Source organism: Galleria mellonella, unplaced genomic scaffold (genome assembly GCF_026898425.1).
Source record: "Galleria mellonella isolate WM207_F2 unplaced genomic scaffold, CSIRO_AGI_GalMel_v1 utg109, whole genome shotgun sequence".
Classification (NCBI taxonomy): Eukaryota; Metazoa; Arthropoda; class Insecta; order Lepidoptera; family Pyralidae; genus Galleria; species Galleria mellonella.
Genome location: NW_026441972.1, coordinates 823982 through 968160, shown reverse-complemented (window position 1 = coordinate 968160; position 144179 = coordinate 823982). Strand labels below are relative to the sequence as shown.

Here is a 144179-nt window from a genome sequence, read left to right as displayed (position 1 = left end):
AAAACTCAGATAAGTAATTTAGGCAGTATCATGGAACATAAGTAAATACAAACAACAACAATTCCTTTCGGCTTTTCCATAGACAGATAAAAAAGACTATCGATATTGATTTAAAACGTCAAAGCTAAAGCTTATTTACCATTTTAAGTTGCATGAAAAAGGTAGCCCCACTACGTTATAAATAAGGTTTTTAGAAAAAATAATTTAAGTATTACGAGTACTATATATAATGTCTTCATATTCACTGTATTTACTGTACTAGCTTTTACCCATGTCTATGCTCTTGTTATAAGTTTACTAACTGGGATAAATAGTAGATATTTTTCTACAATTCATACAGTACGAGCATACCAAATTTCACAGTGATAAGTAAAGTCGTTAAGGCGTCAAAAGCAACCAAAATACAAACGAATTCACATTTATATTTTTTATTTCTCTTTAGTTGTAAACTCTTGACAGACTGGTCGTGGTTTTTATGATTATAGTGGATCGTCTATGAGGCCCTTCTTCGCAATTGGTCTCCATCTACTTCTGCTCACAGCAAAGCGAGAGCATTCCACAATAGACTAATGAATTAATAGAGATTAATAGACAAATATTTTTATTATTTTTATTTATTTCCGTTAGCACTATGCGTATCTATATCAGTATGTGTGTGACTGCTATCATTGAAAGATTGACCGTCACCTTCAAGTAGTAAAAATGGTAAAGAGATTAAACAAAACAATTCTAATTAAATATTCAGTTAATTTTTATTATTTTCAGGAACTAATTCCCTTTTTTCTCGGTGTCTCTGCTCGCATTATTAAAAATATAACGTTACAAATAATACTTAGCAATGAATGTAATAATATATATTCAGCGGTCAATGACGCCCAAGCGATATGTTCTTCGGTTTCCGGCATTGACAAATGTTCAGGTAATAAATCAAATAAAATAAAACTATTGTCTTGATTTACTTACTTAGATAAATAAATATTTATAGAAAAAAGGAGTATTATAATGTAATCTATACTGTAATCACAGGGTATTTAGCAGATTATTTGCTAATTACTATCTAATATTAGATATTAGCAACTATAATATTAAAAGTTGCTATTGAGATGAATTCGATACTATCGAGATGTACGTAATTTACCAAACAACAAACAAGCTAATAAATAAAATCTATTGGCGCACTTACCGTGTGACCTCGTCATAAAGTGGGCCATCCTTTCCTTGTCCGTGGGTACTCGTATGTTACGATGTAATAAGAAATAATTAGGGAAACATGAAGATCGAGGGAAAGGCGTCCTTCTTAAAACATCCTTAAAATCTAAACAAATTTTGGAAACCAGCTTACCAAATATAGCTACTACTGACAAAATTCCTCAATGGTAAACTGTCATAAGGAATGGCCCCGTTCCTTATACCAGTCTATGGGGGAGGCTGATGTTCAGCAGTGGATAGATAACGAGTGGATGATAATGAGTGTATTGTATCATTAAAAATCTACTTTCTACATATAGAAGGCCCTTTACTAAAGATGCCAATTATATATTACTTGTTATATGACAGTGCCTTGCTTTGCAATTCCTTATGTGGATCTGCTACATAGAGATGAGTATTTATTTGCCTTAGTATCATAGAAGATGAAGGAAATATAAATATAAAAAAAAATATGCTGTTTCTAAAATAATGTAATTTAATTGTTTTTTTTTAAATAGTTTTATATCAGACAAAAGAAGAAAGCTAAAATAAAACATTAGAATACTAAAAAGGCACAAATGCAACAATATTAACGTATGGGCTTTTAAATACAATGTATTAGAAACGATCACTGTAATTGTAAATTTAATTATTATTCAAATTGCAGATAATAGAAAGAGGATGAGCAAGAATATACTGCGACTGAATAAAACAGAGATGATCAAACTGAGCGCTTGCAACTTATTTGACATCGACGCCAAGTTTCCGTTGCAAACATTTAGCGTTTTCGCCAGTTACATCATAGTTCTACTTCAATTTGCTTTTCTTAATTAAATTATACATGGATTTATTACATTTAGAGCCTGATTATTTTGAACGATAGATGCCAATTTATTAATAATAATAATTTATTTGCTAAAAAACACGGTATTCAGATGCAATATATTGAATATATATTGAACATGCGTGTTTTGCCAAAATAATGGCATCCAAAATTTTTGTATTTATAGTAATTTTTTAAAATACTAATGAAAAAGTATCGTACTATGTATTAATTTTTAATAGTTATAGTAATTTTTTTAAATACTACTGAAAAAGTAATATGTATGTGTTTATAAAGTGGAAATGTTTCCTAGTCTATCAAGATCTTAATTGAATAATAACACTTGTCCAAAAGCCATCTACACAGTACAGTGTGTTCCTAAATTCTCATTATTAATTAATATATATTCAAGTACTTACACTTTCAATTACTACTGTATGTTATATTTACAGTAATGAAATTTTAGTATTATGAATTAAATTGAATGGAATTTTACCAATACCTTGTAGATTACTACTGATTGTAAGACACGTGTTTGTATTAATAACAACTATTTCATTGAATTCAGTCTAAGTAACAATTTCTGATAAATCGATTATTATATGAATTACAGAACCTATTTTATCAGTATCTTTTGTACCTTGAGGACGTCAATTCAAAAATTGATCAACAAATATGCCAATAATATACCACATAGAAACTTCGGAGACTGTACTGCAAAATTACTTAGATAAGAATTTTCAAGCAATGCTAATACCTTTAAATTTGCTACAATACAGTTTGCTAAACTCAAAATATAGAATAAGAGACAATTTTATTACACCCAATGGGTTTTCTCACAAATATATTTCTGTCGTCACAAACATTGTTGTAATTGTTTTATATTTTTATCGTTTAAAAATAAGTATTACCGACGAAAGTGTTTCATTCTTTCACTATTGTTACATCATGGATTTGTTTATATACAGCTCTGGATTTTGTTTAAACACAATATGCGATTGTTGTACCAGCAAATCTAATGTACAATTGATTTTAAAACTTTACGGTGTTTACAAAATTCTAAATAATAATGATAGCATCAGGTGCATCACAAAACTAAACTGGTTATTTGTTGCCTTTATAATTTTGTATTACATTCTCTTTTTCGTATATCCAGTGATTGTTTTCAACGAACTCAGTGTGATCATTATTCATTGTTTAAGTTTATTTATTTTAATTTGTTTTGATATGAATATTATTTATACAAGTCGAATAGTTGCATTGATCAATCATGAGTTGACTGTGTGGATTTCGGAACTGCAGTCATACTCTGGAATATATTTAATCGATTATGAATATAATGTAGAGATTAATAGAGAAACATATACAAACAAGTTGTTTAGTATATATGTTAATTTATTGGAAGCTTTTAAATTATCCACAAATACGTTTCAAGTAATGGTAAGATTGTTGGGTATATTTTTTTATTACTGACTCTATAATTATAGAAGGTTTTTTATCTCTAGTTACTATGTTTAGCAGACCAATCAACAATTATTGCAGTATTAGCTGATTATCAAGGTTGTTCCTGCGTAAATCAGTATATAATGTGTCCTATGTGTTAAGTCAGAATATAGTAATGTATATACCAAATTTCATTCATATCTATTCAGCTAATTAAGCTCAAACACTTTACTAATTACTTAATTTTAAACTTTCGCGTTGGTTACTCATATTTTAAATACACAATCAGGACTTAACGGGATGAAAAACCTTTTGCAGGTGAATAGTACCTACGTGTATCTACTTCTTTATTGCCCATATTTCGACGTGGATTGCACCACGTTGGGACCATGACGTATTTTGTGTATATATCAAATACGATGGGTATTTAAAATACTTTGCTGATTTTTATATTTACAATATTAGTAGATATTACATTTCATGTTTTAAAAGATACTTTACCTTGGTCTTTTACATATTTTCATACTAAGTTCAGCCATTAACATTTCCTTTCATGGTATGTTTTAATTACTTTTATTAGTTTTGTTGATTACATATTGTTCTCTTATTACAGATTTTTTTTCATACATTAGAGACGTTTCTTCACAGTTTGATATATTTACAATTATTGATAGATATGAGCAAACATTATGAATTTGTAAGTATCGACTCTTAAGTTTTGGGTATTATAAAAAGTCATTTCATTCAAATTCTTACACGATTTTTTGTAATTCCATAAATTTATATAAGAAATTTAATTATGTACAGTACGATAGCTTGACCTTCAACATCATCATCATCATTTCAGCCATTATACGTCCACTGCTGGACATAAGCCTCCCCCATAGACTTGACCTTCATAACATTGGATTTTTCTAGCATGGAGGCCAGAGACACTCTGAAACAATATGTAATATGTATTATGTAGTATGTATACTTATATATTTTGGTAATCCTTTATGGTCCAGGTTCACCTAATGCGGGATTCAATGTACTCATATTATATAATCCTAATGTTTAATAAATAAATACATCTTGTAATTTCATCTGCATATTTTTGTTGAATAAATTATTACTATTATTTATTTGTACTTTTAAAATAATTTGTTCTAACTGACTAACTGAATATTTTACACAGTCGAAACTAGTAAATCTAGACAGCTTACATTTGGAACATTATTTTGTAATGTAAACACCTGTCTAAATGTCATGGTTACCACTCTAGGATAGCCATTAACTTGTATGGCATTTTTAGTGGTATACAAATTTTGATATATGGTAATAATAACGTAGTAGAAAGCTTGTGTTATGGTGGATCCAAAATATTTACTCTTTCAGTAACGGTCATCTATTCATCTAACTAGCAAAAAAAAATATTTATTCAGAAATAAGATTTGTAAGTTTCAGTTTGTTGTTGTTTTTTTTTCAGATCGATATATTATATCCTGTAATAAATATATCATTTTGGATAATGAAAAATAATCTGTTGCAAATTATATTATCTGTACAGTGTGAAAAAAGTATTACGACAGTTGAAGATATTATGGCAGTCTGTACGTCTCTAATGCAATCAACTAGTACAACAGGTAAATAAAGTCGTTACGACCAAGTTCTAAAAACAAGTAAATAAGTTCAAGTAAAAAAAGAGTCTTCACTGTCAATCAATCAACACACACACATAGACACACATGCACGCACACATGCACGCAAGCACACATCCACACGTGAACAAAAAATGCTTCGTAAATTTTATTTCAATACGAAAATATAATTTATAAATTCGTAACGAAAACGGTTTGGTTATTTTTAGAAAAACAGGTGTAGGACTAACAGGGGGCAAACTCTTAACTATTGCAGAATTAATTGTCGAAATCGGTATAGAATTGGCGTCGTAATCATACGTAACAGAATACAAAATAAAAACAGACAATTTATTTCAATCATATTATATTAATTTTCGGCTGAAACTATAAGCCCATGTTGTATTTTTCAAAATTATATTCTTTAATATTTAAAAGATTTTTTTTCTATTTCGCAGAACAGGAGAGAAGAGTTTACAAGAACATACAGCGCTTGAGCCGCACGTCGTTCAGTAAGATGTCCGCTTGCGGACTGTACTGTGTGGATGCGAAGTTACCGTTGCGCCTGCTCAGTCTACTTGCCACATACACAATAGTATTGCTACAGTTCGCTTTACTCTATAAATAGAGTTTTTTATTGCTTTACATACTTAAGAAACAATAAAGCTTTAACTTTTTTTATAAACATTATTACTGCCTCTGACCAAACTGTTTATATTATTAAATTCCTTATCTCCATGTAATGAATCTTGGAAAAGATCTTCTTTGGTGTCACCAACCAGGCTACTTTTTATTCAATTACTTATTATTATTGGTTTAATTAAGTCCAGATTGTGTATTTAAAATATTATTAGTATAATCTTCTCTTATATATCTTTTTCTTGAGTTTATTAATGCAATTTTTTGGAGAGAATACTAAAGAGTATCTATCAGTTTATCTAAATGTACTGCTTACTTTACGTGGTATTATAAAAGCTTTCCGATGTTTTTCAATTTTTTTTTTTTTTTTTTATACAACTTAGAATGGCAAACAAGCTGACGGTCCACCTGATGGAAAGTGGTAACCGTCGCCTATAGACATGAGCAGTACCATGGACATAACAGAGTATACTGTTAAGCCCATGATACCCCCCATGCATTGCCATTCCTGAGGATTCAGGTGTTATTCCTCTGTACCCAGTAAATTCACGCCATATCCCACCTTTCAAACCGAAACACAGCCATGCAAACACAACTGCTTCACGGTTGAAATACGAATGGGACAGAGGTACCCAAGCAATCGACTTTTGTACAAAGTCCCCCTCTGGTAACAATGACAACATTCTGAAGTGCTATTTCACTATCTCCTAATCTAACATTTCAAATTGGTTTCTAGAAATTTCTGTTTTATGGACCATTATAAACTAGATACAAAACAATTTTAACATAAATCTATTAGAAATTTAGTTCATATTTTACTGTTAAAAGTTTCCCAAGCACACGTTTACCAGAGGGAGACTTTGTACAAAAGTTGATTGCTTGGGTACCTTTGTCCCATTCGTGTTTCAACCGTGAAGCAGTTGTGTTTGCATGGCTGTGTTTCGGTTTAAAGATCGGATATGGCGTGAATTTACTGGGTACAGAGGAATAACACCTAAGTCCTCAAATGGCAACGCATGGGAATTATCAGTTATTTCAGTATACTCTGTTATATCCATGGTACTGCTCATGTGATATTAAACGGTTACCACTTTCCATCAGGTGGCTTGTTTGCCATTCTAAGTTGTATAAAAAAAAACGTTATATTTTAATTGAATTACCGGTTTAACTTACGTGTAATTAGATCGAGTAAGCTCGACTAGTTTCGGGATTAATTCGCGATCTTTAGAAGCAAAGCGCGAGCCTAAAGATCGCGAATTGATCCCGAAACTAGTCGAGCTTACTCGATCTAATTACACGTAAATTAAACCAGTTATTACATATTGGTTATTATAATAAAGATTTTGTTGTGATATTAAACTGAAATTTTAATTTTAGAGATAGGTTTAGAAAAATTATGGCTCAGAATTGTACTCAACTAAAACTCACCATCATATCAGCTTTTAACTGTCTACTGCTGAACTTAAGCCTCCCTCTTGGGGGGTTTTGCCAGTAGTTGTCACACTTGGCAAGCGGATTGGCATCCGCAATTAGGCTTTAGACATGTTTAAAAAAGGGCGCTGCTGCCCATGTCTCGCTCTTCCTTAGACGCTTCTTACGACACCCTCGGGAAGAAAGGGGCGACTTATGCCGGAAACACACGGTACTTTAAAATAATTAAAGGCAAAAAAAAAAAATCAAAAAGCATAAGGTTAAATATCTCGGAAACGTGTTATGTCATGACAGATATTAGCTGCTTCAATTTATAATGATGACCAAAATAGTAGTGAGAAATAGATCAGAGGGTGTAAAGAGTCATGGTTCAAGAACATACGGGAATAAATCGAGATTGATAGTGCAGGGCAACTATTTAAATTATTTGGACTCAGTAAATAAAAAAGACGAATTTGCAAAGCGGATGGCGTACTTACAATGTGTTTTCAAGGCACTTTCTTCCATACATAATCAGGCCGACATAAATTGCAAATATAAGACGTGCAAGTTCTTTTTTTATGCAACTTAGAACGGTAAACAATCTGACAGCCCACCTGATAGAACTTATGTAACCGTCGTCTACAGATATAAAGAGTACTATGGACATAACAGAGTATACTGTTTCGCCCATGACACCACCTATGCGTTGTCATTCCTAAGGACTAAAACGTTATGTCTCTGTACCTTGTAAATTCACTTCCATATCCTTTAAAGCATTCAGTAATCCAACATATTATTAAATTGTAAAATTAAGTATTTCTCTTATATATTGTTAAATAAATAAATCATTCACAGCTACCATATTAATATAATTATGTCTACCATTTGGTTTATCAATAAAAATTCATTTCATTTCCATTGCCCTTGTGTACATAGTAGTGTAATAACACAATTAGACTTTACAAATTATTGACTTACTTGTCGATATATGTAGACACATCACATGTATTAACCGACTGTCTTGTATCAATACATTACGTTGACAAGTGTAATAACGTACCTTTTTTTTTATTTCAACAAAACCACCACAATTTCTTTGCGCTATAGACGTAGTTTTGGAGAAAATTAAAATCAGAATCAAAAATTAAAATCAGTTTTAAATTATCAAGAAAATAATTATGAGTATTATATTCTCAAATAGATAATGAATCGACGTGGATACAAAAAAAAAATATAAAATGCTAATAAAAAATAAACCAAACGAAATTTTGTTAAACAATATCCTCAATATAGATTTCCAAAGAATGTTAGTACCTTTAAATTTAATGCAATTCTTCTTTTTAAATCCAAAATTTTATATTCGCGATAATTTTGTAACGCCCAATGGGTTTTTGTACAACTGTATATCGTATTTGGGTTTCTTTTCTTATTCATGTCTTTATATAATTCATACAATTGTTTTATGTAATTTATATGAAGGCTGCACTCTTACAGTGCTCAGTGCTATATACTACGTAGCATGGTTTGCCATAAATTCTTTTAGTAATGTCATATATTCTAAAGAAAATACAGAATTATTATTGTCCATACATTCAGTGTATATATATATCAAATGGAAGAACATAACAAATTGAAATATATAATTAAATGGAATTGGATAAGTGTATTTTGTTTACTATTTGTATATTTGTTTAATCTTGTAGTTATTTTTGTTTATATAAAAGAAATCAAGTTATTGGAGTTTTCATGTATATTTATATTGGCGAGTTTCGACTCGAATATAGTATACGCTGTATGTATTATAAAACTAATACGAAAAGAGCTTGACGTATGGATATCTAGTATTATTTATCTTAGAAATATAAATGACAGAAACGATTGTAATAAAATGTTAAATATTTACAAAGATATTTTAAAAGCATTCCGTGTGCATAGTAAATTATTTCGAATGCAAGTAAGTTTAATTTTTAAATTGCTATTTAATTATGAATGTTCGGTGTAATTTTTTTGACCACATTAATTACTATCTATTAACATAACATTTAGTTATATTTTTATTTCCAGACAATCATTTCTACAATAATTCTCAAAGAAATTTTTGGTTGAAATTATAATACATTGATATATTTTTTTATTACCTTTTCTTTAATATGATTTTTCAAGCAAAAGTGTACCTTCTTGCACATTTTTCACAGCTGAAGTTGAGTTGTATTATAAAAAATACATTTATATTAAAAATTTAAGTTTTTTTTTTTGTTTTTATTAATGCCAAAAATCAGTCTTTTCAAAATAAGATAATAATAAATCTATTATTTCATAAAAATTGAGCCTTACTGATAGATTACTGTTTTTTTTTTTTATTTTACAGATGCTGTGTCATGGAATTGAATTTTTTATACACGGCCTAATTTATGCCCAGTTAATTATAGACAGTTTTGGTTTCAATCCCGAACGTGATGTTAATGTAAGTTTGCAATATTTACTTTATTTTTGTTACTAATCTAAATCATATCATAGATTTTGCGTGACCATTGTACAACAATTAGTCCATTAAGATTAGACGATTTACTCCAAAATGATACCACTTTTATAGTTCCACTAGTGTTTTTTTTATATTTATTTACATAACAAAATTATAGTTAGACATTACACAAAGAGATACAAGAATGGTATGCAAAAATTCAAATCATTCTTATTCTTTTTTTAAATATACTATATGGCTTCTTTCCAGCCATGACCATACCGCCCACCAAGGACTATATGACAATATTGTCCTTAATCCGCCCACCATGAATAAATACTTTACAAAATTAAGATAATTAAAGAATAAACAATGTCCTTGGTAGAAATTTAACAATATTACCCTACATATAATAATGAACAAACATAACATAATACTTTGAACTGCTTTAGATCTAAATTATAGTTATCAATTAATGTTAGACGCTCACTCTTAAAATAAACAAAATAACTATGGTAGAAAACAAAGTTTTGATACAGCCCTTTTTATAATGCTGTTTTTGCAGCGTAAACTAACAACACGTGTAACACCGTCTATTCATGCTTTTCAACTATAAAACCATAAAGCCATTATATGAGACCAACACTATGTCACCTATTTGTAGTTGTGGGACCTTATGATTACATTTATATCTATGATGAAACCGAAGGAGATACTTAAGTAAACTTCTATATATTAATGAGAGTATAATGTAAATCTGCGTAAAATAATGTACTGATGATATGTACCATTAATATTAGTACATTGCGACTGTCCATCATCTCTTAGAGTTTCATCTTCATCATTCCACGGATTCGAGAAGGGAAGTACACTTTTCTTATTACTAATCTTTCTTTTTTCTTTCAGGTTCTTTAATTCATCGACCAGGTAAGTTTCTTGAAAATTCTCTAGATATTGTAGCCATTTATTCAAAAGTTGTATTAGTAATTCTTCCTGTAAACCTATTTCAGAGAGCCATAACTTTTGAATGAATATTTTTGCTCGAATAACAACAGGTGCTAACCATCCAACTGGATCAAAAATCCGAGAAATTTCGGAAATAACTTTTCTTTTAGTTACAGGTGCCTTCAGTTCAGGAAGTTGTACAACATATTCAAAATGATCACAACTTCGATTCCAGGTAAGTCCTAGAATTTTCATAACACTATTTATTTTTAATTGCACGCTTTCTTGTGAAGCTATATCTTCTTCATTAATTACTTTCAATAATTCATTACTATTGCTACTCCATTTCTGAAGTTCAAATCCTTTTTTCAATAACTCTTTTATGTCCTTATAGATTTTAATACCTTCTTCGACTGATTTACAACCTGTTAGTAAATCGTCCATATAAAAATGATTTAGAACTCTTTCAGCAGCAAGAGGATAATTTTTGCCTTCATCATAAACAATTTGATGTAAACACCGAACAGCAAGGTAAGGTGCTGATGCCGTTCCAAATGTTACTCGTAATAGTCTCATATGTTGCAGTTCACTTTCCGGATGATCACGCCATACCAGACGTTGAAAGTTAGTATGTCTTTCTTCAACCTTTATCTGTCTATACATTTTAATTATATCAGACACAATACATATAGGATAACGACGCCAACGTATTAAGAGATGACGCAAGTCAGCTTGAAGAGTGGGTCTTACTAATAAATCTTGATTTAAAAATACGCCATTTGTACCAGGACAACTTGCATCGAAAACAACTCTTACTTTTGTAGTGGTTCTATCCTCCCGCACCACTGCATGGTGTGGTAAATAGACTGCTTCAGGATCATCTTGTTCAGTTATTGGTACTTTCTCCATGTGTCCTAATTCTAGATATTCTGAAATGACTTCAGCGTATTTAATTTTTAAATTAGGATCCATTGATAATCTTTTTTCTAGTTGCAGAAATCTTTTAGTTGCAATAGTTTTAGAATTGCCATATTTACAACTGGGATCATCACTACGGAATGGAAAATTAACTATATATCTCCCTGAACTGTCCCGCTTCGTAGTATTTGTAAATATTTCTTCACATTTCTTTTCTTCCTCAGATAAATGTTTTTTAATATCTATATTGTTTTCAGCTTCCAACTCCCAAAATTTCTTTAATAAGTCATCTTCACTTACATGAGAAATATGCATACTAATTAGTGGCCTTTGTATATTATTTGTTTCATCTAAATTAACAGGGCCAGAAAAAATCCAACCAAGCGTTGTTCGCTGAGCTATAGGTACACCTGGTGGACCTTTGATTACACCATCTAACAAGATCTGACTGTAAACATCTGCTCCGAGAAGAATATCGATTTTGTTTGGTGTATGAAATGATGGATCTGCCAGTTTGATATTTGAAAACTCCGACCACAGTTCTACAATAATTTGCCTCTCAGGGCGGATTGAAGTAAGTTTACTCAAGACAAAAGCTTGAACCTTAAACGTAAAATTGGGATCATGAAGTGATTGTAATGAAACCGATACCATAGACTTAGAGGTCAATGAATGACCCTGATCACTTCCTAATCCTGTAATGACGCTTTTGTGTGGAATCTTCTTTAAGGTCAGCAATTGCACAGCAGATTTAGTAATAAAACTAGCTTGAGAACCTGGATCTATTAAACATCTCAGTGTGATACCATTACCTGATTTCGATTGTGCGCTAACTAATGCTGTTGCAAGTAAGACTTGACAGTTTGAGGTCGAAACACAGGCCGTGACACTAGTGGATTGATCTACAGACGGTGATGTTGTTGCATGTGCAACGACATCTTGTTCAACCGATTGATTTGCGATACCTGTAGTGTCGGTTGAATTGATATTGGTAAAATTTTTTAGATGGAGTAGAGAATGATGCTTCCGTCTGCATAAACGGCAACGAGAGATTTGACGACAAGCATATACTGAGTGCCCTGAACATAAACAATTAAAGCACAAACCCTGGGATTGGACGAATTCGCGTCTAATATCAGTTTCCTCTTTAGAAAACTTTTTACAATTTGCTAAACGATGACTTTCAGAACAGTAAGGACATATAAAATTGGTTGTGTGATATACTTTAGGGATATTATTAATAACATTACTTTTATGCACTACATTAGACTTAGACAATTTTGGATCAATAAACTCTAACGCTCTAAATCTAGTTTCTAAAAAGTCTTGGAACTGCTTCAAGGTAGGTAACTCATCTGAGAACTCGCTGATTTTTAGTTCCCACTGCTTGCGAGACTCCATATCTAATTTTTGACTTATAATATAGATAACAAGCACGTCCCAAGTACTGATGTCTATTCCTAAATTGTTAAGCCCATGAAGACATTCATTAGTAGTATCTAGCAACTCCTTTCGTGTACTAGCTGATTCAGTACTGATGCTTTTTTGATTCATAAACCTTTTCAGAATACAGTTTGAAAGATATTTTTTATTATTATATCTTCTCTCCAATTGTTCCCAGCAAATAGTGTAATTAATATAATCGGTACATGACGTAGTAATTGCTCCGCTTCCCCAACTAATAATCCTTTCAAGTAATGCAGTTTTTGTACGTCATCTAAATATTTATTATTGTGTACCAATGATACGAACAGATCTCTAAAACTAATCCATTCTGAATATTTACCTGAGAACGGGGATATAGATATCTTGGGCAGCTTTAAATTACAATTAATATTATTACTATTGTTTTGTTCGGAATAACTTGCATTTTCAGTACTAGACTGCCTTAAACTAGTCAATGCTTCCTTCAGTTGAAATTTGTATTCTATATATAACTCTTCAGTAGAATCATAGACGTTATTACATACGTAGGAACTAGCATTCAAATCTTTGTAGTCTGTATTTTGAATGAGTTGTGTATGTGTCGAACTAAACTGACGCCATAATTCTTCTAAAGCTTCTAATCTAGTATTTATATAATCTATAGAACGAAGTCGCTCCTTGGGTGCCTTTTTGAAGTTAGATTTTGCTCTACTAATTCTTTCACTTAAATCAAGCTGTACTTTTATATATGAATCCATTGTATAAGTTTAATTTTAAAGTTTCAATAATATCCAAAGTTTTTACAAGTAAATATTTATATGAAATGTTTAGAGTAAATTCCTTAGTCTTCTGTAATTAGATAAATAAAATGTACTCACAGTTCACCAGCACTTATCACTTACAATACTATGTTCAGTTCTGCTTTGATGTCCTTACGGCTGCAATATGACGATACAATGTTCAACAACAACAACTGACGCTCGCCGACTTCGTACAAAAAAGCAGTTTAAATTTGTCGTTAATCCTCGATACTCCGACTCGATGGACCAAAAATAGACGATTTACTCCAAAATGATACCACTTTTATAGTTCCACTAGTGTTTTTTATATTTATTTACATAACAAAATTATAGTTAGACATTACACAAAGAGATACAAGAATGGTATGCAAAAATTCAAATCATTCTTATTCTTTTTTTAAATATACTATATGGCTTCTTTCCAGCCATGACCAAAGATTGTCTTGAAAAGATTTTACAATACTTTTACTTTTCTTATAATGAAAAGCGATAAGATCGCTTTATTGTACTTATACAACTGTATCGTTATATTTATTAATTTTCTTGCTTATTACCTATATTGCATAATGCAAATAAAGTGTACTCACTGATTTATGAATTTATTGAAAAAGACCATGTATATATGTCTTTTTATATCTCAAACTAAACTGTAACATGTATGCTAAAATTCATAACGATCGATTGAACTATTAAAATGCGAAGACGTAAAAAAACTCATATCCATACAGTTGTCTTCAACGGCTTTTTGAGAATTGACACACAATGTTAAGATAGTACTATATAACCTGTCCATGTGGTAAATGTCGTTTTTATTTTATTTTATTTATTTATTTATTTATTCTTTATTAACCACATTATAAAACATGTCTAGTAGAAAAGGCGGACTTAAGGATACATAATATTATAAGACCCCTTTATACAATTTTTTCTTAAATATCTCCCTTATGCTGACATCTTTTAGTTACAATGTTGATATATTTTTAAGATTACCAGCTTAAATTTACCACCTTATAATATTACGTTCGAACTTTGAGATTTGAGACATTTGAGAACATATTTGACATAAAAAATGTAAGTTCGAATCTTAGCACATCGAATTGTCAAAATTTTTTTTTCTTTACGTGCCTGTACCATAGAATTTTAAGTCAGATGAGTGATTAAAATATTTTGGTTTATATTTTTCTTCAGGGTATGAAATTATTTGCAGCCACCAGTTTATTTTTTTGGATCACAAAGAACACAGTATTGCATGGTTCACTTAGTTACGAATGCGAAAAATTCTATATGGCATTGAAGGAAGCTGAATTCACATGTGGAATGCAAATGAATAACAATAAATGCTCAGGTAACTCAATAATAATTGTTTAATTTTTTTACAGATGTACGATATGACCAACGGCAAAGCCATGGAATGCAGATAGTTACTATAAAGCTCTAATTGGCTGAGTATTCAGTCACATATCTAATTAATATAATACAATTGTAACTAGGTGACAATTTTTCTTAAACATCTCCCATTTTCCATTTGTACATGGGAGATGTTTAAGAAAAATTGATATAATTGCCCCAAAGGGCATGTTTATACCGACATCATACAAAAACTACTACACTAACTTGGATACAGTTTCAGCAGTTGTATTTATGAAAGTGTAAATTAAAATCTGGTGTATGTTTTATTTCAATATGACATTTAGAATTGGTCTTACTAATTCAGAAATTCACGCACACGCAGTAGCGAACGAAAAACTAGCAGATCTAATGATATCATCATCATACTCATATCAGCCGTTAATTGTCTCTCCCATACGGTTGCGTTTGCCAGTAGTTGCCACACTTGGCAGGCGGGTTGGCAACCGCAATTAGGCTTTTGTGATGTTTGAAAAGGAACCCTGTTGCTCATCTCTCGTACCGTTAAGATCCCTTACTCGCCTCTTACGACACCCACAGGAAAGGACAGGGTGGCCGATTCTATGCCATACGGCAGCTCTAATGATAATATTACAATAATTATATGTTTCTTTATGTTACAGAATTTAAGAAAATTTACAAATATGTCGTACGTACAAACAATTCAGAGACCATAAAGTTGAATGCATGCAATGTATTTACTGTTGAAGCTAAATATCCACTAAAAATGCTGAGTTTGCTATCTACATATTTAATAGTTTTATTACAGTTTGCATTATAAAATAAAATGTAACACTTTCTCTTATTTTTACTTCTTAAATTTTAATTTAGATCAAACAACCAAATTTCTATCCTTCTGTTACTTTGCTAGTTTTTGCTATAAATATTGTTAAGAGTATTATTTCATTGTTAGACTGCATTTACAAACAATTTATTTATTTATTTATTTATTCATTAGTACAAATATGTGTACATGGTGGACTTAATGCTAAAACCATTCTCTCCCAGTCAACCATAGGGAAGTGTCAGAATACTCGAATGCGGTACTACTAATTATTGATATACATACATACATATATAAAATAACATAAAATTACATATATAAACGAATAAATATATATGAATAACAAATATACTTGCACATTTATGATATATATGTGTAAGTATTGTAATATATGTTACCATAAATCTGCCCCTAGGGACGTTTTGCCAATAGTTGCCACGCTTACGGATTGGCAACTACAGTGTTAAATTATACTTAAATTTAAATTTAATATAATTTAGTTTTAATTCTTAATATACATATCATGTACAATATATTTTGTGTTTTAATAATAAATAAACTGACTGACCAAATTTCTGTTCTCTATATTATTTATATGTATTTTATAGGATAAACTTTTAGTTTTACGTACATATCGCTTATGATATCGGTCCCACCCTACAACTAGGGACCCGTTCCGGATTTGAATGGATAGATACATACATAGATAGATAATATAAATATGTATTACCCATATATACGTTGATAGTATAAATTTCTACGATTGAAGAATGGCAAACAAGCTGACGACCCGCCTTATGGAAAGTGGTAACCGTCGCCTATAAACATGAGCGGTACCATGGACATAACAGAGTATACTGTTTCGCCCATAATACCTCCCATGCGTTACCATTCCTGAGGACTCAGTTGTTATTCCTCTGTACCCTGTAAATTCAAACCAAAACACAGCCATACAAACACAACTGCTTTACGGTTGAAACACGAATGGGATAGAGTAAAAAGTAATATTTATTTAAGAAAGATACAGTTGCATAAGGTACAATTTACAATTTTTACAATTTATATTGAACGAGAAAATATCTGCATTACCATCAGTCCCCAAACTAGGCCAGACCTGTATCTTGGGGACTATGAGTGCGATTACCTATTTAGTACACTTTATTTACAAAAAAAAAAAGTAAGGAAAACTATGTGAAAAGGTGAGTACGTGTGAGTATGCGTGCGTGCGTGCGTGCGTGCGCGCGCGCGTGTGTGTGTGTGTGTTTGTGTATGTATGTGTTCGCGCGCGCGCGCGCGTGTGTATGTTGTGTATGAGTGAGTGAGTGTAGCATGCATGAGGTGCCCAAACAAACGACTTTTGTACAAAGTCTCCCTCTGGTAGTCAGTTGATCAGTCAAAGACAATTGATTTTTATTCTATCTATCTATCCTATTTAAGAGCTGCGCTCTTGTCGGTGGAGCTCTTGCCTGTCCGTGGAGCTCTTGCCATGGAGCATCTTGCTGGTACTGAGTTGTAGGCTACCAGCGAGGTCACAGGTGGCGGTGAATGACCATCAGATATGGTGGTTAGCTGTGAATATGTAGAATAAGCAGTCCCCGACCAAGCAGCGACAGCGTTACCAGGCCGTAGTGAAAGGCACGGAAGCCTTTCTATAAAAAGCCACAAAAGTCTGACGATGGCGTTGTGACATGACGACAAAAGACCACCATCTAATAGGTATTTTCCTAGCATTGGGCACTAGCAGCAGGTCGAGGAAATTATTTTAGAAAGGGCCTTTGACCAGATACCAGCAGACAGGTAACCCTGGCTGGTGTACCACGGTGTGGAAGACAAATTAGGAAACCACCACACAAAATTCCTTAAGAAATGATTTTTTTAATCCACTAATAATTGTATTTGTTACCCCCCACTAGACGGAGTGACGACCTGAAATGCATTGCAGTGAGTCAGTGGATGCAGGTGGCTCGGGACCGTTCTTTATGGCAGTCTATGGGGGAAGCTTATGTCCAGCAGTGGACGGATAATGGCTGAAATGATGATGATGATGAATTGTATTTGGCTCTTAAAGAAAACACCATTCTTTCATGCAACTGTAATTCGTGTACTTGACACGTAAGAGTCTACTGGGAACGGATTGTCTAGAGCCAGGGGGCTACAGATATCTTAAACCGCAGGCAATGTAATGCATAGACTCTATAAAATGGTGATATACCATCATTTTATAGATCCTTTATGGATGAACTGCCTTATAAGACAAACGAGAGGGAAGCACAAAGGATTCCAATGGTTTGACGTGCATCGGCTTAGCTGGCTCTGAAAGTTTAAAATTAACCATTCTTTTGTAAATAAAATTATTTTATTTTACAATATAAATTTGCAATAACACAATTACATATGTAGATATTATATTAAGCATTCTTAATGGGTATTTACCATCAATAATAAATATATTATAAACGCTCGACTTTTCCATTCCAATCTTTTTTGTACGTATTACGTATTTGTACATTTTCTTGAACCCTGTAACATATAATTAGTTCTGTAAGCATTTACAAGTAAATAATAAACAACAATTTAACAAAAAATACTATTTTTTCTTTATATTTATCACAGATAACTATTATACAATGTTGGGGAATTTTGGTCACTTTCCGGGATCACGTGTGTAGGACGGTGGCGAATTCGAAGCGCCGGACTACGTGAACCCAATACTTAGTGCCTGAGAACTGAGCATCTTGCCTTGTGGATTTTTAACTAAAACCAGCCGACGGTCATTGAACTTTGTGTATTACCAAAATTTTATACAACGTATTAGTAATTAGTACTTAGTCACCTCTAACAACACCCACGGGAAAGAAAGGGATGGGCTATTCTTTGCTGGTTTCATACGGCGACTAGTCAATATAACAATAAAAAATCAACTAGAATACCAAGCAAATATATAACTTTGTAACTTTTAATGGTTTGATTCAAATATTTAGTATACAATAATCAAACCAAACACTACATTCCTATCAGAACTTAAATGTACTTTACCTGCACACCCGTTTCGATTTATTTGCAATGCACACGTAAATACCGCCTCGTTGACAGCCATATAAAATTTTTCATACTCATAACTGAGCAATGCATGTAACAGTGTGTTTTTTAAATACCAAAATGATAGACTTAGAACTAGGAAAAATTTGTGTACCTAGAAAAAGAAGAAACCTTGAAATTATATTTACAATGATGAGTAAGTAAGGTAAGTTTGAAATGTTTATATTTGATGGGTACTGTTTTTAATTCATCATCATCTCAGCCATTATCCGTCCACTGCTTAACGTAGGCCTCCACCATAGACTGCCATAAAGAACTGTCTTGAGATACCTACATTCATTGACTCCCTGCAGTAATATGAATAACTATAAAGGATAAGGTCGTAGCCATGTAGCATAAAATAGGCCACACCTTTCTATCCTGTGTGTGTCGTAAGAGGCGACAAAGAAGGGTGAGAGATGAGCAGCAATGTATCTCTCAAAACATCTCCAAAGCCTAACTGCGTTTGCCAATCTGCCTTTGTCAGGCATGGCAACTATTGGCAATACCCTCCAAGGGGGAGGCTTATGTTCAGCAGTGGACAGTTAAAGGCTGAGATGGTGATGATAATAAAGTATAAAAGTAAATTATCTAAGATATCCAAATAGATTTGTTGGTATCGTATTTATTCGTAAATGTTAGGATGATGGATGATCTGTATTCTTATATTATTTATAAATTTTTTTTAGATTACAATTGGCTTTGCTGATGTTAAATAATCTGTTAGTAGGTATAATTATACAACATATCTATATTTATCTACAAGTCATCCTTTTAAATTTTTTCTCTGTGAGTACTGAGAGTGAAATGATTTTGAATTTAGAAATTCTTTTAATTCGACTCCATAATTTCAACTGGTTTTTTTATTTTTTAATATCGTTTGTACATAAAGCACTGAGATCAACGCAAGCGTGTTTTGATTGTCTCAACCTGTTTCCATAAATATGTTCTTCCTGGATTAGATTTATTTCTAAAAACCTTAACCTTAATTCTAAAATATTTGTTAACTTACTAAGTCGTCTTCTTTGTAAAAGTCTCTGGAGAAATTTAATATCATATGTGTATATGTTAAACCATGTAGAAAAAATTCCACTGCATGATATAACATCTGTAATGAGTTAAATCAGATATGAATTAGAACAAAGATAATATTTATAGAAAGGGACTAAAGAATAAATTACAATTACGAGTACAGAGACAAGAAAATATAGTCCTCAAGAATGGTAACATTTGAGGGAACTATAAGAAGGTATTACCGTGTATTCTGTAATGTTCATGGCATTATCTACCTCCTTATTAATAAAAACGTCAAACCTTACATAAACCTATTTAGGTATTGAACTGTTTTGTCTCTTTCTTTTACACTAAATTCCCAGTCTGAAGGAAAGTGGCAAAACAATGTAATAGTTAAAACAGATTTATAGAAGGTTTTAGTTTTTATGAATAAGAGGGTCACTCTTTAAGATCATCCAAACCAGATATGAAAGAAGAGCATGATGATACAAATGATGAAAATAATGTCCATGATGATAATTTAAGTATTACTTGAATAACAAACGTGCATGGTGTTAGTTGATCACATACAGACTTTTTAATTAACATATAATTTTAGACGCAGTACATTTAAATTGAGATTTAAAGAGTATCTGTTGAGTTTCTTGAGGAATCTTCTCCGCAGATAACAATATTCCTAACCTAGCCTTAACTTAAATCTAATTATTTATAAAAAATTACAATTTGAAAGTGTTTGTATAGAACTTGTGTGTTTGAATAAAGGTAATTTGAATTTATTATTAAAGAAATTAAATAAATATAACCAACATTTAAAAAAGTACATGATAAATATTTTAAAAGTGGAGGTAACCACATTAAAAAAGGGACTGTTGCTCATGGGTCTTTTGGTATCCATAAAGTAAATAATTTACTATAACCATACTGACCAGGTGATTATATGTCGAGTTTATATGCAGTATTTTTTTATTATCGACATTTACCAGACGGAGACTTTGTACAAAAGTCATTTGCTTGGGTACCTCTGTCCCATTCGTATTTCAACCGTAAAGTAGTTGTGTTTTCATGGCTGTATTTCAGTTTTGAAGGGTGGGATATGGCGTGAATTTACAGGGTACAGAGGAATAACATCAAAGTCCCCAGGAATGGCAACGCATGGAGGGTATCATGGGCGAAACAGTATACTCTGTTATGTCCATGGTACCGCTCATGTCTATAGGCGACGGATACCACTTTTCATCAGGTGGGCCGTCAGCTTGATTGCCATTCTAAGTTGTATAAAAAAATTTAACATAAAATTCTTCTGTATTTCTATATTATGCTAAGTTTTCATAACGGTCACATTTTTAACATCTTGTGTAATGATTTTTAGAATATTTATAGTTCATTTATTCAATACTATCCAAAATATATATGCAAAATATATTGATTAAGATAATTACGCAACATCTCCTTCAATTCTGTATTAATATTTTGTAGAATAACATACAAAAAAAAAAATGAAAATTTACCTGCGCCTGAGATATTTTTCCCTGTATACGGAATGCTTTCAGAATATCTTTATACACGTCGAGCATTTTATTCCAATACTTTTTATCATTCATATTGCCATTCGATGCAACATCTGTGATCCATATATCAATTTCTCTTCGTATAATCTTTGTAATACATGTATTATATATTATATGTATATCAATACTAGTTACAATAGCTACACACGATAAATCTACAATCGTCACGTTTCCAATATAACAAAACATATATATCATTAAATATACAATAATTAAAAATAACCATAATACATTTATCCAATTCCATTTATATATATCTTTCAATTTATTGTGTTTATCAATTTGGTATAAGTATGTGAAATTTGTCCTCACCAATAATTCCACATTATCTTTCGAGTATATAATATTGCAAATAGCATTCAACGCAAACCCTAGTGTGTAGTAAATAAAATCGAATATTATAAAAAATGTATTATAATTAGACAATTTTACTGTTCGATAAATATACATGACAGTGTAAAAAACAAAGCCCATACATATTACAAAATTGTGTAAAATTCCATTGGGCGTCACAAAATTGTCGTGAATGTAAAATTTTGGACTGAGAAAAAAGCCTTGCATTAAATTTAAAGGTAACAGCATTCGTTGAAAATCTCTATCCAAAATATTATTCAATAAAATTTCGTTACGTTCATATTTTATTGTCATTATTATTTATTTTATTTACTATAGTATTTTTATAAAATGAATTAACAGTAAATATATTGTTTTGTAATGCTTCTATGTTGCAAAAACTCATTTAGATAAAATTAAATGGATATAATGCATAATACTATTTCTTTTTAAAATACATTTTGATAAATTTATATCACATCCTTCCGTCACTTTCTTTCAAAATATATTTTGAGTATATTATTAAATTTTTTATTTATCTATTATTATTATTTTAAATTGTGCAAGCAATTCATTTCACAATAATTATTATGTTAATAAAATTTTCATTATTTCATTATTATTTATTCGTTGTGAATAAATTTAATCGTTGTAGCTATTTCTCTGAAAATTAAAATAATATAATAATTTGTAAATATATTTCACAATGTTTTAATTAAAGTTTTCATTCGTAATTATAATTACATTAGATAGTATAATTTCTGTGCCTTTTTATCTTCCAAATATTTGTACACTTTCACAAATTGTGAACAGTAAATAATCTTATTTTATTTGATTCGCTCTGCAACACGTTTTAAAAATTTGATTTACATATTTATTTATTTTTTCCATTTAATCAACTACACAATAATTTTACATTTGTCACAGTTGAGTAATAAGAAACTAGAAGAAACAACTGTAGACCTTGCGACTATTGTGAAATTGATCAATACCATGTTGTTGACAATTTGTTATCACACATTAGGCATCTGTTTATTCAATAATCCATATTAATTATATATTTTCAAGTGTGAGTAGATGTCGCGTTTTAAGGGTTCCATATTATTGTAAAAACAATAATAAAAAATTGTATTATCAAATTAAAATAATATGAAAAATATAATTTTATATATTTTTTTTTTTATACAACTTAGAATGGCAAACAAGCTGACGGCCCACCTGATGGAAAGTGGTAACCGTCGCCTATAGACATGAGCAGTACCATGAACATAACAGAGTATACTGTTTCGCCAATGGTACTCCCCATGCGTTGCCATTCCTGAGGACTCAGGTGTTATTCCTCTGTACCCAGTAAATTCACGCCATATCCCACCCTTCAAACCGAAACACAGCCATGCAAACACAACTGCTTCACGGTTGAAACACGAGTGGGACAGAGGTACACAATCGACTTTTGTACAAAGTATATATATATATATATATATATATATATATATATATATATATATATATATATATATATATATATATATCATTAAAAAACTCTTCTAGTCTATATTATGGTAAGTCTTCTTGCAAAGAATGTGTTTTATGTGAGATTTAAATCATCTGATTCGGAACTGACTCTGATACTTAATTATATCAATTCAATTCAATCATTTATTCCATTTTCATGTTTTATTTAATGGTCAGAAAACTAAAATAGTACTAATATCAATCAATTATAAAAACATTTAAGAAAATTAGTAGAATTGGCAATGAAAAATGGTCACAAAAAAATCTGACGAATTTAAAAAATCCTTCTTTTGCAGATTATTTAAATTACAGAAAATATTTTTAATAAATGGTGGTCGTATAAAACTGTATAACTCAGGAGATGATATACCATGTATGAAATAAAAAAAAACCTTTACAGGCGATAATTAATAAGAATTATTATTTTACTATCGAGTTTTAAAATGATTACAATGCCATCTAGTATGCAGTAATGCATGTTAGTTGCATGTAAAATGTAAAAGTTGTATGTGAACCTTATTAAATATATAAATAAATAGCATCTATGTACGACACTGTCGTTATCATAGCAAAACATTAAGCAGTGGTAGTATTCCTCTGACGTATTTTAACTTCCATAGTTTGCTGTCTTATGCGACAATTTCCATATCTTTCTATTCGCAACCCATTGACGCAAACTCTTTCAAAATATGTTACAGTATATTTTTTTATATTTTACAATACTTCATTTTAAATGTAATTAATTCACTTTTTTTATTACTTTTATTGAACTTATAGCTATTACTACTACTCTTTTCCATTCATTTGTAATTTTTGGACTAGATTTGTTATATTTCCTTGTGTGTGCTATGTATGTATTTATATGTGTATGTTTATAATGAAATTATATATATTTGATATTTTTGTGCATTACATGTTTTTGTATTTTATGCACGAAAAATTATTATTTCACTCTTGCGTCACCTGTCCTTTTCTATCTGTTCTCCTTTAACCAAAGGTTGTCTGTAAGAGATACTCCTAGCGATAAGACTGCCTTTTGTACCTTTATGTGTATATTTCAATCTGTATTTATGTTACTGTATTTCACTTGAATTATTCACTTGTCATTGTATATTTTTATTTATGGTGCAATAAAGAGTTAAATAAATAAATAAAAATACTATATGTCATACGAGGGTTTATCATCGATGCCAAGGATTTTTAAGTCTCTTATTTTAGAAATATAATATATTATTTTAGAAATATTCTCTTACGTAGTAAAAGGCCAGCAGCACGTTTGCAATGCCTCTGATCATAATCATAATGTTTGAGCTATGTGTTGTAAAAAAAAGTTTACTGGACGTCGACTTTACGGGCCTTTAATGCATGAAACAAATGAAATCATAATATTTGAGCTATGCGTTGTAAAAAAAAGTTTACTGGACGTCGAATTTACGGGCTTTTAATGCATGAAACAAGTGAAGATCATTTTTAAATGCTCCAGACAAATGATAGAGTTTTAGCCTAGCTTCTAAACTTAGGATTCTGAAACTGTATTCAAGCATTCTTCACTTGAGTTGTTTTTACTCATATCGTTCCATTATAAATGAATTTCTTTAATCTAATTTGACAGCTTGTTTGCCATTCTAAAGATATAATGGAGATATAATTATTTTGTTTCCCATTAGCAGTTATGAAATTATCCTGGATATGATATTTAAAGTAGAAACATAAGTTTTGTAAGAAATTCAACGGTTGTAACATCTTTTGGAAGTCTTCGTCCAAAATGTTGTCAAGAAGCACTTCAGTATTATGTTTCCTCTGATAATAAGCTGCATTATGTTCTTGATTCTCAAACATTTTGATCATAATATTATTAAAATAGTCACAAATAAATGTCATATTTATAAAGTTATATAATGTTGAATTATATAATGTATGTTGTCAGTAATAAATTCTTTATTATTGCTCTCTAAAACAATGATCGTAGTTCATCTATCCGAAGAGACCAAAAATGTTTTGTGATACACTTGTAAGACCACGACACCATTAGATCTATCGATTTAAAGATAAATAAAATTTATTACCTTAACGACTTCCTATTTAATTAATATTCGTTGAAAGAAATTTAATTTAAAATCACCTGCGTCGACACAGTGGCACCGTTTCACTTTCCAAGTAGATCCAAGAGGGTTGGTGCCGCCACAACACACCAAAAAATGCTGGCCTATCTTAAATGACATAAAGATTTTTTAAAGAGCAGATTAGAAGGAAAAATAAAGGGCAAAAAAGAAAGAAGAAGACCAAGGAATAACTACACGGAACATATAAAAGAAATACTAGGTGTCATATCGTATGGGGAGGTCAAGGATATGGCTTGGGATAGAACTGACTGGAAGAAGATGCATGTATTAGTTGCACCGACAAGTGGAAATTCTTAAATGAAAAGAGAGAAAATTGCAAACAAAGTGACGGCCCACCTGATGGAAAGTGATAACCGTCGCCTATGGACATGAGCAGTACTATTGACATAGCAGAGTTTACTGTTTTGCCAATGATACCCCCCATTCGTTGCTATTCTTGAGGACTCAGATGTTATTTCTCTATAACCTATAAATACACTGCCATATGCCCACCATTCAAACCGAAACACAGTCATGCAAACATAACTGCTTCACGGTAGAAACAACTTTAGGAATTGCTGGTATAAACTACCTCTGTAATATATATAGAAGCTTGATTTGATAAAGATGCCCCTTCGTTACAGTTTCTATTGAATTCAATCAGAAATTAGGTAGAAGCTTGTCGTAATGAAACCCACGTTTATTATTGGTACGATTTTTAAATGTCTATTTGTTATCAACATTTATATTCTGCAAATAAAAAAGGTATGAACGTTTGTTCATAAGAAAGCAAATTGTAACAATACAATTGTATATGTAGTTATCAATGCGCCCATGCGTAGTGGCAATGCTGCATCCACATTGAAGATACCGAATGCACTGATTTTGCTGAAATTAACCCTTCGAGTCCTTAATATGTTTTTTGTGAATTGTTGTACGGTTTCTGGAAAGTAGAAATTTATTTTTTTATAGTTAGAAATATATTAAATATACACAGGAGGCAAACGAGCATGCGGCTCATCTAATAGTAAGTGACCACCGTCCATAATCACCCGTAACACAAAAGTCATCGGAGGTGTGCTGCCGGCCTTTTAAAAAGGAATATGCTCTTTTCTTGAAGGTTATGATATCACATCGATTCGGAAATACTGCTGCTAGAAGTTGATGCCAAAGAGTAGTTATACATGAAAGAGAGTGCCTTAAAAAATGCACAGTGGAGAACCGCCACTCATCCAGATGGTTGGGATGGGACTTTAGTTTGCAGCGGGTTGTATGGTGAAGAAAATCAGCAGCAGGTAGCAATACGAACAATTCCTCAGAGCACTACCCATGATAAATTCAGTAGAAAATGCATTTATTTATACATAATGTGTAATGTATTATGAATAAAGTTAGTATATACATTACAGACTTGTATTATTTATACACTTATCTATTGCTTCTGTTATGGTAGATGGCAACACTTGGAGTTGTTTTGTAAAAGGTTGATGAGAGATAGAAAAATGTAAGATGGTTATTGAGTGTTCTGTTAGTTTATTTGTTATTAAAGTAATCATTAAGGGATATCCAGATATTTATCAATACAAATATTAACCTTTACAGCTTCTGTTACCAAGAAGCCTCATTTACATATTATGTTTTGATTTAATGGGCATATAGTAGCAAATTTACTAAACACTGACTATTTTAATATTCTCATAGAAATTTTAAAAATCAAAATAGTATATTCAATGCAAAACTATTTTAGGCTATTCTTTATTCTTTATTGTACACAAAACATACTGTTAATTACAATTCATTATAAACATAATGTACAAAGGCGAGCTTATCTCTAATAAGAGATTTCTCTAATAAGAGATTTCTCTAATAAGAGGTTACTTACACTGATATTATTAAATTGCAATGTTATAAACTACATAGTAAAAAAACTATATATAAACAGCTATCAAATCTTGTTAGTGCATAATTAAAATGTTATTTAGGACTTATTGTGAAGTGATTGCATGTAAATTAAAATTAACTTACAAATGCATTTTTATATTTAATTGTATTGGATTTGTTATTAAATTTCTTGCATGTTTCTGCTCATGTCTATAGGCGACGGTTACCACTTTCCATCAGGTGGCCCGTCAGCTTGTTTGCCATTCTAAGTTGTATAAAAAAAAATGTTTCCATGGGACTTCATGAATAAAACCTTTATATTTAAAAAAAAAAAACTGTCATTGGCACTATAAGGTCTATTGTTGTAAAACTGTAATGCTCATTGTATTAATATTTTTTAAATGACTGTTTATTGCCATAAATAAATAAAATTTATTTTTATTATAATATCTATCTATTTATTCCCTATATTGTATAATGCAAATAAAGTGTACTCATTCATTCATTAATTTACATCACCTCCCTTGCAGTATAAGCAGAGAAAACCGATTAAAATTAATTATTAGTTTTTTTTTTTTAATGATTACTTACGGGATTTTCTAACACCAGAGCACATAGATATCTGGCAAGCAGTTATACTTTGGTAAAGCATATTCGATGATACACACAAAGCTGATTCAATTATCATTCCCTTCAATGTCCATAAAAGTACTCCGACCGTGTGTGATGAAATTAATTGTATATCAATCTAAAAGTAAAAATAGAGTAATCAAGCTACTTATTGCTAATGGAAATGCTTTAAACAAACTATTGAAATTTTCAGTCTCCTTTTTTTTTTATACAACTTAGAATGGCAAACAGGCTGACGGTCCACCTGATGGAAAGTGGTAACCGTCGCCTATAGACATGAGCAGTACCATGGACATAACAGTGTATACTGTCTCGCTTATGATACCCCCATGCGTTGCCATTCCTGAGGACTCAGGTGTTATTCCTCTGTACCCAGTAAATTCACGCCATATCCCACCCTTCAAACCGAAACACAGCCATGCAAACATAACTGCTTCACAGTAGAAACACGAATGGGACAGAGGTATCCAAGCAATCGACTTTTGTACAACGTCTCCCTCTGGTTTATACAATATCTCAAATACTTGTACGACTTAAACTTTTTTTTTTTTGGACGGGATTTTAGTAAGTTTCTTAGATAGTTGCTTGTAGTCGCTTGGTAGGCGGGTTGGCAATCACAGTTAGGCTTATTATTAGGCTCTTAGAATATCTCTAAGATATTCTAAGAGGGGCGTTGCTGCCCATCTCGCGCCGTCCCTTAGTCGCCTCTTACGACACCCACGGGAAAGTAAGATACGCCGGAACCACACGGCAATTTTATATATTAGAGATTATTAAATTCTAATCAAGTTAATTAATAAAAAAAAAAATACCATTTGACTATTAATCCAGATTAAAAGAATCTCTATATAAAGCAGAGATTGAAAAAATGTTGTTACAAAATAAATTAGAATCTGAAAAAAAGAAAAACAATTAATACTGGATATCAGTTTTAGTTAGGCATTACGTATGTGTTATAAAATACACGTATTTACAATTGGTTGGAATATCTTTTTTGTCAAATTTATTGCTTCAATTATCTCTTCGAATACTGAAAACATTTTTTTAGCATAATCATCCATAACTTCTTCATTATCGACGTGTACCACCATAAGTTTTGCTATTTGATTCCATCTCTCTAGTTTGTATGCTATGAATGTCACTATTAGTAACACATATATTAATTCCAAGTCGAATATCACTGTAGTACTTATAAATATTCCTCTTATTAAATTCCAAAATGGATCTAAAATTATCTTTAACGATACAAGGCTTACATAAAACAAACAGATACTTAAACAAAAACTTAAAGACAGTTTCTTTAATGCGTCAGTGTGTTCCTTGGTTTGAAGATGTTGGTCAATTATTTGCAGCTTCTGTATCAGCTTAATGTTCTCATGCTTTTTTATAATATTCAATACACTGACACACACAAAGTTGAATATGTACTGGAAGTATGTGAAGAAATAAATAATTCTTAATAATTCGAGTTCACCAAAGGATACAAATTTTATTGTTAAGTAAAACAACATAGCTATCATGATATTTGCTAAAAGTATCTGTATTATATTTTTAATCGTAATTGGAGTGACGTGATTATCACTAATGTTATATTTCCTTTGACACAAACATGTATGAATATAGTAGATTAATTTAAACATTGATAAAAAGTTGTCTTCCATGACGATTGTATTACTCCCACTTTGGCCTTTACAACTGTAAAAGCATAATATGGTGTAAACAGAAGATTAATGAATTAGATTTTATATTGATTAGATAAATTAATAACTACATGTAATGTAATTTACTTAGCTGTAGTCCAATCCATTAATCATTTATGTGCATAAATGTGTCTATGTAAATCCATTAATGAAATTTAATTTGTAAATAACATTTTTAAATCAAGGTCAAGAAAAAAACATTAAAATCGAGTGTTGAGCTCTTATTATACTATTTTCTATTCGGTACGGACAAGGCAACTAACGTTTCAATAATCGCGAAGAATTCTATCATAAAATGAATAAAATACGACCAAAAAAATATACAGTCAAACATAATAAGATTAGTAAAGAATTTAAAGCGGTTTTGATTTCTTTAAATAGAGTACAATCGATGTTTTTCCTTTCACGTTTCATTATTTTAAAGGATTTTGTTGTTAAAAACAGATATTTAAATCATATGCTGTCGATATTTGGAACTTGTTTCTTTCTTGGCATACATTTGATTGCATTACGTGAGCCATCTAATCGAAACTTCATAGAGAATACTGAAATTGAGTTATTCTTATTTGTTGTTTCAATCGTCAACATCTTTGGTCTACTAATTGTTTGCTGTACCAATATAATACAAACTAGAAATAACGTCAAACTCGTTTTGAACATCCAAGAAGCTCATAATGCTATATGTTTTACACCTGATAAGAGTTTTCGTAGCATTATTATATCAAATTGGCTAAATACATCACTAATGTTTGTATTGTACTTCTTTTTCATTTTATTACATTACTTTTACTTTGGATCGAAGTGGAATATATATCAAACTTTACGTGTATTCACTCTAATATATTTTGATGCAAACTTGCTATATTCTATTGGGCTAATGAAGCTGTTGGGATATGAAATACATTTGTGGATCTATAACGTCAAATGTTGTTTACATCAAAGCAAATATGTAAATATGGACATATCATTGCATTGGATTGAAATGTATCAAAGTTACCTAAACCTTTTGAATGCTTTCAATATATTCAAATCTATGTTTCAATTCTCTGTAAGTTGAATTCATTTTTACTTTTTACTAAACAGTAATTGTTTTATATTATACTGCTGTTAATACACCTAAAATTGGTGATTTAATAATATAAATTGATTTATCACTATTATTTAATATAAAAAGACTACTTCGCACGTGTGAATATCAAAAGTGTATTAAAAGTGTATTAATGAAAAATATAACAGATTTTAGACAAAATTTATTAAAATTATTATCTTGGACTCTATTTCTCTTATTTAGATTCTTTATATCCATTTTTCTTCAATATCTATTATGCACAGACATTATCTAGACATAATTTTATTATTTTATCAGTAGAATTATAATTATTATATTAATAAGAGAAAGATTAATAAGCTAACATATCGTTATAACCGACATTTGTTCTTGCAACATTATTGACAATATTATGAATTTTGCATATTTCTGCAGCTACACCAAAGGGACAAAAATCGTTTGCTTGGCTACCTCTGTCCTATTCGTGTTCTCACCGTGAAGCAATTGTGTTCGCATGGCTATATTTCGGTTTATAGATGAAATATGGTTGTGAATTTACAGGGTACAGAGGAATAATAACTTAGTCCTCAGAAATGGTAACGCATGGGGGGGGGGAGTGTCATAGGCGAAACAGTATACTCTGTTATGTCCATGTTACTGTTCATGTCTATAGACGACGGTCACCACATTCCATCAGGTAGGCCAGCTTGTTTGCCATTCTAAGTTGCATAAGAAAAAAATATTTATATTATATTTATTAATTCTAATTGGGAAATGTGTTTTGCAGATATTTTTCCAGACAATGAAAATCGTTGCTTTAACGTTGGTATACGTACAAGTTATGATTGATGTATTCAAAGACGAAGTATTAAACGATGTAAGTTGATAACTGTTAGATTTATTTTAATATTTAAATTGAATGATAGTAGTATAAATGGAAAATCAGGTACTTCTGAACATCCTTATATGAGCTATTAACTGCCCACTACTGAAAATAGGGTTCTATGAAAGGAGGTTTGCTAGTAGTTGCCACGCTTGGCTTGAATCGATAACTGCATTTAGACTTTAGTAGATATTTTAAGAGGGACAATGCTGTCCATCTCTCGACCAATAAGTTTCATTAGCCGCCTAATAAGACAGCCGCGAGAAAAGAAGGAATGGCCCATCCTATGTCGGGACAACACGGCAAGATTCTAACACTTCTAATAGGTACTGTATAGTAATTCTAAATGAGATCATAAGTCACAAAATTACAAATTTACTAGCTTTCTTAGTCTGATATACTAATGTTTCAATTTTAAAACTTTAGTACATTGCCTTATTAGGCTTAGTTTCGAAAATTCTTGAGCATACAGTTCACCATACCAGATCAAGCACCACCAGAAGCATTGCAAGTGTGCAGCCGGCCTTTTTAGAAGAAATATCCTCTTTTTTTAAAAGTAACGATGTCGTATCTGTTCGGAATATTTCACAGCTGGAAATTAATTCCAAAGCGTGGTTTTGTCTTATTCTAAGTACTCTTCTTAATTTTAGATACTAACCACTTTCTGGATTGGTTGGCATTTATTCTTTGTTATTTATAAACGAGTTGCTTTTACTCGCAACTTTATTCGCGTCAGTACATGACGCTAGGAGATACGAAGACGAATTCGCGGGTAAAAGCTTATTCTTTACAACTTGCTCAATGATTGAAATTAAACTTATAAGAAAACCTAAATCTAAAAGTATCCGAAGTTTAGGTTAAATAATATGTTTCTTTGATTTCAGTTTGTGGGTATTATGCCAAAAATTCTTGTCTTCGGTTGGCTCTTCAAGACTTTCATATTACTAAGCCATTTATGCGCAAAATGTGAAAAATTTTATCTGCTAGTAAATAAAGCAAATGCTATATGCGTTATGATGCTTAAATATAAAATTTCAGGTCAGTCAAGTACCTTTTTTAATACAACTTAAATTATCCTCATATATTATAATTCTCTTTAATTCAGTTCAAAGACGGGCTATGAGAATTATTAACCAATCCTAGCTCACAGGCGGTATCGAGTCCTTAAGACTAAGGCGAGATTGCCTTTCTTTGTGTGTTCTATTGCTTATATAACTGATTGTATTTTTAGGAATTATTCTTAATGATGTCTATAGTCACCTTTTATCATTACACATAATCAGAGAATTCATTTCTATACGCTAGAACCTATGTAATCGCCTACATTATCATTTTAAGGAGATTTTCTTCTGTGAATTCTCAGATTATGGAATGAGCTCTCTGATGAGGTTTTTCTAGAGACTACAGTATGAAGTTCTTTAAAAAGGATCTTAAGGGTCTAAGATTTTTGCAGGATCATCAACGCGCACGTAACATTTCTAGTATGCATAAAAACTTTAAATATCAAACAAACTGATAGCTTTACCTCATATCATAGAATACAATGATTAGCTTCATAAATTGCCTTTCCTAAAGACCAAACATGGATAATATCAGCATGGCTCCGATATCTATATATTGGATTCCTCTCTACATTGATGGTAAAAAAAAGATTATTGTCTATTTAGATATCGCCTATACTTGTCAGATATCTACGAGTATATTTATTTCGATCAGGTTTTCCATTTTGATAACTGACAAAACGGTCACTGTAGCCTATGAACACAAAAATATCCCTATTTTTGCAAACATTCATAGGCTGCAGCGATTATTTACCATTAGAGGGGCTATATGCTTGTTTGTCACCGTCGTGGTATAAAAAAAAGTAGTTAATTTTGAAATATTCCAATTGTTTTCCAGATGACGGTAAGCGACTTTGCAAAAATATCAGCCGGACATACAACGTTGAGTTCCAAAAACTTACAGCTTTTGGCATGTTCCCGATAAATGGAAAATTGCCTACGAGGTTGGGCTGCCTTGTTGCAACATACACCATTGTGCTGTTACAGTTTGCTTTCCTGTAATGTTAAATATATTTTATTATTATTAATATGATCCATTAACTGTCCACTGCTGGATATAGACTTCCAATATAAGGAGGCATTGGCAGAATTGGCTGTGAATTTACAGGGTACAGGGGAATTACACCTGAATCCTCACGAATGGCTACGCATGGGGGGTATCGTGGTCGAAACAGTATACTCTGTTATGTCCATGGTACTGCTCATTTCTATAGGCAACGGTTACCTCTTTTCATCAGGTGGCCCGTCAGCTTGTTTGCCATTCTAAGTTACAAATAAAAGACAGGTTGGGAATCGCAGTTCAACTTTGGTGATGTTTTAAGAGGGACGCTGTTGTCTATTCCGCGGCTATTAAGCTCCCTTAATCACCTCTTCAACACCTACGGGAAAGGAAGGGGTGTTCTGTTCTATCCCAGGACCATATGACAATATAAGAAATGGATTGTCATCATCATCACATCAGCCTTTAAATGATCACTGCTGAACATAGGCCTCCCCCATAGAGTAGAATTTAGCCAGTAGTTGCTATACTTGGCAGGTAGGTTAGTAACCGCAGTTAATTTTTTTTTATACAACTTAGAATGGCAAACAAGCTGACGGTCCACATAATGGAAAATGGTAACAGTCGCCTATAGACATGAGCTGTACTATGGACATAACAGAGTATACTGTTTCGCCCATGATACCCCCATCAAATTCACTCCATATCCCACCCTTCAAACCAAAACACAGCCATGCAAACACAGCTGCTTCACGGTTGAAACACGAATGGGACAGAGGTACCCAAGCAATCGACTTTTTTACAAAGTCTCCCTTTGGTAATTTTTAAGAGGTAAATTTTGGTAATGATTTAAGAGGGACACTTGTTGCCTATCCCTCGACCAATAAGTTCCTTTAATTGCCTCTTAAAACACCCACGGGAAAAGAAGGGGTATCCCTTTTTATGCCAAGACCATATGCATAGTAATATAAGAAAAGGATAATCTGTAAATATTTATACCTGTACCTGTGTATAAATACACATAGAACTATGTTTGCAAGGTTTCTCTAGTATAAATATGTCAATTGATGTCAACGATGGATTTGTATTATTGTATTAAATTATATTGTATAAATATAATTACATACAACAAGATTTATTATATAATATTTATTATGTTTACATAATTTATTTTATAACTGCAGCTTCACATTTATCTTCTCAATGTAATGAGTGTAATAAAAAATAAGTAATAAACGTGAATGTTGATTTAAGGTTATTTTTAACAGAGTCTCTTAACAGAGTTTTAGAAGATAAAAGATCATGAAAGGTCGCAGTGTCACAGGTTTTACTACCTGTAAAAAGCATGCCTTTCAATAATAATAATAAAAAAAGTTTCAGTTATTTTTAAATGTTTTTTTTTTTATGCAACTTAGAATGGCAAATAAGCTGACGGTACAAAAGTCGTTTGCTTGGGCACCTCTGTGGCATTCGTGTTTCAATCGTGAAGCAGTTGTGTTTGCATGTCTGTGTTTCGGTTTAAAGGTTGGGATATGGCAGTGAATTTACTGGGTACAGAGGAATAACACCTGAGTCCTCAGGAATGGCAACACATGGGGGGTATCATGGGCAAAACAGTATACTCTGTTATGTCCATGGTACTGTTTGTTTGCCATTCAAAATTGCTAAAAAAATATTTAGGTACGTAACCATCAAAGATAAACATGCACTTACCTGGATTTTTTGGTGATTTCATTGGCAATCTTTCAATACGTAGTATGTTATAATAAAGAAAGATATAGTACGAAGTCATGATGAAATAATACAAGGTGTCATTGTACTCTCATCGCGTCATTACATGAAGTTATCTCAAATGTAAATAAAAAAATCAGTCGCTATGTATATTTGATATTTATTTTTTAGTAACATACTTCGTATACATAGCATACAAGTCGCTTTCTGTCTGTCTGTCCCGATGTATGCTTAGATCTTTAAAACTACGCAACAGATTTTAATGCGTTTTTTTTTAATAAGAGTAATTCAAAAGGAAGGTTAATGACATGCATAATATAGTAGAGAAACATTGATAATTTTAGAGGTCACGCAAATACAGCTGCTTCACGGTAGAAACACGAATGGGACAGGGGTACCCAAGCAATCGACTTTTGTACAAAGTCTCCCTCTGTATATATATTTTTTATAAAAATTTATTTGTTGCACAGACTGATGTTTTTTCACATAAAAAACAAGTACTCTAACTGTTAATAAATAATTAAGTGACATCAATTCATAAATTTTCATAATAAAATTTTCTCTAAATCAAAATAAGCTAGTACATTTCAACAAATCTCTTTAGTTACGCCTTTCTCTTCTAATACTCTTCCCTCTTCTTCTTCTTTCTCTTTTTTGGTCTTCAATTTATTTTGTATCTCTTGAACACTTCTCATTCTTGTTTCTGGAAGTACTAGGATAACATAAACTGCAGCGATTAAACATATGATTCCAAAAAAGTAAAATGCCACATGCACACCCATGGAATTGGCCAGCGGTTTGAAGAATAACATTTGGAGGAAAGCGACGATTGATGCCGAAGCCATTGTAGCCGCCATGACGGTGCCTCGATACTGTAATTGAAAATAAGTTTCTTACTTGTTAAAATTTACAGTGGTACCTTGCACTTTGGTTATGTTTTGTTAAGAGAGGGACTGGCTGAAAACCAGCGCTGTGCAGCTGTTCACATTGCGCTGGGACACTCACAGCATCAGCTGAGCCGGTTCTTTTTGCCTAGTATGGGACACTTTTTGTATATGTTATTTATATTTTATATTGTAATTGTATGTTTACTGGCAATAAATGTTTCTATTCTATTCTATTCTGAAAATTATATAAAAGTTATACATAGTATATTTATATGTATAGTTACATGTGATGACGATGTTTTTGATTATTGTCACTCGATATACCTAAAATATGCAATAGTTGCAATTTCCACCATATGATATTATCTATAAATTAATCATAGACACGTATCAGAGAGAATATAGAACTACTAAACATAGGGCTCCCCCATAGACTACCTTAAGGAACAGTCCTGAGTCACCTACATCCACTGACTCTCTGCAATGCATTTGACGTCGTCACTCCATCTAATAGGGCGGTCTTTCTACACTGAGTTTGTCGTACGAGATCGCAATTCAAGAACCTTTCTCCCCCATCAGTTGGCGGTTTTTCTGGGTAATTTACCGACCCGTTGCCACTTTAACTTGCTTATTATTTGAGCTATGTTAGTTACTTTAGTTCTTTTGCGGATATTCTCGTTTCGGATTCAATATTTCTAAATGAATAATATAAATGTTATATTTATTTTATAGAAGTTTGTGCCTGTACTATCTTTAGATTAAATAGACAACTATAGTAATTAGTTCTCTCTTGCTGTCTATCCCGTTAAAGATCTGGTGAATAAATTAAAATAAATATGCACCCATCTATTACATAAGATTATAGGTACCAAATATTTCTAAATGCATTAATGTATTATGTATAAAACATGAAGATACAAAAATTACGCTACTAACCTTAAACGAAAACATTTCACCATTAAGAATAACAGATATTGGTTGCAAGCCCGACGCGTCACAGAAAATGCAAACACATAACGTCACTACTGGCAGCCACGCTGGTGCTAGAAGGCCAAAATTTCGAGCCACGAACCACGAGGCCAGAGTACACATACTGAGACCGGATACCAGTGATGTTATGAAGAGAAGAGGCTGCAAAAAGAGACAGATAGAAATAAATAAGTCCGTATACATTTTGGGACACGTGTTTCACTTCTAAACGAGGCATCTTCTGGCAAATTAATAGATTGATGCTCGGAACTTAGTGTTAACCATTCGACGCCCAATCTGCGAATAATTAATGATAATATAAATTTATTAATGAAAATTCGCAGTTTAGTACTCAATCTTTGAGTGTTGGCAGTCGCATGCATATTAATGGTAGTAGAATTAAACAAAATAATTCTAATCAAGTAAAAAGTAATATGGACTTTTCCAAGATAACATCTAGTTCAGGTTCAGTAAAACCTTTAGAAACAACTAGTACAATTAATCTTATAAGGTAGATATTTTTTTTTTTTTACTTTATACCTTTCTACCAGATCTTTCCACAATGCTCGACGCAAAGCTAGATCCAGCAACTTGTACTGCTCCCAAAACCATCGCCTGTTGATTTGGAGTCAAAACCAGTCCTGTCCCCTCAGATGCCATTGCAAATATATTCCCAGCAAAATTGAGTACTGGTACAGCTCCACATATTTCTCTGCCAAGGCAGATTACCATTACTATGCGGAATGTTCTACATAGTATTTTGTCTGTCACTGGAAGTAATAAATAATACAATCAGTACAATTAACTTTGCGACACACACACATTGCGTTTTTGTTTTGGGTTTAATTATATTGGTATACTTAGTCTTTTCACTTATGCCACTGTGTAAATAGAATGTTCCTGGGAATTAATTCTTTCTTTATTTTTTAGTTAGGATCAGCTATTGAAGCGTACATCACAAAAACTCGATGCAAATCAATTGAGCGAATGATCTTAATTGTTCATGACCCAAGCATCAACAATGTACCTATAGTGGCAATTAATTGACGGATATCAAAACCACCAGACAAATTGCCGCTGTCTATTTTGAAGCTAAATTAAAAAAAAAATATGGCGATAAATTAAACAAAAATAGTATACTGCAAATTAAAATAATTATCATGATATGGGCAGCATCATCGTCCTACTTAAAACATCACCAAAGCCTAACTGCGGTAGCCAATCCGACTGCTAACGATTGTTGATAATGCGGGCTAATAGTTTCATTGCTAGCAACATATCCTGTCAGGTTTACCTCCACGTGCTACCCTCTGGAAACCATCGTGTTAAATTCTAGGTGTATTCATCACGATGGGCTAATTGACCTGCCTTTTCATTCTCATCTGTTATCCCTCATTGATGATGCGCCAGCGTATACCGTTAGCACAGGCGAGGCTTTTTTAAATGGATGATAATAGAATGGTAACCCCACCCGCGCTATCGGTATACACCGGCGGGGCACCAGTGAAGGATGATAGATGAGGATGAAGTAGGTCAGTTAGCCCATCGTGACGAATTCAACAAGAATTGTTCCTGATGGTTTCCAGGGGGAACCACGTGGAGGTCGATCTAATAGGGTATATTGCTAGCAATGGGGCTGTCAAACTCCATTGCTAACAATCCTTTTCCCCGTGCACAGGCGAAGTTATCATTTAGAAAAAAGTCATTTGCTTGGGTGCCTCTGTTCTATTCGTGTTTTTGCCGTGAAGAATATTGTTAAATATTATTTATTGGTAACAATGTTCTTAAAGCTAATGTTAGGTAAATTTACACACACACACATACATATATGTATACTATATACAAATAATCACCGCTGTACAATTCCATTGGAAATTGTGCAGCAGTGATTAACGTACACACAGTCCAGCCTGCTTGCCATCATACTCAGGATGCTGTTGGTGCTGGCACGTACTTTGAGCATCAGGAATGCGCATCTTTTCCGCATCGTGGCATAAAAACTGTGAATTATTATGTCCATGGTACTGCTCATGTCTATAGTCGATAGTTACCACTTTCCATCAGGTGGGCCGTCAGCTTGTTTGACATAACATATTATTACTAATACTAAGAGTTCTGTATCAGTACGATACTTACATATAGCTTTAAGTACAAATTTACTACTTTCTTCATCTTTTTTCAGTTCTTGTCTAATTCTTTCTAGTTCTTGTTTTATTATAATATCTCCTTCTTCTCTACATCGGAGCCAGGCTAGAACTCTTTCTGCTTCCTACAAAAACAACAAATATATTCAGAAAATATACTTTATTTTAGTATGGTCCCGGCATAGCTTTTGCCACTCACTACGATTTTCAGCGAGTCTCTTCACCTTTTGATACGACACGACGCCAACTCCTTCCTTGATCTGTCTTATTCTAATTATGTCTTGGTCTCCCTCTTCCCCTCCTTCCTTCTATCTTACCTTCTATTATAATATTTATAAGTTCGTCGTGTCGTACCAAGAGTCCTAACATTTTTTCCCTTCTGATCTCAATAGTTCTTATAATTTGTCTCTTTTCCTCAACCCTAAGCAGGACCTCCTCATTACTAATTCGATCCCTCCAGCTAATTTTCTCCATTCTTCTCCATCACCACATTTCAAAGACTCTAAGTTTATCCATTTCCTTCTGAATTAGTGTCCACGTCTCACATCCATACAAAGCTATATTCCAGATGTAGGAAAAAATAATTGGGAATACTTAAATAGTTAATAGTTGTAATATTATCAGGTAGTAGAATTTATTTATTACAGTTTAATTATGAATAAAACACTCACTTGTATCTTTCCTCTTTTCACCAAGTACGAAGGTGATTCTGGCATCATCATGAACAGTACAATATGTATGGTCGGCAACGCCAGACAAATCCAGAGGACAGTGGTATAGCTGAATACATCACCGATGATGTAAATGAAGAGATTTCCCGTCGTATGGAATAAGATTACCTGTTATAAAATATATACTATAGTAAGGGTGAGTAATATATAGTAATATCTATATATTGGTAGTTACAGTATCTAAATATTGGGGGAAAGGGATTGTTAGTAATGGAGACTAAGAATCCCATTGCTAGCAATATGCCGAACCAGCTCGACCTCCACGCGGTTCCCCCTGGAAACTATCATGGTTAATTCCTGATGGATTCATCATGATGGCCTATTTTCATTCTCATCGATCACCCTTCACGGGTGCCCCGTCAGCGTATCCCGCTAGCGCTGGCGGGGTTACCATTCCACTTTCACCAATAAAAAAAAAAACTGGTGCCCCGCCAGCGTATAGTAGTATATAGTATACCGATAGCGCAGGCGGTGTTACTATTTCATTAACCATCCATTAAAAAAAATTAAATTCAGTTACCTATTAAGATGAACAGCTTCGATCACAAAATACATTATGACACCTTTATGAGTTTACAGTGTTATACTTCTGTTTGTTTGTCCTCGGTCAATTAATATAATATAGTATACATACATACATACGTATCTGTTACGCCTGTCTCCCATTAGGGTAGGCAGAAACGGTAGCATCAAGTAGTAAGTAGTAGTACATAGGATCAAGTAAATACAATTCTAAACAACTTACCAAAGATCCCAACGATCCCCTAATGCTATCTTCACTAATTTCCTTTGTATAAAGCGGGCATGTGACGTAAGCGCCGGCCATGGGAAACCCAACCATACACCTTGCGAGCACGAATGCCCAAAATTCCGTTGATGACAGTTTTACTATCCAGCAACCCTGTACAAAGTAAAATTATTTTACTGTCCAGCAACCCTGTACAAAGTAAAATCCTTATATTCTTATTTACCAGAAGGAGACTTTATACATAAGTCGTTTGCTTGGGTACTTGGCACTTGTATTTGCATGACTGTGTTTCGGTTTGAAGGATGGAATATGTCAGTGAATTTACAGGGTACAGAGGAATAACACCTGAATCCTCAGGAATGGCAACGCATAGGGGGTTTTATGGGCAAAACAGTATACTCTGTTATGTCCATGGTACTGCTCATGTCTATAGGCGACGGTTACCACTTTCTATCAGGTGGGTCGTCAGCTAGTTTGCCATTGAAGGTATTTAAAATAAAATGTATTTATTGGAACCATAAAAAAAAAATACAATTGTAGGGTAGTGTACGATAACAGTCAGAACAGGTTGCATAAAAAAAATACAAAAACTATATAAACTCCATAGATACTTCTTTCGGTTTCTCAAGGTTGATTAGAAGAAATCCCGTTAATGGCTAAGTCAGCCCGTGTAAATTTTTATTATAACCTAATATCGATACTATAAGTGAATGTACAAAAGCATATAAATAAATAAATAAAGGCCAGCTGTCCGTTTATCTCACTTCAAGTCACAATATATAAGAAAAACTTTGGCAGTCGATTCACTCTGTCTACCCTTAGAGAACCATGGTCTGAAGGTAACTTCTGACGATTACCTCATGAATACTGTGTACGTGCCCAGTAATATTACTACCATATTCTTCTCTTTATCATGGTAAATTAGCTGTGATGGACAGCAGATCTTCATTTCCTAGTATCTTCCGGCGCTGATACTCCACCAGCGTAAACTGATAGCGCAGGCGGAGTTATAATTCTTATATAATTTATACTTATAATAAATCTGTAGAGAGCTCAATTCTGTACATGAAATATATTTCCAAAATAACTTACAGGGGGTGATTAGTGATCGATACTGATGCCAAAAATGCAATCAGTACAATTTTTGTCTATCTGTCTGTATATTCGTTATAGAAACAAAAACTACTCGACGGATTTTAACGAAACTTGGTACAATTGTTCTTCATATTGCTGAGCAGGTTATAGTATACTTTTTATCACGCTACGATCAATAAGAGCAGAGCAGTGAAGGAAAATGTTAAAAATGTCCATCCGTGCGACGCCGGTACGGGTCGCCAGTTATACATAAAGTCACAGACTTTGTTCCTCTTTTGAAATAATTATATACTTACAGCAGCCATGGCGGACACAAAAATCATTGTTACTTTTCGTCCAATCTTGTCCCCTATGTATCCAATTAGAAAGTCGGTCATCATGCAGACTAAATACGGAACAGATCCTATCCATGATATCTAAAAAATAAAAATAGAAATGCTATATATATTCTTTATTGCACTTGAACAAAAGATACAGCGGTTAGTTTAACAACTTGTTAGCAAGGTAGGGCTTATCTCTAAAAGAGATCTGTTCCAGCCAACCCAGTGCAGTTAGAGAGAATTAATTGTACAAAAGTCGATCGCTTGGGTACCTCTGTCCCATTCGTGTTTCAACCGTGAAGCAGTTATGTTTGCTGGCATGGCTGTGTTTCGGTTTGAAGGGTGGGATATGGCGTGAATTTACTGGGTACAGAGGAATAACACCTAAGCCCTGAGGAATAGCAACGCATGGGGGTATCATGGGCGAAACAGTATACTCTGTTATGTCTATGGTACTGCTCATGTCTATAGGCGACGGTTACCACTTTCCATCAAGATGGGCCGTCAGCTTGTTTGCCATTCTAAGTTGTATAAAAAAAATCTAGTGCAGGAAAGGTACAGGTAAAAATAATGTAAATAAAACGTACATAAATTGTAAATAAATAAATTATTAAATAACTATATATATGTATAAGTGCATAATATTGGCATGCATTATTAGTTAAAAGGTAAGATTCCATTCTTTTCTTGAAGAAAGTAATGGAAGAACTATCCTGTATGTCAGCAGGTAGCCTGTTCCACAGTTATTAATGTTAATCAGTTATTAACATTTTAGTTTGCTAGCAGAGAAGTTTTTTAAACAATTACTAGGGAACATTGCAAATTGTTGTTTTTGATAATTAACAGATAATTGCGACATTGCCACACTTTGGTTAGCTAAAGTTATGAACGCTCTTAAGAGAATTTATGCTAAGAACAATGAATTACATAGAAGAAATGATAAACTAAATTGAAAATCATATGGTTGACGCCTTTCTGCTTATGCAAAGATAATTAGTAAAAAGAGGGCGAAAGATACACCATCAGTTGCTATTTTTCTCATTTCATAGCATGCTAGTGTAGTTGTTTTTGATAATTAACAGATAATTGCGACATTGCCACACTTTGGTTAGCTAAAGTTATGAACGCTCTTAAGAGAATTTATGCTAAGAACAATGAATTACATAGAAGAAATGATAAACTAAATTGAAAATCATATGGTTGACGCCTTTCTGCTTATGCAAAGATAATTAGTAAAAAGAGGGCGAAAGATACACCATCAGTTGCTATTTTTCTCATTTCATAGCATGCTAGTGTATAGAAAATGTTATACGGCCGTATAACCCTACTAAATTCTGATTTCACACAAACTTTGTCCAAATTACAAATTTTTTTTATTCAATTAATTAATTAAAAAAAGATTTTGTGTTTGCATGGCTGTGTTTCGGTTTGAAGGGTGGGATATGGCGTGAATTTACTGGGTACAGAGGAATAACACCTGAGTCCTCGGGAATGGCAACGCATGGGGGGTATCATGGGCGAAACAGTATACTCTGTTATGTCTATGGTACTGCTCATGTCTATAGGCGACGGTTACCACTTTCCATCAGGTGGGCCGTCAGCTTGTTTGCCATTCTAAGTTGTATAAAAAAAAAAAGGATTAACCAAATAGATACATGTATTCTGAAGTGATGCGCTTACATACATTTGGCAGTTGGTTTTTGTTGGGAGGAAAAGAATTTTTAGTAATCGGGTCTAATAGTCCTATCATTAATAATACCCTCAGGTCGACCTCCACGTGGTTCCCCTTGGAAACCATCGTGATTTATTCTTATCAAATTCATTATAATGGGTAAACTAACCAGAATTGATCCTCATCTATCATCCTTCACTGGTGTTCTGCCAAGATATACCGATAACGCAGTCGGGGGGGATACCATTCCATTATCACGTATTAATTTTTTTTTTTATTTATATACATTATTTTCGAAAAATGAGACATAATTACAACGTTGCTACAGTTCAGTAAGATTTTGGTATAAACGATTTTGATACCTCAATATCAGTCAACGGAGGCTGTCTGGGTGAATCCTTCGACTGCAGCAGTAAACTCATCGGCGACATCCATCCTATGGTAGTGCCATACGCAAACACCGGGATATTTACTGTACATAAATAATAAATAGTAAATAAAGTGGGCACTTTTATACTTTTTTAAATAATCTCTCTTTTAATTTAAGAGTTTCCTCTTGTCGGTGCAACTAATTCATGCATCCTCTTCCAGCCAGCTCTATCCCAGGCCATATCCTTGACCTTCCTGTACGACATTACATTATTGTAAAGTATATTAATGTAGGAGGTAGAACATGTTTCAACACAAACTGATTAAGGGGTAAAGGGATTGTTAGTAATGGAGTTTGACAGCCCCATTGCTAGCAATATGCTCTATTAGGTCGACCTCCACATGGTTCCCGCTGGGAACCATCGTAAACAATTCTTGTTGAATTCGTCACGATGGGCTAACTGATCTGCTTCATCCTCACCTATCATCCTTCACTGCCCCGCCGGTACCGATAGCGGGGGAGTGGATACCATTCCATTATCACCCATAAAAAAAATATAAACTGATTCAAGCTACACAGCAATAATCGTAATATTAATATTTAGAACATATTAGTAAATGATTACTTTTTCATCATCATCATCATCATCTTATCAGCAGTTATCTATCCACTGATGAACATAGGTCTCACCCATAGATTGCCAATAAAGTAGTTTAGTTTTTAAATCAATATAATTGGTTTTGTCACAACTGAAGTCACTTTTTTATTTGTGGGTCATAATCTTTAATTATATTAGTGACTAGAATTTGTTTTTACTGTTAGTTACTATAATGTCTATGTAGGCCAATAAAGTAGTTTAGTTTTTAAATCAATATAATTGGTTTTGTCACAACTGAAGTCACTTTTTTATTTGTGGGTCATAATCTTTAATTATATTAGTGACTAGAATTTGTTTTTACTGTTAGTTACTATAATGTCTATGTAGGCCAATAAAGTAGTTTAGTTTTTAAATCAATATAATTGATTTTGTCACAACTGAAGTCAGTTTTTTATTTGTAGGTCATAATCTTTAATCATATTAGTGACTAGAATTTGTTTTTACTGTTAGTTACTATAATGTTTATGTAGGCCAATAAAGTAGTTTTGTTTTTAAATCAATATAATTGATTTTGTCACAATTGAAGTCAGTTTTTTCACACAATCTTTAATTGTTAATGACTAGAAATTTATTTTTACTGTTAGTTGCTGTAATGTCTATGTGTGCCACTGAATAAATATTTTTTCTTTCTCTCTTTATAATTTAATTTAATTAAATTACATTATTTTATTATTTATAGCTTTTTTTTATACTGAAATACCACAAATAAGTTATTTATCTATCTATTTATAAACTATGGCATAATACTAACGAAGGTATAAAAATATTTTAATTTAATTAAATTACATTTTTTTATTATTTATAGCTTTTTTTATACTGAAGTACCACAAATAAGTTATTTATCTATCCATTTATAAACTACAACATAGTACTAACAAAGGTATAAAAATATTTTAATTTAATTAAATTACATTATTTTATTATTTATAGCTTTTTTTATACTGAAGTACCACAAATAAGTTATTTATCTATCTATTTATAAACTACGGCATAATACTAACGAATGTATAAAAATATTTTAATTTATTTAAATTACATTTTTTTTATTACTTATCGCTTTTTTATACTGAAGTAATGCAAATAAATTATTTATCTATCTAGTTATAAACTACAACATAATACTAACGAAGGTATAAAAATATTTTAATTTAATTTAATTAATTTTTTTTTATTACTTATCGCTTTTTTATACTGAAGTAATGCAAATAAATTATTTATCTATCTAGTTATAAACTACAACATAATACTAACGAAGGTGTAAAAATATTTTAATTAAATTAAATTATTTTTTTTTTATTACTTATCGCTTTTTTATACTGAAGTAATGCAAATAAATTATTTATCTATCTAGTTATAAATTACAACATAGTAATATAGAAGTATAAAAATATTTACTTACTAAGAACAACACATATCAGTTGGTTGACCTTGCTACCTTCACTAAAGAAAAAGTTGTACTTCTTCATTGTACACTTTTACTTAACAACTGTACAAGTTAAAATTATTATACTATTTGTATACAAATAGATATTCCCTTGTTAATATTTACATCGTGTACAATGTACGCCAGACAAATACTACGTAGCCGCCCCGCAATCTGTCTACGACTATTTAACTATATCAGATACTGTATTGATATTAAATTGAGCATGTACAAACGTAACTGATGCGAGCATTGTTTGATCATGTGATTGTTTAATACATTGTCTTAAGATAAATATCAATTGTAAATAAGAAATAAAGCCTCGCACCTAATTATAGGCATGATTGTCATTTGATTCCATAAAAAAAGTATTTGTTGGTAAATATTTTATATTATTATTGCTTATTTTTGTTTTTCTTTCTCTTCTTCACATGGACAAAGGTTTACTCACCGACACGGGCCTTAACCAAGTGTAGGAGAGGTTTCAGACTAGGAAGATGTAATAGTAGACGAGGTGAGGAATTTTCTGGTAATATGGCAGGTATTTAAGATAGTGGCCTTTTGTAGTAGGTATGTTTGATTAGTGTGGATATTTAGTGTTTGTAGGCTATTACTTAGAGTCTTTGGGATAATGCCGGTGGAAGATAGAACAATGGGTACAATATTATTATTGTTATTATTAAATTTATAAGGAGCTAAAAATAATAACGGTCGTATATCGTAAAAGAAGACTGAATTAAAATAAAAAAAAAAAAAACAGAATTATACCGAAATATTTCTCGTTCTCATTTTATGAATTCAATTAAAAATATTTCCATGAAAAATATATTATGTATATATGTAAAAATACACTGTTGTTTAATATAACACAATGGAGCTTCTATTGAAATCCAATTTTTAGTTAAATAAGATGATTTAATCAAGTTTTACAATATTTTTTCTCATAATCAATAGTAGCGTAATGAGTAATAAATCGTCTCTCTGAAGTGTGATAAAAATATGCTGTAGGTAGTAATGAAAAAAATATTGACAGGTAGATAGGCTTAAACTCGCTATAATAAGAAATCGTGTAGCAAATTTCTGGGCTCACATTCGGAATACAAAGAATGAAATCCTCAGCACATTGTCCCAGTGTCTGAACGGTCCCATTCAAAAGTATTGGTTGTCCGTGCGACAAGACAGGAACATTAAATATTATTCTCTTGTTTTTTATCTAATAACTGTGTTTGATATATTATTTACTTTGCTATTTATAAATTTTCTACATATTTTAATTTTTATGTCTTTTTTTTTTGTATGTTTTGATTGTTATATGTTACCCGAGCACGTTGTAATACAATTGTACCTCTATGGGTTAAGTACCTGATAATAAAGAATATTATTATTATTATGTAAACAACTGTTAAATGCATGTTTAATGGAAACATTTTAAGATTGTATTCCACAAAAAAAAAAATATTTAAAGCGGTGTAAAATAAATTATTTTGACTTAATAAATAAACTACTCTCCATCCAAAGACTACCTGCAAGAGATCGCTCTTAGCGATTAGGCCGCCCATTGTTTTCTCAGTGTAAAATATTTTCTTGTAATTGTTTGTATCTATAATAAGTTTACTATTGTAATCTTTTGGAGGAAACAATAAAGAATATCTATCTATCTACTAAACCAATTTTGATAAAATTTCTTTGAGACTAATCTGAAAGTATGACTTTATATAACACCTTAGTCCATAGGAATAATAACACATGAGGAGTATCGTGGGCGAAACAGTATACTCTGTTATGTCCATGGTACTGCTCATGTCTATAGGCGACGGTTACCACTTTCCATCAGGTAGACTATCAGCTTGTTTGCCATTTTAGAAGAATAAAAAAAAATACCTTTTGGGACAAAAAAATAATTTTTTCAAATCGTTTTTATGAGGTAACAAACATTAAAAAAGATATCAGCAATTATTCAAAACTTCCTTTTTTTGGAGTCAGTTGGAAAACATTCTAGTTACAATATATACTTCATTTGGAAAAATATAAAAAATAAACAGTTTTTATTGAACCAACTATACCTAAATTTAGTTTTATAATAAAGCAAACGACTCGAGATAGTGTACGTAAGAAAATTTATACTATTTATATAAAATTATAATTGCTTACTTGGTATCTAATTAAATAATTCCATACATGTGTAAATATTTTTCAATTTACATAGATATCTAATTGGACTATTATTTTTAATTTTTTTTATTAATGTGCTTACTTATAAACAGGCTGACGTGTGAAAAGCATTAAATCTGTACATATTATGTATTTACCTCGCGGTAAATAAGATATATTTATTGACTTCACGTTCGTGTAGGGAATCGAACCCGGAAACAACATCACAGTCACCGCGTGATCAGCGAGATACATAAAAATTCAGCCACGTGTTCAGCTCATGATTGCCTTCTATGTAATTCAAAGTTTGGAGTGATTTAAAATGTGAGTAAAGTGGAAATAAATAATTTTTAGATTATTAAAGTAAGACCTCCCACTAGATGGAGTGACGACCTCAAATGCATTGCAGGGAGACAGTGGATGCAGGTGGCTCAGGACCGTTCCTTATGGCAGTCTGTGGAGAACGTCTATGTTCGACTGTAGACAGATAATGGCTGAGATAATGTTGAAGGTGTTAATTATTATTAAAAGTATTTTTTTTTATTTTTATTTTATTATTATTTAAATAACATTATTTTGGAAAGATTTTAAATTTTTATATGCAATAAATTACGCTTACTGTAATCGTATATACCAACCCTTAGAACAGGAAAAAATAGGAAAAAATAAAATGATATAATTTTAGAGCCAGATTTTTTTTTTACATTTTCGGTTTTTAATTTACAAACACATACAGAGTTGTTAGGTAGAGTGTAGAAGAACATTAGGCGTCTGGGAATCAAACCAACTCCCCAATACACTGGCTTACTGTGCAGAAACTGATCACCCATAATAATACTACTAGTTACTAGAATAATAGTTTATTTTTTAAAATTTTAAGAGTTTTTACTTTCCTTATAGATTCTGCCCTATCGTACACTGTACCGACTTCTATGATATTATCTACTTTATAAAACCATAAGATGTAAAATAAGTAAGTGAATAATAATAATAAGTTTATATAACTTTAATAATATAAGGGATAAGCGTGTAAATTTTGAAATTATTATTAATAAAGAATTGAATTCTATATAAGAGCCTAGTTCTATGCAGAACATTTTAAAATTTACATGTTACGAGAACATGCAACATTATGAAATGGATTTATATAATAATTTCTTTTTTCTTAGTACTAATTCCATGTTTGCTCTTCAGTAGGTATTATAAATTCCTAAAATTTAATAGACAATTATTTTTACTTGGGATGTAATTCAAGCTCAAGATTTGGCTTAGCTAGTGTAATAAAGAATATAAAAAAAATAACTTTTACCTTAATATTTACATGGATATATGGGAAAGAAGGAAGTGGATTTTGAATAATGAAAAATAGTTTTTGTCAATTTACAGCTACTTTATTTACAATTTATACAAAACTCTATGTCCTCTTATTTCATGTATATGTACGTTGCCAAGCAGCTTGTGCTTGCCTGAGAGCAATTTAAAAAACAATTGGTAAAATAATAAAAAATCATAAAAATATTTCAAAGGTTAAATGTCCTAACACTATTCTTAAAAAAGTGACTCTTACTGTTCAAGTCTGTAGGCAGCGGCTAGCACTTTCCATTGAATAGCCAGTTAGTTCGTTTGTTAGTGTATAAATATCTTACTAATAAACATCTTTGATTATAATAAATAATTATCTAATTTAATACAATAAATTTCAACAAGTTTTAACAAGTCTCCTTATTCCCACCATTCTCTTCTAATTTTCTTTTATCTTCTTCTCTCTCCTTTTTTGTTTTCAATTTATCCTGAATTTCCTCAACACTTTTCATTTTAGTTTCTGGAAGTACCAGTATAACATAAACGGCAACGAATAAACATAAAATTCCAAAAAAGTAAAATGCCACATGAATGCCCATGGACTTGGCTAGTGGTTTGAAGAACAACGTTTCGAGGAAGGCAACTAATGATCCTGCAGCTGTTGCAGCTGCCATGACGGTACCTCGATACTGTAATTTAAAAAAAATATTATGTAAAATATTATTTAAAAAAACATATAATAAAAACAGATTGTGGCAATTCAGAATTGTGAATTTATGATTACAAACAAAGAAATTGATTTTTGATTAATCCATAGCTCAAACAGCTGTTTATAGAAACAGAATTCAACAGAGATGGTTTTTTATTAATATATAGTAATACTAATAATGGATTTTCCGAAACATACACAGTAACAGAAGGTAATGAATTCTACACTGTCGAAACAATGCAAAACAAGCTACCACAAAATTAAATACAAATTATTATGAATACGAAAGAATATCAAATTATTATATTTCAGCCATAAACTGTCTACTGCTGAACATAAGCCTTCCCCATAGGGAATGTTTGCCAATAGTAGCCACGAAAATTACAAATATTAATAAATAAATTCAAACATCTCATATATGCATAAAATTCGACCAACCTTAAAAGAAAACATTTCTCCGTTAATAATAACAGATACTGGTAGCAAGCCTGACGAGTCACAGAAAATGCAAACGCATAACGTCACTACTGGCAGCCACGCTGGTGCTAGAAGGCCAAAGTCTCGAGCCACGAACCACGAGGCTAGTATGCACATACTGAGACCAGATACCAGTGATGTTATGAAGAGAAGAGGCTGCAAAAATAAGTGAGATAAGATACTCGTAATAATAATAACAACAATCACATCACAAAATTACCTGATCTTCATGCTAAGATAGTAAGTCTTAGAAGGAGTCAGGCAATGATCGTCTAGGCATAAAACTCAACACGCCAAGATCCGATCTAATTCAGATGTATATTTCCTAATTTGACCTGACCGTGAATTTAAATTCGGGACTCAGTAATTCTGATGATTATTGGAATTTAGCAAAAATTTGAATTTATATTGAAATTGTTTTAAAAATTAAAACCAATCAGGTACTTATTGTCGCAAAATTGGGGAAGAGTACATGTGCTTATTGAATATTTTACTACAATTATTTTTTTAAATATTTTCTATGCGTTTCATGTTTTGGAGCTTACTAAGTACCACCAATAGATTACTAAGAATAAAAGTAGCTCAATTTTATTACCCTGTGCTATGTAAAAGAAATTAGGATAAAATATTATTACAACTCATATCCTAAGGGCTATCATTCAATCCTTATACTTAATTAAAATTTAAGTTTAATAGCCTTTTGTATTTTGATATAATTGCAGTATTTTGTCGTTTTTTTAAATACAAATCTCTGATGGTTGTCATTATTGATCACCTTATATTTTGAGTAATCAATATTCGCTATACAGATGTCTTTGTAGATGACGGAGATATAATTTATGGTAGTATTATTATTAAAAATTATTTTGGAAATAGTTTTACCTTTCTACCAGATCTCTCAACGACACTTGATGCGAAACTCGATCCAGCAACTTGCACTGCTCCTAAAACCATCGCCTGTTGATTTGGAGTCATTAACAATCCTGTACCCTTTGATGATGATGAGAAGATATCTCCAGCAAAGTTTATAACTGGTACCGCTCCACATACTTCTCTTCCAAGAGCCACTACCATAGCTATGCAGAATGTTCTGAATACTATTTTGTCCGTCACTAAAAGTAATACAAAATTTGTCTTTAATAGTGCTATATTATTGGAACAAGTATTGTGGTTTAGTAAGACAGCTTTCATCCAGTAAGCCACATTCGGCTAGGTTCAAAGTCAGGTAAGAACCTTATTTATTTATCTATTCATTAGTACATATATGTGTACATGGCGGACTTAATGCTAAAAGCATTCTCTCCCTGTCAACTATAGGGAAGTGTCAGAATACTCGAACGCGGTACTAGAAATTATTGATTTACAAATATACTAAAATTATATATATAAACGAATAAATTTACATAAATAACAAATATACTTATAGTTATATAAAATATACTATATTATACATGAAATTGAGAATAATATAAAGTATTTAATGCTGGGATAAATTAAAAAAGTGAGCATGAACGTTTTTTTTTTTAAAGACAGTTTAGTCGGTTGTCTTAATAGTGTCAGGAAGCGCGTTCCAGAGCCGTGAAGAATGTAGGAGAAAAGAATTTGAAGCGAAACCATTACGGTGAGAGGGGATAGATAGTTGGAGAGTTTACTGGAACGAAGATTATGATCGTGAGTTTCAAAAAGGTACTGGAATTTGCTGCTTAAGTAGTTAGGAGACTGGGGGTTTAAAGAAGAGTTTAGAGGGTATAAAGAGTCCTAACATTTCTGCGTTGACGAATGGGAAGCCATTTGAGCTGAGACCGATAGAAGGAAATGTGATCGAACTTCCGAAGGTTGAAGATAAAGCGTATGGCTTGGTTGAGAAGACGATCCAGCGTATCGAGAAGATCTTCATTAAGATCTGGATAATACATTAGCATAATCAATAATAGGAACCGATATTCTCACACAAAGTAAAAAAAAAACAATCATTCACACAATCTTTGTTTTTTTTTTTTTGTTTGTTTTCGTGTACAAATTTATAATAGACTTAATAAATAATGAAACACTCAATTATTGAGTTTACAAGGAGTATTTTATTTAAGACAGATGTTAATATGTATTAGTTATGTACAAATCACTAAACTAGAATTTTATTTTTTAACCTATTCATTCACGTTTCATTTTTGTGTACGCAATCAGATCGATATCACTCAAATACTTACGTATAGCTTTAAGAACAAATTTACTACTTTCTTCATCTTTTTTTAATTCTTGTCTAATTCTCTCTAGTTCTTGTTTAATTACAATATCTTCTTCCTCTCTACATCGGAGCCATGCTAGAACACTGGCTGCTTCCTGAATACAAAGGAATATCCTTCAAATATATGCATTAAAGTTCATTTTTTACAAAGTAAACAGAAAATATAAATCATCTCTTTTCAATGATCTTTACAGTAATAAAACGAGTAGTAGGCATTTATTAATGATACCTAGTACGTCAATTTGACTATGTAAAATTTTTGCAGTTTTAATATTTTAATTAACATTCCCTCTAATTTCATTCGTTTTACTTTAATTCTGATTATCAAATAATCTTTTTATAAAACTGTTAAATTCATTATCAGCTTAATGACTCTTCCTGTACAATATATTTTGTATGTATATGAAAATCCTTAATACTTACTTGTAACTTCCCTCTTTTTACTAAGTACGAAGGTGATTCTGGCATCATCATGAACAGTAAAATGTGTATGGTTGGTAATGCCAGACAAATCCATAGGATGGTGTTGTAGCTGAATATATCACCAATGATATAGAGGAAGAGATTTCCCGTTGTATGAAATAATATAACCTGTCATAAAACATTTATTATATTGATTGTCTATTATTAATACCAGTTTGTTTAATATTACAACTATTAGAATATCGAGCAAATATTTATTTTGAAGTTGGATTTTTTAAAAATATTTGAATAAAGCTTGGCAACAATATACTTTGTACTGCTTTGTAAACACTTTATGTTATAATCCATTTTTATCACTTCACAAGAAGTAGATCGTTGTTTCAACTTGTTTCAACTTACAATAAAAAAAAATTCGAAAACATAAGTTATATTTGTCATCATCATTATTACAACTCATCTATCATTTACTGCTGAGTATAGGTTTCCCTCATACTTTACCACAAAGCATTACATCTATCGAGTCCTCGCAACATTTATACTAAGTAATTTAGAGCTAATATGTAATTATTGGCATTAAAATTGTCATAATTATCAATCTGGGACTTTTTAAGCCTATAGTGAATAAATATCTTCTGGATAAGCGCGCTCCATTCTAGATCTTAACATCACTTACCATCAGGAGAGGTAAGATTAGGCGCAAACCCATCTTTTAATAAAAAAGAATACTCCACTAAATAAAATTTTGTAAGAAAATCAACTTACAAAAGATGCTAATGACCCTCTAATACTATCTTCACTAATTTCCTTCGTATAGAGCGGGCATGTGACAAAAGCACCGGCCATAGGAAATCCAACTATAGCTCTTGCAAGCACAAATGCCCAAACCTCCATTGATGATAATTTAATTATCCAGCAACACTGTAGAGAGTGAAATCAATATAATCTATGCAGTGATAAACATAATGATTAACTGAGTTGTCTTGAATATGGTTGCTTCAATAATTTATGATAATATAACATATGTTATCATAACAAATTTAATTTAATATCCAAAGCTTTGCCAGTGCTTTAACAGTGACGACATGTAGAGCAAAAATATGGTCTTAAACTGTAACATGCACTAACTTCCAAGTACTATACTCTTCTGGAGGCTTCTAAAAAGGTTGAACCTTATAAACATCATTTAGCGCAAATAATATCTAACTTTGATCAGATTTTTGAGAACTGACAAGTAATGAATAACTACGTGTTAATTATCAAAAATTTCTGGTAAAAATAGATGACAAAAGCTGATCAAACAATTTACTTGATCGATATGACAACTTTCTGATCTTATTCTTCAGGGAGGTAGTCCCAAAAATAATGATAGTTCTAAAGCTATCCAACCTCCCATAAGATAAAACTTAAATGAGAAGAAACTTTGTATAGTTTAGGATAAAATAGCACTATGTGATAATTAATTGTTTATTGTTCACAACAATTACATTAATAGTTATAAATATAATAAAAGCATAGAACCAGAAAATAGAAAATGGATATGTAATTTTCAAATTGAAGCATTATGTGGTACTTACAGCAGTCGAAGCAGATACAAAAATCAATGTCAATTTTCGTCCGATTTTGTCTCCCATGTATCCTATTACAAAATCAGTTGCTATGCAAACTAAATATGCCACAGATGCCATCCAAGATATCTAAAAATTGAAGTAAAGGTTACCAACTTTGTAGGCATATATGAGATCTTAATAAAAAAGGAAATAAAAAATAAATAGCATTGGACACGTTACACAGAGTCATCCAGTCCCAAACTAAGCAGGGCTTATTTTGGATACTAAACAATTGACAGAAATATTTAAATATTTTTTAATATACACAAAAACAATAACTTCCACTAGGTACAGTGAAAAGAAGACTTCAAATAATAGTAATAAAATAATAGTCGTAATATCAGCCATTAACTGTCCATTACCTCCCCTTATTGAGAGGTTTTGCCTGTAGTTGACATGCATGTCACGCGAGTTGGCAACCTCAGTTAAGCTTTGTTGATGTTTTATGAGGGACGCTTATGCTCATCTCTTGACCTTTAAGTTTCCTTATTCGCCTCTTACGACATCCACGAGAAAGGAAGGGGCGCCGAAACCACACAGCTAATCACAAAGATTATTGAGGGGTTAATATTTAATAGGCGCTTTCTGGTAAAGTACCTACCTACATCGTTTCTTATAATGAATTGTAAGATTTATATAATGCGCTCCGAGTTTCAAATTATCTGCTAGATAAATTCTTGGAAACTTGAATCCAGTTGATATTACTTATGTTTATTTTTGATTGTATAGTTGTTGTATTTAATCAAAGAGGAATTCAATTTGTATTTATTTTTTATATGTAGTGGCTAATGTTATTTTGCTCCTTGCTGTCACTTACCGAGCTATAGTTTTGTCGAGTTGGAACAAACAATTCACATTAACAAATATTCCTTAATACCAGTTAAGCTTTTTCGAAGATTAGCGTAAACTAACATCGTGACATGGGATTTTTATTATTAAAGTAATTAAATAGTAAATTAATTCTAAAAAATCTTTTCATAAACCAAATTTTACTTTAACCTTGCACTTATTGTCTAAGTGATGAATAAATTAATGAAAACTTAAAGAATAATACAGACTACAAAGATTAATAATATGTACACAAAAACAAATTAACTTAATAATATGATATAATTTCACAGTATTTATTATTGCAACATACCTCTGTATCAGTCAATGGTGGTTGCCTGGGCGAATCATTTGACTGCAGCAGGAGACTCATTGGTGACATCCATCCAAGGGTAGTACCATACGAGAATACTGGTAAGTTTACTGTACAGTAATTTATGAGATTAAATTGATATGAACAGTTTATTAGTAAAGACGAAAATCATGTCGTAATAAGAGTTTGAAAAGTGGATAAAGAAATAGACAAAAAAGACCAACGTGATGTGTGAAAAAAATTGCGATGTAACATGCGAAACATGGAATCGATCTCAGAGTGGAGTGAAAAAGGATGATATGCCAATTCTAAATAATAGAAAAAGTCCACCCAGATAATTATGATTGTGTATTGATACTGATTATTGTCTGTTAAAATAGTTTGTTATATAAGAAATTAAAAATTTTGTTTATAATATCCTTTCAGTTTCCTCTAATAGTAAAGTTATAAGTAGTGATCTATAGAAATCTAATGAAGGGAAAGATTTTTTTACTAATTTCAATTGAACATATCTACAAATTGTAGGTAAAAAGTGCACATTGAAAGATATTTTCTCCCAATGAAATTAAGGGCCCTAATAACAGTCGAATAGCAATATTACTATGCCGTTTAAATTTACTATGTTCAAGTACTATACTACTGTCTGTAAACGTTTTTTTCAGCTTTCTGTAGAAGCTGCTTATATGTGATTTGAAGCAATTGATTATATCTGATTATAATTTTGTTGATAATCATAATTCAACGGATAGTCTAAATAATTGTCATTGTTATGGACTTGCATTACATGTTATTGCAATTCGTGCAGCTTTGTTTCCATTCACTTTCCTACGATTTTTAACGTTTTACGCATTCGTTTAATAAATATTCCATTAATTTAAAATTTAAACCAAATGACGTTCTAAATTGACTAAATTTACTGTCATTTGGTTATTTGACAAGCATATATCATGATTACTTGTACATAACATTTCAAAATATGTCAAAAGCTCGGGGTGCTCAATAGAGCGAAACGGTACTTCACCCCGGGAAAAAGTCTGTTATTGTACAAGTCACAGATCCTGTCGCTCATGGAGTACTGCTCTCATCTGTGGATCAAAGCACCTGGATCTGGTATCCAGATGGTTTTTTTGACTCAGTTCAAAGATGGGCTGTGAAAATTGTTGACGATCCCATAATCACAAGCGGCATCGATCTCTTTGTCTAGAAAAACTGTTCGAAATGATGCCCATAGCACCTTTTATCATCGTATCGTTTGCCATCGACAAGGAATCCATCCTCATATGCTAGAACCTAAATCGTTGAGTAGTGTGATTTCAGAGCAATTTTCTGTCGCGAACACTCACTCATAAGTTTGCTGCAGAAGTTTTTCCTAAAGACTACAATATGGGATTCTTCAAAAAGGAATTGAGGTTTCTTCAGGGTCGACATTATGCACGTGATACCCCTAGTATCACAGGCATTCATAGACTACAGTGACCGTTTACAATCATAGGAACTGTTTGTTAGTTTGCCATCTTCGTGGTATAAAAATTCTCTGTATGTAGAATCATATAATTATTCTGATATAGACAAAATCTCCCATTTCAACTAAACATTTAACATTTTGTCTATATCAGTTTCAAAACCATTATTACATTCATCATCACCATCGTCATCACAGTAAAACATGAACATTCCTAAATCACTTACTTTAAAGGCTTTTTCTGACAAAGTAAATTGGCCTCATAGTATCACACTGTCTTTTTGTGTTAGTCAAGCAAACGAGCAGATGGTCAACCTGATGTAAAGCAGCTACCGTTGCCTATAAACATCTGCAACACGTGAGCATTTGCTTGTGCGTTGTTGGTCTTTTAAATGTTTATAGGCACGTTTTTTGAAATTCCTCGCATTATATTGCATAGAGAAAACTAAAGAGAGGAGCTCATTCCATAACCTAGATGTACGAGGTAGAAATAAACGGGATGCACTTACAGTAGTAGTATGCCATGCAACCAAGAAATGAGGATAAACTTCAGCTCTATGACAAGAGATGCAACGGTAAAAGGATGACGATGGTATCAGATCATATAATTCCCTGGAACATTCCCCATTGTACGGATAATAGTAAATTGATAAAGAGGCATTATCTCGCACTCAAATTCAGGGAATCAAAAGCATCCATTAGCATGGGAACACCGATAATTCGAACCGCATGATGCTCTATAGAGTCAAGTGGAAATGAAATGAAATGAAATGAAATGAAATGAAATTTATTGCGATGAATGTGGTAAGTTTAGATAACATTATACATTATGTGAAGCTGATATTGAGGTACTTCTGCCCAAAAGTGTGAGCAGTACTCCATATGTGAGTGAATTGGGGCTTTATAAAGCAGTAGTCTATGCTCTTATACTCTTTTGCCTCGTTCAGAATCCCAAGATTCTTAGAGGCCACTATTCCCTCTGTTGCACTCATGCACTTGTACGGTACTTTATTCTTCTAATCCTTCATATAAGTGAAAATATATTGGGCCCGTAACCTTTTGGAATTAGATTTTGCACTAAACACTTCAGAGGAGTAAATCAAGTAAAATATGAATTGATTAACATTTTTACAGCAGATATAGTAACACAGACATAAACAAAAGTACATACACAAGAATATATATTTTTATATTGTCATCACATAAAGATTTTCAGTATAAAGTCGTTATACTAAAAAAATCCATAGTGGCAACGTTCAAAATGATCAACTTACTTAAAATAGCACATATCACTTGATGAATCTTACTGCCTTCACCGAAAATGCAGTAATATTTCTTCATTATACGCTTTCTTGATGAGTTTACTTAAAAACTGTTGTTATTGACTTCAAAATTCAAGCCTTAAACAATATGTTTACAAACATTTTCTATTATTGTTTATATCTCTACGAGTACGCACGCATGGCAATGTCTACCACGATTTCGCCTCTCTCAATTATAGTACGTCTATTTAAGTACAAGGTGCATTTCGTGAAATTAAATTGAGCCTGTACAAACTGGAATGACGCGAATAGTGTTTGATAAATAAAATTTAACACACTATCTTTAGATAAATTCAACTGATAGAAATAAAAAAATGACACTTTAATGTCAATTTATTACTAGGTGTTACTTGAAAAAATATTTGACGGAATATTTATTATAATACCCTACAAAACAAAATCTTACTGTCTTACAGTAACATTCAAAATATGTGACTTTCTGTCTATATTTTATTAGAAAACATTAGTTGTTGTTTTTGACGAAAGCGTAGATTTATATGTCATTAAAATCGAAAAATAATTTATTACTATTTTTTTCTCATAAAAAAGTTTTTTATATTTTTTTTTTATACATTGCAGGTAATTTTACTAATCTTCCTCTTCGTTGGAAATAATTCAGTATTAAGTCAACGACTGGAAGAAATCTCTTTTATATGATAAGACTGCCATTATGATCAACTTTTTGAGATCTCTGTATTTTATAAATTAAGACTTTGCTACAAAATGTTACAAACAAACAAATTCTCCTCTTACTACAGCACACCGCGCGATGCTACCACCAGTCAGTAGAGCCACAATCATACTATAGAAAGCGTTCATTAGCTACAACTGACGGATACGACTGAAGAGTGTGTACGGAGTTCGGCTGTCTCTATCTTTAATTGTTGTATACGTGTGTGTGTATGTACAAATATCCAGCACACTAGATCGTCGTCAGATGTCCAATCATTCAAGGATAGTCCAAAGTATTGGGGGGAAAGGGACTGTTAGTAATGGAGACTAAGAATCCCATTGCTAGCAATATACCCAACCAGGTCGACCTCTTCGCAGTTCTCCCTGGAAACTATCATGATTAATTCCTGATGAATTCATCATGATGGGCTAACTGGCCTGTTTTTATTCTCATCTATCACCCTTCACTGGTGCTTCGTCAGCGTATCCCGTTAGCGCAGGCCATACGATACCATTTTCACATATCAAAAAAAAAGTCCAAAGTATCATGGGCAAAACAGTATACTCTGTTATGTCCATGGTACTGCTCATTTCTACAGACAACGGTTACCACTTTCCATCAAATGGGACGTCAGCTTGTTTGTCATTCTAAGTTGCACACAAAAAAGTAATATCTTGGGCTAACGATTGTCAGTATATACAATTTAATGTAATTACACTGCCCAAATCGCGTCTGTCAGTCATGGCTAAAGAATACGACCGGCTTTATGTTTGCGCCTTAAGCCTAACAAATGCGCGAAACCAAACCCTCCTTTTACAGCAGCAACTGTTATATGCCTAGCCATGCCAGAGAGGGGCCAAAGCCAAGCCATAAAAAAGAGTGAAATGTCATTTTGTAGTCAGTCTTTATTGTGACTACAAAATGACTATGTTTAATAAATAAAAGCTATCACCATATCTGATATGTTTTGTTTCATTTCATATTTTTATTAAACTAATAAATAATAACAATTATCATATCCTATATACACGCAACTGTCATTATTATGTAAATAAAAAAAACAGGTTTATTAAAAGCAATAAGCACGGCTTCTTTACCTTCTTTTGTATTGCCCACTACCGCCACCTACCGGATCCATACTTTTCATCCATATTTTTCAGGGCAATAACTATCCTACTTTAATAAGTTGAATCAAACAATAAACGTTTATGAAAATTCATTAAAATTAAACATATACAGAATTGTTTAACGAGCTATATACTCGGAGTTTATTTGTGTGACAGAATCCGAAATTAGGATGTCAATAGAAGAACTAAAGTGGCCTACATAGGATAAGAGAGCTGGCAATGAACAGGTCACATATTTTGAGGGAACAATAACCGATGAGGAAGAATTTTTTTTAATTTGGACTCCATACAGACAAATAGAGTAGAATGATCCCCACTAGATGGAGCGACGACCTCGAAATGCATTGCAGAGTCGGCGGTTACAGGAGACTTGGAATCATTCCTTATGGCAGTTTATGAGGGAGATAAATGACTGGAATGATGATGACGATGATTAAAATCGTTAAAGCAGTTTCATAGATCAGCGCCGAAAAAAACATCGTGTCACGAAATTTTTATATGTTAAAATAATAATAGAATAAGCGAAATAATAATTATTCCATGTTATTCTATGTCATGTTATGTTCAGATTTAATTGCGTCAACTATTAAGTACAGTTATAATTTTAGTTGATATCAATACAAACAAAACTGTAGATACATTATCATTATGTGTAATTAAATTTACTCTCTTTACATAACAGCTACTATACGACTGTCTAACATTAAAACATTAAATTATTTTGTATATGCTAATATTTAGAAAACACTAATACCTAGTTGGAATCTTTTTTTATTTTGTTTACACACACATATATATATATATTTATTTGAAGTTATTCGAACCTTAGGGAGAGTATACAATTCCCGTAAAAGTTGTGAATTAATTTTTATAATTTACTTGGCATGCTATATATTGGAGTAGCTTGTCGTGGCTTTACATGGCTTGACATTGTTTGGAGTAGCTTAACGTGGCTCGGCGAGAATTGTCATCGCTTAATGTGATTGGCCTGGCTTGTCGTGACAAATTGTGTAATTACATGACTTATTTATTTATTGACATTGGGTAATTATTATGTTACAGAAATAAAAAGGCGACATTTTATTTATTTTTTTATTTCGATAACTACATTTCAGTGGCATAGACTTTACACTTTCAGTATGTACCGATTATATTTATACGTTTCATAAAGGAAGTCTGATAGATTTAAATTAAGAAATTCAATTCCTCAAGAATTTGAACCATTACAATAATATCATGAGGCCGTGTGGTCCAGGCATAGAATAGGCCACCCCTTCCTTTCTGTGGGTGTCGCAAGAGGCAACTAAAGAAGAGCGAGGGATGGGTAGCAGCGTCCCTCTTAGAACATCTCCAAAGCCTAACTGCGGTTGCCAATCCACCTGCCAAGCGTGGCAATTAATGGCAAATCCCTCTAAGGAGGAGGCTTGTATTCAGGAGGGGACTTCCAGGAGGGAAGGGATGATTTTTTTAAATTTATTTATTTAAAGTCACTTCCTTCGTGAAACGTAGATAAACTCAGTTAAAATTAAATTAAATAAGAAAAAGTCTTTTCTATCTAAATGCATCAATCTAGAACAAATAAATAAATAATATAATGACAATTATCTAATTATTTACAACTCTTAAACTAATTCAGATAATAAATAAAATGAGCGAACAGTCAGAAGAATAAATTAATTATGTCTATTAATCACTTAATTTAATCTAGAAAAATGTTAGTAAATGTATAAGAAATTTGAAAGTGTTGACTGGGGCGCCATTATGTTTTTGTACTGATTAAATAATTATTATGAGTATCCATACACAATCTTATATTAAAGTTACCAAAAATTATAATTTTACAATGACGTAATTAGGAAATAAATATTTTTTTTAATAGTTAGGTTTTAAATTGAGTGTTATTAATTATTATATAATTAAACATTTTCATTAATTAAAGTAGATATTATTTAAGTGACTCATAATATATTAGAGGATATAAATTTAAAATAATAAAACATTGCAATTTAATTTCAACCTTTGTTTTCGAATTGATTTCTCAAACGATTGTAAAAGCTTTTTCATATATCGACGAATCGTTATTTTTTTAAGTGTTTTAAATTAGCGTTTTTCTTTTTGCAGTAACCCATATATTTATACTTTAATATACATGTCTGTGCTACGAATCTGTGACACATGACAGTTTACGAGCCTCTCGCGCGTTTAATGCTTGGTGGTCAATTTATTAATTGTATTGTTTCTGGTCGAGTAGCCGCCATCTTGTTATGACTTCTTTTTTTTGCATTGTCATGGCAAAAATAGTAAATGAATATAGCAACTATACATAATTTTACTTTTATAAATAAATAGTTCTCAAATGGAACAATTCACATGCTCAGAAATCTTGAAAAGTTATAACTAATATGAATGTGCTAGATCTTGCTTCATTTTGCAAATATGAATTTTAATTTCCTCCTTATGAACTATTTATTTATAACGAATTGTAAGTAACGAAACTGTATAATGAACTGGCCATATTACTCAATAGACAATATGAATGCCTCTTTATATTCGATTTTCAAATTCGTGTTTCTGTTTAATTCTTATTTTTAATTCTTTCATACCCCAAATTTCTCAAAATTTAATAATAATTATATATTATTATTGTTATAAATACAATAAATAGTGCTTACATTATAAAGTTAATTGGAAGACATAGTCAGGATAGTTTGTAATTTACATTTAAGCTTACATAAAGGGTTGGCACTAATAAAATTGGGAAGTATATCATACGCGATACGATTAAGCGATATATCGATATGATTCGATTACTATCGATACAGTCTATCGATACAAATAGTTTTTCGGCTCCTCCGCTATAGGTTCCGTGCATGTGCCCAAGTATTTCAATTGGACCAGGCTCCTGTAAAATAAAATCGACCAATTAATAAATGTCCTGTATCCAAAGGTTGTCTGGAAGAGATTGCTTAGCGACAAGGCCGCTTTTTGTATCATTTCTCATTCAAATTCATTAAATACTATTTTATAAATGGTGCAATAAAGTGTAAATAAATAAATAAAAAATTCAAAAAAGAGTTGAATAATAATAAAACATGTTTAATTACAATATTTTTAAGAGTTTCAAAAGGAGGAATTTCTTAATTCATCTGTATTTTATGCGTGTTACAAAAGATTTGTACAAATGTCGATTGCTTGGGTACCTCTGCCCCTTCGTGTTTCTACCGTGAAGTAGTTGTGTTTGCATGGCTGTGTTTCGGTTTGATATGGCGTGAATTTACAGGGTACAGAGGAATAACATCTGAGTCCTTAGGAATGACAACGCATGGGGAGTATCATGAGCGAAACAGTGTACTCTGTTATGTCCATGGTACTGCTCATGTCTATAGGCGACGGTTACCATTTTCCATCAGGTGGGCCGTCAGCTTGTTTGCCATTCTAAGTTGTATAAAAAAAAAAACATTATGACAGAATACATTGTAACGCCCAGTGACTCCTCATATGTCCTATTCCTAAATGTTTTAAAAGGGACGCTGCTGCCCATCCCGTGCCCTCTCTTAGCCGCTTTTTACGATACCCGCGGGAAAGGAAGGGGTGGCCCATCCTATGTCTGGAATCTATACAGCGACTCCCTAATCTACTACTACCTCTTATTATTAGAATATAGCCGTTACTTACCTAGATCGACAGTTCTCCATCTCTAGGAAGCATTTGTTGGAGTATGTCTTATCATCAGTGCCGCAGACCGGGTCGTACTCAGGGGGGCATACTCTTGCGCATCCCGAGTATTGGAACCGGGATAGACAGCGTTTCAGCGGCACCACAAATACGTGTTTTCTGGAGAACAAAAGAGATATTTATTTTATAAAAGACCAGCACGAATTCGTGTTTCAAATAGAATTTTCGAAAATTATATATAGCTTATAATTACTCACTAATATTGTAGCTTTTTATAGATGTAAGATTTTTTTTAAATCAGTTTAGTAGTTTAGAAGTTTATCCATTACAAATAAAAAGTCAATTTTTTTTTCTCATTAATATAAAGAGAAAAACTTTTATTAATTGATTTTGATGAAGCTCGCCACTAGTATAAAGTTTTATCGTGTAATAAAAATTAAATAAATAAATATTTAAAAAATCGCACGAATAAGCGCAAAAAATACCCGTCAGATGCAGAGGGTCGGACAGATAATGTAAAAATAAAAATAGAAATATATAATAGTATACTAACCCGCAGTTCTCCTTCTTCATCAGACACTCGTTCTTGTAGAACCTGTTGTCGGAGCCGCAAACGAAGGCCGGGGTATTGGGGCAGGACTCGTGACAGAGTGCGGTAGTCCGGCAGTGGGCCGCTGACACAGCGACCACGTGCTGACCGCATGTCAGTCGACGGAGCTCACATTCCGACCTGCGCAGTAAGTAGTTTTAGTTATAAAGAAAAAAAAACGTAACTGTTTTTTTTTTTTTTCTAATGACTGTTTGTACCAAAATAAAATAAAAAAAGAAATACGTCTACATTTTGTTTCGATACAATTTAAGCAAAATATTGTTATAGCAGTGTAATAATAAATAGGGGGAAAAGGTTCTTAAGTGACGATCTTGTAACTATAAGATAACCGTCACTAGATGGAGTGACAACCTCAAATGCTTTGCAGTGAGGTATCATCATCTTCATCATCATATCAGCCGTTAACTATCCATCACTGGACATAGGTCTCCTCCATAAAGAGAGTTTTGCCAGTAGTTGCCACGCCTGGCGGGAGATGGGCTGGCAACCGCAGTTAGACTTTGGTGGTGTTTTAGAGACGAAGCTACCTATCTCTCGACTATTAAGTCCCATTAGTCGCCTCTTACGACACCCACAGGAAAGGAAGGGATGTTGTTTTCTCCGTGCAGTCCCGTCATAGAATACTATGCAGAAATCACAAGACAAAAGCAGTAGTAAAATATAGACTGTTTCAAAAGAACTTAATAAAAAAATAATAATAAACCTGACCATAAGACAGTCTACTGATGTCCTATGGTAGAGCAAATCGAAAATCGATTACTTGATTGCATGTTTTAATTTATTACTAATTCCATTTAAACAGTGTTTCTATAATAATTTCAACAAAACTTAGCCTTTTCATTATGTTCAATTGAGACTATACATTTTATTTAGTGCTTGTAATGGTAAACAAGCTAATAGGCTGATGGTCTACCTACTGGATAATTCTAAGCGTTTTCTTATTGGTTAATAATGGAATGGCGACCACATCTACGCTATCAGTATACGCTGGCGGAGTACCAGTGAGGAATGATAGGTAAAAATGAATGCAGATTAGCTCATCATAGCGAATTCCAGGAGAAACTATGCGGAGATCCACCTAACAGGGTGTATTTCTAGCAATGGAGTAATTAAACCCTATAGAATTTAAAATTAAACCCTAAAGAATAGATTAATTAGGCCAGCCCTTCCTTTCCCGTGTGTGTCGTAAGAGTCGACTAAGGGAGAGCGAAAGATGGGCAGCAGCGTCCCTCTTAAAACATCTCTAAAGCCTAACTGCGGTTGCCAACTCGCCCGCCAAGTGTGGCAACTACTGGCAAAATTCTCCTTATGGAGAAGACTTATGTTCAGTAGTGGACAGTTAATGTCTGAAATAATAATAATGGGTGTCTATAGACATGAACAGTACCATAAGCATCACAGAGTATGTTATAATGCAATGGTAGCTATCACTATGGTTAATACTTAGTGAATTCGCTACGATGGATTACCTAATATCGTTTAATTCTCATCTATTATCCTTCCTGGTGGCCCGTTAGTGGATACCGATGGGGACCATAAATACATATGGATACAAGCGCAGTTACCATTGCATTTACACCCCATTAAAAAAAATAGATACAACAGTATTAAATTTGAGAAATACATACTTATAAACATTCCCATCAGATCCGCAAACCGGTTGTTCCACAGCATTATCACAGTTCTCTTGACAGTCAATCTCTAGACGCGGAAGCAACGTGCAGTTACCGAAATGCGCTAATTGAACTCCTTTACTGTAAAAAAAATATGTAGTTAAACTTTAGAGTAATTATTTTCCAACAACGTTAAATCAGAATATCAAAAAAAGAGAATTCTAAATAAGATTTCTACCTAAAGCTTGAATATGGAACTTGGAACGATTATCGTGACAATCCTTTATAAGTTCGACCCTTAAATTTGAATAATAAATCGTACATGTGTGGTAATGTTGTATACATTTTTATATAAAAAATATCAATATATTTATAGTTTCGATTAATCAAAGCGATAAATCCTTCCATATATGGCGGACTTTACCAATAAATTTAAACATATCTGACTCATATAGTATACCAACAGATGGCGTTAGTAGTATAATTATAGAACTTCAGTGCTTCATTAATGGACAATTAATAAGAGCCAGTGGATTACTAGTAAATATAATTTATGTCACAATTATAACTTTATTTTTCGTTACAGAGGTAAATCTACTTATTCAACTTACAGACAAGTGGCGACTTTAAGATGGCAGGAGTTTGTGTAAACATTGGCATCAGTGCCGCAAACAGGGTCAGGTTCGCTGGGGCACTTGACCTTCAGGCATTTGTTCATTTTGGCTCGGCACTTCTCCATGTCGACCTTTTTCACAATTTTTCTGCTGCTGACACTGAAATTAAGTAAACGACGTTTATTTTATTAACTTTAATATATTTACTGACATAAGTTTTATTAATACTCATTAGGAAGATTGTATCAGTGATTCCATACCAGCTAATTCAAAGCCTTCCACAAGATGATGCAACAATCACGATTTGTTGTTCAAAATGTATGAATGTAAATAACTGAGGATTATGAAGAGATTTAATACTTTGAATCTAATAGAATTGTATCATATTTTATGGGTTAAATTTTTTTCTATATCTTGGAATAATAAACAGCTTGCAAATACTAACAGGTGGACTACCTGATGAAAAGTAACCTATAGACATATTCTTAAAGACTTTATGGGGTTTTATGTCTTCGTATACGATAATTTCACTACCAGATCCTACCTTTCAAACCGAAATATCAACCATGATAACTTTATCTAATAATACTTTAAGAGTTTGAATATTTTTCTAAATAAATCTACACAACAACTTATGGCAGAATTAAGCAGAGTCACGTCAGGTCAGAGTCAACTTATTAACACAAACATTCATTCTTTACATTTGTTTTTTATACATACTTCATTGTTTCTAATTTTTTCTTCTTTCTTTTGTTTCTTTTGTTTAGTTTGACCGCATATCTAATTATAAAAATACGCACCCACAATTCAGCATTTTCATCTCGCATTCGTTTCTATATATATTCTCATCTGATCCGCAAACTAATTTCTCCTTCTGTCCAGAACAATCGGTAGGACACGATTCACCGCCAGAGGTCCGCTCTTGAGACACGCAGAACGCCATTGGCACTTCAAACACGTGTTTTCTGTTTTACAAAAAAGTCAACATTATTCTAATATATTGACCATGTAATTTTAGACATAGTACATTTAAATAAATACACATAATGTTAACAGAGATTTAAAAGAGTAACTGTTAAGTTCCTTGCGGGATCTTCTCAACAGATAACAATATTCCGAACCCAGCAGTAAATTTACAAAAAAATTTGTCTATACGAATAAAAATTATTTGAAATTGTATTTAGTTATCATTGAATTACTTTTTAATGACTTTAAATATAATTATTTACTTTTAATATTTACGGTAGCCAAGGAAAGATGACAGATAGTCACAGTCAAAATATAAACAGAAACATGAACTTTGAAGATATGTTTTTTGGCATTCCAATGGTCTAATCGTAAGTCGTAAATTATAGCATGCACGTTGTATTTGAGATTGAGAAATGTATGCCTTTATATACGCATTTCATTCCGTTCAACGGTCACGTAGACAAATACATGGGTAAAAACTAGTCATATCAGATGAAAAAAAAATTATTCCGTTTACTACTGATGGAGTTTTGATGTAACAAACTTAAAAACATATAACCGAATAGAGATCCTACTTTATTTCGAAGGCGGTTGAAATGTAGAAAGGATCTCATTGATCAATGTGCAGTCAAAATTTGAATGACTTTTTTATATATCATATGACATATGTTTGAACAGTATCTATATATAATATCTATAAGTTATAAAGGGCTAAGGTGAAATTAATGACACTGAAAAAGTAATCGCTACGTTTTAGTTAAAGCATTGCATGGCATGGTTTACCTAAAAGATTGCCTTCATTTCCATCTTTTACAAAACATAAATACCTAATATCCCAACATACTGTTTCTAATCTTACCACAACAAACACAAATGCACATACCCGCAATTAGTAGCCTTCATCCTGCATGCGTTCGCGTACAGCTTCCCATCTGAACCGCATGTGGGCCTCGCCACACGCCAGCACGACTCGCGGCAGTGACGGGTTGTCTGGCAATGTTTCTTACTAGTACGTACGACGCCTTGTCTGAAAAATCATTTGGTAACACTATTATTATGCTAAGAAATCAACTTATGCTTGCAAACTACTGGCAGTGACTGCTTGGCAGTTTCTGATGACTATGATCTTAGAGATAGGATTAGATATTCCAGATGGAGACTTTATACAATAGTGGTTTACTTGAGTATCTCTATCCCATTCGTGTTTCTTCGTGGAAAAGTTGTGATTGCATAGCTGTATTTCGGTTTGAAAGGATATGGGATAGTGCAAAGAAATTACAGATATATAGGTATAACAAGACTAAAGAGTTCTCAGGAATGGCGACGGATGAGGGGTGTCATAGGCTAAACAGTACACTCTGTTATTTCCATGTTTATAGGCATGGCATCACTTTCTATTAGGTGGGCCATCAGTTTGTTTACCATTCTAAGTTACATAGACAATTAATAAAAAGATATTTTATCTGAATATCTGAAACTAACTCTCTTTCAATTAAAATACAAAAATTTCCATAACATATCTATGCAAAAAGTTTTGCACCAATTTACAAGATTGTATATTTTCGAAACTCCAGAATATACCATACCTACACATTTTATGCTCCTAAAGTATTAATTCTCTGAGAACAATAATAACGATCCTAATCCTATTAGTATTTTACGTAGTACGTTATACTAAGCCTATGGTATTTTTAAGGTATGCGAATTACTATTTAAAGATATGGTATTAATCCTAGTATGGTGATAATCCTATTTAAGAAAGAAAAAGTTATGTCTAAAAATGCAAAGCTTAAACATCTTAGTACCAGGATAACATAAATAATAATGAACAAAACCGTAATTCAATAACTTGATGCTCTTACCAGTTTCTTATCTAATGGAGCCGTTTGTATTGGACATTTTTACAACATTTAAAGTGGTTATTGTGACTATACATAGTATCGCGAAGTTTTTTGTAGTTTATTTTATTATATTTTCTTCGATTAAAAAGAAAATAAAAATGTGTCTTAAAATTTAAATCTTAAATACCTTAGTACTGGGATAACATAAACTAGAAAGAACTAAACCATAACTTAACAACTTTATCCTCTTACAAGTTTCTTATCATATGAAGCCGTTTGCCGCTATTATTAATATAAAAAAAGAAAAAAAAAATGTGTCCAGAAATTCAAAACATATAAACCATAGTACCAGGATAACATAAAATACCAAGAACTTACCCGCAAGTCAACAGCTTCATCTGACACGTGCTTTTGTAGACGTTGCCGTCGGAGCCACATATGGGCCCATCGAGAGGCGCCTGTGAGCAATCCACTGGACAATTCTCTCGATGCGCGCTGATGTTGTTGCAAGCACCCAAATGTGATAGACCAATGCCGACTCTGTAATTATGTACAATAAAACATACACAACAGAATCTGAACAAGTTGCACAACAGAACTAAAAACATGTATTAAGATTTGTTGTGTTGTAACATTGTTGTCTATACCGAGTATCAAGATTGTGTAAATAGAGGAGTTATTCACTTATAATGCAATTAGTCCTGTTTCTTGTAAGTCGTACATCATTATAGTCAAGATTTATTTTAAACTAGCGATCCAACCCGGCTTGGTATGAGTAGACGGAATTGTCGAAAATTAATACATATAATAAGTTTCAACCAATTCAACTGATCTGGTTGGTTTATTGCATTTTATATATATATTTTTTTACTGTAAGTATATGAATGAATGAATGAATGAATGAGTATACTTTATTTGCTTTGTACAATGTAGGAAATAAGCAAGAAAATAATGGTAACGATACAGTTGTATAGGTACAGTAAGGCGGTCTTATTGCTGAGAGCAATCTTCTCAACCTTAAGTATATCTTTTCAGATAAAAAAAAAAAGAATTTTCCATATCGGTAATCAACTGACGGAGTTATAAAGTAACAAACGTAAAAAAATTCGATCGAATTAAGAACCTCCTTGTTTTTGAAGTCGATTGAGAATGTGTTCAAGTCACTTCATACCTGCAAATCTCAACTTGCAGCATGCATCTATTCAGATAGGTTCGTCCATTGGTGCCACAGACAGGATCCCGTTCTGAAGTACACCTATGTTCGCATTTCGATCCTTGGGCTCTGGAGCAGGAACCCTGGTCGGGAGCTAGTCTTACACCTGGAAAAGATAATAAATCGTTGACACTATCAGTATTAGTACTCGTGTGAGGATAGCACTTTTGGCCACAACAGAATATCAGTGTTTTGCTCTTTTGAGGGCAAAGCAATAAGCTGAGTTGTGGCCATTTTGTATCGCTATGGCACACGCATGAAAGGTTTTTTTTATACAACTTAGAATGGCAAACAAACTGACGGCCCACCTGAAGGAAAGTGATAATCGTCGCCTATAGACATGAGCAATACCATGGACATAACAGAGTATACTGTTTCGCCCATAATACCCCTAATGCGTTGCCATTCCTGAGGACTCAGGTGTTATTCCTCTGTACCCTTTAAATTCACGCCATATCCCACCCTTAAAACCAAAACACAGCCATGCAAACACAACTGCTTTACGGTAGAAACACGAATGGGACAGAGGTACCTAAGCAATCGACTTTTGTACAAAATCTCCCTCTGGTAAAAAATATGTTATTTCTTTTAAGTATTTTCTTTTATTTTTGTACATGTCATTTTTTGTGTATGTCTATGTATGTCTGTTGTTATTTCTGTGCTGTAAATAATGTAAATAAAATATATATCTATCTACGAGTATCTACTTTTCAGTGACGAGAGTTTTTAAGCTGCTTTCATAATATATAAAAGCTTTTGATTACGTTAAAACACCGGTTAATACCACAACTTGCCAAAAACTCGGCAAGAACAACTTTGATTCGAACGGGATAAGACAGTAGAAGCGTACGGAGGCATGGAACTCAGGAAGGGGTGGGGGGAGGGATTGTTAGTAATCAAGTCTAATAGTTCCATTGTAATTTTTTTAATGAATAGATGATACATATGGAATTCAGCATGACGATTTCCAGGGAGGTCCACTGGGAAGTAGACCTGGTTGGGTACATTGCTAGGAATAGGGCCCTTAATCTCCATTACCAACAATCCCTTCCCCCCTTCCCAAGTCTCATTGCCTTTTATACCCTATCAGGTCAATTTTCATGCGGTTCACTTTGCAAACCTTTGTGGTTAACTCTTGCAAGACTAAAAAGAGAAAATTACCTTTTCCACATGTCTTTTTCCTCATCTCGCAAAGCGAAGGGTAGATATAGCCGTCAGTGGCGCAGACGGGCTCGCCTTGCAGGGACGGCCCGCAAATTCTTGGGCAGCTAGCATCGCGGGCACCTTCACACAACGTTGTTGCTGTGGGCAAAAAAAAAAAAACTAATTTAAACATATTTTTATAGCATACATACATGTCTGTTACACTTGTCTTTCATATTGTTATAGAATAAAGAAGAAAATATTATAAAACAACTTTACAATAAAACAGAAAAAGTATGAAGTAACAAAATAACCAATAATAATTGACCAAAAATTACAAAACTAACAAATGTCTAAGAAAATTCAAGTGAAATACAATAGCATAAAGTACAGATAAAAAAAAACACACATAAATAAAGGTACAAAGGGCGGTCTTATCGATAAAGCAATCTCTTACAGACAACCTTTGGTTGAAGAAGAACATATAAAAGTGGGCAGGTTGCACAAGAGTGAACTTATATATGTATTTAATTACTGCATGTAATGTAAATGTATTAAATACATCCTACACTTAAATATCTTATAAGTGTAGGATGACCTGTCACTAGATGGAATGATAACTTTGCAGGGCGATAAGACTTATTTCAAGAGAAATTTATAAAAATATAAATAAACAAATAAATGATTCAATCGTAGGACAATATGCTGATGTCCAACAATAATATTTAAATACGAATATTGAATTAAATTTTAATTAAATTTAATTAATTTTCGCCTCTTACGACTTATACGGGAAAGGAAGCTATGCACTCTATGCATATTCTATGCACACAAGCGATTTTATATTAATATATTATTATAGATTTAAATGGATAAATCTATTTAAAAGCATGTTTAAAATACCTATAATCTTCACAAACTTTTACATTAATAGGATTTATATAAATAGTTCGCCGGTTTAGAAAGATTCGCCGCGAGCGGTAACAGTGACCACGAAAACCCATTAGCGGAGATTCCGAACTCACAGCACATGCTAGACAATGCCGCATACAATCTGGAATAAAACTGTACGTACATACCGTTGGCAAGTGCTTTAGTATGTACTTTATAATATTGTAAGCAAAGGTACAAATAAGAATACGTCAGATGTTTTAAATATCTGGAATATGAAAATAAATAAATTACAATTAGGAATTAAAAAACAAACTTTGCTTGAGTCGATTGCTTGGGTACCTCTGTCTCATTCGTATTTCAACCGTGAAGCAGTTGTGTTTGCATGGCTGTGTTTCAGTTTGAAGGGTGGGATATGGCGTGAATTTGCTAGGTACAGAGGAATAACACCTGAGTCCTCAGGAATGGCAACGCATAGGGGGTATCATGGGCGAAACAGTATACTCTGTTATGTTCACGGTACTGCTCATGTCTATAGGTGACGGTTACCACTTTCCATCAGGTGGGCCGTCAGCTTGTTTGCCATTCTAAGTTGTATAAAAAAAAAGACTTCCTAAATCCCAACTAAATACTATACGAATAAAACGAGTAATTCACGAGAGTAAACCGTTCTCATTAAAAAAATATTCAAGATTGATTCATAATTCGTATACATAAATAAATAAATATATACAACCTATCGTATTAAAAACTCTGTGAATTTTTAAATCGATTGAAAAAAAAAACAAGTTTAGTTCAATCGCTCAGTGTTCTATTAGTATTAGTGTCGCTTCAATGTTGTATTTATTTTACAATTTTACGTAAACCTATTGTTTATTTTATTCTCGAGTCAACAAAAGTAAATGCCTATTGTACGAACACCCATAATGTATTTACGATGGTTAGAGAATGCACTTGCAACTATGCAGCGTCGTTCAATAGGGATGTGACCCAAATACCAACACTTCAAGGGCATTAGGGTGCCAAGACCTTTGTGTCCCAATTGTCATCTATTGCCCTCACTAGTAACAGCGGGGCTTTCTAATGAATTTTCCAAAAGAATGAGAATCTCGATTTATCTGATTTTATTTTGAGTACGTCTTTTAGTAATCATTGGCCCTATAAGGATTAATAAGGATCCTCTCTCTCTCTCTTTCTCTCTCTCTCTCTCTCTCTCTGTGTGTGTGTGTGTGTGTGTGTGTGTTTGTGTGTGTGTTTTTATTTGTATGTGTTCAATTCTGCTGGTATTTTATGCAAATATGTGAAATTTAAAAAATTACCAATTTAAGAAAGAAGGTTCGCAGTTAAAATGTAAATTTTAGTCGAACTTGATTTCCATTAACTTTAAAGTTTATTTAAATACGAACATTTTTAACAATTTCACAAAATTATAAGTCTATAACCAAAAAAAGTTATCAGCCAAAACATTTATAACACACGTTTCTTGATTGTTCTGTAAATTTTCATACTTTGGGGTTTATGCCATTTCTACTACGAAGTAGCCACTTATCGTTTTAATTATTCTGAACATTATATGAATTTAAATTAATTTTATATAGACCAAGATGATGCTTTTATTTCTTTTTTTTTAATTCAAAATTAATTAACAAATTAATTTATTTATGTCTACTTATGTACAAGTACAAGACAAAATAACAGCTAAAAAGTCCACATGACTATTAATTGCATCTATTTCGCTATTTAAATGCAAATAGATTCATTTAATTTTACAAAATAGTACAAAAAAAAATTCATTAATCATTAATAGAATGTTTTTTTTTTTTTATACAACTTAGAATGGCAAACAAGCTGACGGCCCACCTGATGGAAAGTGGTAACCGTCGCCTATAGACATGAGCAGTACCATGGACATAACAGAGTATACTGTTTCGCCCATCATACCACCCATGCGTTGCCATTCCTGAGGACTCAGATGTTATTCCTCTGTACCCAGTAAATTCACGCCATATCCCACCCTTCAAACCGAAACACAGTCATGCAAACACAACTGCTTCACGGTTGAAACACGAGTGGGACAGAGGTACCCAAGCAATCGACTTTTGTACAAAGTCTCCCTCTAAATGTATAATATAATTCAAGTTTCTTACGACAGAGTTCCAAAACAGTGTAGTTAGACATTGACATATTTTTATACAAAAGGAAATTAACATATAAATTATACGGTATTGAATCGCACGTGTTCAAACATACACACGTTCAAAATGTGTGTACGTATGTGAATTTACAAACTATTTTATCAGTATACCAGAAGGAGTAAGTATTTGTCCCATTCGAGTTTCTATCGTGAAGCAGTTGTGTTTGCATGACTGTGTTTCGGTTTGAAGGGTGGGTTGAAATTACAGGGTACAGAGGAATAACACCGAGTCCTCAGGAATGGCAACGCATGGGGGGTATCATGGGCGAAACAGTATACTTTGTTATATCCATGGTACTGCTCATGTCTATAGGCGACGGTTACCACTTTCCATCAGGTGGGTCGTCAGCTTGTTTGCCATTCTAAGTTGTATAAAAAAAAAGTATCCAAATATATTTCTATTTAGAAAAAAAAAACTAAAATTTTAACATTACAGTACGTGCCTGTTATTAATCCTATTTTAAAAATAAAATGTACATATAAATGCTTTGTCCTCTCTTTCATTTATGTATAAAAAAATTAATTTTTAAATAAATTATTTGTAATTAAGTAAAGCGTAATTAATAACTATTTCTGTCTCTCTCTCTTTCTATACAGGTTTTATAGGACATTTTTTATTATTCAAGTTTAATTATTTTAAGTCTCATCAAAACGAAGTACCAGGCTCCCATAAAGGCGTAGGGGCTCTTATGATGCGTAATCAAACAAATTGTCTGTAGTTATCGCTGGAAAGCAAGGGTGTGTACATGGCTGTTAGTACAGTGATAATATTAAATTTTTTTTACCCATATACTTGCTAAAACTCGCGGCTTTGTTCACATGAATTAAGTAAAAAATATCCTATATGTTATCGATATATACATATATACATACATACAATTACATATATGTATATGTGGTTCCGGTGTAGAATAAGCTAGCCCCTTCCTTTCCCGTGGGTTGCCCAACTGTGATTGTCAATCCGCCTGCCAAACGTGGCAACTACTGGCAAAATCCCCCCAATTTTTGAAAGAGGCCTATATTCAATAGTGAACAGTACACGGTTAACATAATGGTGGTAGGGGCAAATCCGTAATGGAAAAATATTTCAAACGTACAATTTTTTTTTGTCTCCTATATTTTTGTTATTTTCCTCTATTTTGTAAATGTAAGGTGAAATTAGAGCAAGAGAGCGAATTTTCCTATTATTTTCTTTCTATTTATTTATTTTATTTTATCCTTTTTTCCCGTTATTACAACTTAATTGAATTCTCAATCATTTCCAATTAAGAACAATTTGTGTATTGTTTTAATAAATAAAAAATTACACTTTTTTGAAGTAGGTTTATATTTATTTATTTATTTTAACAATTATACAATAGAATTTATACAAAAGCTCTTACGTCGTTTTTTTTCTAACTCTATTGTAGTTTCGAAAATTATTTGTCGAGAAAAATATGCAAGAAAACTAAACAGTTAATTATTAATAACTAACTCCATTCTGCGGCTTTGCTCATAGTTGTATCTTGTTATTAAATTGTCGACATCTTTCTCAAAAAATAAGTTATCAAATGCAAAAATAATTTTAAAATACCGACTGGTAGTATCAGAGATTAGCGCGTCCAAACAAAGATATTTCTTTGTTTCATTATTATAAGAATATTAACTGAAATATATTCCTTCCATTTATTATATAAGTATTTATTATTATTTATTTATTCATATTCATCACAAAAAAAACAAACTAACAAACAAACATACACAAAACCACAATGCATTGCCCTATTCCTTTACGCTGAATATTTGATTCCATCTTATAGCGTTTGCTCTATTTGTCCTAATGTGTTTCCAATTAGAAACCTTTTATTCTTTTATTAAATAAAATTCCTTTAAAATAATCTCCCTTAGTCGTATCAAAGAGTACAACCCTTTATTCTAAGCAATTACCTACTCGTAAAACATAAATTGGTTTCTGTAACGATACCCTAATTATGAGCATTAAAACGGCGCCGCGAAACGGTAGCCATTAAGTAAATATCCCTTCAAAGAATGGCATTTTTTCTTAGGGTCATCGAAATAACTTTTATGTGTATTTATTATTAGATTATTATGGCCAATAATTAATCTCCATTTACCTCTAATAGGCACTTGTATTGACACTGATCCAAATCACTGGTGATTTTGTCCACGTGATCAACTTATTGATTGACTGCGATAAAAGGCAGCCAAAACAAAGGGTACCAAATACAAAGGGTACCATATACTGAGGGTACCAAATACTAAGGGTACCAAATACAAAGGGTACCAAATACAAAGGGTACCAAATTTCATGGCTATTGCTTGAGATATCAAGAAATAACAACTCAGTTTCATATAATATTAGTAAGAATTATTGTAGTTGTAACCAGTAGCTTTGCTTGTATGAATTGTATGTTATAATATGATCAATTAATAATTGTAACATAATTTAAAAAAAATTAATAATGCTTTTGTCATTTTTATCTATGTGTTTGTGGGTTTTGTGTTAGATAGATTTTCACGTAGAAACGAAATGCATTTTCGCAATATATTAAACTAAAAGTATTTAGTTTAATATACTGCGAAATTTCCATAGTAATGGATAGAGAGTTTAAAAAAATTCCCGCCAAATGACAAATCCTCTATTGACAACTAATGTTGCCTCTACTAGACAACAGATGACGTAAAAACTATGAAAAAATTGAACTAAATTAAATATACCTTTTTTTTTAATCTAAATTATAAAACGTGTTCGTAAATTAAACAAATAAAATATAAAATATAAATAAATAGTAGTAAGGATAACTAAGGGTTTTCCAAAATTCCTACGTGAACGGTAACGGGATTCACTCGTGCGCAACCACGGGAAACCGCAAGCTATAATTGTATTCAATCCCGTACATTGTAACTTAAGTGCAAGTTTACTTTAAATAATAGCTTGACCTGTCATTAGACATGATTTTTAACAGTATTTCTCATTAAAATTAACTGTATTTATTATTTTATAAATGGTGGTAATAAAGTGTAAAATATGTACCAGAATAAAATATTTATCAGAGGGAGACTTTGTACAGAAGTCGATTGCTTGGGTACCTTTGGGTGAATTTACAGGGTACAGAGAAGTAACACCTGAGCCCTTAGGAATGGCAACGAATGGGGAAGTATCATGGGCGAAACAGTATACTCTGTTATGTCTATGATACTGCTTATAAAAAAAAGGTCAAATCGATTTAGATTAAGTTAGGTAACAAATAAGATCGTATTATTTATTACCCCCAACACTATGGCGCGGATTTTAGCCGGTAAAAGTCCAATAGTACCCACACGCCTCCCTCAACATGTATGGTTCTGCATGACACATATTTCACATGTAAAAAAGAGATAACAAATATAAAAAATATGTCCGAATTGAACAGCTACTTCTTTTTTAAATCGGTTGAAAATACGCCGCAAACGACTATTCGAGCGCAACTGGTTTTTAAAACTTTAAAATGAACATTTTATGGCGCCCTATTTTTCTATAAAAGTACAGTGTCCACTTAAATAGTGTATAATGCTAGCAAAATGGCCAAGTGAGGTAAATTACATTCGCGGACAATACCGCGGGTCCTTAACCCGGCGCGTGCGGCGCATTCGAATAAGCTATTTGAATTTAGAAGGCTCGGTGCATGCCGCCGCCCACTGCCTGTGCGCTGCATGTCGATTTAATAGGGTTGGCAGCTTGTTTATTTCTAAAATAAGTTTCATATTTTTTTTATGTCACTTAGAATAGCAAACAAGCTGACGGTCGTCCTGTTAGTAAGTAATAAACATCGCCTATAGACATAAATAGTATCATGGACATTATATTTAAAATACAGGATGCAACCGAGCATGCAGCTCACCTGATGGGGACTATCGCCGCCCATGATCATATAACTAAGTATATTGTGTCACCTATGATATCCTCCATATATCGCCATTTTTGAAGACTAAAGTGTTATACATCTGTACCCTGTAATTGTATTGCTATATTTCACCCTTTAAATCGAGGGGAGCCCGTATTTATTAATAACGTGAACTACAAGATGCATTAAGTTCCAGATGTATTCATCATGATGGGCTAACTGGCCTACTTTTTCATTCATACCTAGCAACAGGGACTAACATGCCTAATACTTATAATCCCTTCTACTCCCATTTTTTGTATTAGTATACAATAATAAGATGAAAAAAATAATAGAAATGTTACAATATTATAAAGATTTATTTATTGGAAATATAATTAAGAATCATAGATAGTGTTCATTTAATTATATTAATATTTTATTGGGGTTTATATGTAGTCAGACAACATAAAAATAAAATAAAGGTATAAAATGATAAAATAATACTGTTAATTTTTTATTTAAATTTGCAAGTGACAACCCTAGCGCCGTTAGTCTGTATCGTCCACAACACGCTCATAACTCTCGCCCATTTATCTGCCTGTAACATTGTTAGCCTAGGTGTAAATATATCAAGCTGAAAGTTCAAAAAAAGATATGAAAATAGTTACACTTTCATAGTTACTAAGTCTACAAAGTAGCTGATATGTACAGGGAGGTGAAAAGGATTGTTAGTAATGGGGTATAATTGCCCCATTGCTAGCAATAGTAGTTCCCCATTGTTCGTGTCGTGATTTGTATGTATATCGATATGTATGTGTTATTCTTTATATACAACAATTTTCAATTTTTTCACCGCATAATTAATTTTTTGTTTTGCCAAAAGTTAACTGGGAGAATATGCTGTATTAAGTATGAATGAGAATGCTGTATGAATGTAGTATTAAGTCCGCCTTTTGTACCAGACATTTTTTTTGTGTATTGTATGTTATCAATAAAGAATAAATAAATAAACAAATATACCCTATAAGGTCAACCTTTAATTTTCCCCATGGAAACTGTTGTGATTATTATATCAGTCGTGAAGCAGTTGTGTTTGCATGGCTTTGTTTTGGTTTGAAAGGTGGGATATGGCATGAATTTACAGGGTACAGAGGAATAACACCTGAGTCCTCAGAAATGGCAACGCATGGGGGGTGTCATGGACGAAACAGTATACTCTGTTATGTCCATGGTATTGCTCATGTCTATAGGCAACGGTTACCACTTTCAATCAGGTGAGCCGTCAGCTTGTTTGCTATTGTAAGTTGTATAAAAAAATATTTTTTTTACTTCTGTGGAGCATTGGTAGATGCGCTGCTTTTCATAAATAAGGTCACAAAGACGAAGAAGTCAGCGTCTCTCTACAACATCTCTAAAGGCTTGATTGCGGTTGCCAATCCGCCTGCCAAGCGTGGCAATTACTGGCAAACTCCCCTTATGGGGAAGGCTTATGTTCAGCAGTGGACAGTTAACGGCCAGTGGCGTAACTATACCATTTGGGGCCTGTGGCAAATTCCCACACTGATGGAGCCCTATCAGTAAAAATAAAATACTCAGGTACAATGTAAAAAATAAATCTGAGCTCGCGGCCTCTTGAGCCGGGGCCCTTTTGGGTCGGGGGCCCGTGGCATTTTGCCAGCCCTGCCACCCTATTATTACGCCACTGTTAACGGCTGAAATAATTAATAATAATATTATCTGTGACAAATAAATAAATTTCAGCGGCTGATATACATACTTAAGTACATTTTTTGGGGAGCGGGGGAAAGGGGTTGTTAGCAATGGAGTCTGACAGCCCCATTGCTAGCAATATGCCCTATCAGGTCGACCTCCACGTGGTTCTCCCTGGAAACCACCGTGAACAATTCTTGTTGAATTCGTCACGATGGGCAAACTGACCTACTTCATCCTCACCTATCATCTTTCACTGGTGCCCCGCCGGTGTATACCGATAGCGCGGGTAGGGTCACCATTCCATTATCACCCATAAAAAAAACAAAATTTTTTTGTAATACATACATTTACATAGGAAACAACCAGATCAATACAAACAAATACGCTCATGAATACAAACGTTTGTATTATGCATCGAAGCTGCAACCGTTGAAAAGTGAGGCAGTGTGTTAAACCGCTATGCCATCAAGGTTGTCTAATTCTATTTATTTATTTATTAATTAATTCATTCGTTTATTCATTGATTGTTTAATTTATTTATACTGTATTGTACACACTAACAATACGCACTTTCTTCCACGCACAACCACTCTTTGGAGTCAACTTCCAGCAGCAGTATTTCCGAACCGATACGACAGCATAACCTTCAAGAAGAGAGCATATTCCTTTTGCCGTTGGTGTTGTGGGTGATTATGGATAACGGTAGTGATTTACCATCAGGTGAGCCGTATGCTCGTTTACCCCCTGTATTGTACAAAATAACTAATAATACATAAAGAAATATGACAGTGGAAAGCAAATACACGAAGGCGGGATTAACTCTACAAGAAAATTTCTTCTAGCAAATCCAAAGTGGAAAGAAGTATCAGTTCAGCGGATAGAACATTGTACAATAACTGAGGTAAATTTCTAATATATAAAATTCTCGTGTCACGGTGTTTGTTACCAAACTCCTCAGAAACGGCTTTATCGATTTTTATGAAATTTTGTGTGCATATCGAGTAGGTCTGAGAATCGGCCATCATCTATTTTTCATACCCCTCAACGATAAGGCTGACCAACCCCTAAATATTTTTATTTTTTTAACAATTTTTTCATTATGATTTATCATAAAAAAATACATACAACTTCAAATTCTCACCTTTTACGATCGACCTCTGTTTTTTATATTCTGCAATAGGGTTACAAGATAGCCATCGAATATAATAATTGTAGTACGATAAATTTTCGTGTGTAGTTCTAGAAATAATGTATATGGTAAAACAACGTTTGCCGAGTCAGCTAGTTTTGTATAAAAACCCTGTAGATACTTTGTCCTTTCGGGTTCTCAAGGTTGACTGGAAGAAATCTTTTTTAAGGAATAAGTTCGCCTCTATACATTTTTGTTATAACCCAATATCTATACTATAAGTGAATGTACAAAAACATATAAATAAATACATACAAAAAGAACCAGATAAACTCAATAATATAATAAAATTTTAAGTAGTCTATGTCTGTACATTTCATTCATTTTTATTTAAGATTTTCCTCTTGTCGGTGCAACTAATTCATGCATCTTCCTCCAGCCAGCTCTATCCCAGGCCATATCCTTTATCTCCCTATACGACATGACGTCTAGTGTTTCCTTTATCTGTCCCATGTAGTTAATCCTCGGTCTTCCTCTTTCTCTTTTGCCCTCTATCTTTCCTTCTATTATGCTCTTAAAAAAATCGTTATGTCGTATAAGGTGGCACAGCATTTTGCCTCTTCTATTCTTTATTATTTTAATTTTATTATTGTTTAATTTTATTTAATTTTATATTATTTTATTATGTCTGTACATGGGCGATATTTACCAGAGGGAGACTTTGTTCAAAAGTCGTTTGTTCTATCGTTTTATACTATGTAGTGAAAGTAATAATGTTAGTGAAGTGATGAAATTAAACTAGAAACACTAAGTAAATACACTATGCCAGAAATATCTGAAAACTCTCTAATTGCATCGAAATGCTTTTCCTTTCTTTCCAATACGATGGACCCAAAACTTTCTACATTTTCAATTCACAATAAGATTGTAAAGGGATTTGTTTGAAAGCGTACTTAATTATAAATGTCTACAAAGGGCCCAATTCACAGATGGGCGCTAAATGGTGAAGGTCCAATCTCACCTTTTTTTTTTATTCCATTGCGAATTGGAGAGATTTTTTTCGGTAAATATAATTTATGCATCAAATCGATTTATCGTTTAGTTTCTTTGTGCCTTTTCTCGCATATACCATGTGGAGTGTTTGTTGGGAAACACTGCTTGTTTCCCAACCTTTTTTGTGCCATGCCCAACTTGAACATTTCTAACATTTTTATGCCCCCATACATAAGGGCGATTTGAGTCGTCAAGTAAACTTTGTCATTTTCCTGACAAAGTTTACTTGACGACTCAAATCGCCCAGTTGGTATTTGGGCTTTTGAAACGAAATTATATGTAATAAATATTTACAGCATTTTTTTTTTGTGTTAAATTTGGGAACCGATATCTATTCTTAGCATTGCATTTAAATGGCCCGGAGCAAGAGGGCTTAAAATCACTTCGAGTCCATTTTTTAATTGCCCTCCTCTTAACTATCAAATTGTCCCCCTGTAGGGTGTGGGCCCCACGTTGGGAAACACCGGTTTAGAGGAATTATTCGGAATAATACTAGCTGCTGTATTTCATCACCGTGTAACTGTCATAACCGCCGCCGTCAGCCGTATGTTGTATTCTAAGTATGTTGTATTCTAAGTATGTTGTATTCTAAGTATGTTGTATTCTAAATTGCATAAAAAAAACACAGGCTATCCTAGCTTGAGGATCAGCTCACTGGTATGATTATTGGCATTTTTAATATTTTGCCGTGTAGATACCGGCATAGAATTGTTCGCCCCTTCCTTTGCCGCAGATGTCGTCGGGAACATAGGGCAAATAAATCATATAGTACTATAGATTAAAACATATAACACTTTAGTTCTAATTATACTGTTCATATCTATACGCGACAGTTACCAATTTCCATCAGGCGGGCCGTCAGCTTGTTTGCCATTTAAAGTAGTTTAAAACAAATCACACAAACAAATCCGCAGGATATAACTAGTTATGAATACAACATTTTACTTGAAAATCGCCTTTAATAAATATTAACTTTTACTATAATAAATACGGTACCCAACATTAGTACGGCTCCGTAAAACTAGAAATGTGCCGCGTAATTGCTTAGTTTCTCTGTCGTTTACACTCTCACTACATAATTAACTCTTAACATTGTACAGGAATCAACAAACTGGAATACTGCAGTCGGGTGGGGGGGGGGGGGTTGATAATGAGAATACTAGTCCTCATTTGTAGCAACATACAGCGTCGTCATACAGGACGACCTCCACGCAGTCACCCTTGAAAACCAAACCAACCGTGGGCCAAGCGATTTGATGATTTGACTTCATCCACATTATTTCATTTCACAGGGTTGGCAACCGGCAACCGCAGTTAGGCTATGGAAATGTTTTAAGAGGGACACTACTGCTCCACCTTCGCCCTCCCTTAGTCGATCATCATTAAGTTCCCTTAGCCTCCTTTTATGATACCCACGGCAAAGGAAGAGGTGGCCCATTCTATGCCGGGACCACACGGCAACTGAACAGTATTTAGAAATATATAGAGATTGTAAAAGTTTCTTCGCCGTAGCTAGGGGGATGGGGGGATATTGAGGGGTAATGCCCTACCTTAAAATAAACGAATCCAAAATATATAAACAGATTCGCTTTTTTGAATTCACTTGATTACGGCTTCTGCTCTACCGAAAAGTTCTTTTGCCCTACCTTAAACCTAGCTACGGCCCTGCTTCTTCATTAATATTAGAAACATATTTGCCATAGCGACGTACCAGGCAGACAAAACCACAGGATACAGCTACCTGTTTAATGATAACAAGACATTGCACCGACGTAGCCGCGAGAAATAGCTAGTTATAAATGAGTAACATTCCAGTTAATTAATTTAACTACAGAAATGTTAACAAGTTAACCAGCCCCGCAATCGGGGTTTAGTAGTTCCCGGTAGATGTTTACAGAAAATTGGTTTAACTGAGAAACAGTTAATATGTAGAACAAACGGTACATACGACTATAGCTGGCTCGGTCCACAATAGAAAAGGACAGCAAGTATATTGTTATTCTTGTCTATAGTAGAGCTTATGATAAACTGTCATATTTTTTTTAATGGGTGATAATGAAATGGTAACCCCGCCTGCGCTATCTGTATACGCTGGCGGAGCACCAGTGAGGGATGATAGGTGAGGATGAAAACAGATCCGATAACCAATCGTGACAAATTCCACTAGAATTAATCACAATAATTTTCAGGGAAAACCGCGTGGAGGTAGACCTGATATGGTGTTGTTAGTTGTGGGAAAATTAGATCCAATTATTAACAATTCCTTACCACCCAAACTATCATGTTGGCGATGTGTCTTCAAAGATATTTTTTTAGGTAAAGATGGAATAGTAAGGTGCTTGGGAGGAAAGGCATTGTTAGTAATGGAGATTGAGAATCCCATTGCTAGCAATATACCCAACCAGGTCGACCTCCTCGCGGTTCTCCCTGGAAACTATCATGGTAAATTCCTGATGAATTCATCATGATGGGCTAACTGACCTGTTTTCATTCTCATCTATTACCCTTCACTGGTACTCCACCAGCGCAGGCGGGATTACCATTCCATTGTCACCTATAAAAAAAATGGTAAGGTGCCACATGCACTATCGGTATACGCCGGCGGGGCACCAGTGAGGGATGATAGGTGAGAATGAAAAGGCAGGTCAATCAGCATATCGTGATGTATACACCTGAAATTCAGCATGATAGTTTCCAGGAAAGAAAGCCCACTACATGGAGATCGAGCTAACAAGGAACTTTGTACAATGGGCCTGGTATATTATCAGCAAGTAATATAGATTACATATTAATACAAAAGAATTGAATTAAATTAAATTATTTTGATTGACAGAGGTAATCAAAAGTACAAAGGCGAGCTTAACTCTAAAACCATTCCACATCTCTTCCAGCAACACCCAAAGTGGAAAGGAGTATCAATGTTATATAAATATTGTAATTTAGTGATTGCTTGGGTACCTCTGTCGCATTCGTGTTTCAACCGTGAAGCAGTTGTGTTTGCGTGGCTGTGTTTCGGTTTGAAGGGTGGGATATGGCGTGAATTTACAGGGTACAGAGGAATAACACCTGAGTACTCAGGAATGGCAACGCATGGGGGGGGTATCAATGGCGAAACAGTATACTCTGTTATGTCCATGGTATTGCTCATGTCTATAGGCGACGGTTACCACTTTTCATCAGGTGGGCCGTCAGCTTGTTTGCCATTCTAAGTTATATAAAAAAAAAAGAATTAAAAATATATTTATTAAAGCCAATAAAAATCCAATCTATCTTCCTATTTGTCTTCTTTTCTATCTATTTAGAGAAGGTATTATATTTTAATATAAAAAAATATTTACTACCTATGTATCTATCCATGTGAGACCAGGTCGATTGTTAGTAGGTAATGGGTAATATGAATACCGGGGGGAAAGGGATTGTTAGTAGTGGGGTCAAATAACCTCATTACTAGCAATAAACCCGGTCAGGTCGACCTCGTGGTTTCCCCTGGAAACCATCGTGGCTAATTCTAGTTGAATTCGTCAGAATAGGCTAACAGACCTGCTTTCATTCTCATCAGTCATCTATCACTGGTGCCCCGCCATTGTACACCGATAGCACAGGCGGGGTTACCATACCATATATCACCCATTAAAAAAAAATATGGATACCGATCTGATATCTGGACATTGGATTTCTCTGGACATTGATCAAAAAAAGGTCATCGCCCATTTCGATATCGTCCTTATCGGTCGGATATCTAGTTTCGAATATGTGAAAAGTGTGTTATCCAATATTATTTTTTAGTTAACAGACTTTTTACATAATTATTGAAATTGTAATCGTGAAAAGCTTGTGTCTAAAATCGAGAGAACGTTAATTAGAGTCTCTGATTGGGGACGACAAAACTTAGTCCAGTTTAACCCCGCTAAGACACAAGCTTGAATTGTCGATGATCTCAGGCTCACAAGCAGTATCGAACCCTTAAGTCTTAGGAGAGATTTTGCCTCACTTTGCGTGTTCTACTGCCTGTACAATGGATTGTGCTCAGAGGAATTGTTCAATATGATGCCCACAGCCACTTTCTACCATCGTACGGTTCGCCATCGACAGGGAGTTCATCCTCATGTCCTACAGCCTCAATGGTCGCGTACGGCGCGGCTTCAGTGATGTTTCCTCCCACGAACACTCAGATTGTGGGATGAGCTCCCTGCCGAGGTTTTCCCAAGAGACTACAGCATGGGATTCTTCAAAAGGGGGTTAAAGAGGTTTCTTCAGGGTCGGCAACGCACGCGTATTACCTTTGGTATTGCAGGTGTTCATAGGCTACGGTAACCACTTACCATCAGGTGGACCGTATGCTTGTTTGCCACCTCAGTGGTATAAAAAAAATATAGATATTATAACTAAAATATATAAATATTAAACACCCCTAATTGCTAGTTAAGTCAAACATAGTGTGTGTTACTTAATCGATTGTAAAGTTAATTGTATAAATTACTTTAATCTCGGCATCTCGTGTGACGTTCAATTTCCTTGAAAAGGGTCTGTTTGCTATCGTGCGAGGCGCAAACAATTCATTACTCATCCTATGGTGTACCGATCGAAATTAATTTAATCTTTAATAGGGTCAAGAGTGGTTTTTATTTGTGTTTATTTATGTATATCTATTTATTTATTTATTTAACACTTTATTGCACCAACATTACAGGATTTGTTGAAGAATTTTCGATAAGTATAGTGTAATAAAAAAGGTGGCCTTATTGCTAAGCAATCTGTTCCAGACAATATCTAGATCTAGACATGTAATAATATCCATAATTACATTTTATATATATATATATATATTTTATATATATATATATATATATATATATATATATATATATATATATATATATATATATATAATTTTTTTAATAAAGCAACAGCTAAATTTCTTGTCCGTTTTCTTAGCTGAAATTGCGATCCGATTAAGTTGTAATAAAAAAATATATAAAATTAAATATGCTCAAATATAAGTTTTTTTTTTATGTAATTTAGAATGGCAAACAAACTGGCGGCTCATCTGATGGAAAGTGGTAACCGTCCCCTACAGACATGAGCAGTACCATGGCCTTAATATTACTGTTTCGCTCATGATACCCCCCATGCGTTGCCATTCCTGAGGACTTAGGTGTTTTCCCCTGTGCCCTGCCACATCCCATCCTTCAAACCGAAACACAGCCATGCAAACATAGCTGCTTCACGGTTGAAATATGAATAGGACAGAAAATACTTGAATAAAAATATTTCTTCCTTTCTTATAGGACAAACCAAAATTGTTTAATAAAATACTAAATAAATAAATATATATATATATATATATATATATATATATATATATATATATATATATATATATATATATTATTTATTTATATATATATATAAAGTACACTGTTACTGGGTTTAATTTGAAAAAAAAATGACAAATTGACAGACAGACAGACAGCCAAACGATACATGACTCGACCATGAGGCGTCCATATTCCATATCTGATCTGAGGAATTAATTATTACCAATTAATCAAGACTATCTGATTGAACACAAGGAAGGCTGGTTAAGGATGTCTGACACACTGTTAAGTCCACGTGTCCGTGAAGTGATTGGATTCCTGCGGGACGATAGATTGAAATATTGATAAAGTCAAAGGCAGAATCGGGATGCAAGTGATTACAAAGTTAATAAGCTATCAGTGTTGCCAGATTGGGTATTTTTTCGTAATTTTTGGGTAGACAAATTTAAGAGAAATTATAATACAATAATAACTTTATTAGAAGCATTTAAATTTACAATGGCCCAGTTTGTTGGTAACATAGCTTAAAGTTAGTACACACTTTACAATTAAACAAATAAATGGGAAATATAATAAAAAATAAATAAAATAAATGGGGATTGAAATGAAATGTGTAAAATAATTTGTATTCACGAAATTGTGGGGAAAAGAAAAAAAAAATACTCGAAGTTTAATAGTTTTGGTATTTTTAAATCGAGACTTATAAATAAAAATCTTATTGTACATATTATAGTTAAATGCTGTCATATGGTCCGAGCATAGAATGGGTTACACCTTCGTTTTCCATGGGTGTCGTAAGAGGCGACTAAGGGAACTGATTGGTCGAGGGATGGCCAGCGGTTTCCCTCTTAAAACATCACCAAAGACTGCGGTTGCCAACCCACCTGCCAATCGTGACAACTATTGGCAAAATCCTTCTTATGGCTGAGGCTATGTCCAGCAGTGGACAGTTAACGGTGGATACAACAACAAGCATTCTGTTACTTTCTTTCAAATTAGGAATTTATCTTAAAATAACGAGACAAAACAGTTCAATAACTAAAATAAGTTTTTGAGAGATTTTTTTATACAACTTAGAATGGCAAACAAGCTGACGGCCCACCTGATGGAAAGTGGTAACCGTCGCCTATAGACATGAGCAGTACCATGGACATAACTTAATATTACTGTTTCGCTCATGATACCACCCATGCGTTGTCATTCCTGAAGACAAATAATAATAATAACAAATAATAAATAAGAGGCTAAAAGTAATTCGAGAAATAAAAATATGAAGTTACATAGATTTACTATTTTATTTATTTATTTAAACTTTAATGCACAGTGAAACACTACGTACATTTGGCGCACTTAACACCGGACGGTGTTCTCTCCCAGTCAATCATTATTATTAGAGGGCAAGGGATTGTTAGTGATGGGGAGGTTAGTCCCCATTGCTATCAATATACCCTAGCAGGTCAAGCTCCACGCGGTTCCCCATGGAAACCATCGTGACTAATTTATCGTTAAATTCGTCACGATGGACTAACTAACCTGCCTTTTTATCCTCACCAATCATCCCACACTGGTGCCCCGCCAGTGTATACCGATAGCGCAGGCGGGGGTACCATGCCATTATCATCCATAAAAAACAGTATACTCTATTATGTCCATGGTACTGCTCATGTCTATAGGCGACGGTTACCACTTTCCATCAGGTGGGCCGTCAGTTTGTTTGCTATTTTAAGTTGTATATAAAAAAATAAAAAATATATTATATTTTATCTATTTATATGATTATTATATAGGGAGTTATTTACTGCGCTTTTTCTCATGTAAACATCTTAATTTATATGTTTATAGCTTATTTTATAGCTCGTAATCTCCTTTGATATTGGAATGTCGCAGTAAATTCGTGATAAACAAGGCAACTTTGTATGAACGCAAGTAGCTGCGGGCAACTTGTACTTGGAAATACGTTAAAATGTATAATACCTTTAATTTAACACCCTCAAGTTATTTACAGAAGGAGAAGCCTTTCAAACCGCTTTTTTTTCTTTATATATTTCTTTTATGTATTCTATTTATGTATCGTGCGTTATTTATGTATTTTATTTATATCTGCGTGATAGACTCCGAAACGAGGATATCCGCAAAAGAACCGAAGTAACCGACATAGCCCGAAGGATTAGCAAGCTGAAGTGGTAATGGGCTAGTCATATAGCTCGAAGAATCGACAATCGATTGGGAAGAAAGATTCTTTAGTGATGACCTCGTACGGGCAAATGCAGTGTAGGACGATCCCCCACTAGATGGAGTGACGACCTCAAATGCATGTTTTTTTATGGGTGAAAATGGTATGGTAACCCCGCCTGCGCTAACGAGATACGCTGGCGGAGCACCAGTGAAGGGTGATAGATGAGAATGAAAACAGGTCAGTTAGCCCATCATGATGAATTCATCAGGAATTAACCATGATAGTTCTGTAGGTATTCATAAGCTACAGTGATCGTTTACCATCAGACAAGCTATATGCTTATTTGTCACTTTCGTGGCACAAAAAAAAAAAAACTTAAGCGAAATGGTTACCGTCGTCTGTAGATATCCTCAAAATATTGCGTTAATAAAAAAAAACCAATCGAATTAAAATCCTCTTCTATTTTTAAATCGATTGAAAAATGGTTACGTTAGGTTTCCTAAGAATTTCTATGGACATAATACATCATTCAGACGTCTAGTTTCAATCTGTCTATAAATAAGTACGTCACGAGATAAAAACCGGTTCAAATTATAGACTTAAGAATATTAGTAACATACCTAGGTTATTTATTATCTATCTATACTTATAATAAATCTGTAGAGAGGTCAATTCTGTACATGAAATATATTTCCAAAATAACTATCAGGAGGTGATTAGTGATCGATACTGATGCCAAAAATGCAATCAGTAAAATTTTTGTCTGTCTATCTGTCTGTCTGTATGTTCGTTATAGAAACAAAAACTACTCAACGGATTTTAACGAAACTTGGTACAATTATTCTTCATACTCCTGGGCAGGTTATCCCCCCATGCGTTGCCATTCCTGAGGCCTCAGGTGTTATTCCTCTGTACCCAGTAAATTCACGCCATATCCCACCCTTCAAACCGAAACACAGCCATGCAAACACAACTGCTTCACGGTTGAAATACGAATAGGACAGAGGTGCCCGAGCAATCGACTTTTGTACAAAGTCACTTACTTGGTAAAAAAAAATATATAATGAAGAACAAATACAATCAAAGACATGATCACTTTCTTGCCGGTTAATGGTATATCAAGTATGTCCTCTACCCAAAGGTTGTCTGCAAGAGATTGCTTAGCGATAAGGCCGCCTTTTGTATCACTTCTCATTAATATTTACTGTATTTTTTATTTTTCTTTCTACTTGTTGCAATAAAGTGTAAAATAAATAAATACATAAATATTGCTTTATTTTTCCTATATTCAGTAATGCACCGCCTACTTATTTATCGGTTTGCCCAATGATTAACTGGTATACTATCCAGTGTTAAGTCCGCCAAATGTACATAAAATTTTACTGTGCATTAAAGTTTAAATAAATAAATGAGAGTCAAGTCTATGAGAGTATTAACTCTACGATCTTTAATACCGGTTTGCGGTTCGAAACTGAAATGTAAGACGAGAAAATGTCACAAATGCAAATAACTCCATCTATACAGTGCGTGATACAATCACGATATAGAGATGTCTAGGCTCAATTTATCTAGTCAGTATTCTATTTGGTCGGATAAAGTAATATAAACTGAAGAATTCAAGTTTAAAAGCCTGCCTGCGCAGGAACGTTTTAAGTGCACTCAAAATGTATCTATATGTATGTAAGTCGTTTACATGCACAATGCGTGTGCACTGTAGGATGCAATTTTGTTTTTTTTTATACCACAAGTAGATTTTGATCCATAAAAAAAAAGAACCGATTTCAATTGTTATTTTGGTTTAACAACCAAACTACTGAACCGATTCTGGTGAAATTTCTATGAATAGAATAGAATAGAATAGAATAGAATAGAATAGAATAGAATAGAATAGAATAGAAATATTGTTTATTCAAATAGACTTGTTTAAAAGCTGTTTTAAATCGTATTTTTTATGATTGTATTGATGAGTTCAGGACGTTATCTGTTGAGAAGAACTAGTAAGAAACTCAACGGTTACTCTTTTCAAATTATTATGTACGAAATAATTTTATTTTTACTGTAATTTATATGAAAGAATATTACTTACAGATTGGTCCCATAGAATTTTTATCAAAATCGGTCCAGGAGTTTAGTTTTCAAAACAAAATAACCGATAATTGAAGTCGATTTATTTCGTAGAACACAATCTCTATTGAAATAGGTTGTAGATAGATGCATGATTATAATATTGTATTTACAATCTAATGTGAAACATGTTTCGTAGATACTTACAACAGAATATTATTTGAAATCAAATCCGCCATCACAACATACCAGTAAACCAATAAAATTATGGAAGATAAACCATATAAATGAAACCACTCATATCAATGTACCAGGGCGTCATAAATAATGGAGAGATGTTAGAAAGCGCCATAACTTCTATTTATGCACTAGCACCAATTAATAACATCCCGTTGTATATTACAAATTGACGTCATTTAGGGGGACCGCAGAATTGCGATCAGTAGCGTTGAAACTGCTACTTTCGCATTTATGTTATCCTAGTAATAAATCATTGTAAAAACCTATTCATATCCAACTGTTTTGAATAAATTTCAAATATAGCCTCACATCAGCCTCACCCACTTGGGTGTTGCCAGTAGTCGCCACGCTTGGCAAACGGATTGGCAACCACAGTTAGACTTTTACCCCTTAAATACCTGAAGTTTCAAATTTGATACCGGGGTTATAAATCGCATTGGGCGCCTACAATCGATTTTATTTTAATATTTGGCTGTTTACATGTTATCAAATGTCTTTTTTTTTTTCAAAATATATAAATATATGAAAATATCGTTTGATTTTTTAAATATTTTTCCCTATTAGTAAATACAGTAAAGGGTACACTTATATATTTTTTAATTTGATTTTAAAAATCAGGCTTTTAAGGGTAAAGATGTTTTAAGAGGGACGCTACTTCCCGCCCCTCTACTATTAGGTTCCTTTAGTCGCCTCTTACGACACCCACAGGAAAGAAAGAGATGCCCTATTCTACGCTAGGAACACACGGACGGAAATTTTAAATATAATAAATGAATACGCGGCTCAGTATAAAATATTATTTTAAGTTTTCCATCTTTTGCACCAGTATTATGTTTTTTGTATAGTTAATTATGATTGATAGCATATTATTCTTTTTCAGTCATTATATTAATTAGGTTATAGTTATTCCCATGCAAATTTGGAGATACCATGCTATACCAGCATTTTAGGTATCATGAGCGAAACAGTACACTCTGTTATGTCCATGGTACTGCTCATGTCTATAGGCGACGATTACCACTTTCCATCAGGTGGGCCGTCAGCTTGTTTGCCATTCTAAGTTGTATAGAAAAAAAATCTCTCACGAAACCTATTTTAGTTATTGAACTGTTTTGTCTCGTTTAGAATAGTTAGTTTTAATTTAGAGCAAAAGCTCTAAATTCCCAATTTGAATGAAAGTAACAGAATAGTTGTTGTTGTATCCACCGTTAACTGTCCACTGCTGAACATAACCCCCCCCCCCCCCTCCTCACTATTGGGGAGTTTTGCCAATAGATGTCACGCGTGGCGGACGAGTTGGTAACCGCAGTTTTTTTTTTTTTTATGGGTGAAAATGGTATGGTAACCCCGCCTGCGCTAACGGGACACGATGGCGGAGCACCAGTGAAGGGAGATGAGAATGAAAGCTGGCCAGTTAGCCCATCATGATGAATTCATCAGGAATTAACCATGATAGTTTCCAGGGCGAACCGCGAGGAACTCGACCTGGTTGGCTTTATTGCTAGCAATGGGATTCTCAGTCTCCATTACTAACAATCTCTTTCCCCTCTGATAACCGCAGTTAGGTTTTAACCATGTTTTATAAGGGACGCTGCCTTCTCGACCATCGAGTTCTATTAGTCGCCTCTCACGACACCCACGAGACCGGACGGTGGGAACGGACCACGGGTGGTCCCTTCGCTGTTTCGCTGACAATGGTCTATAGGTGAAAGAATTTTTTAAATCGGTCGAATAGTTTTGAATTTAGCAATAACAAACAAACAATCAAATCTTTCCTCTTCATAATATTATGTTAATTAATTATTTTTTTTATACAAATTCTTTGCATATTTAATTTGATTTTTATTTGATTTATATATACGAGTATATAGAAAACAATATATAGAAACATTTAATTAATCAATAATCAAGTTTTACAAGCCGCCAATGTGTTGTTTTTAATAAGCTAATTAATAATTTAGCAATGTTTGATACTCACGGACTAATTTCAATCAATGATCTGTCGTCATAAACATGATTGAACGATTTTGTTTCTTTCGGTTTTTTTTTTCAAACCGAAACACAGCCATGCAAACACAGCTGCTTCACGGTTGAAACACGAATGGGACAAAGGTACCGAAGTACAAAAGTCGACTTTTTTGTATTCAAAGTCTCCCCTTCTATGGCGGGATCACTCTACCAAGTGTATTAATAATTAATGTATTAATAATTAACTCGCATACTTTCCCAAATAAAAAAGTGCAATGGCGGCGCTTAATAATATTTTTTTTTATCTGTACACTTTCGCGCGGCCTCCGGCGTCAGTGCAATAAAGTGAAGGATAAAACGAGTTATGTATGTGGGTTGGCGCTTAACCATGTAACTCGCGTTTGATGTGTATATACAGGATGATATTTTTACACATTTATTTATTTATTCTCTTTAAATATTTTACTGCAATAGATTTTAAGTTCATAATACTGGTTATTTGAATAGAATTATTTTGTTTAATTCCGCTAACATTAGTATGTGTGTGACTGCCAACACTAGAAGATTGATCACCACTATTACTACCAGAAGTTTCAGAACCTTCCATATTAACTATCTCAGACTGTCATTTTGTTCACTCACTTTTTGCGACACGTGTTTCGCTTCTAAATGAGGCATATACAGGCAAATTATTAGATCACTACTTGAAGCCTAGTGTTAACTGTTTGGCATCCAAACTGCTAAAATTTTAACTTCTGGTAGTAATAGTGGTGGTCTGTCTTCGAGTGTTGGCAGTCACACACATACTAATGTTAGCGGAATTAAACAAAATCATTCAAACCTAATCAGTTACTCTCTTTAACCATAAGTGTAATAAATATTTATATTTGTATTATTGTTCAAGTGGTACAATAAATAATAAATAAATGAATAAAATAAATAAATAGTTAACAATATTAATACAATATGTAAAAATATTGCATTCCAAGCAAAAAAGCTTTTATTTTTTAACACTATCTCAACTTGGCACATTTGTCTGTACTAATATTATATTATAAAAAGGAAAGATTTGATAGTTCGTTTGTTTATTTACCAGAGGGAGACTTTGTACAAAAGTCGTTTGCTTTGGCAACTCTGTCCCATTCGTGTTTCTACCGTGAAGCAGTCGTGTTTGCACGACTGTATTTCGGTTTAAAAGATGGGATATGACAGTGAATTTGCAGGGTACAAAGGAACAACAACCGAGTCCTCAAGAATGGCTACGCATGGGAGGTGTCATGGGTGAAACAGTATACTCTGTTATGTCCATGGTACTGCTCATGTCTATTACCACTTTCCATCAGGTGGGCCGTCAGCTTGTTTGCCATTCTAAATTGCATAAAAAAAATTATAATAGACTTTAAAAACTAGTCAACAGATATTAAAAATTCTTTTACTTAAAGGAAGTTACGTATATTATTAATAAGCGACATAAGTTATATGTATATCATTTTCGAAAATTCTATTGACCCGTGTGAAGACAGGTTGAATTTCTAACTATTAATTTCACAAAAATAACCGAATTAAAATTTTATTCCTAATTTGTTCTAGGTAAAGAAACATCCTGTATATACACGGATATACCGCTATGTTTTATTCGTGTGCAAAAAAATCAAGTTCAGTGTAACAGAAGTACTGCGTACGTGTTGCTATGTAACATTGACTGATCGTGTGTCACGATCCTAAATTGCTGATCAGGGATGACGCATTTTGGTATTTTGACAATCGACTTGAAAAAAATCTAAAAAAAAAATAAACAAATACTAAATACTATATTAAATTACATTTTTTGCTAACATAATAGGATTGTAACTAGACGGTCCAATGAGACCGGGACATATGTGGTCCCAGCGTAGAATAGGTCACTTATTCCGTTATGGGTGTCGTAAAAGGCAACTAAGAGAACTTGATGGTCGATGGATGGGCAGCAACGTCACTCTTAAAACATCTCCAAGGCCTAGCTATGGTAGCCGGCGCATCTGCCAAGCGTGCTAACTCTTCCCATCCCCCCCCCTCAATAGAAGGAGTAAACGTGGCAACTACTGGCAAAATGTCCCCAGTAAACAAAAGCCAGTTCAGGTTCAGAAGTGGACAGTTACCAGCTGATATGGTAGACGATATTTAAGAGAAGATATTTAAGAGAAATTAATATGTGGGATTAATCATTAATTAATAAGATCTTAATAAGACAAATGGATACCAAAACAATATTTTAAAAAAATTTGTCTGTCTGCCTTTATGTATATAGCGTATTCCTTTTTAAAAGGCCACACACCTGCAATACTTCGAGGAGGGGGGGGGGATTGTTAATGACTATAGAAAGTGTATCGAAATAGGTTTAGTAATTTAATTTTAAGATAACTTTTTTACCAGAGGGAGACTTTGTACAAAAGTCGATTGCTTGGGTACCTCTGTCCCATTCGTGTTTCTACTGTGAAGCAGTTGTGTTTGCATGGCTGTGTTTCGGTTTGAAGGGTGGGATATGTCGTGAATTTACAGGGTGCAGAGAAATAACACCCGAGTCCTCAGGAATGGCAACGCAAGGGGGGCATCATGTGCGAAACAGTATACTCTGTTATGTCCATGGTTCTGCTCATGTCTATAGGCGACGGTTACCACTTTCCATCAGATGGGCCGTCAGCTTGTTTGCCATTCTAAGTCGTATAAAAAAAAAACAATTAACGTCGTTTTTTTTATAATCTTAATTATTACAATCCATGTCATTTTCGCCATGCCATTTACATCGCGTACCCAAAAACTTAATTATAATCTAATTCCACTTTAAAAGGCAGTATCTGCGCATGCGCAGGTCGCCTCCATAAGCGGCACAACAGACAATCTTGTTTGTGCAACACAAAGCAACAATCGATCATGGCAGTGTCGCGGCTAACGGTTGCTGGCATGCGCGCTGCGCGCACGCATTATTGATCGTGTTAATAAAGATCATTGATCTAACAGACTGTATCATTAGTGGCGCTATTAGATACATCATTGTGTGGGTGAACAGGTCTCGTTTGACGTGACAAGTGTTTTTTGTCCACGACACTTATAAAAAAATGTTTGTTTGAAATGTTATATTGGCCTAATCCAATTATCGGATTGAGGTTAATATTTTAATACGCAACTTTCAACATAAATATATCTCGTCAATAGTAAACGTGCCAGAGATTTAACAGCTATACCAACGGCGGTAACCTAAAGTGATATTGAACTGAATTAGTTAAATTTGTACGTGTTTTTTTTTTATAAAACTTAGAATGGCAAACAAGCTGACGACCCACCTAATGGAAAGTGGTAACCCTCGCCTATAGATATGAGCAATGCCATGGACATACAAGAGTATACTGTTTTGCCCATGATACCCCCATGCGTTGCCATTCCTGAGGACTCAGGTGTTATTCCTCTGTGTTCTGTAAATTCACACCATATCCCACCCTTCAAACTGAAACACAGCCATGCAAACAACTGCTTCACGGTTGAAACAGGAATAGGACAGGGGTGCCCAAGCAAACGACTTTTGTACAATGTTCTTATGTAGCTAGCTGCGTGTATATTAGCTAGCTATTGGTAGCTAGCTAATATACACGCATTAATGTCAATTTAGATGTTAAATTATATTTAATTATTTTACAAATAATTGGTCCTTTTTAAATGGATTTGCCTTGAAATAATTTTGATTTACATTGAATAAATGAACAACAATTTAAAATATTATGTTAATATATGTTAATCATATAAAAATGAATTTAAATCAGACTGATTATTTAGGTATACAGTATTTCTGTAAATCTGATAAATTATTTGCAAAATATGTGTGATTTGAACTGTTGGATCATCCCTTAGTCTTGATTTATTTTTTAAAGACATTTGACAGGTTCTCGTTTAAAAAGGCCGTAGTGACCATTTATTTATTTCTATTTTTCAATTCAATTTCGATTCTGAGCTCTGTTAAAGTATTTTTTTTATAATAAACTGTAATTATTTAATAATTAAAATTTTCTAATAATCCGTATCTTATTATTTCTGGCAAACAACCTAGACGGACGTATGTCGACCAAATAGGCGGCGTGCTGAAGAAGGGCCAAATTAAAAGTATCCATAACCGGCGAGCGTGTATGAAAAGATTGATGAATGTGGAAAAAGTGAAAGAGGTTTGTTTGAATCGAAGCATTTGGCGTTCCATTGTTTCTGCCTACCCTAATGGGAGACAAGCGTGACAGATATGTATGTATGTACAAGCTAAGGCGTCGGTTACCACTTTTCACCTGATGGGCCATCAGTAAAACAACAAGGAATAGTAACCGACGCCCGTAAACATGAATATATGGATATTACAAAATACACTATTATGCCCATGGTACCCCACATGGGTTGTCATTTTTAATGACCAAGTTGTTATGCTCTTATACTCTGTAATTTCATTGCCATATCCCAACCTTACAAACAGAGACGCAAACATGCGCTTTAACTGCTCTCCTAATATGACTATGTTTACATTTCTTTTTTTAATTGACTAGATCTTTATCTGGCCTTCTTTTAAACTTTATTATGGTGAACAAGCTAACGATAGCTCGACATGTTCTATACCATCTATAATGATGTTCATATTTATAGACGACGGCTACCACTTTCCATCAAGTGGATCGACAACTTTGTTAACTAAGTCTAATATTATAAAGTAGTAACTATCGTCTATAAATACACCATGACCATTACGGATAGACACGGAATAGATTTAGAATTTTAACGAAGTTTGAGGTTAAATCTGTACATGATGGAATCTTGGAACTTATCGTCTTTAGAAATATATCAGATAGAGACGTTAATGCAGAGGCGTCAAACAATTTTTTTTTATACAACTTAGAATGGCAAACAAGCGTCAGCTGGGGGGAAAGAGATTGTTAGTAATGGAGACTGAGAATCCCATTGCTAGCAATATACCCAACCAGGTCGACCTCCTCGCGGTTCTCCCTGGAAACTATCATGGTTAATTCCTGACGAATTCATCATGATGGGCTAACTGGCCTGTTTTCATTCTCATCTATCACCCTTCACTGGTCCTCCGCCAGCGTATCCCGTTAGCGCAGGCGGAGTTACCATACCATTTTCACCCATCAAAAAAAAAACAAGCGTCAGCTTGTTTGCCACCTGATGGAAAGTGGTAACCGTCGCCTATAGACATGAGCAGTACCATGGACATAACAGAGTATACTGTTTCGCCCATGATACCCCCCATGCGTTGCCATTCCTGAGGATTCAGGTGTTATTCCTCTGTACCCAGTAAATTCACGCCATATCCCACCCTTCAAACCGATACACAGCCATGCAAATACAACTGCTTCACGGTAGAAACACGAATGGGACAGAGGTACCCAAGCAATCGACTTTTGTACAAAATCTCTCTCTGGTGATGGTGTGGATATTTCAATTATTCGAGAATAATTGAAATATCTACAAACAATTAAGTTATAAACCAAGTGAACAAAACTAACAGAGAAGAAAAAACTACGTTTCTAGGAGTAGCTTCCAGAACAATCGTTTCAGAAGTTATAAATGTACATCGTAACATTATAATAGCTACTTACCAACCAACACAATCGACGCTGTCACTAATAATTGTGTCTTGAACTCCATCGTGCACAATTTTTCAATTTAACACTAAAAGTCTTATTTGAATTCACTTAAATTAACTTATAGCACTATAAAGTCGATTCAGTCGTTCATGTTGTTAACATAGTATCTGAAACAAAGAAAAAAACAATTAAAACTTGAAAAACTCGCGAGAGAGACAAAGTTATAAATTGAAAATTTTTAAATCTTAAAATAAATCTTTAAAGTTTTCCAACTAAAATTGTATTTAAAATGTGAAAGCACTAATTTAAGTAAACAAATTATTTGAATGCAATCTCGATACTCTAACTGTAATATTTAACCAGATGTATTCGACGCTGTGTGGTCCATAAAATGAGCCACACTTCCTTTCCCATAGCTATCGTAAAAGGTGATCAAGAGGACTTAATGGTCGAGAAATGGGTAGCAGTGTCCATCTTAAAACATCACCGAAGAGTAACTGTGGTTGCCAATCCAATGCCGGTTACCAAACGTGGCAACTACTGACAAAATTATTATTATATATTCTTTATTGCACTAAAACATACAGTAACAACAATAAGTTTTACCAGAGGGAGATTTTGTACAAAAGTCGATTGCTTGGGTACCTCTGTCCCATTCGTGTTTCAACCGTGAAGCAGTTGTGTTTGCATGGCTGTGTTTCGGTTTGAAGGGTGGGATATGGCGTGATTTACTGAGTACAGAGGAATAACACCTGAATCCTCAGGAATGGCAACGCATGGGGGGTAACATGGGCGAAACAGTATACTCTGTTATGTCCATGGTACTGCTCATGTCTATAGGCGACGGTTACCACTTTCCATCAGGTGGGCCGTCAGCTTGTTTGCCATTCTAAGTTGTATAAAAAAAAAAAAAGTTAATAACAATGTTAACTTATCTCTAAAAGAGATTTCTTCTAGTCAACCTAACACAGTGGCATAGGAAGTAGTGAGTGGGAAAATTTTCTATATTCTGCAGCGGCTAATATGGTATGACATATATATCTTTCGAACTAGCTTTTACTTTCGACCTCTGCAGCCCTGAAATAGGTCCATCGATTTCGAAACTCTTATGGCAGACACTTATAATCTTCTTTACATTTAAAATTATTTTTCTCAAAATTCTTAGATAATATTTAATAATCTATCTCGAATAATATTTCTATGGATGTAGAAACATAGTAGTGAAAATTCTGTTTTGCTGATGCGCCTACGTTCTCAAATATTCTTTTGTCCTGCCCTCACATGGAATTTGGGCATTAAAGTTTGTAGACGTCGTACAAATCTTTTACTCAATGGTAATTACACATTAGCAGTCACTTCAGAAATCAACTGTAAGCTTGTCAACACTAATGGTCGCTCATTAGTATACAAACCGTGTCTAGCTAGTACTTTCTCCTACCGGTTTCCCTTTTCATCGTTTACCTTTTTCTCAGTAAACTATACTACTTACAATCTTACAACATGACTTAGGTTAATAAATTCATTCTCATCATGTATTTACGATCTTTTAAATGGCTTACAATAAATATTATTTTCATTTATAAATTTTGATTAGATTATGATTATTTTTTGCTTTTGATAGAATTTATTTTCTTGTTAGAAAGATACTCTTTATTGTTTCCTCCAAAAGTTTACAATAGTAAACTTATTATAAATATAAATAATTACAAGAAATAATTACAGTAAGAAAACAATAGGCGACCTTATCGCTAAAAGCGATCTCTTCCAGGCAACCTTTAGATGGAGAGGAGTAATTATAAACAATTTGTTGGGAGGCACGATGAAACATTCTGTTACTTCTAAATATGTGTGTTCGATATTAATTTTATTATGATTGAAATATCGGTTTTAACAATGATAATTCTTGATTATTACATGACTATATCTTGCTCCGTTCTTATTCCTTTCTTTCCAGATTAAAATTTAATGTAATTATCGCTTTCAATCAGGTTGTCTGCAAGTTTTTTTTATCGTCCAATTGCTGAATTGTTAAAATATAAAATAAAAATTGATCCACTTAATTCTCAGGTTGGAAAGATGTTAAAACCTGATTCGATAACGAATTTCGTTTATATAAAACATAGGGAGCAAACGAACATCAGAGAAATTGCAAGTGTTAAGACGGTATTTTAAGAAGAAATATGCTCTTTTCTTAAAAATTTCAATGTATCTATTCGATTCTGTATCTATTTATTAATTAACTGTCTAAGGCAAGTATTTATGAATAAATATCATATATGTTGTATTCTGTTTTGATTGAAAAGTAGTTAAAAATTTATATTTAAACTTACACACATTGGTCTCATTGAATTACTTGAAACAGTTATTTATATATCTAGTACTGTATTCAAGGCAATGGCGCCAATTCTGAAGCATCAATTTAAACTAACTACTAAACTTGTCTCTTAACCTAATATTATAATTTCATCGTTTTATAGATCATCATAAACTAAATTTATATTATAATAGTCTTGGTTTAAATATATTAAGAATTTAATTTATGTTGATGCTGATATCAACCGTTGCTGTCCACTGTTGAACATAGACTTCCCTCTTAAAGGCAGTATTGATAATAGTTATCACGCTTGGCAGGCGGTTTGGCAACCGCAGCTAAGCTTTGGTAATGTTCTAAGAGGTACGCTGCTGCCAATGTCAATAGACACATTTAAAAACTATTTTTTTGTAAATACATATATTATAATCATCATCTTCATATCAACCATCGGTCGGTCGGTCGGTCGGTCGTCCTCCGTGGTGGCCAACACGCCTGCCTGCGACGTGGAGGCCCCGGGTTCGATCCCCGGCCAGGTCATGATGGAAAACGATTTTTTCCTGATTGGCCTGGGTCTTGGATGTTTATCTATATATGTATCTATTATAAATATATTATCGTTGAGTTAGTATCCCATAACACAAGTCTCGAACTTACTTTGGGGCTAGCTCAATCTGTGTGATTTGTCCGTATATATTTATATTTATTTATTTATAACCATAAATTGTTCACTACTGAACATAGGCAGTTAGGTTTTGGTGATGTTTAAAAAGGGACACTGCTGCCCATTCCTCGACCATTAATCAATTAGTTGCCTTTTATGAAACCACGAACGGAGGGAGAGGCCCATTTTGCTGGAACCACACAGTTCTCTTATTCGACAATTTATTTCGGTCCTTAAAGATTTCGTTGTAACATCAATATGAAAATGTAATTTTAAAAATAGGTTTAGAGAAACGATACCGCAGACTTGAATCAATGGCAACAGTCGACAAATTTGACAATCGCGTTAGAGATAATAGACGTGAGAATATTTGTTTTTAATTTTCATTTTAACCTGTTACTGAGTATTTGTTCTTCGTGTAATAAATTTTATATGCATAATTTTAAGCAATATTATATATCTAAAATCTACATTCGAAAATTAGTATCTTGTACTAACAGTATCCTCTCTGACCTCCAGATACATCAACTGGTTCTGTTTAAAATACTTAAAACCTAACCCCGGCAGTAAGCAGTTAACTTGGATGTTTTCACCGCCCCACATCGATAGCAATGCTTTCATCTTGATAAATCTATGTCCTTTACCTCTTCATGAATTTTAAGTGGCACTTAATTTTAATTTGTCCGTCGAAGATCGCGTAGATCCAGTGAAATGCTGCTTCGGAACTTTTATACTAGCTTCTGGACCGGACACAATTTATCAACTTCGAGATTTTAGAACATTTACTTGTAATTAACAAAGTCAAGTCACAGATCCAGCTCATTATGATTGTGCTCAGAGGAATTGTTTAATATAATACCCAGAGCCACTTTCTACCATCGTACGGCTCGCCATCGACAGGGAGTTCATCCTCATGTCCTACAGTCTCAATGGTCGCGTACTGCGCGGTCTCAGAGATGTTTCCTCTCACGAACACTCAGGCTGTGGAATGAACTCTCTGCCGAGGTTTTCCCAAGAGACTACAGCATGGGGTTCTTCAAAAGGGGGGTAAATAGGTTTCTTTAGGGTCGGCAACGTGCGCGTAATATTCTAGTATTGCAGATGTTCATAGGCTACGGTAACCACTTACCATCAGGTGGGCCGATGCTTGTTTGCTACCTCAGTGGTATAAAAAAAATGAAGCGCTTTTATATTTTGTAGTAACAAACAAATTATAATCATCTTTTTTTATCAGCTTTTAATTGCCCATTGTTAAAAATAAGCCCCCCCTCCCCTCCTATGGAGGTTTTGCTAGTAATTGCCATGCTTAACAGGCTTTGATTTTTGATTGATAACCTCAGTTAGGATTTGGAGATATTTTAAAAAGGACGCTGCTTCCCATCTCTCGCCCTCCCTTAATCACCTCTTTCGACACCCACGGGGAAGAAAGCGGTGGCCTATTCTATGCTAGAACCACACTGTGCAAACAAACAGATTATGCTTCGTAGAAAAAAAAAATGTTTACTTTAATTAAGTTAAAATCGTAATTCAGTAAGGCGTAAGGATTTAGATTAGAAGTAAATTTAACTTCACAAACTAGAAACATGACTCATTATCATTGTAGACACCTAAAAATCATCTATTTTTCTATATCACTGATAATTAATAATGAAATTAAGAACTTACTTCCTAAAATAATAGCTATGTTGATTACATTTTTTTTCTAATTAGTGGATATGGGAATAACCCATGGATGTAAATAAATTAATGTAGGAAGTATTATCAAAAACGATTTAAGATTGAAAATATCACATAGTATGTAAAAAAAAAATTGAAGAAAACTGAGATTCTGCAACTGTTTCTTATTCATTATCCATAGAAATATCCTTCATGTATATTTGGACCATAACATTATAAATAAGTTGAACTAAATCCAAAAATATTAATTCTATTGTTACAAGTACAAACTTAATATTGAAATTATTTGCAATGTCTACGTACTAACTAATAACTTTGTTTAAATTATTGATTGCTTTTTTATTTTAAAAATAGTCGTTTAATTTAATAATGTTTATTTGGTCAAGGTTATTTAAACGTTTGTTACGTAACTGTGTGAAAGATCGGTTAACTTAAAATAAGATTAATGATAACTTTTTATTTTATGTTAAAATATCACGCCATTCGAATGCATAAGTGGGTAATAGTACTAGGCCGCTATAAAGTTAAGGAGGTCGCTGCATCGGCAGACCAACCTTGGGAGGGGCGTGACCCGTGACCCGGAAGGCTGCACAGCTGCAAATGAAAGTAGTACCTCAGACAATACGTAGACTTTCACACAATCTCTGCTCTCCTGGTACACTATCCGTTCAAAGTCAATGGTGCAATTTTAAAACAAACCACGAAACTTGAAATACCTCTTTTCTAGTGAATTGCCGGACAATTATGATAGCTGTGACTAACATGGTAACCAGTCATGATCATCGCAATGATTATTCATTCATGCCACCTCAATCCTGCACACTTATCACAGATTTCATACTGAAACACTAAACAAACATTTGATGGCTTTATTAACCCAGTTGTTTAATACGCACCATTGAATGTGACAATTTTAAAATACGAGTAATTTATTTCCCACGCAAACGTTCGAAAGAGGACAATCATATTGTCATTAATGTCAGATGCAGGCTTTTGACCTGAAAAAAAAATAGTGAAAAAACCGTTTTTATACAGATTTCCGCCGCAAAAAACGTTCTTTGTCGTATAATTTCGTTAGATCTCTCGTAATATTAAATACAAGTGAGTTTTGTTTAGCGGCTAACGGTTGGTTTTTGTAAAGCATTCAATACGTTTTTTTTTTGTCGACAGAAAAATGTGTGTCAAATAAAACACGACGGATGAACGTCGATTTATGAATAATGATAACCATTATGTGATTAATTAACTCGCTAATAGAACGATAGTGATGGGAACGTTTTAATTTTATTACATACACTCAACACCGGTTTTACGATTAACATAAATTAACATACAAACGCGGAAATAATATTCCGCTTTCGTTTGAATGGTTTGATTTGCGATTAATCAAAACGAAGGCAAATTAATAAACGATAAAATATTGATGGGACACGAAAATATTTTACGGTTTTTTTTTTTAAATGACACATGCGTATATTTGGCTAATTTCGAAGATTTTGAAATAGATTTCCATGGATTTTGTAAACAGTTCCCATATTGAATGTGATATGATTTGATTAACCTTACAGGATGTATTTTGAAAAAAAAATTTGATGCGGAAGGAGATTTTCTAACCATAAGAAATAAAAATTATGGCATTATAGTAAATATTTTTTTGTCAAGTATATGTATATGTATGTGTATGTGTGTGTGCGTGTGTGTGTGTGTGTATGCGTGTTTCTATGTGTGATGTGTGTGTGTGTGTGTGTGTGTGTGTGTGTGTGTGTGTGTGTGTGTGTGTGTGTGTGAGTGTGTGTGAGTGTGTGTGTGTGTGTGTGTGTGTGTGTGTGTGTGTGTATATATATATATATATATTTTTATGTTCATCAATATATATCAATAATCATCTGCTCTCGATTATTTGGTTTAGTTTATAGTGGAAACTTTGCTGATTTATGTTCTGGTTGTGTATAGTATTTTATATGTCTTAGATATTGTATGTTTCCCTTTCAAAGTAAAACAAAAAAAAAATTAAAAAAAATTTTAAATACACAATCGGAACTTAACGCGGAAAAAAGTTTTAGAAGTAAATGCCACTTGCCAAACTTAGCAACTACTAGCAAAACCCCTCAAGGGGAAGACTTATATACAGGAGCAAACAATTGGGGCTAATATGATGATGATGATGATGAATGCACTGATGTAAAAAAATCCAAGATCCATAAAAAAGTTACACTTAAAACAGTTCTGAATTATATTTAAAAATATGCCTTAGACTCTACCAAGAGTTAAACTTAACGCAAATATAACTATTACTTCGTGTCTAAATGTTTTTTTTTTACAATAATAGTAAAAACATACCAGCACGTTTGACTATAAACGTTACTTTTTAGAAATAAGTGTCTCAAAATACGGTATTAGTATTTATAATATTTAATATACATATATATAACATGATATGTGGGAATATAATACTAACTTTACACGTATATGATATATTCTTTAGCAATATAAAGGTTGTAAGCCTCTTAGTAATAAATAGAAATGAAGCACAAGTTCTCACAGTTCATTTAATTTAGATATTAACTATTAAATCATCTATGTACTTATTTTAATTAATATATAATATATAACTAAGTAATATAAAAGAAATACCCAACTTCTGTGAATCCATTGATACTTATTTAACTATAGTTTCTTTAGGACTTCCATCAACGATAATTGTGATATATTTTATATCACAATCTTGATACGGCAGGAAGCTCCGCTCTGTTCAACGGTTGGACAAGAAGTGTCTCCCCACCCAAATAACAATCTTTTATATCCACACGGCCGAATTCGAGTGAACAAGTCAGTGAGACCACGTGTTCTTACAATTTCATTACTTTTTATTTAAGTATCATGATAATAAATAATTATAAAATCAATTAAAATATAAATTAGTGTTCTATATACATTACAAGAATAATTTATTACCAAATTCAAATATCAAATAATATAAAAAAATTTATTATATTTAAAGTAGTAACTTTGATTTTTATTAATAAATGTAGGTACACATTATGACACGAGATGTTTAAGAAAATTAATATAATTTAAAATAAATATCTAACTAAAGTGCATAATGTACTTGAATGCATTCTATTTTATTTTTATCTCCTTTTGTACTAGTACATTTTAGTATTTTTTTATTTAATTCAGTAATAATATATTTACTTTTTTTACATATTTAGCTAATAAAAAAGTAATTGTTATTAATCATACATACGATATTTATTGTATGTATATATTTATTTATTTAATATATTATATGAATTTATCAAATATTGCTTTTTTTCCCCATTCAAAAATGCACCGCCTACGTATTTCTCGGTTTGCCCAATGGTTGACTGGTAGAGAACACCGTCCGGTGTTGAGTCCGCCAAATGTACATTGAATTTTACTGTACATTAAAGTTTTAATAAATAAAAAAATACAAATTGAATAATATTTTTCTATAAAAAAAATACATGCGTTTATTTGAATAATTATTTACAAATTACTAGCATTTACCGGCGAATTAAAGAACCAAAGTCACCGACGTAACCGAAGGATAAACAAGCTGAAGTGGCAACGGGCTGATAACATAGCTCAAAGAACCGACAACCGATGTGAAAGTAAGGTTCTTAAGTGGCGACCTCATACAGGCAAACGCAGTATTGGACGACCACCCACTAGTTGAAGCGACAAGCTCAAATACATTACAGGGAGTCAGTGAATGCACATGGTTCAGGACTGTTCCTTATGGCAGTCTATGAGACCTATGTTTAGCAGTGAACAGATAATGGCTTATATGGTGATGATGATGATGATAATGATGGTAATGATGATATAACAATTATGGCAATTAATATTTTTAAAGAAAGTACTTTCACAAAGACCTATTTTTTATTATTATTTCAGTCGTTAATTGTTTGCTGCTAAACTTAAGTTTTCTCTATAAAGGGAGCTCTGCCAGTAGTTGCCACACTTGGCAAGCGAATTGGCAACCACGGTTAAGCTTTTAGAGATGTTTTAAAAGGGACGCTGCTACCCATCCCTCGCCCTGCCTTAGTCGCTTCTTACGACACCCACGGGAAAGGAAATCGTGGCCTGTTCTATGCCGGACCACGCGGCACACGGAGACCTATATATTCAGTTAATCTTAACACGTTATGAAATATCAACCGTTATTCCAAGTCAACGGTTTTCCACAACTTCAGTTAGCGGTAACGGTTCTGGTAGTTAAAGACTGTTAATTACTGATTGAGTTACATTTGAAGGCTGTCTATCCGCGGTCACTGTACAAAGACATTATAATTGGATCCTAAAGTATTCCCCACTAAGTTTTACCCGCGGCTGCCTCCGCGTAACCGGGATGTGATCACTGACTGGTATAGAAAGTAACTTATGTTTTTTATGCAACTTAGTATGGCAAACAAGCTTATGGCCCACCTGATGGAAAGTGGTAACCATCGCCTATAGACATGAACAGTACAGTGGACATAACAAAGTATACTGTTTCGCCCATGATACCAGCTGAGGACTTAGCTGTTATTTCTCTGTACCCTATAAATTCACTGCCATATTCCACCGTTCAAACCGAAACACAGCCACGCAAACAACTGCTTCACGGTAGAAAACACGAATGGGACAGAGGTGCTCAAGCGAACGACATTTGTACAAAGTCTCCCTTTAGTGTTATACCCTTCCTTAGAGTAGTCCTTGTTAATCCCATAAAAACATATTGAAGTATGGGTATTATTATTATTGAGAGTTGAACTTTTTCAGGCAGAAAACCCTTTAACTCTAAAATCTATTGCTCGCTCTGTTTTTAATCATTCTCTGTTAATTAATCCCTACCGAAGATAGGAACTTTCAAATGTTCTTAGCACAGATTTTTTTTTCTCCTCAGGATTAATCCTAAAATAAAACTGTATTTTCTAAAGGTGATATCGTTTGAGTATGATTAGGCTACAGCCACAAATTATATACTGTGGTGATGAAGCATACCTACCCAAATAGTGATTAGTGAAGCTATTAATGTGTTAGGAAGTAAAAAACAAACTTACTTTCACATTTATAATATTGGTAAGAAATAAGTAGTGATTAGGGATGGGTAATATATTGCAATATCTATATATTGCAGTTACAATATCTATATATAGGCCCATAAAAGGATATTTTTATTTCTTTATTTTATTTTATAGGTTATATGTAAATAATTCAATATATAATATTGAAATATAGCACCCGATTGAAACGAATGAAGATATTCGACTGGTATAGATGATACCAAAACGGATGATGACCTTATGGCCGCCATCAATTACCAGAGAAACCCAATAGGTATATAGATATTGGAGTGGTACAGATATTAGCCATGCCTAATAGTAGTGCGAAAAATGTATAGGACGTATTTTACTGTACCCTATGGTATTGTATCCTGTATTCTATAGAGAGAAATTTTAATTTTAAATATACATTTATGATTTACCACAAGAACGACAGATATTTTGTCGTTTTGAACCGGTTTAAAAAACAGTGAATGTTCTCAATTCGGTTATATATATATTTTTTATGTATTACGTCGATAATTCCGTCATTTATAAATTGATTTGGAAAATTATTTATCTCAATATGTTATACTTAGTGAATGGTTTCATAGAAGTTTTATCAAAAACCGTTTAGTAGTAAAAGTAGTAAAGTTTAATTTTTAAATCTTTCGTCAGATATGTATAACTTTATATAAAATCTACTAAACTAATATTATTCTATGTAATGAGGGTCGAGCGCTATTGTCTGAGATACAGGTTTTATAACCTAGTTCAAACACAGATGTTTAAACTGATCCAAATGTACAAATGAATTTGTATCTACTTTTATTGTAATTTCCAGTGCTGAGTTTGTTTTACAATCATGGTTATGCAATAATTATAATAATAGTTATTATAATAATGGTATAATATCATTAACAATCTTTCATAAAAAGATATTAATGACTGCGATTTGATCCTGTACTCGATATTCGTTATATTTCATTTACTTGTGGCTAATAGATATCAATATCTATTATATAGTTACAATATCTATATATCGGATCAATAACGGATACATGAAATAATAATTATCCAATACATAACATTAAAATGAGGAATCCAATCGAAATGATATCCAAACGGTATAGAAGATATCGAAATAAGTGATGAATTGAATTTTTTCCCTCCATCAATGTCCAGAGAAACCCAATATATAGATATCGGAACGGTATCGATATTACTAATACATAATTTTTACAACTTCATTATGAAATACCGTCACATATTCCTGCAACATTGTACTGACTATTTTAACTTGTTTATGATAATGAATCTATCTCATTTTTGTCGTTAAATAGAGGATAATGAGTGCTTTAATAAATTTCAATAACAGATCGGGCACTTAAAACGTAAATGTGTTATCAACTATACTTTATAATTTACTAGCGACCCGTCCCGGCTTCGCACGGGTGCAGTAATGATTACTAAATAGCGCCGCCCCCATTACATTACGACATTACATTAGAAACCTCTAAAATTTTTTTTATTTTTTTTTTATACAACTTAGAATGGCAAACAAGCTGACGGCCCGCCTGATGGAAAGTGATACCGTCGCCTATAGACATGAGCAGTACCATGGACATAACAGAGTATACTGTTTCGCCCGTGATACCCGCCATGCCTTGCCATTCCTGAGGACTCTGATGTTATTCCTCTGTACCCTGTAAATTCACGCCATATCCCACACTTCAAACCGAAACACAGCCATGCAAACACAACTGCTTCTCGGTAGAAACACGAATAGGACTGACGTACCCAAGCAATCGACTTTTGTACAAAGTCTCCCTCTGGTAAATTATCAGTGTTTCTCCACTATATTATGCATGTATTATACATATAAACCATCCTCTTGAATCACTCTATCTATTAAAAAAACAGCATCAAAATCCACTGCGTTGTTACTGCCATATCCTACCCTTAAACCCGAAATACAGCCATGCAAACACAACTGCTTTACAGTAGAAACACAAATGGGACAGAGGTGTTCAAGCGAACTTATCTAATTTTTCATTCTTCTCTTGAAAAAAAAAAACTCCTTTATCGATAGTCAAGTAAATTAATGCAATTTCAGATTATAACACGACAATTTCTCGCCAAACGTCCATTGCAATCATTACGCTATCGGTCCCGAGACGTCTTTAGTATGTCACCAGACATAAAACCATGCATTTCACCATGCTACACTCATTATAACACAATTACTGTGATGCCATGCTATTGACAGTAATTCTGTGGACAACGTATGCACTAAATGATGGGTTTGACATGATGGCTTTTGTACAGTATTCGAAGACAGTTATATGGCCACATTGTATAGCTATTATTCAATTCTGATATATTTAGACAATCAAAGCAGTAATGATGTCTGCACGTTAACTGTATCAAAATAACAAAATAACATTTTAACTGTAACTGCATAATAATTCGTGTATATATAATATGTGGTTACAATTAATATTATTACTGTAATTGTTATTTTTTAATAGTTAATGTTAAACTTTCGCGTTTTTTACACATATTTTAAATACACAATCGGGACTTGACGCGATATGAAAGCTTTTACAGATAAATAGTACCTACATACCTGCTTCTTTATTGCTGACGTTTCATCGTGGATTGTTCATTAAACCATGTCGTGGTCACGACGATTTGTATCCAAAATATATATTTTACAAGAGGGAAACTTTGTACAAAGGTCGTTTCCTTTAGCACCTCTGTCCCATTCGTGTTTGTACCGTGAAGCAGTTGTATTTGCAAGGCTATGTTTTGGTTTGAAGAGTAGAATATGGCAGAGAATTTATAGGATACAGAGGAATAACAACTGAGTCCTCAAGAATGGCAATGCATAGGGCTATCATGGACATAACAGTATAAGTACTCTATTATGTCCATGGTACTGCTCATGTCTATAAGCGACGGTTACCACTTTCCATCAGATAGTTTGTCAGCCATTCTAAGTTGCATAAAAAAATATTATTAATGAATTAAAAAATTAACATTTTCCATTCAATTATAATTTTTACAGCGATCAAAAGTATATAATATACATATATGTATATACATAAATGAAATGACTCCTGTCATTTATGATAAAAAAGTACAAAAGCTAACAAAAAAAAATATACAAAGAAAATATTATATCGAAAAACAATAGACAACCTTACCATAGATATAGATCATAAAGATCATTGCAGATCTTCTAATGAATCGATCGTTGATCGTAGTATAACTCTGAGGGCTTACCATGAAATGTTTTCCGAAATTTCGGAGCCAAACGAAATACAAATTTGATGTTAATATTGTATAATACATGCCGTTTGAAAATAGTTAAAAATATTAAAATATTGTTCCTTTGGACTTTTATAATAGGATTTATGACGAACAAAATGTTAAACTCCATTTATTGGTCCGATTTTGGTATAAACAAACACACGAAATTGAGTCCAAAATTTCGGAATTTCATTTCATGGTAGACCCGCAGATCATGACTGATCTATTTATAATGATCAAAAATCTATCCAATCATGACTTTGTACTATAAGTGTAAAAGAGAAATCAGGAGTCTGAAGCGTTGGCATGTATCAATGAGTTAGAAAAAGTGAATGACGCAAAATATGTGTGTAACGATACAGGTCTTTAGAGGCGTCAAGTAAAATCATTGGCAAATCATCGTATCATTGCTTTTACTCAGTGCAGTAGCATTTGATCGAAAGTTAATCACGCACTCATGAATGATTTGAAAGCGAAACACTATAAGTAAATAATAGAAAAAAAAAATATATAGAAAGAACTCCATTGAACATTTGAGCACTCTCTACAAACAAGCGCTTTCGTTGGTACTTGAGAGATGAGTAAAAAATTAAGCAGGTACGTATAGAAAATACATACTGAGGGTTCTGTACAAGTTTACATATTACTATGTATATATATATTTTTTTATACAACTTAGAATGGCAAACAAGCTGACGGCCCACCTGACGTAAAGTGGTAATCGTCGCCTATAGACATGAGCAGTAGCATGGACATAACAGAGTATACTGTTTCGCTCATGATACCCCCCATGCATTGCCATTCCTGAGAACTCAGGTGTTATTTTTCTGTACCCAGTAAATTCACGCCATATCCCACCCTTCAAACCGAAACACAGGCATGCAAACACAACTGATTCACGGTTGAAACACGAATGGGACAGAGGTACTCAAGCAATCGACTTTTGTACAAAGTCTCCCTCTGGTCTTTACGATATATTCGCCGTGTGTGTTTCGGCATAGAATGGGTCACCCCTTCTTTTCCCGTCAGTGACGTAAAAGACGACTAAGAGAGGGCGTCTGTCTTAAAACACCTCTAAAAGCTTAACTGCGGTTGCCAACCCGCCTGCCAAGCGTATCAACTACTGGCAAAACTCCCCTTATGAGGAAGGCTTATGTCCAACAGTGGGCAGTTAACGGCTGAAATAATAATTACATATTACTAGATAGACAGCTGGTGTTGTAGATTGTATGAAATTGACAGATCATTATACGAGTAAATAAAAAATATCTAAATAATATGTAATTTTTATATAAATATCTGCCGTGTGTGAAGCCACACCTTTTCCCGTGGCTGTCGTAAGAGGCGACTAAGGGAGGTCGAGGGATGGACAGCAGCATCCCCTATAAAACATCACCGAAGCTTAACTGCCTTGCCAACACATCTGCCAATGATATTTTAAGAGAGACGCTGCTACCCATCACTCGGCCATTGTGTTCCCTTAGTCATCTCTTACGACACCCATGGGAAAGGAAGAAGATTTTAAATGTATTTTAAAATAATTATCTAAGGAACACTTTGTCATTCATAGCTCTGTTTTGTCATTTATTTATTTAACACTTTTATTTCACCAACATAACAAGATTTGTTAAACAATTTTCGATAAGTATAGTGTAGTGTAAAAGGCGGTCTTATTGCTAAGCAATCTCTTCCAGACAACCTTTGGGTAGAAGGAATTAAAGCATAAATAGGTAGGTGGCGCGTTAAAAGAAATAGATCTGTAAGAAATAATCATTATGGAGTCCTTAATATTATTTTAAGTTTAGACTGCATTTTAATAATATTTTCTATTTTTTTTTTCTTCAATATATCATATCCGTAACGTTCCACACTTCAAACCAAAAAACAGTCGTGCAAACACAACTGTTTCACGGCAGATACACGATTGAGACAGAGGTACCCAAGCAAACAACGTTTGTACAAAACGGCCCTGTGGTTAAATGTAAATAACATATCAGAATAGACGTACTGTACAAAGCAATTATTAAGATGTTACTTTTCAAAGGCCATTCTGACAGGCCACGCCGCCGATGAGTGAAAGTATTGAGTTACATTTCGTTACTGTAACTGCTAGATGGGTGAACTCTCGTTTTCTTTGAGTTAAAAACTCGATTAACCGATATCTAACAACTCATTATTTGATGGTACTACAAATACCACTAATAGGGGGGAAAGGGATTGTTAGTAATGGAGACTGAGAATCCCATTGCTAGTAATATACCCAACCAGGTCGACCTCCTCGCGGTTCCCCCTGGAAACTATCATGGTTGATTCCTAATGAATTCATCATGACGGGCTAACTGGCCTGTTTTCATTCTCATCAATCACCTTTCACTGGTGCTCCGCCAGCGTATCCCGTTAGTGCAGGCGGGGTTACCATACCATTTTTACCCATACAAAAAAATACCACTAATTATGTTAAACGTAGTCATCTATTTCGAAACTGAGCAGAGCTTATAATAATAATAATAATATAATTCTTTTAAATTATTTAGTAAATGATTGTGAACTTTAACAGCCATCATATAAGCTTCTTTTATACATAATTGATTTTGTTTATAGTAAATATACGAAGGTGATTTTGTCCCATACATATTTTTCTAAGACGAACATCTTTTTTGCGATTTTTCTATGCACAGTAACTAGAATGGGCCACTTGTTCCTTACCCGTGAGTGTCGTAAGGGAACCTAATAATTGAGGGATGAGTAGCAGCGTCCCAATAAAACATCATTAAAAGCCTAACTGCGTTTGCGAGGGGGAAAAGGGATTGTTAGTAATGGAGACTGAGAATCCCATTGTAAACAATATACCCAACCAGGTCGACCATCTCGCGGTTCTCCCTGGAAACTATCGTGATTAATTCCTGATGAATTCATCATGATGGGCTAACTGGCCTGTTTTTATTCTCATCTATCACTCTTCACTGGTGCTCCGCCAGCGTATCCCGTTAGCGCAGACGGGGTTATATACCATTTTCACCCAACAAAAAAAAACTGCGTTTGCGAAACCACCCGCCAAGCATAGTAACTACTGGCAAAACTCCCCTTTTGGGGAAGGCTTATGCCCAGCAGTGGACAGTTAACGGCTGAAATGATGATGATCCGATTAAAAAATTAATTCGTTTTTTTTGCTATCCTGCAGGGGACGAAACATTGCTTACCATGTTTAAAACTATTCAACACAAATGGTAGTGTACAATATATATTTACAAAATGTCATTAAAGTCCAATGAACGGTCTCAGAGAGTAACACGTACGAACAGGGTGACACGGAATTTTTATACATGTTTTAAAACATTGAAAGCAATAAAATAAACATGCGAACACTTCACATCGAACGAAAAAGGCGCTTAATTGGTTTACAAGTTGTCACCGAGAGAAATTAACTTTAAGCGAAGTAAGCGAAGCAATATCGCAGAATGCAATTTGTGTCACTCACTACCTGATCCTTTCACTTATGTTGGTATAATGTATTTTTAATCTATGATTATATTTTTCTTTAATTAAGCCATTTGTTTGATGATTACATTTAATTTCTTTTTTTTTTTTTTTGTAAATGGCAAACGAGGATAATATTAATATAATATAATAATAATAATACATTTGTTTACGTTACAGTACAGTACATTCTCCTTACAAACAACAAGTATAAGTAACATTAATCTATATTTTTTCTTAAATATGTTGTTAATACAGGCTGTTGATTAAACTTTTAAACAAATATAAAAAAAAAACCACAAAACCATAAACTTATCATCTTGTACAGAGTTGAAATTAAAAAATATAAAAAAAAAGTAACGTCAACCAAAAATGGTGGCTCAGCCAGTGTCAGAGAAAAAGTTTAATAAAAAAATCTTAATGACAGGGCAATGGGAATAAAAAAAGCACGATCGGCACACAATGAGAGGAAGCAAGGACATAATGGTCGTAGCAGACCGTGAACTGGCTTTGTTTTCAAAATAACCACGCAACTATCCACGTTTTTGTTTTTTTTTTTTCGAATTTGAACCAGCGGGCAGCGGGAGTTTGTTATTTCAACTTTTCAACAGATTTAAAAAAAAATGGAAGTTCTCAATTCGATTGTATTTTTTATTTTTATGTTTGTCACCTCATAACTCCGTCAGTTAACAAACCGATTTGGTTATTTTTTTGTCTCAAACGATAAACTTTTTTTAAGCAACTTAGAATGGCAAACAAGCTGACTACCCACCTGATGGTAAGCGGTTACTGTAGCCTATGAACGCCTGCAATACCAATATTACGCGCGCGTTACCGACCCTGAAGAAACCTCTTTACCCCCCTTTTGAAGAACCCTGAATGCTGTAGTCTCTTGGGTATGCTTGTTTGCCACCTCAGTGGTATAAAAAAGTCAATTATTCGATTATTTACATTCACTTTATTTTCTATTGAAATATCTAATATATAAAATTCTCGTGTCACGGTGTTTGTTACCAAACTCCTCCGAAACCTCTTTACCGGTTTTTATGAAATTTTGTGTGCATATTGGGTAGACCTGAGAATCGGCTAACATCTATTTTTCATACCCCTCAATGACAAGAGTGACCCACCCCTAAATATTTTTTTTTATTTTATTTGACAATATTTTTTTATTTTGTTCTATTATGATTTAGCATTGAAAAATACATACAAATTCAAATTTTCACGCTTCTACGATCAACTCCTGTTTTTTAATCGCGATTTTTGTATGCCGCAATAAGGTTGCAAGATGACAATCGAATATAATAATTGTAGTACGATAAATTTTCATGTACAGTTCTAGAAATAATGTATATGGTAAAACAACGTTTTCCGAGTCACCTAGTATATGTATAATAATATTTTCTATGCAACTTGGTATTTTTGATAAAGCTACAGCAGGCACTAGCTGCTCTCTCAATATTGTACGCGGGAATTTTTACGCTTTCCCCCAGTAATGTGACATATTACAGTAATAAAAAAATATTTCATATTCCGACATTTATTTTCTCAAAATTTGTCTGTTAACTTTTGTATGAGACGTCTGTTATTATAGATTGGCCAGTACAACTAGAATAATACATGTTATGCGTACAATAGCTAAAAACCTATACTTATACATAAATATACATAATATATAAAATATATAGGTATATAAATATAGTCTATATATATCTATTTACTAAGAAACGTGATATCTCAGAAAATATTTTTTTCTTTTTATTTTAAAATATTGATTATTCTCTTCTGAAAAAGTAAACCGTTTTTCTTATAAAAAAAAGGTATTGAAATATTTATTTTATTTAATTAAAAGTTATAAATTGTATGTACTTTTATATGTTACTTACGTGATTTATTTACTTCTTAATTTTTTTACTATAATATATAAGTTATATAATATCTAATCAATAAAATCTTTCTACAAAATAATAAGCCGTTAATTATCCACTGCTGAACATGAGCTTTCCTCTATTAGAGAGGGGGGAGGGGTTGCCAATAGTTGCCATGCTTGACAGACGCGTTGGCAACCGCGTTAGGCTATGGAAATGTTTTAAGAGGAACACTGCTGCCCGTCCCTCGATCACTAAGTTCCCTTAGTCTCTTCTTAAGACACCCATGGGAAAGGAAGAGAAATGATGTCTAATGATATTTTACTTCCATTTAATTGAGTCTACGTGAAGTAGTAATTTAATATTATGTTAAAATAAAAAAAACACACACACACACACACACAAAACACACACATATTGTAATATAACCTACATTTTATAACGTGCCTTATATATATAAAATGAATTTCAAATGAGATATTTAAAATAACAAATTACACTTAAATTGAAATTATTCGAATGCATTTAAATCACTGCTGCCAGTATTATAAAATTGATGCTACCTTTTTTGTATTTTGAATTAGCTTTATGAATACCATTTAATTTGATATTCCATTTTAAACTTAACCTCACTAACTATAAGGTTGAAAATCCTTTGTGTTTTTAATAAAAAGTTCTTTGCCTTTAAATCCATTTATCTTGCATATTATAATGGGTACAATTTTATGATTTATAATGTCTTACTATCAAAAGATAGAAGGAATTTGCATTTTTAATTTAAAATTATATATTAAATTATACAAAATTGTATATTTTATTGTTAAATATTTAAATGTGTAATATGTAATGTAAAATATATATGTAAAATATTGTTAATTATAACTAATTTAATGATGTAAACCAGACGTAATGTAAATCAGACAGGCTGTTTATTAGTTTGTTACATTCATGGTATAAAAAAAATTACTTATTCAATTATATTTGGATTCAGTAAAGAGTGGCAGGTGGGTTGGCAACCACAGCTAGGGTTTGGTATTTTAAGAGGGTCACTGTCGAAGATTAACTTCTCTTAATCGCCCCTTACAACACCTACGGGAAAGGAAGGCGTGGACCGTTCTATGCTGGGACCACACGGCATGTTTAAAAACATTATCTTACTAATATAATACAATTATAACTAGACATGAGAGATATTTAAGAAAAATAATTATGAGGGGTTTTGTTCCGGTTTCACATAAAAACTACTACACCAAATTGCCTGCCAAACGTGACAACTACTAGCAAACCTCCCCAAGGGGGAGGCTTATGTTCAGCAGTGGACAGTTAAAGGCTGATATGATGATGATGCAGACTTACATTTATATTTCTATTCCGGTAACTACCCACTATTTACTTACTATTAGAAATTTAAAAACATATTCCATGTACAGTAGTGTTTTTCAAAGTGTGGGTCGCGACCCCTTGGGGGGTCCCCGAGCCTCTACAAGGGGGTCGCGGAAGGTCGCGAAGCAGTGAAAAATCAACAGTTCCGTAAATACATCAATCAATCAATAATACATAATGAAGTATCTATAACAGACATCGATTACATGTCTGTTTTAGATACTTTATTATGTATTATTTATTTGAATATATCGATAACTAATTGTGAATGTAAATACAACTGTACGGATTTCATAATTGTACTATAATAACATTCATACGCATTCGAAATCGTAGAGGGTAGGGGGTTGCAAGATATATTTACACACTAAGGGGGTCGCGTCATGAAAAAGTTTGAAAAACACTGATCTACAGAATTGGTTTCGATACAATTTTATTACAATATCTAGATTCGAGTTCATTATACGATTATTATTTATCTACGATAACGCCATATAGCTCTTAATAACAATGGCACGTATTACATCAAACGAGACAGCGTCTACTTTATCATGACCTTCCAATTCTCCACTCCTTATTGTTTTACCAGAACTAAAAAGGATACGTCTATATGCAACGATAGGTCTGCTAGAACTGGTCCAATTGACCAGCTTAATAGAACTCACAGGACAGATGTTTTCAACTCTACAGTAGTTGTAATAAAGATGTTTATGAGTTTCGAAACGGTTCTCAGTCTAATGGATAATGTGAACGAATAGATAGCAGATGCCACAGCATATTGAAATACGCCGTGACATTCTTAGGAAGCTGCAGTGGATGGTGCATAGATGGGAATTGTTTATTATTACTCTATGTAAAAATAACTATTAATAGATATTTCATTATTCATGATTAATTAAAGTAAAGATAATAATTTGGCCATATGGTCCCGGCATAGAATAGGCCATAGGGATAGGCAGCAGGCTCTTAAAACATCTCTAAAGCCTGACTGCGGTTGCTAATCCGCCTGGTATTGGTGTTAAGATGTTTTATGAGGAACACTGCTGCGCATCTCTCGCTTTCACTTAGTGTGTTCTTACGAACCCACGGGATAGGAAAGGATGGGGTATTCTATGCCGGGACCACACGGCAATTATTTATATACAAAATTTATAATATAATTTATTTAAAATATTAATAAGTATATAGATTTTGTAATTTTACAGTTTTTTTCTAAATATTTCTCAAATTTTTTTTTTATACAACTTTGAATGGCAAACAAGCTGACGGCCCACTTGATGGAAAACCATGGACATAACAGAGTATACTGTTTCGCCTTTGATACCCCCCATGCGTTGCCATTCCTAAGGACTCAGACGTTATTCCTCTGTACCCAATAAATTCACACCATATCCCACCCTTCAAACCGAAACACAGCCATGCAAACACAACTGCTTCACGGTTGAAACTGGAATGAGACAGAGGTACCCAAGCAATCGACTTTTATACAAAGTCTCCCTCTCTAATATAAATATAATAATAAATAAATCCGTATAAAACGGAGAAAGACGCCTACCAAAGAGTTTCATTCAAATTATATGTAGATAAACAATATAAATTCATTATGAATTCAATCTGCCCGTCTGATCAACATTACCATAGCTATTATGTTTATTAAAATATTCACTTTAATTACAAACAACATATTTTTTAACCGGCTCCGAACTGGTTCCGTTGTTAATTTAGTTGTTTATACCAAATTTCTCTTGAACTTTGCAAATATTTTTTATTTCTGTAACGAAATTAAATTTAAAATGTGTCAGTAGATTCTACAAAAAGGGATAAATATATCCTTTTTGAAAAACCCCATAATGTAGGGAACACCTCTGTAAGGAACTCATTCCACAGCCTGGGCGTTCGCAGAAAAAAACTTCTAGGAAACCTCATTTAATTTATTAGGTAAATGTAAAATTAAATCAATAGCAAACAAGTTGACGGCCGACCTGATGGAGAGTAGTAACAGTCACATATAGACATGGACTGTACCATGAACATAACAAAGTATAATGTGTCGCTCATGATACCCTTCATCCATTGCCAATCCTGAGGATACTTAACTATTATTCCTATTTACCTTGTAATTTCACTAATCTCTCAAACCAAAACACAGCCATGCAAACACAACTATCTAAGGGGGAAAGGGATTGTTATTAATGGGGTATAACAGCCACATGGCTAGCAATATACTCTATCAAGTCGACCTCCTCACAGTTCCCCCTGGAAACCATTGTGGTTAATGCTAGTGCAATTCGTCACGACAGGCTAACTGACCTGTTTTCATCGTCACCTGTCATCTCTCACTGGTGCTCCGCCAGCGTATACCGATAGCACAGGCGGGGTTACCATTCCCTTAATAATCCATTAAAAAAAGACCTTTCAAACAAAAACATAACCATACAAACGCAACTGCTTCACAGCATAAACACGAATGGTTACAGAAACATTCTCCCTTGTACATTGTATGTTAGGGAAATGCTAATTCTTCACCTCTGATCACACACTACATTATTCGCACAATATTAATCGCAGTACAATGGATCGAAATTGCATCTATTTTCAACTGCAGCGCGATCAGGTTTGCGCAAGCAGTAATGAACCTTACTGCATACCGATAGGAGTTAATATAGTGTGGCATTTGACCGCGATTATGGCCAGATGTACAAAAGCGACGACAATAATTTAAAATTTCAATTCAATGATAATTCAGCGTGATAATTTTCAATATAATAGAATTGAATGTAACACGAATCTTCGATCTCACGCCTATTGTACAGCAGTACGTTGTGATGAATTTAAATTAGCGGTATTTTTTTTTTTTATACAACTTAGAATGGCAAACAAGCTGACGGCCCATCTGCATCATCAAGAGAGTATACTATTTCGCCCATGATACCCCCCATGCGTTGCCATTCCTGAGGACTCAGGTGTTATTCCTCTGTACCCAGTAAATTCACGCCATATCCCACCCTTCAAACCGAAATACAGCCATGCAAACACAACTGCTTCACGGTTGAATCACGAATAAGACAGAGGTGCCCAAGCAAACGACTTTTGTACAAAGTCTCTCTATGGTGAGTTATCGTAAATTGCATAGCGGCTATGCATAATATAGATTCAGTAAATTAATTCTATTTTAACTGTATTTATTAACGCATACAATTTGTTTACGAGAAACCAAAACTGATAATTATATTAGAACGTAAATTATTCTATGATATCTTTAACATTATTAAAATAACGACCATTTTTAACCATTGACAAAAGAGAAAGTAATAGCAATCAAAATTCTTTTTATTATTCTATATAATTTTGTTTTTATTTAAGTGGTTTTTGTACTTAATTGTTTATTCAATATTCCGCCCAAGTCTTGTCATCATTAATAGCTATTTTCAACCGACTTAAAAAAGTAGAAGATTCTCAATACGGTCGTATGTCTTTTATAATGTTCGTTACCTCATAATTCCGTTAGTTGTAAACCGATTTTGAAATTTCATTTCTTATCGTTATGGATATGTACAAACAGATAAATCCCATAGAAATTTTATTAAAATCAAATCAGTAATTTAGTTCAGAAATCAAAATTAAAATATTTTGCCACAATTAAAGTTACTTTTTTTTGTGGACTATAATTAAACCAAACTACTGCTTTTTTTTCTAACAATACTTCCTTTATAACAGTAATATAATGTTCAAACGATCAATACAAATAAAACAATTTGATAATCAAAGTTATACTGGCCATAGCATCAATGAAATTCGCAACTTTGTAACCGCGACACGGATTGTTTTATAAACAATGAGTGAATCCCTAACACGCTTTCCACAGCATACATCAAGCATTCTCGGGCCACACTAGCCAAGTTGCCGAGATCAGAAACAAGTTGGTATTCACTAAAAGGTATTCTAGGCCGGCTAGAAACGTATTTCGAAGCGAAAATTTAAGATTCCCATCTCGTATTCAGCGGATAGAATCGGTGTGCCACAGGGTACTTTCCTAGGTCCACTTCTGTTTGGTCCGTATTAACTCGACAATAAACAGTTTTGTTGGTAAGCAGCGGAAAGTACACTTTACGGTACTGATTTAGCGGTTGGATAAGTTTCTGCATGAATTCAATTACTGCAGAGAGCACTGACCCGCGCGTTGTATGCATTGAGCCGGGCTTATTGTCGATTAGGCGAGCTATTTACTAGGTATTTAGTTTTATTTGATTATATTTAATTGTTCTATAAATAGACTATTCTAATACTAGAGTAATTTTCGAATGTAATTGTGTTAATAATTTTATATTTAAATATATAATTTATATAAAAAACTCTATTAGAAATCTTTCCCTAAAACAAATTTAATGTAGTAAAGAATGTTTTCCGCATAAATCTTTGCAAGTTAATTTTATTATTTTTTATTTAATATTTTATTGATACAATTATATGTAATTTATTTTTTCCATTATATCTATCTACCTTATATACAACAAAATAATATTTTTGATACCAAATTATTATAAATTGAGTCGAATTATAAACACAACGTAGCAGTATTATAATTCTGTTATTTATGATAATATATGCAATGTATACATACCCTGATTGATGTTTAAAACAAACTAATGATCGTCAAACATATGTGAGCAGATTTAATAAATAGTCGATGCGAACAAGTGACATCTGCCATCGAGATAGCGGACAACTGGAATGGTCAGTAATTAATATTCTATAGAGTTGTTAAAACTCATTTCCTTCTTTACACGTATTATTTGTATTTCATTCACAAAATAAAGAAATGTTGGATTCTCTCTAACTAGACTGTGACTCGGTGAGAACAAAGCTTTTTATTTATAGAGATCCTACTATCCTACTTATACTGTACATGTTAAAATTTTATCTTTTATGAAAGACGAGAATTTACGTCATCATTTAGATTTCATGTCAGCCTTTAAGTGTTCAATGCTAAACATAAGCTTCCCTCTTGAGGGATTTTGCCACAACATCCACGGGAAAGGACGGCGTGACCTATTCTATGCTGGAACCACATGGCCATCATTTAAATAAACTATAATCATTTGCCTGAATTATCTCGACTTTTTACAAGATTACACTAGCCGTGGTCAATGTAATAGTGTGTAAAGATGTTTGGATCTATCTAATATATCTCAACCCGGGATCACCCATTGTTCTACATATCACGTACTTCAAACTGAAATACAGTTACCATGTTACATTCTAAGATACTTAGCAAAATGTAAATATATTCTATGTTACGTTTACCATAAAAAAACAGTGACAAATGACACAGACAAATGCCTGTGACTACCCCGTCACGGATTATACTCGTGAGCGTATTTATATCATCATCATCATTTCAGCCATTACCCGTCCACTGCTGGACGTAGGCCTCCTCCATAGACTGCCACCAGTGTATAGGTACTGATAACGCAGGCAGGGTTACCATACCATTATCATTCATTAAAAAAAAGACCCCATAGACTGCCATTAGGAAACGGTCCTGAGCTACCTGCATCTACTGACTCCCTGCAATGCATTTGAGATCGTCACTCCGTGTAGTGGAGGATCGTCCTACTCTGCGTTTGCTTGTACGGGATCGATGCTGAAGAAGCTTTATTCTCCATCAGTTGTCAGTTCTTCGAGCTATATGACCAGCCCATTGCCACTTCAGCTTACTTATCCTTCAGGCTATATCTGTTACTTTGGTTCTTTTGCGGATATCCTCGTTTCAGATTTCTATTACAAAAAGAAACTCCGAGCTAAACATCTCTCTATAGCATAGTATTTATATATTTTTATTAAATTTATCGTTTTATCAACTCTTAACTAGTTCTCAACAGGTCAACGCGCGCCAGGTGAATGAAAAGAAAAAAAGGCTTGTAACCATTTACTACAATTTGCTATGTAATTAAAATCGATTTTGTTGTCGGCCCCTTTACTATCAATTGTATGAAATGAATGAATTGTCGGTGTCTCGTTAAAACGAATGAGTTATTTAATTGCAGATAAAAAGAAATTATTAAAAAAAAAACTAATTAATACAACTTTATACGGAGCCGCTTCGTCACATCAATCGTTGACTGTCCACTGTTGAACATAGGTTTTTCCAATAAAGGAGAGGTTTGCCAGTAGTTGCCACGCTTGGCAAGTACGTTGGCAACTGCAGTTAGGCTTTCGGTGATGTTTTAAAAATGACGCCGCTGCCTATCTCTTGACCATTAAACTTCCTCAGTCGCCTCTTACAACACCCACAGAAAAGGTAGGGATAGCCCATTTTATGCCAGAACCACACGGCAAAAGATGCATGATAAATTAAATATTTATGAAACACTTACAGTTGGTTTAATTTAACATTGCTGTTTAACCATTATCCAAGTTTTTTTATGCAACTTAGAATGGCAAAGAAGCTGACGGCCCACCTGATGGCAAGTGGTAACCGTCGCCTATAGACATGAGCAGTACCATGGACATAGCAGAGTATACTGTTTCGCCCATGATACCCCCATGCGTTGGCATTACTGAGGACTCAGGTGTTATTCCTCTGTACCCTGTAAATTCACTGCCATATCCCACCCTTCAAACCGAAACACGACCATGCAAACACAACTGTTTCACGGTAGAAATATGAATGAGAACAAGAAATAAATAGAGATGCCCAAGCAAACGACTTTTGTACAATGTTTTCCTCTAGTTAATTGAATCTTTAATAGATTTACCAGAGGGAGACTTTCTACAAAAGTCGATTGCTTTGGGTACTTCTGTCCCATTCGTGTTTCAACCGTGAAGCAGTTGTGTTTGCATGACTGTGTTTCGGTCTGAAGGGTGGGATATGGCGTGAATTTACTGGATACAGAGGAATAACACCTGAATCCTCAGGAATGGCAACGCATTAGAGGTATTATGGGCGAAACAGTATACTCTGTTATGTCCATGGTACTGCACATGTCTACCATATAGGCGACGGTTACCACTTTCCATCAGGTGGGCCGTCAGCTTGTTTGCCATTCTAAGTTGTGTAAAACAAAAACATCTTTAATAGATTTTCATCATCAGTCCACCTGTTTAAAAGATATATAATATCACAGAGTAAATACAAAAAGTCTCTAAACATAGAATTATGTTTTTAGATCGAAGTTAAGATTAGAATCCTTAAATTCTTTTAAAAACATTCAAATCTTTATAAATCTGTCCGGAAAGTTCGTATAAAAGTGTTCTGGAATGCGAGAAAGAGGAGTGGGGAGGCCAGGTAAGCGCAGGACCCCTTTATGTCCCTAACAATGCTTCAGTTCTGGTCTGACCGCCGTGCGGTGCTGGCTTGTCACGCCATCTGTGAAGTTATCTTAACGAAACCCCGTCGGCATGGAGCCCGCTTCCGTTGAAGAGCAGCGCGTCGTAATCAAGTTTCTCTCGAAACTCGGCAAGAATGGCCGTGAAATTTTTGCCGATCTAATTCGATAAGACATCCGGGGAACCACGAACAAAAAAATCAAGAAAATCCCGCTCAAATGTCAAGACAATGTTGATTGTTTTTTTCGATGTTCGGGGGATTGTCCATCAAGAATTCGTCCCTCCAGGCCAGACAGTTGATGGAAAATTCTACGTCGATGTGCTCAGACGCCTCAAAGCTCGTGTGGCACGAGTTCGTCCAGAATTGGCGCGAGAGGGGCGTTGGATTCTTCACCACGACAATGCCCCTGCCCACACCTCTCTTGTTGTCCGTGAGTTTTTGAGTAAAAATTCCATTATATTCGCCGGATTTGGCCCCGTGTGACTTCTTCTTGTTCCCAAAAACCAAATTGGTACTTCGGGGGCGGCATTTGGGGGACATAAATGAGATAAAAAAAGCTACGACGGGGCAGCTGAGAAACCTACAACCATTAGGACTTTATATATACAGTGGAAACGGCGTTGGCACAAGTGCATTATGTCACAGAGTACTTTGAAGGGGATAAAAATTTACCTGAATAATTGTAAAATAAAATTTTTAAAAAACTTTTATACGTACTTTCCGGACAAACCTCGTATAAATCGAATGATTTTGTACAAATGTGTAGTATGGGCAACGTTTATCAAGACACGCTCTAACGCTTCTATGTAGTAATCTTATAAAACACTACATAACTGTTAAAAAATTTACAGCCGGAGAAAAAAACGTGATGAATATTAAATTTTGACGCGTGTTTCATTTCCTACACAGCATAACAGACAGACTGCACCGTTATGTGCACTGCAGTTAGAAATGCAGTTTTTACTATTTAATACTATTATGATTCATTACGATTATCCATAATGGGAAATAAGAGATTTAGATACAAGGTACAATTTTATTATATTAGTATTTATATATAAATTACATTTATTGATCTTATAAAGATCCCTCATATAAATTTTTCTTAAACATCTCCCATATCTAAACATTGTCTAATTACTCGTACAATTTTATTATATTAGTATTAGTAAGATCATTATTATGTGGCGTATCATGTATCGCATTTATTGATCTTATAAAGATCCCTCATATTATTTTTTCTTAAACATCTCCCATATCCAAACATCGTCTAATTACTTGTACAATTTTATTATATTAGTATGCGTAAGATTATCATTATGTGGCGTATCATGAATCGCATTTATTGATCTTATAAAGATCCCTCATATTATTTTTTCTTAAACATCTCCCATATCCAAACATCGTCTAGTTACTCTTACAATTTTATTATATTAGTATTCGATACTAATATAATAAAATTGTAACAGTAAGTGCTTTATATTATTCTCAATTTCGTGTATAATATAGTATATATCATATATGTGTAAGTATATTTGTTATTCATATATATTTATTCGTTTATATATGTAATTTTAGTATATATGTATATCAATAATTAGTAGTACCGCATTCGAGTATTCTGACACTTCCCTATAGTTGACTGGGAGAGAATGCTTTTAGCATTAAGTCCGCCATGTACACATATTTGTACTAATGAATAAATAAAATAAATAAAAAAAAATTGTAACAGTATATACTATACTTAGTAAGATCTATATAATAATGATCTTCATATCGTGATCATAACCACAACGTTAACTAGCAGTACGTTTATAAAGATCACAGCTCAGAACCTCGGTTTCGTTCCACGCGAAGTGTTTTACTAGTTGACGCGTTACGCTCTGTTATGTTACCACACAAATTATAACAAACTGTTACCACTCTCCTTTGAACCATGAAAATGCTCAGGTGGTCTATTGACCATGCCGTGCTCCGAATTCTATGGTCGTATTGATCCCATATTACGAGTATTGCCATGGTCGAAGTGACCTTTTAGATGATAGAAACAAAACTAGAAATAAACATCGAACCAGGACTCGCAAAATCAGTTTCAATTTTTTATAACATGAGAGGCAAACGAGCATGCAGCTTGCCTAATTGTAAGTAAATACCATCGCCCATGGGCACCTGCAAATTTCAAAGGTAATGCAAGAGTGTCCTGTGTGTGTAAACCTCCTTCTTTTTAAGGTCGTTTGAGAATAATTGAATTATGTTAAAAAATATATATTTAGACTACTTACACTTGTTAACATACTTCTCATAAAATTTCTCTCCCATTGTCTCATTAATTAAGACATTCGAATGTGAATTCCCTCTGTACGACTGTTGTGATAGTCCAAGCATTGTTTTAAAGACCATCTCTGTGATAACTTCACTGTGATTTTAATTTCTCCAAAATGATTTAATTTAGAGAAATCTTTTATTCTTCTCTAAATAGTGCAAAGTCTCGTCTGTCTATCACTCCATCTATATCTTTTAATCCACACACTAGTTTTTGATACATTATAATATTTTATTAAAATTACTGTATGGTTTTAAATGAAATTTGATACACAGATAGGTTATATCCTGTCCAATGTAAAAAAGATTATTAACAAAATAAAAACTATTGACATTGATGCTCCTTTCCACTTTGGGTGTTGCTGGAAGAAAACTCTATCAGAGTTAAGCTCGCCTTTGTACTTTTGTTTACCTCTGTCATATTTTTATAACTAATGTGTACAATAAAGTGAAGTATTAAATAAATAAAATAAACTATTTCGTTTTTGACAAAAAATAAAAACACAAATAAAGTTGTTTCCTGTATAGTATATCTTTTATCATACACATACAAGATGGGCACGTCTATTCACAGCATTTCATATAATTTATAATTTATTTTTCTGAATTAAATTTTTAACTTTAAATTATTTTTAAATTTAATATACTTTATATGGTTCGTGTGGGAAAAGCCACAGGATACAGGATTTTTGTACTCCGTACTGCTTATTAGATTTATAATACAGTCACTGCTCCTCGGTTGGTTTTTCCAGTAATTGCCACGCTTGGCAGGCAGGTTAGCAACTAGCTACGCTGTTGCCCATCCCTTGACCATTTAACTGCCTTAGTCGCTTCTTACGACACGCACGAGAAAGGAAAGGTGCCATATTCTTAGTTGCAACTACACGGCAATCATGCATGCTTTACAAATAAATCATCTTGAATCTTGAGTAGAAAATTTATGAATACATAATATATAGTATAGTGGTTTGACATATTGCTTTATCTTCCAATACTCCGATCATAGATTCAATTTTTGTACAATACAAATATTTATATTTATGAGTATGTCTCTGTTAGTATAGGTCTGGGTGTTATCAATATATATATATATATATATATATATATATATATATATATATATATATATATATATATATATATCATTGTCTAGTTTTATAGATAGATATATATACTTTATTGTTTCCTCAAAAAGATTACAATAATAAACTTATTATAAATATAAACAATTACAAGAAATAATCACAATGAGAAAACAATGGGCGACCTCATCGCTAAAAGCGATCTCTTTCAGGCAACCTTTGGATGGATTTAATAGTACAAAATCTGCTTAGTTTGGTATTAGATGACGTATCCAGAGGTATTTCTTTTATACCAGTAAGATGGCAAACAAGCGTACAGCCCGTCTAAAGATAAACAGTCACTGTAGTCAATACACGTTTGCAACACTGGAAGTGTCACGTGCGCGTTGCCGACTCTGAAGAAACCTTTTTGAAGAACCCCATACCGTTATCTCTATGGATAATCTCAGCAGGGAGATATTAATAATTAATAATAAAAAAAAAATTTTTTTCACATCCCTATCTTATTCTTTTTTTATACAACAATTTTAAAATTATAATATGTATATATATATTTTTTAATATTTGTTAATTTAATTCACTTATAATCGTATTTACTTATATTGCTCACAACTCAGGTCACATGTATATTTCTATAACTAATAACGCAACTTAAAATATTTGTAGTCTAGTGTTATTTAATCCCTTAAAATTGTTTACTTCATTTCATACTATATAATTATGTTAAAGCAAATGTTGTGAATACCTTTAATAGGCATGTGTATTAATATTGTATCGTATTTAATATTTGTTATATGCGTTATAACGCAATATGCTGTCGGTGTTCCTTTAAATAAATAAATAAATACAATCAGAACATTCAAAAAGGCACAATCATTGCATCTAATTCTTAACAATACCCACACAAACCAGAATCACGTTTAAAACTAACCGATTCAAGAATTTCACTGCTCTAAATTGGTTTCCAATTGCCGCCAATAAGTATTCAAATTAATTCAATCTGAACAATTTATTAGTGGGTCGGATCTCCAATCGTCAATACTAAGATTAAGGTCGTCCATTCAATTGATTCTTGCTTCTATATTTTTTTTTTTTTTGGGTACCCATTTTGTGTATTTCTTTAAGGCATGTCTATTTACTTTCTACTTTTATAAACGACGTTCGTCTAGCTTTGATTTGTGGGTTGAGTTAGGTCGGGTCAGGTTATGGCTGAACTTTGTCTCGCCTCAGCCTTGTTACAAGTGTTCCGGTATACATTTTTTTTTGGCTTCGTACACGCTACCCGTCTGTCAGACGAGAGATAGATGTCAATGTCAAGTTTATGCTGGATTTGTAAATGTAATTTTTGAGGATAAACGTTTTTTTTTGACACGAATTTATAATTGAGAAAATTACTTTGTTTGTTGTCTTTTGACATTTTAACAGCTCAAGCGACCACTGGAAACTATCATGGTTAATTCCTGATGAATTCATCATGATGGGCTAACTGGCCTGTTTTCATTCTCATCTATCACCTTTCATTGGTGCTCCGCCAGCGTATCCCGTTAGTGCAGGCGGGGTTACCATACCATTTTCACCCACCAAAAAAAAAAACAGCTCAAGCGGCGGCAATTTGCTGTATACATGATGTGCTGCAGCTTTGCCCGCTTGTTCTTAGACGACCAGACAGGACGAGAACCTTCACCTTTACGTCGAAGACATACCATATATATGCACGAAATGCTTGCGTCTTCCTTTATCATGCTGTATGCATCTGCAAGCTTTATGTATGCCAAGGAATGGAACTTCCTCTCTGTTTATGTTTTTCCATCCAAATATAATCTACACCAATTTAAAGCAAATATGAATTTTGTGTGAATATTCGTGGGCCCGCGAGCCCCATCTTAGACCACAGCATCGCTTTCCATCAGGTGAGATAGTGATCAATTACGGGACCCTTCAATAGGAAAAAAAGTATGATTGGTGTAATTGTATGACACTTAAAAAAAAATAAGATTAAAAGAAGACTTCTAATGTTGTAAGATGACGGCTTAACGTTTATGTTATTTGACATAAAAAAATATAAATTAAAAATAGAAGATTGTTTGGAATAGATTGCTTTAGCGATAAAACTACCTTTTGTACTTTACGTATATATAAATATATGTGTATATATATTTCCATTATTCTTCAAGTGGTGCAATGAAGAATAAATAAATAAATAATAAAAAACTAAAAATGTATGAAGTTTCTATATTGCACCTACTGTTATATTAGTCCAATTAACACAATGTTGTAATCAAGAAATTTAATAAACTTAAACCTAATCGAACAATAATTTCTTTACCTACAAATTATCATAGCCTAGATTATTAATACTCGTATAATAAAAAAAACGTACGTGGTTGCGTGCGTGCGTGCGTGCGAGCGTGTGTGTGTGTTGGTGTGTGTGTGTGTTGGTGTGTGTGTTGGGGTGTGTGTGTGTTGGGGTGTGTGTGTGTTGGTGTGTGTGTGTGTGTGTGTGTGTGTGTGTGTGTTTGTGTGTGTGTGTGTGTGTGTGTGTGTGTGTGTGTGTGTGTGTGTGTGTGTGTGTGTGTGTGTGTGTGTGTGTGTGTGTGTGTGTGTGTGTGTGTGTGTGTGTGTGTGTGTGTGTGTGTGTGTGTGTGTGTGTGTGTGTGTGTGTGTACACACATACATGCACGCATACACACACACTCAAATTATCAGCATTTCATCTTTCTTACTTGAGCCAGACTACACATGTGGAGCTTAAAAAAAACAAAAGTCGATTCGAATTTCTTTGTAAACTTCATGAATAGTGACTGGTTCATGTGTAATTATCTATATACCTACTATCAAGGAACAATGGTTTACCGTTGCCAATTTTTAATACCATCACAAGATAGTAAAAGTGCATAGGTAATTGCGTTATTATTTCATCAAAAAATTCAAAATGGTAAATTTTTCATTTTAGATCTCATCTCTAACCGTGATTTTAAATTAAACCGTTAAAGGTAACAAACAAACACACGTTCATATTTATAACATTGTAATAAGGATGATAATGAATTTTCCACGAATTCCTTCATCAGGTTTTGATTTCAACTTTGGATATAATTCAATGCCTTTAATCATATTAACGTTTGTATTCTCCTATAATGTTATTGACAGCATTGACACATTTTCTGTGAATCTAATTTTACCTATATTTATATTTATTTTATAATGGCGGAATTTAGAAATGAAAGCTTTCTTTTACCTTTAAAATTTAGATATTGAATTAAAAAAAAAAATACGATATGAATTTCCATCAGGTGGACTGTTAGCTTGTTTGCCATTCTAAGACGTATAAAAAAATGAAGTAAAGGAAAACAGTATTTATGGAATCGAGAGACTAAAGATTGGTCATATGAAGTAACATCTATAAAAATAATTATTTAATTAAATGTATTTTTGAATTTGATGAAAAAATATCTACGACTAAAAGAGTTTTTAGCTAAAATTCGAAAACAATACGGACATTATTTCATTTATATTATCTGAACTATTTTTTGCCTATTACTTTTTTTTATATACAACTTAGAATGGCAAACAAGCTGACGGCCCACCTGATGGAAAGTGGTAACCGTCGCCTATAGAGATGAGCAGTACCATGGACATAACAGAGTATACTGTTTCGCCCATGATACCTCCCATGCGTTGCTATTCCTGAGGACTCAGGTGTTATTCCTCTGTACCCAGTAAATTCACGCCATATCCCACCCTTCAAACCGAAACACAGCCATGCAAACACAACAGCTTCACGGTTGAAACACGAATGGGACAGAGGTACCCAAGCAATCGACTTTTGTACAAAGTCTCCCTATGCACGCGTTACGTTCAGAAGTTAAAAAAAATCAAGGAAACAAACCACTTCTACATGTCACGTAAATTAGAAAATATATCATTTTTTAAAAAAGATCTTTGGAAATACAACTGTGAAAACCGCATTCAATTTGGTTATGTAGTTTTTATATGATGCCGGAATAAACAGACAGATAGATAGACAAAACTTCTACAAATTATTGTTGAGATTTCTAAAACCCTCACACATTTTTTTCTAAAATATCTCCTATGTACAGACTCTTTACAATTTTATTATATTAGTAAAATACAAAAAAAATTGTACAAAAAACCTGCAACATCTTTTTCATCATCGAGACCCACTGATCACTGACCTTTACGTCACCTATCAGCGTTGAAGGATCGTGAATTATTGCAGTTTACATTAACAATAGCAGGCACGGATTCGAACCCGTTATACTGTTCTCAGCGGGCACCAGTGACGCCCCCGAAATTTAAATTAAATTTAACTATGTCATAAGTCAATCTGGCCTAAATCTTCCTCTTATTAGTGTTTCGTTCAGGTGCCTATCATTTTTTTTTTATCTATACACTATTCTCGAAGCTTCCATACCGACCTGTTATCTCGGGGTGATAAGATTGTTAATAATTAGTAATTTACTGGGTACAGAGGAATAAAACTGAGTCCTCAGGAATGGCATCGCATGGGGTGTGTCATGGGCGAACCAGTATACTCTGTTATGTCCATGGTACTGCTCATGTCTATACCACGGTTACCACTTTCCATCAGGTGGGCCGTTAGTTTGTTTACCATTCTAAGTTGCATAAAAAATAAAATAATGGAGTCTAATATCGTCATTGCTAGTAATACACCCTATCAGGTCGACCTCCACGCAGTTCCCATGGAAACAATTGTGGTAAATTCTTTAATTCGTCACCACACATATTCTCATAGTTGTATTTCTGAAGCTTTATTTTAAAAATTGGTAGAAATTTCAACTTAAAAATTGCAGTATCTTTTATCTTGATACCCCATCTAAAATTCTCTATTTTTTTATGCAACTTAGAATGTCAAACAAGCTGACGGCCCACCTGATGGAAAGTGGTAACCGTGGTATAGAAATGAGCAGTACCTATCTATTTTAATAATTTTCCTACTTCAAAATTCACACATACAAAATAGCCGGTTAGAATACATCTAAAATAATTAATTTATATATTTTTTTTCAGATGTAATAAGTTTCATGTGAAAAATACTATAGTAAGTGTTCATATTATTGTCATTGTTTCGACCTTTCTTAATTCAATACTGAAGAAATACTTTCTCTACAGCAAACTATTACAAGGATAAATTGTGTTTTTTTTATGCAACTTAGAATGTCAAACAAGCTGACGGCCCACCTGATGGAAAGTGGTAACCGTCGCCTATAGACATGAGCAGTACCATGGACATAATAGAGTATATTGTTTCGCCCATGATACCTCCCATGCGTTGCTATTCCTGAGGATTCAGGTGTTATTCCTCTGTACCCTATCATTTATTAATGTTTCCCAAATATAAAGCATGCTACAGTTATCTTTAAATGTAAGAACAGTTAGACCTAATCCACTAGTGTATTGTATTGAAATACTTCACTGTATCTTAAGTTGGTGATCTTATTAATTAATAAATATAATATATGTATAATGCACTGCTAGTCATCACACTGATTAAAAATTTTCCTACATTTATAATAAACATACACAACTAAATTAACTAACATTATTTAACTACATTTTTTTTTTTCACTTTCCTTTTAAACTTAACCTTACTGGTTACTCTAATTGAGGCATAGATTAATTCATTTGGTTTTCTAATACAGTTTATTATTTATATATTAATTTGTTTATCATATTATGTGTATGTTTATATGTTTATAATTGACTTTTTATATTTCCTTAATTCAATAACCGCCTACTTGTTTCTCAGTTTGCCTAATGGGCGACTGGTAGAGAACACAGTCCGGTGTTAAGTCCATCAAATGTACATAGAGTTACACTGTGTATAAAATGTTGAAATAAAAAGTTTTTTTTTATACAACTTAGAATGGCAAACAAGCTGACGGCCCACCTGATAGAAAGTGGTAACCGTTGTCTATAGACATGAGCAGTACCATGAACATAACAGAGTATACTGTTTCGCCCATGCGACCGCCCCATGCGTTGCCATTCCTGAGGACTCAGGTGTTATTCGTCTGTACCCTGTAAATTCACACCATATCCAACCCTTCAAACCGGGGGGAAAGGGATTGTTAGTAATGGAGACTAAAATCCCATTGCTAGCAATATACCCAACCAGATCGACTTCCTCGTGGTTCCCCCTGGAAACTATCATAGTTAATTCCTGATGAATTCATCATGATAGGCTAACTGGCCTGTTTTCATTCTCATCTATCACCCTTCACTGGTGCTCCGCCAGCGTATCCCATTAGCGCAGGCGGGGTTACCATTCCATTTTCATCCACCAAAAAAAAAACCCTTTAAACCGGGGGGGAAAGGGATTGTTAGTAATGGAGACTGAGAATCCCATTGCTAACAATATACCCAAACAGGTCGACCTCCACGCGGTTCCCCCTGGAAACTATCATGGTTAATTCCTGATGAATTCATCATGATGGGCTAACTGGCCTGTTTTCATTCTCATCTATCACCCTTCACTGGTATTCCGCCAGCGTATCCCGTTAGCGCAGGCGGGGTTACCATACCATTTTCACTCATCAAAAAAAAATCCCTTCAAACCGAAACACAGCCATGCAAATACAACAAAAAAAAAACAAAAATAAAAAGTAAAATAATAAAACACTATATTGTTATCTTTTCTGTTGTAAAGATTAATGGATATGACAAAAAGTACATTTAACCGTTAAAGGAGAAACTTACAAGATTATTTAATCCAGTAATGAGTTGGGTGCACGTTGGGTACATAACGGTGAATAAATTCAAATGAACTGATTACAATCAAATCCCGACATAACTATTAGTGTTACAACAATATTTTAGTACTATATTCTTTCTGTAAAAAACTGGATTATTAAATACAGTATTTTTCGTGTACGACTCTATACATCGTAATATAAATGCTGAGAAATTTCAATTAGTGTATTCAAGAAATTACAAGACGAGGTAAAAGTTGAATTGTCACTGAAAGTTAAAAATCTTCTGGTGTCTGTAACTAATTTTGTTTATACTACTGTGGTGGCAAACAAGGATATAGCCCGTCTGATGGTAAACGGAGTTACCGTAGTCTATGGACGCCTGCAAAACCAGGAATTTCACGCGCTTGTTACCGACAATCGAAAAACCTTAATATACCCTTTTGTGAAGAACCCAATGCTGTAGTCGTAAGGGAAAGTTTTAGGCAGGGTTTAAAAGCATTATGTTACTTTCATGTCAACGTGGCTCTTTCAGAAGTCAAAAGTTTCTAGGCTGCATCTATTATATTCGAAAAAAGGTCTTAATGCAGCTCACAGGATAATAGTTTTAAGTCTTCTCTGAGTAATTTTTAAATCATCCAAGTATGTTTGAAAAATTTGGTAGCCATATCAACAATCATATCCTAGCTTTAGATATAACCTTAGAACCAACAGACTGCAATCTGTCGTTGTTGAACTCAGTTATCATTGCTATTTAATTCAATTACATTAATTAGATACGTAAAAACGAAAGTAGTTGATGTGATTAAAATGCGAGCACTGCAAAGAATCTGCAAAACAATCAATACTGTGAAACTGCGTTCGTAATGCAATATAATGCAAGAGCGACATCGTTTGAATGAAAGTATTGACGCAAAAATAAGAAAGGACATACTATATAAGATCAAGCATGTGGAAAGAATAGCAAATGAAGGGTGGAAATTTTCCATTTCATTCCAACATATTACAAACTGGAATAAAATCACGCGTTTGTAACTGGAGATTAGCCAAGATCAAATAGATCATACATATACCAAGACTCTCAATAATGTTGTAATCACACACTTTAAAATGCTTCGCTAATCTGTGTGACCAACATTCACTGACCACCAGAAAGTTTTCCATCTAAGAATGCAGCACATGGATGAAAAGATGTGGGAATGAAGTTTATTATACTCAACACCTAAGAAATCTTACATATATATATATGAACTTTGATGCTCTTTATAATAGGAGTACGATATTTCAAGTGTGTTCATAACTTTTACGAATAATGTAATAGCTCGAAGTATATTAACTAAACAAAATTAAGTATATTACTATTTTGATTCTAGCAATAAACGTTTCCTTTCTTTCTTCGTTTCATTAAATATTCTATATTTCTTTAGAACAAAATAATATATTGATCATACCAAATAATTATGTACACTCTACACTTTAAATAAAGAATGTATACCACATGATAAAATATTCTGATATGTAATGTTCCTGCCAAGTCTCGGATATGAGAAATGTTAACGTTTGCAAGAAAGCAACTTTAAAGCAAATGATTGTCGATCAACAGTAATCATCTGTCAATCTTAATAATCGAGAACAAACGGTACTAGCATATAGAGATGTGAAAGTTTTAGAAAATTACAAAAAGCCACATTTCAGTGTCTAGTTACTTACATTACGGGATCCTCAAAGCAGGAAAATTACACGATTATATTTATTTCACGTATAGAATCAGTACACAATCCAATGTAAATCAATGCGTTGGGATCATTTTACTTTTCTTCTTGCCTTACACTATCATCATATTGATTTTATCTATTAAACTTATAATGTCTCGCGGTTTAAGATACCTTCTGGCTTCCTATAAACCGTTCCCAGAGTACTTATACCTGTAATTGGCAACGAGTCACATTTGCATATCAAATGCTCTACTGCAAGATCTACAGTATGTTTTAAATTAAACTCATCTTGTGTAGTGCGTGCTTTACTGGTACGTGATTTAAAATCTCCATTTTGTAGCACTATCTTTTTACGATATTAAGAATGGCAAACAAGCTGACGGCCCACCTGATGGAAAGTGACAACTATTGCATTTGTACATGACCAGCATCATGGACATTACTGGATAGATTACTTGACATTATTACGCCCATAGCAGCTCTTATGTGTTGCTATTCCCTATATGTTTAGATATACAATTATGTAAATATAGGTACACTAAATTACCAAAGATTCATTTCTAATCTTATTTAAAATAAGCGAAAATGAGTGTGCCATCCAATTTATCTATGTAGCGAATATTTTTAAATGTAATACTCTATGATCTGTGCTCTCACTCTATTCAATATTAAAGTTACTGTACTTGTACGTCTTTCACAAGTCTATCATTAATTTAATCGATTGATCCAACCGAAACACTATCAGAGATCTAATTTTATTTACAACTTTAAATTAGATCCCAAATTTAGCAGCGTCCTCAAAAGAACAAACTACAAAATGCCTAGTTTGGAGTTTTAAATTTTTATAAATTATTTGAAATTTGTAACTGTAGTTTATAGGCTCACAATGCAGGTATTTTAATTATTTAATTATATAGTTTTTTTCATTATATCTCCTAAAATTTACAACCTCATCATAATGAAAATTAATTTGATAATCTCTATTGCTTGAAATTATCATTTACCTAACATAATTAAACGAAAAATCATTAAAAAAAGCCTCAACAGGACTAATTTAGTATGTGTTTGTTCCCTTACATTACTTAGGCATACAAATTTTTTGCTTTTTTCGTTTTTCAATTTTGAGATTGATCCTACTTTTTTCTACTAATAGCATTGAGTAGCCATGATCCACCAGCATTTTTTTCATTTAACATACCAACATATATATTTATTTATTTCACTCTTACGTTCATTCGATTCGTAACTTTTCAAGGTGATTGACCCTCACTCTTAAACGAGCAATCTTTAACTGTCCCGTATAATGGATTTAAACTCATTATTCTATATAAGATGTTAATAAGAGATAAATGCGTTTAAATTTCTTTTGACCGTAAATTGAATACAAGGTGCGTTCATAAATTTTAAATCAAATCTAAACGATTTACAATACAAAAGAACTTAAATTGTAACAGTTAGTTATTTCGAAGCAGCTGCGTAATCTGAAACTTCAAACTTAGATTTTTGCATATACGTCTTAAAATTAAGTAGTAAGTAAGTATTAATTAAGTAATCTAAACTGTGAAAAAATCAGACATATATATATAAAGTAAGAGACGCTCGGAAGGCTAATAATTAAACTACAAAATAATAAAATTTAAGACAATTCTATATTAAATAACGAGTCAAATTAATAAAAGAATTCACTGTGAGGCTTCTTGTAAACCTTAATTAAATTTAATTCCAAAATGGATCAAATTATATGTAATGATGATGATGATGATGATAATGAAAGATAATATAATGTTATATCTGTAATAGCAGTAACTATAATGGTAGTTAGAAATAACTAAAATATAGATGCAAGCAACAGTGGAGGTCTGCGCGATCTAACAAGACGATGAAATGATCAGTTATTTGCAATTTGTACAAAAGTCGATTGCTTGGGTACCTCTGTTCCATTCGTGTTTCAACCGTAAAGCAGTTGTGTTTGCATGGTTGTGTTTCGGTTTGAAGGGTATGATAATGGGATGGTAACCCCGCCTGCGCTATCGGTATACGCTGACGGTTTGAAGGGTGGGATATGGCGTGAATTTACAGGATACAGAGGATTAACACCTGAGCCCTCAGGAATGGCAGCGCATGAGGGGTATTATGGGCGAAACAGTATTCTCTGTTATGTCCATGGTACTACTCATGTCTATAGGCAACGGTTACCACTGTCCATCAGGTGGGCCGTCAGCTTGTTTGCCATTCTAAGTTGTATAAAAAAATAGATGTGGTGTTACATTTAGCCAGTTTAAAATACAATACCAAACCATATTACTTGACCACTGCTTAACCCATAAGGAGGGTTTTGCCAGTAGTTGCTACACTTAGCAGGCAGGTTGACAACCGCAGTTAGGCTTTGGTGATGTTTTAAGAGGGACACTGCTTAGAAATTTGGTATACAACATTTTTATTATCAAAATAAATATTATCAATCAAAAGTAGTTATTGTTCTTTTATAAAGATTGCAACATTATTCAATTCTATTCTATTCATTATTTGATATTTATTTATCAATTAATGATTAATCTCCAAGGTCTTATTCTTTGCAAAAGGTAATTTAACAATTTCATTAAATTAGGTCATATATTTTGCATTTAAAAGAATCCTTAACTAATTAATCATATGATAAATGATAAACCATAAAGTGTCAAAAAGTTTTTGTTTTAAAATATATTTACGGCTTTGGATGTGTTCCTATTAGCCCATTTTTCTATAGTCTATGTTTTTTATTAAAAGGATTTGTGACTGATATAGTAACATGTATGTATGAGACAATTTTGAAAAGTGAAAAATCAATAGATTTATATAAAGATAGAAACTTTTAACATTAAAATATATATATTTAAGTAAATAAAAAATATTTAATGATAAGACTAACAATGAAAATAAACGTATTAAATACAGCGATCAGAAGTTAAACGAACCATAATGAAATTATTTGAGATACGAAAACATAACATAGGTACATATAAAAATATGTTATTAAAATCACTTTTATTTTTGCCCAAGGCAATATTTTACCGTATCATACTTTCTTGTATATTATATACATGACATCTATTTTGAATTTATGGGTACATGTTAGTACACGAAGGTGCAATTTCTATGAATATAAATGTAAGAAATGAGGCCAGATGTGTATCAGAACTTGTTTGGACTGGGACTGTTTTGATTTTAAAGCTTTCGTAACATAAAAATTTTTGGTTATAAATATTTAAGGACCATTTTCAATGAGAATTATAATTAATAGATGATTTTACTTACGTCTTAAATTTATTGGTTTGACGGTATACTTTTCTTAAATTAAACAATTTTTTAAATTTATAAAATAATTATAAAAATAACGTACATGTTTTATAAATATTTCTAAAAAAAAAACTTACTCGAAAAATATTCCCAATTCACTTGCGGGATACAACACTACACACGTCTGGAAAAGTTTCGATTGAACCGTACGTCTAAAGTTGCGGCTCGCGACTGTCACGACGGACGTGCGTCCTTCTCCGCGGACGCAGATCGACTGGGTGCGGGCCCACAGATCGTTCAACTAATATATATCGTATACTAGTTTTCATCGTCTTTCACTGGTTTAAGCTGCGTACCATTTTCTGGGTTAATGAGGAGCCTGCAGCCGCTGTACGTTTTCTAAGCGTTTTCGAATTGACGCGCGCTGGGTGCCGAGAGCTATGCTTCTGTGATGTTATGCGCTCCTGGTATATTCGTGAATGCGCACATTTTTTTTTTCTCCACTAAAATGGAAATCACTGGTGGTTAAAATAACCACCAGTTATGTCCAATATCATTTTATTATCAATGCTATTCATATTATTGAGTTATTTAGTAAATCCCAAAATTGCTTGCAGTATATTCCCAAATAAGTTTCCTAGATGCAGAATTGGTATTTATTAATTTATTCCATCAATAAATTTTTTTAAAGAGAATTAAGTATCTATTTTCGTTTTAAAACAAAACTACTAAACCGATTTTTATAAAATTATATTAAAATAATCTAAGCAACCAATTTTAAAATAAAAAAAAGAATTTATAGACAAAAAGTAATTTTACGAATCGTTTTATCTATCATAGAGTTATGCGATAACAAAAATAAAAACAATCAAGTTGAGATCTTTCTCCGTTTTGAAGTCTGTTGACAAATAATGTCAAAAAAGAACTAACTTTTTTACTATAAAAATGGAATCAAATTTAATAAAGCTAAGCACTACACCATAATTTCTGCTTGACAAACATTTTAA

At 33.2% G+C, this 144179-nt stretch overlaps 4 protein-coding genes across 4 annotated transcripts; all 4 read right to left on the bottom strand.

Moving 5' to 3' along the window:
* Window positions 1-26186: 26186 nt before the first annotated feature.
* On the bottom strand, window positions 26187-35399 carry LOC113511266 (uncharacterized). The gene is made up of 4 exons (XM_052892041.1): window positions 33581-35399; window positions 28799-28879; window positions 27948-28104; window positions 26187-26418 (listed from the first exon to the last, which is right to left on the bottom strand). Exons 1-4 carry the CDS (start codon window positions 33650-33652, stop codon window positions 26255-26257), a joined length of 474 nt encoding a protein of 157 aa, XP_052748001.1. The 5' UTR covers window positions 33653-35399; the 3' UTR covers window positions 26187-26254.
* Window positions 35400-35552: 153 nt separating this feature from the next.
* Window positions 35553-46626, bottom strand: LOC113511133 (facilitated trehalose transporter Tret1-like). The gene is made up of 9 exons (XM_026894733.3): window positions 46403-46626; window positions 44338-44447; window positions 42280-42399; window positions 40886-41041; window positions 40081-40248; window positions 39402-39534; window positions 37806-38035; window positions 37233-37427; window positions 35553-36281 (listed from the first exon to the last, which is right to left on the bottom strand). The coding sequence occupies exons 1-9, from the start codon at window positions 46467-46469 to the stop codon at window positions 35997-35999; spliced, it is 1464 nt and encodes a 487-aa protein (XP_026750534.1). The 5' UTR covers window positions 46470-46626; the 3' UTR covers window positions 35553-35996.
* A 3320-nt stretch (window positions 46627-49946) lies between these two features.
* On the bottom strand, window positions 49947-59448 carry LOC113511143 (facilitated trehalose transporter Tret1-like). Its single transcript, XM_026894745.3, has 9 exons — window positions 59218-59448; window positions 56482-56591; window positions 55308-55427; window positions 54496-54651; window positions 53734-53901; window positions 53273-53405; window positions 51948-52177; window positions 51027-51221; window positions 49947-50568 (listed from the first exon to the last, which is right to left on the bottom strand). Exons 1-9 carry the CDS (start codon window positions 59282-59284, stop codon window positions 50287-50289), a joined length of 1461 nt encoding a protein of 486 aa, XP_026750546.1. The 5' UTR covers window positions 59285-59448; the 3' UTR covers window positions 49947-50286.
* A 3267-nt stretch (window positions 59449-62715) lies between these two features.
* On the bottom strand, window positions 62716-143476 carry LOC113511178 (agrin). Its single transcript, XM_026894791.3, has 12 exons — window positions 143310-143476; window positions 100980-101134; window positions 72762-72902; window positions 71559-71706; window positions 70766-70927; window positions 69430-69573; window positions 68378-68542; window positions 67575-67736; window positions 66979-67104; window positions 65294-65470; window positions 64741-64899; window positions 62716-63967 (listed from the first exon to the last, which is right to left on the bottom strand). Exons 2-12 carry the CDS (start codon window positions 101026-101028, stop codon window positions 63889-63891), a joined length of 1512 nt encoding a protein of 503 aa, XP_026750592.1. The 5' UTR covers window positions 101029-101134; window positions 143310-143476; the 3' UTR covers window positions 62716-63888.
* Between the last annotated feature and the right edge of the window lie 703 nt (window positions 143477-144179).

Coding starts and splice junctions, on each gene's coding strand:
- LOC113511266 (XM_052892041.1), bottom strand. CDS start 33,652: ATGGTGTATGTTGCAACAAGGCAGCCCAACCTCGTAGGCAATTTTCCA. Junction 28,105..28,798: donor TCTGGATTAATAGTCAAATG/GTATTTTTTTTT, acceptor TTTTACTTTTAG/ATTGATATACAATTAATTTC. Junction 26,419..27,947: donor CTCTGGTGTTAGAAAATCCC/GTAAGTAATCAT, acceptor TCTACTTTCCAG/AAACCGTACAACAATTCACA.
- LOC113511133 (XM_026894733.3), bottom strand. CDS start 46,469: ATGAAGAAGTACAACTTTTTCTTTAGTGAAGGTAGCAAGGTCAACCAA. Junction 41,042..42,279: donor TTGTGTCCGCCATGGCTGCT/GTAAGTATATAA, acceptor TACTTTGTACAG/GGTTGCTGGATAGTAAAACT. Junction 36,282..37,232: donor GTGAAATGTTTTCGTTTAAG/GTTAGTAGCGTA, acceptor TTTCAATTACAG/TATCGAGGCACCGTCATGGC.
- LOC113511143 (XM_026894745.3), bottom strand. CDS start 59,284: ATGAAGAAATATTACTGCATTTTCGGTGAAGGCAGTAAGATTCATCAA. Junction 54,652..55,307: donor TTGTATCTGCTTCGACTGCT/GTAAGTACCACA, acceptor CACTCTCTACAG/TGTTGCTGGATAATTAAATT. Junction 52,178..53,272: donor ATTTGTTCTTAAAGCTATAC/GTAAGTATTTGA, acceptor TATTACTTTTAG/TGACGGACAAAATAGTATTC.
- LOC113511178 (XM_026894791.3), bottom strand. CDS start 101,028: ATGGAGTTCAAGACACAATTATTAGTGACAGCGTCGATTGTGTTGGTT. Junction 72,903..100,979: donor AGCGTCGATTGTGTTGGTTG/GTAAGTAGCTAT, acceptor TTTTGCCCACAG/CAACAACGTTGTGTGAAGGT. Junction 71,707..72,761: donor GAAAAAGACATGTGGAAAAG/GTAATTTTCTCT, acceptor TATCTTTTCCAG/GTGTAAGACTAGCTCCCGAC.